Genomic DNA, 125236 nt, shown 5'->3' on the forward strand with positions numbered 1-125236 from the left:
AAAATAAATTTTAGGTAGGTTCTATGCAGAGCTTGAACTCATGACCCAGAGATCAAGAATCACATGCTCTACTGACTGAACCAGCCAGGTACCCCACATTTGTCTTTCTTTCCAACTTTCAGATTTCTACTAAAAATTTTAACCAAGCTTTAGGGTTAAAGGAAAATCATTCAATATCTTTAAAACTGTTGCCTGGACCCAGTCTGACTGTATGATCTTCTAATTGTGGAGACATGGTAATTGGCAAGAAGAACACAAGTTTCAGGGCCAGTGAGCTTGGGCTGACCACTGGTTCTAAGTTATTTGTTGTAGAACTTCACCTAAATTTTTTGAGCCTGCTGTCTCATCTGTAAAATGAGAGTATTACCTGGTAGGGAGCTATTTGGAACAAACAATAAATTAAAACATCTGACACCAAAAAGGTTGAATTAAGACCTTCAGAGACCCAACTCATCAGACTCCAGCGCCAGAATCAGTCAAGACATCTGTAGAAAAGACAGAACACATTCGAATTGGGTAACTTGAGGAAGGTTTGATAAAGGGACTATGTACAAAAACATGGACAGAGTTCGGGGTGGGAGGGAGGGAACAAGGAATAATGGAGTAATCCAGAGCTAGTAAGGGAATAGTCCTCTCCATCCCTAGATTTGAAGAGGCAAAGTGAAGGAGCTAGAAGCTCAAGAGGGCTGCTTAATGGGAGATGTGGTCGATGTGGTCTTTGGTAGAAGGACACAGAAAACCAGTGTTTTCTGGCGATGTCACCTGACGATGACAAAACCTGGAGAATGTGCCTTTTGAGCTTGAAGGTATTACTAATTGAATCAACACAACCCATGAAGTCAGAGGACAAAGGAGCAGTTAATGCAGTCCATATGGGCCAACTGCTTCTGGGGCACAGAACAGAATGGAGAGCAGCTCTGAAGGGGACATTGAAGATCTCCTGCACAACCTCTGCCCCAGCATAATTCAAACTACTAAACACAAAACTTGCATGGATGCTGAAACTGAAATACCTTCTTTCTAGAATTCCTTCTAGAACACTATTAAACACAAAACTTGCATGGATGCTGAAACTGAAATACCTTCTTTCTAGAACTTCTAATTATAAACTTGTGAGTTTTTTTTTTTTTAATGTTTTTTATTTTAAGAAAGATCCACACAAACATGGAGCTTGAACACAGGACCCAGAGATCAAAAGTCACACAATCCAGCCAGGTACCTTTTGAGTTCTTTAATAAAGCAGATTTTTCCCCCCTCCATCTTTCTGGTGTCCCTCCTTTGCTCATGCCTAGATGGCGTCCACCAGTGCTGAGAGTGGTCCCTGGACAGGAAAGCCTCAAAAATGAGTACTGGTAAGTCTCAAGTTAACTCCTGAATCCTGACTCTAAGGATCTCTAAGAGATTTCTGAGCATCCAGAATGAATTTAGAAGGAATCTTAGGATTTTTCTGTTTAGGTATTAATCATTAAGGAATTCAGAAACTGGATTTTCTTAAGACTCAAAAAAATCCTGGTGGTAAAATTTCTTATAATTCTAGTAAATGGAAGAAAAATTTATAGTTTCTTATTAAAGAGAATAAAAGAAATCAGGACATCAATTTCACATTGACATTTTTATTAACGCCAACTGTTTTTTAATTATTATTTTTTTTAAAACAATAGCACAAAAATGTTTCAAGGAAGCAGTCTCACAATCTGATGACCTTCTGAAATACAGTTAAGCCACACCAAATATGAAATACCTGTTAATAACACAAAACAAATATTTTTAAAAAGAAAAATAAAAAGAAGAGGAAAAAGAAAGAAAAGGAAAAAAAGGTCGGGCAGAGGAAAGCAATGAGGTGTAGAGTTAAAACTCACTGGATCAGGTAGGCCAGGCTTGTTAGTAGGATACTCTGTTAAAGCAAAGAGTGGCACACACAGGCTGTGGTCTTTGCTGCTCTATCCAGTCACCACTAATACATGGCCCTGCAGTGGTTGCCACTGGCTTCTCACATGTCCACGATGAAGCAGGAGAAACCAGTGTTGATACTGTCACGAAGAGGTTTAACCATTGGCCTGTCGGACGACTAAGACCTTTTTTTATTTTTTATTTTTTTTTAAAAAGCAGAATAATTCCTTCAGGACAGCCTGGCTGAAAACCCTTTTGTTTCTATGTCTCACCTATCTGCATCTCAGGGTTCTTAAAAGTTATCTTAAAAAAGAAAGAAAAAATAATGTATATCAGTTTCTCTTATTTAATGTGGCTATAAAAGATGTTTCCTTATTATTTCTTTATCTCTAAGAAGGACACCGGGGGTGGAGGTTGGGGGTGGAACTAAGAGGAGGAAAAAACCCAGACCAGGATAGGTTTGGTTTGTTTTTTTAACATTTTTTTCTTCTTTTTTTGGCCAGGGGTGGGTATCACACAGAAGGGAAGGCATGGAGAATTACGATCCTTGGTTCAGATTGAGTTATGCAGGAAAATACATCTTCCTGATCAGTCCCCATGCCAAAAAAAAAAAAAAAAAAAAAAAAAAAAAGGACTAAACAAAACAGAACAAAAATCCCCAGGGGGGAAAAAAAAAAACCCCAAAACCAAAACCAAAACACTTGGATTTATGCACAGACTCTATGTTATACCAGCTATCAGCCTTTCATGTTTAACCATTCCCAGCAATGGACACTACCCTTGGCTTGCAGGCTGCTTGCAGAACCCACTTCACAAAAAAATCTTCTTCACCCAGAAGCCTCTAGTTTCCTTTTGGTAGGTTATAAAAACAGAACATCTGTCATGAACAGGAGAGTGTTAAATACTTTTAACCACTGACAAGGCTTTGGGAAGTTTCACAGTTTCGTTATGCTCTATTTTATTACTATCATATTTACATTTTTTATTTTTTATTTGTATTTTTATTTTTTTGCTGAATTGCTGATTTTCCTTTTTTCAATAGAATTTAATTCTGGAGTGTGAGCAGGAACCAGTTAACTACATTCATTGTCCAACCCCCACTGGTTTGAAAGAAGACTCCAAATTCTCGGCATGTGAATCAGCTGTTCGGTAGCCCCACCTTATCCCCCCCCACAGCCAAGCAGCAGAACCGCAGTGGTGGCGCCTAAGGGCTCACGCTGTAGGTGGTGAGGCCTTTCGCTGAAGGAGGTACTGGTGAATGCTCTCAGCATCTCGCTTTAGCCAAGCAGCATTCAGCAGGATATTTTCACAACACTGCTGGATGGTGCGTTCAGCTGAGGGAGCCGGATGACTCTCGAAGAAAGCCTGTTATAAAACAGCCCAGAATGCAGGATCATTACTAGCAATAGTAAGAATGTAATAATATCACAGGTCATGAAAAAACACTCATCTGTAAGGGATTCAAAAGCTTCAATCAGGGATCCCTGGGTGGCGCAGCGGTTTGGCGCCTGCCTTTGGCCCAGGGCACGATCCTGGAGACCCAGGATCAAATCCCACGTCAGGCTCCCGGTGCATGGAGCCTGCTTCTCCCTCTGCCTATGTCTCTGCCTCTCTCTCTCTCTCTCTCTCTCTGTGACTATCATAAAAAAAAAAAAAAAGTTTCAATCATGAAAATATACCACTGCCATTCCAAGGCTAAAAGAAAACAAGCAGCTCCTTGGACCTGAATACAGGAATTCTTCTCCAAATATATGCTTAAAATAGAACCAAAAGTTAATAAAGAGATAGAATCTATCGCCTTTCTTTTAGATTGATTCATCATTAGTAGTTAGTGTAGGTTTTGGAATTAGGCTTGGGACTCAAATCTAGGCTCAATCATGTATTATCCTATGACTTTGAGTAAATTAACTGCTCCGTTTTCTCATTTATGAGAAAATATTTACTCCAGAAGATTTAAGAGAAACCTACACAAACTGTTAACATAATAGTTGGTAGGCAGAGTCCTTAAAGACTCAAAACACATTCAGGCTGCTTCTAATAGAGATTAATTTGTGAAGGATGATAAAACTAGAAAGGTCTGATTGCTGCTCCAGAGACTCACATTTTTCATACAATAAAACTATTTTCTAATGAAGTATACTACATTTCACAGTAAACAAAGCAACTCTTGGGACACCTGGGTGGCTCAGTTGGTTAAGTGTCTGACTCTTGATTTAGGCTCAAGTCACAATCTTGGGATTCTGGGATCAAGTCCTGAGTTGGGTTCCATGCTCAGTGGGGAGTGAGCTTGAGATTCTATTTTCTCCCTTTGCCCCTCCTCCTATACACTGTCTCACTCTCTCTCTGAAATAAATAAAATCTAAAAAAATGAAAACAAAGCAGCTTTTAAACACCAACCAGCAAAAGGATGGGGGGTCTTTACTTTGAACTAGTCATCACAGGTGTAAAAGTGAGAATGACTAATTCATCAGATTAATTAAGTCTGTAACTTTTAGAAATCAATAACCTTATTTTATTCACAAAGATGACAATGGCTCCTGCTCCAAGGCTCCTTAGAGCCTGAGTAAGATACAGGACTTCCCCTCATTCCATCTCAACAAATAGCACTACTATTTACATAATAAGAAACCTGGGAATTAGGGAATTATCCTCGACTCTTTCTTCTTCCTCTGCCAGGTATGTTCACAACACAGAGTAAATATTTGTTGAATTAAAGATTAACAAAATCAAGCCCCTGGATTTCATTACTCCATTTCCCTCAAGCTACTTTATCATTCTTGCTTGAAGAGTTAGCATCAACATCTTCCCTTCCCCATTCCACACTGCAGCCAGACTGAAATTTTTATCATATATATCACATTAACTCCTCACTGTTTATAAGTAATTCAAGGGCTTTCCACTATTAGGAAAGTTTTTTTTTTTTAAGATTTTATTTATTTATTCATCAGAGACAGAGAGGCAGAGACACAGGCAGAGGGAGAAGCAGGCTCCCCTCGGACAACCTGATGCAGGACTCAATCCCAGGACCCCAGGATCATTCCCCAAGCCAAAGGTAGATGCTCAACCACTGAGCCACCCAGGTGTCCCATATTAGGAAAGTTTTAATATGGATTACTAGGCCCTCCATAGTCTGGCCTCTACCTATCTAACCAGCCTCAGCTTGGCCACTCACTGCCCTTTCCATCCAAATCCAATATATATACTTCTCCTTCAGAGTATGTATATCCTTTACGATAAAGGAACTGTTTGCATAATATACGATGTAAACTAAATGAAGGCAGAGATCAAGTCTTTCACTGTTTTCTCAAGATCTGAAATCTTTTTTTTTTTAAAGAGAGAGAATGAGAGAGAGGCAGAGACATAGGCAGAGGAAGAAGCAGGCTCCATGCAGGGAGCCCAACGTGGGACTGGATCCTGGGACTCCAGGATCACGCCCTGGGCCGAAGGCAGACACTCAACCGCTGAGCCACCCAGGCATCCCAAGATCTGAAATCTTAAAATCTTATTCCTAGCAATGGTTTGCAGAGTGAATGAAGTAACATTATAGCTCTCAGAACTTCCGAATTCACACCTCATAACCCCATTGCCTCCAAGAAGGTGAAGGCGAAAGTGACACTTCAAAAGTACTTCCCAATTAAATGCAATGGAAGGCTTAAAGTTAAGATGTTCCTAATCAGTGTAGATTTGTTCCTCAAATGCTGAACTTCATTACATAATTATTATCCTTTGTAAAGGCTAAGAGTCCCTACATAGCACCTGGTCTCCCTGTGCATATGACAGACCTATGAAGGTTATTAGAAAGGAAACAAGAACCATTATCAAGGACCTACTATTCTGTTCCAGTCCCACTATGTTAGTTACTTTAAATAACAATTTTATTATCATCTCATTTTATGGATGAGAAGACACAGGGAGCTCACAGAGGTTAAAAACTTGCTTGAAGTCACATAGTTAACATAGGGTAGGGCACAGAATCCTATTCATATCAACTGATTCCAAGGTCCACGTTCTTTCAACCATATTTTGATGCCCTCAAAGATGATTCCAAACCCATATTCTTCAAGCATTAAAGACACAACCCTATCTGTCTTTTTCCAAGCAAAAACAAGGATTAATACAACATTAGCCCAACACTGTATGATTACAATTTGGTTCATTAGTGTTTTTACTTACTAGCTTGAAAAATAAAAAGTAAACAGCACTTTGCTTACCTTAACTTCTCCAGCCATTTTATCAACTGCAAATCCCTCAACTGATAGCTGAAAAAACAACGGTGTATAGTAAATGCAAGAGGCTAGGAATTAAATTCCATTTACTCTAAAAATGAATCATTCTATTCTCTCCCAACTTTAGAATATTCTAGAGGATGCAGGATGGGTGATGGATAAGCCCATTAATAAAGCTAATAACTATTTAAAGAAACCTTTAAAAAAAAAAAAAGAAACTCTCAAACAGCAAAGAATGTAATCTATAAGCCTAGTGAATCATGGATGTCTCTAAATAACATCCATGATAAACCAGCTATTCAAAATAAAAATCTTCACATACCTTTATTAGTCTGGATATTAAGAATCCTCCCTGGTATCGATTATAAAGTTCTTCCCAGTTGTCTTTTATAAATTTCCAAGCAGCCTTCCTTCCATGCTTGCTGCCTCCAGCTACTCCACCAATTACCGATACAGTGTCCTGTGGACGTACCTCTTCCTAAAAACAGAAAGAGAACTAAAAGTCTACTTGTATTCAAAACATCTTCTGATACAAGAAAGAGCAGATGCGTTTGAGGTACCCAAGCAATTACACTGAAGACCCTCATTCTCTGTTTTAGGAATGACTAGCACCAGAAGCTTCCAGCAAAGAGGCTGATGTTTCACCTAAAGATCAGCCAAATTGAGAATGAAGCACTGAGAGAAGTATAAACAGGCTGCTCAATAGATACTTGCTTGGGTTCCTACTGGGTAAAGAAAGGAAGAGACAAAGTAGTTACAGGGATAAATAGCCTTTCCAGTTTATTTCTGCTTCCAAGTATTCTGATTCTTAACATTAGAGGGAGATAGGTCAGTAACAGAAGAACAGAAGCCCATTTCATTTTCCCCAGATGAAGAGGAAGCCTTAGTTTAAGGTTAAAGCAGATCAAGAAGACACTGAATCAAAGACAGTTGCCACAGATCAGTGGGTTACAACACCCTCCATAAGAAGTTTTCATTGTGACTTACTGAAAGTGCAAATGTGAGGACTTTCTGAATCAATTCAGGTGAAAGAGTAGCCCCAAGGACTCTTTCAATTCGGTTTTTCTCTTCTTGCATATCTGCTTGTTTGTGGAGCTACAGTGAAAAAATAAGGATAGAGACACAGTTAACTCTCCCCTAGAAGTTATGCAAATGCTTATGTGAGCTTTTCCCTCAATAAGGTGATACTTTTGCTCTATGTTCTCACTGGCTGTGACTGCAGAGTATGAAATTAACAAAATACAATAACTATTCAAGATGTTCAGGCAGGCACTATAGTTGTCATATGCCATTACAGTACGTCACTAAATGTAAGTGATGTGAATGGCTTGTCATCAGTTCTGAGCAGTTTAACATCAAGATCTGACGGGTATGATGTCTGCCTAATGTTCTATGTTAGATGAACAAACTAATCATCACTAATATCACTGAAGGTCATCAACTTAATTTCTAATAGTAAAAAATAAATGTTAATATTAATTCATTCAGTGGGATTCATTAATCCCATCTGATCAAGTGGGATTCTGTAGCATCACATTTTTAAATCAGCACATGCCAAATGCAGAAAATGAGGAAAACAGAGAAGCATAAAGAAAAAACTAAATTATTATGAGAGGTACATTACCAAATTGGAAATAAGATCATCTTATATCTGCTGTTTTGTGACCTTTAAAAAATTTTTAAATTACAGGTAAGTTTTATTTTCTTTCTACTTTTCTAGTCTCTAAATCTTCCGTAATGAATATATCAAGTCTTTTTTTTAATCATCAGAAGCAAAACATTATACATTTAAAAATTAGAATTAGAAGGAAATATGAGATACCTTTCTAAGACAACTTAATCTATAGACTCTCGACCTTTTGTCCCACTGAAGATTTTAAACTGACCAGTGTCTGTAGACCCCATCACAGGTCCCAGTTTCCTCTTATTTCCTTTGGACTCTTTTGAGAAGCAGTGAAGTAAAATGAATAGGAAATCAGGAGACTTGGGTTTTCTAGTCCCAGTTTTGCCTCTAACTAGCTGTGTGATCTTGAATAAGTCCTTAACCTCTCCAGATCTCCGTTTCCCCATCTGTAAAATGAATGGGGTGGACAGATAACTTCTAAGGTCCTTTCCAGCTCCAATATTCAAGGTCTGAACTCTGGCTTTCAGGAAGCATGGTTTTCCCTGAGGAGAACCTGTTACACTAGTCCACTAGATGGCACCATAACACTATGTTCCAAATACACTTTGAAATACAGGTTATTATTTTTTTTTTATCCTGCCTCATTATTCCTAAATTACCGATAGAAAACAATCCTCCTCATCTCCCATCAACTGGTTCCTTGAAGAAATCTAATTTGGCCTTCATTAGAGCTCTTCCTATAGTAAAGCAGAATTAGTAAAGCCAACTCACTTGTGTTAAATAGATGCAAACACTTATTAAATATACATACTAGTGTAAGTTCTTTAATGTATGCCAGGACATGAAAATGTCAAGGTTATTTGTCACGAGAATTCCAGAACCCCTACTTTGTTCCATAGTTTGATGGAAAAGACAAAACCCACAAATACTGATTTCATATGAATAATTTACATTGCATAGGTTCATAGAATATTAAGAATGAGAAGGGACTTCAATGTCATTTAATTGAAAGGTAAAACCAAAGTATAATTTTTATATTATTAGAAAGGAAAATCTTGTACATCAGTAGTTAAAGAGGTACATTTTGAGTTTCTTAAAGTTTTTTATTTTTCAAAATATTCTAATCATTTAAATATGTTTAAAACTAAAAAATTAGAAATTAGATTTGCAATTCTGATCCACTTGAGATTAGAAAAGTATCCTTTTTTTTTTCTTTTAAAGATTTTATTTATTTGAGAGAGAGAGATAATGAGAGAGCCAGCGGGAGAGATCAGTAGCAGGGGGAAGGGGCACGGGACTTGATCCTGGGACCCTGGGACCATGACCTGAGCCAAAGGCAGATGCTTAACCAACTGAACAACCCAGGCACCCCAGAAAAGTGTTCTTAATCCATTAAAGATGAAAGTAAAGAACATCCTATCCCATTTTTGTTCTGTTTGTTCCCCCTTAAACACACGTCTTTAAATGAATGGGCTTTATAGGTTTGACAGATAATTTAGGTATCTAGGCACATTTTGCAAATTTTAGTTGATGGTAATAGATTCAGCTCCCTTCATCTCTGATGCAACTAGAATAGTCAAGTGATTTCTTAGATTGGTAACTACATGGGCAGGGGGACTGGAGACAGCACTTGTTCCATAGCATTAGTATCAGAGATGATTATTAATTAATTAATTAATTAATTAATTAATTAATTAATTTAAGATTTTTATTTGAGAGAGAGAGAGTGAGGGAGCATGCATGAGTCAGGAGGAGGGGCAGAGGGAAAAGCAGACTCCTTAATGAGCAGGGAGCCCAACGTGGGACTTGATTCCAGTACCCTGGGATCAGACCTGAGCTGAAGGCAGCCGCTTAACTGACGGTGCCACCCAGGTGACCCAGTACTACAGTTTTTTTTTTAATTTTTTTTCTTTTATTTATTTTTTAAAAATTTTAAAATATTTTTTTTAGATTTTTAAAGCTTTTATCTATTTATTCTATTTATTCATGAGATAGAGAGAGGCAGAGACACAGGCAGAGGGAGAAGCAGGCTCCATGCAGGGAGCCTGACGTGGGACTTGATCCCAGGTCTCCAGGATCTTGCCCTGGGCTGAAGGCGGCGCTAAACCACTGAGCCACCTGGGCTGTCCTACAGTTTAATTATATGCTGACCACACTGGGAAAACTACAGAGCCAATGCAAGCAGGTCAATTAATTTCTTGTCCATTCATAAAAGGCACTGGCAAAGCTCAAACCCTTGAGACGCCTGATCATTTATCCCCTTTCTAAGTACAGACACAAACCTTTTCTTTAAAATGGGAAGAACCCTAGTAAGTTTACACTGAAGGGAAACATTTTAAGAATGTGTTAATCAAAATGAACACTTCAGTTTTTAGATTTAAGATGCATAAACTTATGAAAGTGAAAATATTAGGTAACTTTTGGCATCGTATTGATATAGTATGTATGAACAGACATTTTATATTTCTCCCATAGTTTCTTTTCTTTTTGAGAGAGAGAGAGAGAGAGAGAGAGAGAGAGAATCCTAAGCAGACTCTTGCTGAGCATAGAGCCCAACACAGGGCTCCATCTAACAACCCTGGAATCATGACCGGAGCCAAAAATCAAGAGTCAGATGTTTAACTGACTGAGCCACCCAGGTGCCCCTCCCATAGTTTCTTAGTATTTGCCTGTCTGCAATATGCATATCCGCATGTATTTCTTTTGCTCAGCATTTTAACCACCTAAAGCTCATAATCTCTGTGTCAATCCAAGTTCAATAGGAGAAAATGGGAGCCCTTTCCAAATTTACTCACCTTTAGCATAATGTCTAAGGTAGTGCCATCACCATGCTTCAAAACGGTCAGATAGACCTACAAGAGAATACATGAACGAAAAGAAGGCATCTGATGAAATGTATCTTGTTTCAAATAGTCTAATGTAAAGAACAGACAGAAAGCTATGTGTGGATATTACATACAAATTGTGGCAAAGAGCTTAGAGCCCACATTGAAAACCAGAAAGGTAGATGGCATGTAGTAAGTAACAGCAGCACACATCACCTCTCTCAGGGAAATGTGCACTGATGATCACCTTTCAGCACCAGAGTGTGGTCTGAAAAACTTTAAACAAATGAGAAGCTGGCTACAAACTTAAACAGCAGATATTAAATCAGAGTCAGACAAGATTTGTGGGTCAGTATACTTAGGTCATTTTTGGTTACCATTAAATACATTTCACACTATACATAGAATGATGCAGTCACTTAGAAATCAAGGTTATTTATCATGAAAACCTACAGGACTCCTCAGGTCAGCGGAGAGAATCTGTTTCCCTTCTACGTGGTCCTTAAACCGACGACGGGCTTCTTCTAACGTTGCCTTATGTCCTGCTTTTCCTAGTTTGCCCAGAACCAAGCCCCTCAGGAGTGCATCTAGATGACCTGATCAAGAAGTAAAAGAGACACGAAACTGCTTAAAAATCCTGTTTTCACAAATATACCACCTGGCTATTTTATAATTGTGTTATACCATGTCTACCATTTTTTTGAAAAAGATTTATTTAATCATGAGAGACACAGAGAGGCACAGGCACAGGCAGAGGAAGAAGCAGGCTCCATGCAAGGAACCTGACGTGGGACTTGACTCTGGGCCTCCAGGATCACACCCCAGGCCGAAGGCGGCGCCAAACCGCTGAGCCACCCAGGATGCCCCATGTCTACCATCTTGAACAAACACAATCAATTACCTTAGTACTTGAGAGATCACCTGATTTACATTATTCAAGTCATAAGAGTGAAGTGCTAAACAGACTAGATAAGCAAATAAATTTGCTGACTTTGTCTATAATTGCCAACTACCTGAATTTGTCAAATGTTCACTACATCCAGGTAATTACACTGCTAAGGATTATATGTGAAAGAAACAGGTTTAGATCATGCAGTTTTGACCCAAGATTCAGAGAATACATACAGAACTAGTATGCTATGTATAATAAATTGAGATCTCAGATTTTAAAAATCAACCTCTGATGGATCTATTTACTCCAAAGATGCATAAATACACAATAAGCACACAAAGACATGTTCAGGATTGGTCATTAGGGAAACGCAAATCAAAGCCACAATGAGATGCCACTTCATAACCACTAGATGACTGAAAAAGGCAGACAACAACAAGCATTGTCAAAGATGTGGAGAAATTAGAACCCTCATACATTGCTGGTGGAAATGTAAAATGTTGGGCCCCTTTGAAAAACAACCTGGCAATTCCTAAAGAGGTTAATAATAGAGTTACCGTATGATCCAGCGATTCTGCTCTTAGGTATATACCCAAGAGAAATGAAAGCACTATGTCCACACAAAAACTTGTATACATATGTTCATAGCAGTATTCACAATTATCAAAAAGTAGAAACCATCCAAACATCCATCAAGTGATGAATACACAAAATGTGGCATATCCATACCAGAGAATATTATTCAGGTAAAAAGAAATACAGTACTGATACACATTGCAACATGGATGAACCTTGGAAACATTCTGCTAAGTGAAAAACTGAGACACAAAAAGCTACATGGGGTAGGAGTCCACTGATATGAAATGCCCAGAGTAGGTAAATCCATAGAGATAGAAAGCAGATTAGTGGTTGCCAGGGATGGAGGGAGGCTGCCAGGGAATGGGGAGTGACTACCAATGGGTATGTAGTTTCTTTTGAGGCTAAAGAAATTGTGCTGGAATTAGACGGTGGTGATGGTTGTGCAACCTTGTGAACAAACCAAAAAAGACTGAGTTATATACTTTTAAAAGGTCCATTTTATGATCTATTGATTATATCTAAAAAAAAAAAGTAAACAAGAAATGATGGATTGCAATACCAAAATGGACAGATGAGTCACGGTATATTCATACAATGAATACCACTATGCAGTAAAAAGGAATGAACACCTGGATGTATCTCAAGCACATTAAATTGATCAAGGGAAGCTAAATGTAAGAAAAAATATATCTATCAGGATTCCATTTATATAAAGCTCTAGAAAAGGTAATATTAATCTAGGGTGAAAGAAGGCAGAACAGTCTTTGCCTGCAGGGGATGGGTCGGGGGTTCCTGAGTGGCAGGGACTGACTGGGAAGGGGCCCTGAGGCAACCTCCTTTGGTGTATGCATTTGTCAAAAGTTGCTAAACTGTAACATTTGAATTGTGCATTTTGCTACACTTAAATCATAACTCAGTAAAAGTTTAAGAAAACCACAGGAAATCAATAGATAACACAATAGGACATTAGTGGAGAACCAAATTATAATTCTGGCTCGGGTACTGACTTGCTATGTGATGCAAGGCAATGTTTTGTTATTTTGCTGTTTGATTTTTCCATCTATAAAACTAGAAAACTAAAGATATTCTCCCTATTTAATAAAGGGTTTTTTTGAGCCCCCAAATTTTAAGTATTATCACCATAAAAAGAAGTACAACATCCAGTGTTTGCCTGTATCTGTCTCCACATATCCCCTCCTGTCTTGTTTCTAGGGATCTGTGCTCCTGTCTACAGCCAACTCCTGACTCCTCTTGGTCACTTGGCCATTGCTCTAACAATTACTCTCCCCTCTTTCATATCACGAATTTTTCTATTACTACTCCATCACTGTCATCAGCACAAAAACATGTTATAAAATCTCCCACTTCAGGTGCCTGGATGGCTCAGTCAGTTAAACATCTGTCTGCCTTTGGCTCGGGTCATGATCTTAGGGTCCACATCAAGTTCTCTGCTTAGCAGGGTCTGCTCCTCCCTCTCACTCTCCCTCTGTACTCTCTCTCTCTCTCAAATAAATAAAATAAATCTAAAAAAGAAAAAAAAAAAGGCCTTTTCACTTTATTTAAAAAAAAAAAAAAAAAAGCCTCCACTGACCCCTCTCTCTCCAGACTGTCCCCTTTTCAGCAAAACTCCTTTAAAAACTTGTTCCCCCTACAGTCTGGAGACTCACAACTGTTCTTCACCACTCCACAAAATCAGCCAATGTAATCATCAATTCTCCTTCATCTTGCCTGACTCAGAGCAGCATCTGTCATGGTGAATAACTCCTGCTGCATTGCTTCTTAAGACATTGGGGACATCTTCTCCCTCCTGACTCTCCACCTCACTGGTCAGTCAGTGTTCCCTGCTGATCCTTCCTCTTCCATCCAATCTCCAAATCCTAGTCTAGTCTAGGACCTAGTCCTCAGACCTTTCTTCTCTCCACCTGCATTCAGACCCTATGTGATCTCATTCAGTCTCATGGCTGCAAATACCATCTACACATTAGCAGGATTTATTCAGCCTAGACCTCTAGGCATGATACTCTTCACCTGGATGTCTAAAAGGACCTCAAATTTCACATGTCTATAACCCAACTCCTGACTTCCTCTGCCCCCCAGCCTGCTTCTATGGCAGTCTTCCCCATTCCTGTATATGACAAATTCACTCCTCCAGTCTTCAGGCCAGAATGTGGTGGCTCCTCTTACTCCACCACACTCAGTCCCACCACTCAATAGTTCAATTCTACCTTCAAAACACACGCTAAATTTATCACCTAGTTGCAAGCCACAATTAGTGCCTCAATTGGATTACTGAAACAGCTTTGTAACTTGTCTCTCTGCTCTTCTTGTCTCCCCACTGCAGTTTGGTTTTCACACAGCTGAGTACATCCAGTCATGTTCTTCTGCTTAACTCTCAAATTTGTTTCTCACACCAGTAACTATGAAAATCCAAAATGTTGTACTAGGTCCCATAGGTCCTACAGGAGCTGAACTGCTTCCCACTCCCTGTCTCCCTCACTTACTCTGTCCTGACCTAACTAGCTAGTTGTTATTCCTTGAACAACCCAAGCATTCTTTTGCACTGGCTGCTGTCTGTCTGGACCATTTCCCTTTAGGTAGCCTTACAGCTCTCTCTCTCTCTCAAGTCTCTGTTTATGCTCATATATCACCTCATCACAAGTGACTGCTGCCCTGACCACTCTTTTTTTTTTTTTTTTAAAGATTTTATTTATTTATTCATGAGAAACACAGAGAGAGAGAGAGGGAGAAAGGTAGAGACACAGGCAGAGGGAGAAGCAGGCTCCATGCAGGGAGCCTGATGTGGGACCCGATCCTGGAACTCCAGGATCACACCCTGGGCTGAAGGCAGGGGCTAAACCGCTGAGCCACCCAGGGATCCCCTGCCCTGACCACTCTTGATGAGCTACAGGCCTACTCCTCTTTGCCTACCTTACCTAACTACATTTTTCTTCATGATGCCTGTTGCCACCTAAAATATCATATATTTAATAGTTTGCTGTGTCTCCCACTAGAATGTAAGCCACACAGGGCAATGCTTTCTTCACTGCTGTACCACTAGGTCCCAGAATAGTACCTGGTATTTATTAGATGCATAAATATTTGTTGAATCAATGAAGGGAAAACATAGAGCTCTAGGTAATTGTTTCTTTTTTTTTTTTTAAAAGCATTTTGGTTTCTTTTTTTTTTTTAAGATTTATTTACTTATTCATTCAGAGAGAGAACGAAGAGAGAGACAGAGACACAGGCAGAGGGAGAAGCAGGCTCCATGCAGGAAGCCCGATGTGGGACTCGATACCGGGTCTCCAGGATCACACCCGGGGCTGCAGGCGGCGCTAAACCGCTGCACCACAGGGGCTGCCCTGTTTCTGTTTTTCTTATTGCAAAGACTTTCTCCTAGATCAAGAATGCTCAGGAGGGGGATCCCTGGGTGGCGCAGCGGTTTGGCGCCTGCCTTTGGCCCAGGGCTCGATCCTGGAGACCCGGGATCGAATCCCACATCGGGCTCTCAGTGCATGGAGCCTGCTTCTCCCTCTGCCTGTGTCTCTGCCTCTCTCTCTCTCTGTGACTATCATAAATAAATAAATTAAAAAAAAAATGCTCAGGAGGAAATACCATCTTTAGTTATTTGCAGATGGTAGAAAATAATTATATATAAAGCCTTAAGATCACCATTCCTAACATTTATATGACAGCAAAAGAGTAAATATATGATTACAGAAGTAATCAGAGGAAAGAACACATGTAGAAAGGAAATAACTTCCTTAGTTCAGGTACTGTCTCTCAGTATCTTTACAAGTTGTACATATAAGGTGCCTGGTATTTATGGTAATAATAAATAAAATAAGCCAAAATTCCCTTTAGCTTTTCTTAATTATAGATGGGCCTTTGGAAGTGAGTACAAGATTTTTTCCACCATTTTTTTGTTGCTTATAAATCATATTTAGCAGTGAATATACATAACCACAACTGTTTCAATGTTGTGACCCATGTAACTTTACCAGTAAACTTAAAAGCCCTAAGATTTAAATTCTAGCGAGCTAAATATTTAGTAACATCCAGCAGATACAAAGATGCTACTGATACTCTTAACCACAACTGAGTTAAAAAGGACCAATTTCTCAACAATTCTTTCCCCATTCAGTACATCCATTACCTTCTCCGGGTTTGGGGTCCCAGCCCAGTCTCTCCCCTATAGGTGAAAAGACATCTTTCACAAACTCCTGGATTTCCTCATAGAAGTCTGTGTGGGACAAGAGAGTTGAGAGAATCCCCAGGTTACAGCTCAGGTCGCTCCATACAGTATAATTGGGCTCATTCACAAAAGCCTCCATGACTTTTAGAACCTCTACAGTGCTAATGATTCCAGCTCGAGCCTGGGATAGGAAAAAACATAAATTAATCTAGTCTTCAAACAAAAACAAAACAAAACAAAACAAAACCACAAGCATGCATTTTCAGCATTATCTACTGCTAGTTACTCATCTCTTTCATTTAAAGGAAATGAAACTATATAAATTCAGGAAAATTATTAGAATAAAAATCCTATCACGACAACATTCCTTATTTACTTTTTCCCTATTTATAAAAGAGGCACGTAAAAAAGTACAGTTTGTTTGGTGACAGATGGTAGCTATACTTGTGAGCACAGCATGATGTACAGACTTGTGGAATCACTATGCTGTACACCTGGAAACTAATGTAACATTGTGTGTCAACTATACTTCAATGAGAAAGAAGAAAGAAGAAAAAGAAAGAAAGAAAGAAAGAAAGAAAGAAAGAAAGAAAGAAAGAAAGAAAGAAAGAAAGAAAAGAAAAGAAAAGAAAGAGAGAGAGAGAGAAAGGAAGGAAGGAAGGAAGAAAGGAAGAAAGAGAAAAGAAAAGAAATAAAAGAAAAGTAAAGAGAAAGAAAAGAAAAAAAAATAGCTTCCTATTTCTATCCAGTTTCTGGGGCCTTTTATTTTTAAAATCCTTATACTTTCAGAAAAGATGCAAACATAGTTAGGGCTTTGGTTTTTGACAGAGGCTCTTTCAAAACTGGACCTGCAAACTGTGTCAACTTCAGCCTGTCCTTTACTCATTTCTAAAAGAAGGCAAACTGGAAGGCACTACAAATTCAGAGTCCTTTCAGAATTAACTAATAGAGCTAGGAAAAAGAACTTCTGTTACAGCAGCCAACTGCACAAACACACCACTCTCCTGGGACAGGTCTCTCTCAGCAATGAGATCAGCAGATGTGAGGTTTTGTGCATCAATGCTAATCTGTGTTTATACAAAGGAGGAATCCAAAACCAGTTACTGCAGAGGGGAGGGAAAGTTTCAAGTCCAATTTAAAGGAACACTAAGAGGAATCTGACAATTTTATCACAAAGACATCTGGAAATGATCTAACCTAAGTTGGAGTCATAAAGATACTACTATTTATTGCTGATTTAAATCCTCTCTGGAACAAAGGCAAATATAAATATAATTTTAAAGCTAATGGGTTATTATTATTTGAGTAGCAATGGAATACTAAAAAATTCTAAACATTTCCAGCAAAGTATAATCACTATTTTAGAAAAATATAAATCACTTTGAATTATTTAAAAAACCACATTAGTAGGAAATTTCTTCAAGGTTCATATCTATTTCTATTGAAAAGAATTTTTGCCTTACAAAGGATGGTTTTAGTTGCAAAACCTGGCTTAGGAGTAGTGAGATGGGATTTGTTTCTGGTAAATTATATTAAGGTTCAATCTTGTCGTGTTAATTAATAATTAGTCATTTGCTCTAGTCCCAAAAGGCATTCAACCTTCAGGAAGAACCATATTCTTCTAATTATGTTTCAGTCAGACACTCCAGGAAAAACAAAATCCTTTAATCAACAAAATCCATCATACTACTTGAGAGAGGCTCACCAAGGAGAAGAGGTCATTCTGTAATCCAAGTCGATCCACAGGGGGCAGAGAAAGGTCACGAATGCCTGGTAATAAACTTTCCAGCATGGCTGAGCTGTACTGGGTCCGATAAAACCCAACTGTTCCCAGGTTTAACTGAAAAGATACCCAAAGGGCATTATTTTTTTTTTTTTTTTTGTTTTTTTTTTTTTTTTTTTTTTTTTTTTTTTTTTTTTCCCAAAGGGCATTATTAATAAAATCGTTGCCTTTGTATTTTTAAAGCAATCTTTAGCCTGGGTGGCTCAGTTGGTTAAGTATCTAGCTCTTGATTTCGGCTCAGGTCATGATCTCAGAGTTGTGAGATTAAGCCCCATATAAGGCTCCAAACTGAGCTTGGAGTGTTCCTAAGATTTTCTTTCCCTCTCCCCCCACCCTCTAAGAGAGAGTGTGCTCTCTCTCTAAGGAAGGAAGGAAGGAAGGAAGGAAAGAAGGAAGGAAGGAGGAAGGAAGGAAGGTGGAAGGAAGGAAAAGAAAGAAAAAAGAAATCATTGTAAAGATGAAAACAGGCAGAGGAAAGCAGAAATTTGTCATAGTGGGAGCCAGAGAGACAGACAGGAGGAGGAACATAGGGAGGAAGAGTCACATGGGCCAGTTTCTATTTCTACTCAAAGTGGACAGTTTTAAGTTTACAGAAAATATTTACTGTATGTAAGAGCACGTGGAGACAGTAGAATCTATGAGGAAGACTAAGCCTTTACAAACATTCACCTATTCAGGTCAGAGTCTCAACAGAATAACAATGCTCAGGTCCTAGATTTTTAATTTTTATTCTTTATTATTATTATTTTAAGATTTTGTTTATTTATTCAGGAGAGACACAGAGAGAGAGCGAGAGCCAGAGACACAGGCAGAGGGAGAAGCTCCTGCATGGAGCCTGACACGGGAGTCGATCCCGGGACTCCAGGATCATGCCCTGGGCCGAAGCCAAACCACTGAGCCACCCAGGGATCCCCCTATTCTTTATTATTTTTTAAAGATTTTATTTATTTGAGAGAGAGGACAAGAGCAAGAGCACAAGCAGGGGGAGGGGCAGAGGGAGAAGCAGACTCCCTGCTAAGCAGGTAGCCCCGACATGGGGCTCAATCCCAGGATCCCAGGGTCTGAGCCAAAGGCAGACACTTAACGACTGAGCCACCCAGGTGCTCCTCAGGTCCTAGATTTTAAGGAATTATATGGATTTAAAAGGTAATTTCCTGTGATTTGTGGAATGAAGTAATCATGGACTGTCATTATTCTCTATAGGCTATTTATTTACCAACAATATATGTCCATATATATATGCATATATATAATATATATATAAAACATTTTATTTATTTATGAGAGACACAGAGAGAGAGGCAGAGACATAGGCAGAGGGAGAAGCAGGCTCCCCTCTGGGACCACGCCCTGAGCCAAAGGAAGACACTCAACTGCTGAGCCACCCAGGTGTCCCTATTTTTGATATTTATATACAAAATGCTTTAAAGATAAAATAAGGGCATCCCTGGGTGGCTCAGCGGTTTAGCTCCTGCCTTCAGCCCAGGGCGTGATCTTGGGGCCCCAGGATGGAGTCCCACATCAGGCTCCCTGCATGGAGCCTGCTTCTCCCTCTGCATCTCTGTCTCTGTCTCTGTCTCTCTGTCTCTCATGAATAAATAAAAAAAATCTCTTAAAAAAAAAAAAGGATGTCTTAATAAAAAAAATAAAGGTAAGGGCAGCTCCGGTGGCGCAGCAGTTTAGTGCCGCCTGCAGCCTGGGTGTGATCCTGGAGACCCGGGATCGAGTCCCGCATTGGGCTTCCTGCATGGGGCCTGCTTCTCCCTCTGCCTGTGTCTCTGCCTCTCTCTCGCTCTCTCTGAATGAATAAATAAATAAATAAATCTTTAAAAAAAATAAAATAAAGGTAAAATAATAGTATAAGATATAATTATTTTACTGTTTATATATATATATTATTTATTAAAAATATTTTATTTATTTATTCATGAGAGACAGAGAGGTAGAGACACAGGCAGAGAGAGAAGCAGGGTCCACGCAGGGAGCCTGACGTGGGACTCGACCCCGGGTCTCCAGGATCAGACTCTGGGCCAAAGGCAGCGCTAAACCACTGAGCCACCCGGGCTGCCCTCTTTTTTTTTTTTTTAAATAAGATTTTATTTATTCATGAGCACGTATGTCTGAGACAATATATAATTCCTCTCAGGAACCTATAACTGGGAGAAAAGTGTAGGAGATACTTTCATTATGAATGGTACAGAGTACAGAATAATGAAAAATCCTCTTTACCATCTGTTATTTTTTGTGAAATGTTTTCTCAATACCAGTTATAGGAATTTCACATTTCAGTGACACAAACTTATTATTATATGTCTGCTCTCACTTGATTATAGCTGTGCATATATAATGACAAAACATCATCAAAGTTAACACCTCATTACAAACAATGATAGTGCAGTTTGAAGTTGCAAGACTACACATCTTTTGATTAATGTGACTTTACACATAATCTACTATTTTTTTCCCCTTTGATCCTACCCTTTAATACCTGCTTATCTACCACTCCCTTACCTGACACAAGGGAAGATATCTAAACCATATTATTTGAAAACTGGCCCTAAATTTCACACGGGAAAGTTTAGTAATGTTTTTGTCTTTGCAAGTCGTGGTCTAAACAAAAGCAGAATTTAGAGCCAACCATAAAGCACATAAAGGGAGTGAGAGAAATCAATTAATTTAGATCAGATAAAAACGGTTAGGCCACTTCTGGACTTACCTTTACCCACTGGTCTGGTTTGACATTTTTCAAAACCACATTCATCTCTGGCTTGTCCATCAGAATTTTCAGTTTGGCATGGTTAGGATCTTCGCTAGTAGAGATTGTGATAGGAACCATCCACTGGGGACAGTCTTCTCCTTAAGCAAGAGAAGAAATGAAGAAAAAACTTGAAAAATAATTTGTTACTAGAAGAAACAAAAGGTAAGGTGGAGAGAGAGGACTGGTGTCCCACCTATGAGCTTGAGCTTGAGTCTAACTATTAAGTATAGAGCTAATTTTCAACGGTACATAAATTCTTCTGTCATCTGAATAATATTAGTGCAAAGGAATATAGAATTTATTTATTTATTTATTTATTTATTTATTTATTTATTTATTTATTTATTTATTTATTTTTTCTTTATTTATGATAGTCACACAGAGAGAGAGAGAGAGAGAGAGGCAGAGACACAGGCAGAGGGAGAAGCAGGCTCCATGCACCGGGAGCCCGACGTGGGATTCGATCCCGGGTCTCCAGGATCGCGCCTTGATCCAAAGGCAGGCGCCAAACCAATGCGCCACCCAGGGATCCCCAGAATAGAGAATTTATTAACAAAACCACAATAGCCTGAAAAAACAGTTTATTCAGTTGTAGTATCACAAATATAGTGATTTTAATTTAACTGTTGTTTTCCCTTTACAGAGCAATAAGGCCATAATGATTTTACTGTTAAAAGAATTTTCAAGTAGGCGAAAGCTCTCACATAGCATTCAAAAACATTCTAAGGTGCAGCCCTTAACAGATATACATACTGCTGAAACACTGAAGGGTTGATTTTTTTTTTTTTTTTGAAGGGTTGATTTTATTTCTGTGATAGACATGATATTCCCTGGAGCTGATGGATTCCATCACTAAAAAGTTATAGCTAAAAGTTAAAGCTTTTGTAAGGCAGGAAGCAGACTGTCTTTAAGGTATAAGACAGCAAAAGAGACTTTTAATTAAGATGTCAAACAGAAGAGAGTCATTGCCCAATGCATTTATGTAACAATTTTATTAAGTTATATAACTTTATGCTATTAGGCTAAACCACAAATTAAAATTTCCTCCTGGGATCCCTGGGTGGCGCAGCGATTTGGAGCCTGCCTTTGGCCCAGGGCGCGATCCTGGAGACCCGGGATCGAGTCCCACGTCGGGCTCCCGGTGCATGGAGCCTGCTTCTCCTTCTGCCTATGTCTCTGCCTCTCTCTCTCTCTCTCTCTCTCTCTGTGACTATCATAAATAAATAAAAATTAAAAAAAAATTAAAATTTCCTCCTAGCGGTGGGATATTTCAGGTTTTAATACTGCCTATACTGGTCACAAAGTATTTGAAAAAACTACAAACTTGTCAGTCCTACCATGCAGACTGGTATGAGGCAGCAAACAGAAACTGTGATACCTGGGGGATTTATTTTTGGATAATAAGCCTGTTATCTGATTGTCAGACATATGTAAAGAGTAATTCTAAATGCTAAGGAAGGTTAAGGATAGAAGGCTGTACCTCTTAACCCTAGGACAGAGTACCATATTTTGGATGACAGAGCATGAAAAGATACTGGTGATTCTGATATACAATTCCCTTTATTAAGAATTATTGTTTTAAAGGAGGTGAGAACGTGTAGAGAAATACTTTTAATTTCCTGAGCAATGGCCTGTAGAAATATTTGAAAAACCAGAGTTGAGTGGTGGCTAAAGGTATAAACTCATGGAATCCAACCATTTTGTGTGAATTCCCACCCTTTAGCTCATTAGATGGGTGACCCTAGCTATACCTCAACTCCCTCATTTGTAAAAAGGAAATAATACTATCTACCTAACGGGGTTGCTGAGACTGTAATAAGGATTAGTTATACTGCTTAGTACACTAGTTAGTACATAACAATGCTAAACAATCACTGGGCTTTATTTATTTACTTGTTTACTTACTTAGCACACCCAAGAATTAAAAAAATAAATTAGAAAAATTAGCCACCCACACAAATGTGCACCAAGGCTTCTTTTCGGGATTAAGGCCAAAGACATTACTTCTTGGGTGTTCCTATCGTAATTCATTCCTTATAGCTTCTAATATCACACAGAGACAAGGAATTTCAAAAATCAAAGACAAAACACTGCAAATACCTCATGAATCTCCTTTTTTGATTTCCTAGATTTCATTTATAGTTTATTACCATTTCCTTATTTTTATTTAATTCTATTAAAAATATTAAAAAATGGGGGTGCCTGGGTGGCTCAATCAGTTAAGTGTCTGCCTTTGGCTCAGGTCATGATCCCGGGGTCCTGGGATGGAGCCCCATGTCGGGCTCCCTGCACAGCACCAAAGTCTGTTTCTCCTTCTTCCTCTCTCTCTCTCTACCATTGCTCGTGTGCTCTCTCTCTTTTGCTCACTCTCTCTCAAATAAATAAATAAAATCTTTAAAAAAATATATTAAAAAATGGACAATTATTAAAACACTACTCATATGGTATCCAAATTCATTCATCAGCTCCTACTTATAGCCATTTGCTTACCAACATATGGTCCGCTGGCACAGAACTTCCTTTGGGACAACCTCAATAATCTGTCATCTTCTACCTAAAGAAGGAAAACAAAAGCTAAAATAGTAGTTTTTTTTTTTTTTTTTTTTTTTTTGAGGGGGCAACACTTCTGCGACAAAGTAGAAGGTGAAATCAATACAGCCAAATGTCTCATGAGAACACAAGTGCAACAGTGATGAAGATGATGATACAACTGAATGGGAGAAAAGGCACTGCTTTTCATTTAGGCCTCAAAATAACAATACTTTAAATAACAGGCCATGTTCTATGAAATGAAGGGATATATATGTGGGTAAGAACTTTAAAGTGATAGCATTTTCACAAGGATACATTAAATTAATAATTAATAAATAATGCTATAGCAAGTTGTTTTAATCTTTATAAAGAGAGGTTATGTCTTCAGACTCTTTCACTTCTAAAAAGTAGCAACCTTAGATTAGCATGTGCACTTGATATTAGGAATCAAATTTTCAGAGTGACTGATAAACATGAGAAAGACTGATAAACATAAAAAAAGGCATACACCTTGTTTCAAAGGCTGAGTTTTGCAATGAAACACAAAAAAAGTGGCAGGGGGAAAAGCTGCAAAACACTAAAAAGCCAGAAGCAACAAAGACAAGCACATACTTAAAGGAATACTTCAACAATATAGTCATTTGTTTTCCTTATCATTTGTTAATATGTCCTAGGATATCTTAAATAACATAAGACATAACAGATTTAGCATTACCTAAATCAAATGTAAAATTAGGCCATGACCTTTATGGATAAACTGACTACACAAGACAGAATTGAAAAGCTAAAAAAATAATCTGAGTAAAGAAGCAGTAACCATTTTGATGCCACAAAGAACTTGCTAATGAACTTAAACACCTCATCACTGATTAGTTATGTGTCATAAAGATTTCCTCGAGGGGCAGCCTGGGTGGCTCAGCGGTTTAGCGCCTGCCTTCTGCCCAAGGTATGATCCTAGAGACCCGGGATCGAGTTGCTTCTTCCTCTGCCTGTGTCTCTGCCTGCCCCCCAACTTTCTGTGTCTCTCATGAATAAATAAAATCTTAAAAAAAAAAAAAAAAAAGATTTCCTTGAAAAAGTTGAAAAGTGACTTTTAAGTTGATTCAGAAATAAATAAAAAATGTTTGCATTTAGGGAATATAAAATGAGAAATCAATCATAATCAAGATATTATATGTTGTAGTGCTCTTCCAGTTTTAAAGGAATTGAGAATCCTAGATAGGCTTTTTATTCTAGTATGAAATGGAAGATGAGTGTGGGTATGTCTGTGGACAAAAAACCAAAATTAAGACCTCAAAAGCAGTTTGATGGAGAAGTTAAATTAGCCTCAGTAACACTAGGAGGAAGTCAGATGTTAGTTTTTTTTTTTTTTTAAGATTTTATTTTTTTCATGAGAGACACACACACAACACACACACACACACACACACACACACACACACACAGGCGCAAAGACACAGGCAAAGGGCAGCCCGGGTGGCTCAGCGGTTTAGCACCGCCTTCAGCCCAGGTTGTGATCCTGGAGACCTGGGATCGAGTTCCACTTAGGGCTTCCTGCATGGAGCCTGCTTCTCCCTCTGCCTGTGTCTCTGCCTCTCTCTCCTTCTGTGTCTCTCATGAATAAATAAATAAAAATCTTAAAAAAAAAAAAAAAAAGACACAGGCAAAGAGAGAAGCAGGCTCCACACAGGGAACCTTATACAAGGACTAGTTTAAATGTCACCTAGAATTCCGACAGTACAAAAAAACCAAATTTACTAACTTAACTTAGAATGCCATATTGAGAAAATCTTTGTAAAACATACTTAATTTTATGAACAATGCAGAACCACTATAGCAAACACATACCAAAAAAAGAGCTATGAATCTTCCTCTCTAAAAATGAAGAGTAATTAATTCTGTATGCAGGTTAAAAACCATGGCAAAGAAATATAAGCGAGGAATTTCACAATTTCATATAATTAAAGTAAGTTAAGATAAACTTTCTGGTACACATTGAAGGTTGACATATAAACTCTCAGTCCTATTGAAAGGACAACTCATTTCAAAGTCTACTTCTCTGAATTCAGGTAACAATTCAACTAATAATAGTGCAATTCTAATCAAAATCACTCAACCAACATTAAAACTAACTTTAGGGATGCCTGGTTGGCTTAGTCACTAGAGCATATGACTCTTGGTCTCAGGGTTGTGGGTTTAAGCCCCATGTTGAATGTAGAGATTACTCAAAAATAAAATTTTAAATAACAACTAATTTTAAAGAATATTATAAATAGGTGTAGAATTTTAACAAATGCTATTTCTGCATCAATAGAAGTGATTATGTGGTTCTTCAGCCTATATTCTGTTAATGTAGTGATTATGAATCAATATAGTGATATTTATTTATTCATTCATACATACATACATACCTCCCAACTTTGTATTCCTGGAATAAACCCCACTTGCTCATTTTAGAATTATAGCAAGAGGTACCTGGCTGGCTCAGTCAGAAGAGCACACAACTCTTGATCTCAGGGTCATGAGTTCAAGCCCCACGTTGGGTATAGAGATTACTTAAATAAATAAATAAACTTTAAAAAATGAGCATTATATCAATAAGTTTACAGAGTTTTCCTTGGGGACAGTAAGAGTAGACAACATTTTGCTTTCTGCTGTAAGTATGTATGATTTTAAGGATGTGGGGGGCAAACCATTTAGTATGAGATAATAAATCACTGAGAAAATGCAAGGGATTGATTAAAAGTTACCTACAAAAAACAAATTTGGTAACACTAAATTTCATTTAATATAGTAGGAGATGAACTGGAGGACTTTTATAAGGTTACCTGTTCTGCTTCCACATAAATGAGGGGGAATCCCATTTGTTTGGTCCAGGTATTCATCACTGCTGCTATAGGTTTACCACTAGCATTTTCTAAACTTTCCCAGAGATCCTCTAGAAGAGAAACACAAACAATGAAAATCTAAAATGTTTACATTTTTATTTTCCTAAACAAACCAGAAATTTTATAGAACTCCTAACACTATATTGCTAACCAGTTCTTCGGTTCTTTAGGTTCAGGAGACAAACAGGGGGTCAAACTAATGTCCCCTTGCCTCCCCATTAAATAAACTTTATTACAAAAACTGGACTTGGTCTTATAGGCTAAGATTTCCTTCATGGTTCCAATTTACTAAAAAAATCACAAATTATAGGGGTGCCTGGCTGGCTCAGTCAGTGGAGCACATGACTCTTGATCAAGGGGTCAGGAGTTCAAGTATCACACTGGGCCTAGATTTACTTAAAAGAAAAATCACAAACCATAATAAACAAAAGATAAGCAGGTGAGTTTAAATGAGAAGAAATAGAAACAAATAGAAACATATTTAAGATCACCCCTAAACAATCATCCACAAACTTAAAACCATTATACTCACTCAATTAACACAGGTTAAAAAATACTCAGTATTCTGAGGTTGAAGTAAAACTCACGTGGTCAAATGGCACTGGTGGCCAAGTAAACAAAAGAGCAATACGATGTGATCTATACTATAATGGGGACATGGACAGAGGAAAAGCCCTTAAAGAAAAATCCAAGAAAAAAAAAAGGCTTCATATGAGTTGGCTTTTGGTCTGCACCTTGAAGAGGAGTTGTTCATTAGGCTGACCAACGGAAAAGGGTATTCCAGGTGGACAGAATAAATGGTCTATGTACAAAGATGAAAGAAAGAAAAGACAGAAAATATCAGTAATGGCAAATGTTCAACAAACTGACGACAGAGGCCCAGGTGTGGGAGCACCAGGCAATGAGCCTGAGACCGCAGGCCCAGGGCTACACTGCTAAGACTCTGTACGACCTGACTGTGGAGGGGAGTGAAGAATCTTGAGTGTTTTTAATTAGTAGGTGATGTAATCAAAGATTCGCTTTAGAAAGGTAACCCTGGCTAGTGTCAAGGTGAAAGAGAAAACCGAAGAGAATGGGGCAGGAAGAAGTACTAAGCTGGCAGGCAAGTGTGGAATTCAGGAGAGAGATCGTGAAGGCGTGAATTAAGGAAAAGGAAGTGAGGTGAGACAGAGTATCAAAACCACAGATGTACTGCCACTTGTCTTTCATCACATATACAAACCAAGAAGAGGTACATGGTAGGCCTTGCTATTTAAAGTGTAGCCTATAAACTAGTGGCACTGGCTTCAACTGGGACTGTGTTAGATAGATCTTCAGGTCTCACCCCAGACCTACCAAATTAGAATAGAAATATTTTCACAGACCCTGGGTCACTGCATGTACATTATAGTTTATGAACCATATTGTTATTTCCTCATGTATTATATGTATGCATGCTAAAGACTCAGAAAACTTACAAGAGCACATTTTTCTGTAGCTCTCCTTTAAGGAACAGAATAGAATGCCTCTCTCTTTTATAAACTGAGATGGAAATTTACAGTGAGGAGATGGAGGGGAGAGTGTCAGGGTTACATCATGTCCTGACACATGTCCCTACAGAGAGGGAGATATACAGTATTTTTAATTCACAGGTCACAAATCTCAGGAACAGCCCATGGCCAGGCCTCTCTGAACTTCTGTCATTCTATTAGACACTAATGATATTACACAAATCTTGTTTTTAAATTATTTTTGTTCACTGAAAAACTCAAAACTCCAACTCTGGGTCTTTTTCATATTCAATCAACTCATACCTTTATTCTTTCTTTTGACTCCCATATACGATAAATTATAGACCACTTTACACTGAAATTCTTAAACCTCCACTGAAACTCACTGAACTAGTTCCACAAGTTCACTACAAAAATGGCTAATTTGCAGGAATTTTAATGGCCAATGGTCAATTTAGGGCAATAAAACCAATGGGTCACCAAAAAGAACAAATTCTGGTAAGGTAAACAGAGCTCTTCAGACTCTCTGGTGACAGGACACTGAGCTTTGGAAAGCAGACTACTGGAGGGGGACCAGAAGGATAATGGGTTCTGATTCATGATCCATGGCTTAACACATGGCCCCAAATAGGTCAACTTTACTTCCTATCTATCACACGGAAGATTAAGCATTTAGAAAATGTAAATGTTCCGCTCTGGATAGAGTGCCAACATCTTCTCTTCTACTATCTCAAGCTATTAAAGATTACCTGTGGCAGCATTCTTTTGTTGGAACTTGGTTAAATACATGTTCATTCCTTTCTTAAAGTCCTGAGAAAACACAATTTTTAAAATCCGGGAGATTAAGACCTTGGAATTTATAGTGTATTTGCATATTAGTACTCGAAAACTAATTTACTCAAATTAGTTGAGTGTCAGACTTACTGAAAAACATCTATCCTTTTAACATCTACTGTCTTTTATTTAAGAATGCATACTCTTTGCCTTCTACTTTTGCTTTCAAGTTTTATGCCAGCCGCCCACACATCCCCCAAACACATTTTCACATCATTCATCTAAGAGACAAGAGTCAATATAAAAAGAAAAGAAGATAACCCAGATCGGAGTTAATATCCTTCCAAAGTCTAGAAAAATTACTTAAGAACTCAATCTAAATAAAAGCAGACACATTTTTCCATGCAAAACACCACGATTTTACCATAAAAGAATGAAAGATTTTTTAAAATTGCTTTTTTTACCTTGTCCCCAATGTAGTCATGGAGCATTCGGATGACAGATGCACCTTTGCTATATGATATAGCATCAAATATCTCATCAACTTCAGAAGGATGGCCCACACTGACCTGGCAGACAGTGTGATTCAGGGTTATGACAGGAAGCAGACAGCCTGTAATACTGAATTACATAAAAAGCTTTCTAGGAAAACCCTCCTAACTCATAAGATACTTTTCTGCCTTTAGCTCACTCATAAATGTACTATGATGATTCTTAAAAACACTGTAGTGACTAACACTAATAAAGTAGAATATACAACATGATCCCCACCATTTCTAAGGGTCTTGGCTCAGCGTTGCTGGGAGGCAAATCACTACAGATCTTTTTATTTGGGAATTGGAGAGGGAGGAATGGAGAGATGAAAAACATTTGATTTCTTGCAATTAACTGTAATGGCCTACTTATAATTACATAGGACCCCAGTTAAATATGTCAAGTAGACTAGAAGTCTAGTCCTTTGGAGGCAAAATTTGTTCATATAAACTAGCCAAAATAAGGATAGGTTAATTCGAGAGAAATACAATATATATAAAAGCAGACAATGACAACAATAAAAGAATATGTTCAGAATTTTCTTTGAAACAAACAACAGAATCATAACGTTCTCCTGTGCATACTGCCCCAACAGGCATGGTTTTCCTATAGTATTCAATAAAAATGTATTTAGTGAATGCTTACGGTATATAGCACTTGCCTCTACAAAGATAAAATTTTTATACTGCCTACCTTAAAAAGAAACATAATTAGTATTTAGCCTTGTGACATTTTCAAGACTGAAAATATGAGCTATACAAACAGGTGAATTGCCTGTGCAATTTTCTTTCCTTTCAGGATCCTAAGTATCTGTGTAACAAATTACTTATGTCATTAAAAATGAGAGTAAAGACCAATGATTGAAAAGTATGGCTCACTTCAATAGGATGGCTGTTATCTAAAGCATCAAGTTCCTGGGCACGGGTGTAATCAGCAGATACAAACTGAGTCCAGATATCATATTCTGGGAAGCAGTGGTCTACACACAAATATTCAATCCATGATGCAAAGCCTTCATTTAACCAAAGATGAGTCCACCATTCCTAAAAACAAAAGAAAGAAATGTGTAAAGAAAACAAAATACGTATCATTCCACTAATCTGAAAACTCCCGTCCCTTCCACTATTCAATTTACAACTTAATAAGCCAAAATTCAGTGAAAAATATTTAGTAACTCACTCACACGTCCGAACAAAAAAGATGCTTAAAAGAGATGCTAAGAAAGGCCAACTGCTGACTTTGGCATCAGGCCTGAGAGACATTTCAAAACATAGCTCAGAAACTTTTTATTACCAAAGCTAGAAAAGATGGAAGGAAAAAGAGGGTGGGGGAGAAAGTCCTTATACGGAAGAGGGGAAGAGAGCAGATAAATGTAGGTGAGAACCTGTAGTGTCAGGTAAAATTTAGTTTAATAAACCAGAAAGATACCAGGACCACAAGGAAAACTGCAAAGGATGTCCAATAATGACTGGGAAAAATCACTGTTGACTGACAAGTTAAACTTTCTAAATAAACAGAAAAGCAGTACTGCTTATATAAAGACTAGGTAAAATTAACAGAATTATCATGGCAGTAAGTAGATTCAGTGATGAATGGTGTTTAAGTATCTATACAAAATTCTCACCTGCTAATAAGAATAGTAGAACGGACAAAGAATATAAATGAGCCACAGATTAAAACCAACTTTAAAAAAACCCACACATTTTTAGAAGAGATTTTAATCTAAGTTTTATTAAAGTTGACTAAATCTCTTACAAAAAGAAAGCAATATAAGAATCCAAGATAGATGCTAAAAGACTAATGCAACGGTAAAAAGCAAAAAGGAACTTAAAATTCTGAAAAGATCAAATATCTTTAATACTAAGTGATGGAAGGCTGTCTAAATGCTTTGGGCACCTACTTAACTAGTAGCTTCCACGAAGATAGGCTGGTACACAGCTAGTTTATTCACCAACCTATTATGAGTCCTTAAATTTCAGAGTTTGTTTTAAAGAAACAATTGACATCTAATAAATAGAACAGTTACTCAAATCCAGTAAAAAGATCTTTATTTTTTTGTAAAAAGTTCTTTAGAAGCTATATGAGAATATGCACATTTCCCCTATTAAAATGTATGGCTGGTAGTTTAAAAATAAAATCATAAAAAATGAAGACTGCTCAGAGCTAACAAAAATTGTTTGGTAGCAACAAACTTGCTACATTAGGAGAAGAGAATATTTCTGTACATATTTGAATACAGGTCTTAGCATACTTAATTCTACATGAAATTATATTTCAAACATTTTTTTCACACCTAAGTAAAATTTTAAACATCCAAAGCAAAAAGAAATGGTTTAATTTCAAGGGCTGGTTTCTTTAAAAACTGTCTCAGACATGTAATAGTTGCTAAATGTCTTACTTTCTTGCTTATTCCTGTGACATATGGACTCAACTAACATCCAAGTCAGGTTTTGCTCTTTGGCAGCCTAAAATGCTATCAGGGAATTTGGCTGGCTTCAGAAGCCCCAGTTCTTTCTTTGCAGAGGTATTTCTAGTTCACTCATTAAACTCTGTGCTCCCAAGCTCTAAGACAGCTAGCCGACATAAACAGTACTCATTTGGAGTAAGAAGGAAAAAAGGTCCAGGCTTAAGCAGAGATCATTCAACCATTATAATAAACAACAATTTCAATGGGAGAGCTGGAAATTTTAATATAGTTTACAGTTATTTCCTGGTTTCTTTGCTTTCATTTCTAACAAATTTCAACTTAACATTTCAGGCAATGAGAAACTGATTCCTAAAAACATTTCAAGCTAATCAAAGACCACATTGTTATTTATCAGGTTTCTTTTTAGCGACTGAACTACATAATAAATATGCTCAAGAAACTATAGTTAGCCTGAAATCTCTATACCTAATCTCTCTCACCCAAATTAGTATCAAGACTTCCCCATTTGCGGGCAAATTCTACAACAATTTAGGAAGTATTTTGTGTTGAATGGACTGTCCACATGCTCTTGACTGACACAGATTCTGATAAATACTGTTCAAAGTGGACTTTCTAAAACAAGGATTTTCTATCATTCATTTTTTAGCACTATGTTCCAGTCAAACCTGAAACACTATGTAGCCAAAATAATGTGCAGCAGGATGAAGATAAATATATTTGAGCACTTAAAAATATTAAATACCATAGTAACAAGATTTCCAAACCATTGATGGGCGAGTTCATGTCCCACAACCAGAGCAACCCACTGGCGTGATGAAGAACAGGAGTTTTTTGGGTCAATAAGCAATGCAGTCTCCCTGTGTTTAAAAAAAAAAACAAAAACAAAAAAAAAACTTTTTAAGCAATGTTAAGTATTTCAATAAAAGCAGGCATGCACAAATGGGGAAGGGAGATTCAAACAGTAAATTAGTCAAGTAAATGGTCAAGTTAGGCTTTAGAAATGTCAAGAAAACATTTCCTCAGAGTACACAGAATAGAAAAAGTTCCAGAAAGATTAAAGACTGTTCCAACAGAATTCATACAAGAGAAGATCAAAGGTGTGATAGAAGTTTAATCATCAGTTTGTAAATAGGACAGCTGCCTGAAAGTTTTTAAAAACTTTGTCTAAGGGATTAGGGATTATTGTGCTAGACAGAGAGAGCAGACAGTCCTTCCATTAAAAGAAGGGGAGTGGCAAGTGGTGGGGGGCAGATACATTCCATAGTCCCAAAAAGAACACTGAGCAGGCTGTCCAAAATGTAACTCATCAAAGGCGGGGCAAAAACTTGTTTACAGACCCTGCTTTAAAAATTATACAACCCACATGTTTGTATTGTGGTGACAGATATGTAAAAACTTGGCTAGAAAATATTAAAGCAGAGTCAGTTCTTCAAGCTGGAAAAATAACTATGAAACTTCTGGGAGGAAGAGAAGGCACCGAAATGAGAAACTTGGCCAAAAATAGATTTAAAAATGTACTAATGCCAGATGCTCACTTTAAAATCTCACAATCTCAGATAGTAGCACCAGAGGGTGTTCAACTGCATTCCTGAAATGTGCACAGAAGTGGGGGAGGTAGGAAAATTTACAGCAGATCACAAAGCAGAAGTTACTCAACTGTGATTAGGAGTGAAGCTCTTATGAAATCAGTGATTGAAAAGATAAGGCAGGGTAATGTATCATTAACATACCTATATGTAACAAGGCCCCAGTTCTCCATGGCACCTTCATAAAATAAATATAAACATTTATTGATATATGTACATATTCCTTCCTCAAAATCACAAAATTCAAAAGTTATTACAATTCAGCAATAAAATGAAATTTACTTTACCAGCTGCAAAGTCTGCAATAGCAATGAGATCAATTTTAGGTAGAGGATAAGGAACATTGAAGTAGTCCTTATAAAAAGGCAGGGTTTTAGCAGCAACCTACAAAAGTATAAACAAAAGAACCATCTGATAAATATATTATTGTAATTCATATAGAAATCCACAAGGATTCCTGTTGCAAGCCAAAGCATCTCAAATTACTAGAAATCGACCCTGGGGAACCCTACCTCCAAAAGTCTTTGGCTTTTGCTGATATTGACCAAATTTTAATCCACTTATAACTCAGTATGAAAAATATATTACATCTTTTCCCACCCACTCTGTGGACAAATAAATTCCACGCTAATATTCCTTAATCATCATCTTGTAAAATATTAATGTAACACCAAGGTTGGTAGTTTCAAAATTCTGTTAAAAATAAAACCAAAGTACACAACAAATTTCAGTCTAAATTATAAATAATTGTACTAATAATTGATCAGAAATGTAAATTCCCCAACCTGGAGTTATGGACTGTTGGAACAATCCTCTTCAAGTACATTTACCTCTAACGCAAATTTTCCTTGCTCTGCTTTGCCAACAGGGGTGTAAACACGGACACACACACCATCTTTTGATCTTGTTTCTACAAAGTCATATTCACCCACAACAAATGCCACCAGATATGTAGACATGACAGGCGTGCGGGCAAACTTCACTTCTACTACATTTTCATCATCAGGGTATGGTTTCCGATCAATTACATTCTTTAAAAAAAGAGAGAGAGAGAAAGAGAACATATAAACAGACTTACGTTAAATACCTTAAAGTAGATTCTAGCCAAAAACTGTGCTGCCTCTCCCTTCCCCCTCTCCAGCACTGCTTACTTATCTACCCCAATTCATTCATTCACTGCTCTTATGCTGTTAAAATCCTTCCTCTTAAGAAGGAGACATGAAGTTGAGGGCTCAAGTGTTAAAACTACCAAGTATCTGTGAGAGAAAAGACACAACTTTTCTTGAATTCCTATTACATGCTAAGCACTGGGATGTCTAAAGTAAGACCCCAATACTTCTCAAGTGAAATAAGGATAGAAGGCACTAATTATTAATAAAGGGTCATTGTGAAATCTACATGTCAAAGGGTACAGACTTCTAAATTTAGAGCACTCTCTAAACCAAGGCTGGCTCTAGGCAAATTTGTGAAGGAATCTCCACTTTACCTACAGAGTCCCTAATTACTCTTTGCTGTTACCCCTTCATTTCCTACTCAGGCTCTCTACTTCTTCAAAATCTCTGTATTCTTTCTTCCGAGGAAGACTTATTCAAAAACAAACCTGATAGATTCATTCATACTAAATTGTAAAGTAATATTTCAGTTTATTTATTAGCCTCCTTTTCAAGAATATTTGAGAAGAGAATGGCATTCTAACTATGAAATTTTCTCCACCAATAAAGGAGGCAAAAGGCAGTTATTTTCAGGTTACATTAGGCTTTTCCAAGTTCTCCAGATTCATATTAGAGGTTATATAGAGTACTCTCTGTTTTAAACAATATATTTCAAGCAGTAAATGCTTCCTCTATTTATGAAAGGGATAATGACATCAAAATTTAAGGAAACGTTATATGTCTATCTTTCAGGCAGACATTATACATAAGAATACAACCAACCAAAAACCTAGATATAATTCATTATATGGCTATATCTCTATATCTTTTGGCATTTAATGAGAAAGTCAGATTTTTTTCAGACAATATTTATTAAACTTGTCACTTAGTTTTCCAAATCAAAGTTTGTATGAAATTTCTTCCACGAGGAAGGAAACTCCAGATAAGGCAATTTAAAAAAAGAGGGTTTACTGAAAATAAGAATTGTGCTAAGTGGTTTCATCCTATTACATCTAACCAGCAAACTAAATGTTCTAAACACTTATTCAAAATTTAAATATACTTACAAACACATACATACCATGTTTGATAAAGCTACTCTGTCTTTAGGAACGACCAATGAGATATCAAAAGTTGCTTTGATAGCAGGCTCATCCCAGCAAGGAAAAGCCCTCCGGGCATCAGTAGCCTTAAAAGAATATAAAAATATAAAAATAAATCCTACCGAATTAACCAACTATTTCATGAAGTAACTGTCATCGTCTTATTTCTATCATCCATTCCTTCACTTGTTTACTTCTTACTCCATGCCAGGCAACACACTAGGCAGTGACTACAGAGAAAACCTGAGGCTTACTATCCTTGCCACATCAACAATGCAAAAACAAACAAAAACAAACAATAATCCAAGAACTAGGTCTGCTGTAGATCTTAACAATATATAGTATTAGAATAATTCAGAATTACATTTTTACTTTTAACAAAACATTCCAACATTTCAAAAATTCAATGTAAATGGCTTCAGCAGTAACGTTACAAAACACAGAGCATAGGAAGGTCAACGAGTACACTGTAAGGATAGGTTGCCTCCTATCCTTACTGAGAAGGATAGCTGAGAAAATAGAATAGGTTGTCTCTCTGGCTTTTATTTCAAAAACAAAAATATTTCCAGAATCTCTGATGTACTTTGTTCTTCATCTGAAATGATAGCAAAGAAATAAAGACAGATGCTCTTTCAATTCTAAAGACATCATTTGTTTAATGGCATTTCCATATATACTACACATAAAACTATCACCACTTGACCTAAAGAGACCTCTTTTTTTTCTTTAAAAGTAAAGAAAGAGCAAACTCATTAAAGCAAAATAAAGTTTAGTGGTTCAGTAGAATACCAGTTATAAAAGAAAGAAATTTTATTTTTTTAAAGATTTCATTCATTAGAGGGAGAGCATGTGTGCACGCAATGGGGGGTGGGCAAAGGGGAAAGGGAGAGACTGAGCAGGGAGCCCCTGCAGGGCTCAATCCCAGGATCCTGGGATGATGACTTGAGCCAAAGACAGATGCTTAACTGACTGAGCCACCCAGGTTCCCCAGAAAGAAACTTAAACAAAATAGAACAAAGGAAAAAAAAAAAAAGAACCAATTCAAGATTCTGTACCATGAAAAGCAGGAGTAAATTATATAGAGGTAGAGGAAGCACATACTTCTGGAAAAAAGTTTCTCCTAGGAAAATGTTAGATGGCTGCCTGCACTCTTAAAGAAGTTGAATGAATAATGAATTCATTCAGAGAATACATAAAACATCTGAAAAGTAGAGTGTAAGGAAAGAAATGATAGCACAGAAAAATTGAAATTAGGAGCAGCAGCAGTAAAGAAATGAATTTATACCAAAGGAAATTAAGTGAGTAACATGGATAACAAGATTTAAAAGTATCTAAAAAAAAAGTTTCTAAGATATAAGAAGAACAGAGTGATGAAAGCCATCAAAACTTCATCTGAGCAACAGACATTAGATATACACCTATTATGAGAGAGCAGAGCACGAACCACAGTGAAAATGTAGGAGGAGAAAAAACTTGGCTATACTGAAGATCTGAATCTCAACATCAACAGGGTTCACCAATTACTATGCAGAAGCTAATGAAAAGTTAATGAAAAGTGTAAAAATTGTAAAAATTCTTAATTTTTAAGTACAAAGAAATAATATAACAAGCAATCAGGAAGAAAACACAGCAAAACAAAACAATATGTGACCCTAAAAGGGGCAAAAAGATATTCCAGTCTGATTCTTTCCCTTGACAAAATGAGGTAGGAATGACTGTGGAACAACATTCATATACGTTTAAAAGAGAAAAACTGTAAGCCAACTGTATGTACTACTCTTATGGTTGAAAAGTTGGGTTTATTACTCATTGTAGCAAAAGAAAACCCACACTAAGAAGAACCATGGGATGTGTGAGAAAGAACCTATTATGTATAATTTGGGAGTTGGCAGGATGAATTGAGGGGATTCACTCTAAATTGGGTGCTGTCATAAAATGGAGGCAATTCTGTGGGATGACATCTCAGCAAATCTTACCTATAGAGAGGAGGGCTGTTTAGCAAGACTAAACTGTAATTGGTAAAGTAGTTAGTAGTCATTCATTTTAACTAAGAGAGGAGGGTGTGTTCATTATTTCATGGGTAGCACAGTGACCTTGATTTTATGTGACCTTAGATGAAATTATGAAGCACCCTTGTTTTGTTTCACTTTATCATCGTCTCAGTAACCTTGTCTAAGGCTGGTGTTCTATGATGCTGTTTATGTCAAACAAGAGACTAGCTGGGAGTGCTAGGACAACTTTTGGATGTCAGGGGCTGCTGTTCCTTCTCCCCACCCCCCACCAAATCTATTATACATTCAGTAAAACTGGCCATGTATTAAAGCAAATGAAAGATTTCAGATGTGCAAAGGCTCTGGTAGTATATACCACCCACATTCCTCCCTTTAAAGAAAATTATTTGGAGACATACTCCAGCCAACCATTCCAGGATGCAGAAGTGCTCAAAGGGCTAAAGATAAGCAATGAAATAACTGAAACACAGATTTAAGCCTAAACAGCTGTGGCAATACTTGTTTTATTTTTTTTAAAGACTTTATGTATTTATTTATTTGAGAGGGAGCACACAAGGGGAGGAGCAGAGGGAGAGGGACAAGCAGACTCAACATTAAGTGTGGAGTGCAATGCACGGCTGGATCCCATGACCCTGAGATCATGACCTGAGCTGAAATCAAGAGTTTGAAGCCAGGGACACCTGGATGGCTCAGTCGATTAAGCATCTGCCTTTGGCTCCGGTCATGATCCCAGAGTCCTGGGATTGAGCACTGCATAGAGCTCTCTGCTCAGTGGGAGTCTGCTTATCTCCTATATTTGTATGTATAAATATGTATGTGTATGTAACAAAGTATGTATGTAACAAAATTATATATGCATGTGTGTGTACATATATCTGTCATACATATATGTCACAGAATTTCAATACCTGAATTGCTTTTATATTATGTATCTTTCTTACTTAAAATTATACCCTTAGGGGATCCCTGGGTGGCTCAGCGGTTTAGTGCCTGCCTTTCGCCCAGGGCATGATCTTGGAGTCCCGGGATCAAGTCCCACATCGGGCTCCCTGCATGGAACCTGCTTCTCCCTCTGTGTCTCTGCCTTTCTCTTTCTCTCTGTGTCTTTCATGAATAAATAAATAAAATCTTAAAAAATAAAATAAAATTATACTCTTAGTATTTGACATCTGTGGCTTTTCCTACCAATTTTTTTTAAGATTATTTGTTTATTTATTCACGAGAGTCAGAGAGAAAGAGAGAGAGAGAGAGAGAGGCAGATATACAGGCAGAGGGAGAAGCAGGCTCTCCATGGGGAGCCCCATGTGGGACTCAATCCCAGGACCCTGGGATCACGAACTGAGCCAAAGGCAGAGGCTCAACCACTGAGCCACTCAGGCGTCCCTCCTACCAAATTAATAGTAATGCTATTTTGTGTGTTTGTGATGTACGTATTCATCCTCCAGTCCACTTCCCTAATTCTCTCCCTCTATTAAGGAGATAACTGGCTGAATATAAAATAAAAATTCCAAAATCATGAATATAATTATGGCCAAAGGCACCTAGCCTGAAATAATCATGCAAATAATGGAACACACTTTGTCAGAATATCTACTTTAAGATCATAACATTTTATTATTTTTTTCCTTTTTATTTTTTTAAGATCATAACATTTTAGAGAAAAATACTATACCTCAAACTGTGTGACAGCAGCATAGCGCACCTCTCCAGAAGGGGTAGTATATTTACTTCTATAGAAACCTTTCATTTTGTCATTCAGCTCTCCAACAAAATCTATCTTTAAGGTTCCTGTACCTGTGATTGAAGATGAATGAAAACCACTTTAATATAGATATTAAGTAGAAGTTATCAAAAAATATGTCCTTAAAACACTTAGTTAACTACTTAGAATATGCAAATCATTCTTTCCTTTCTCAAACACTTCTCTAAGCAATGAAGAGAATACAGTATTTACTAAAGTAAATGGCAAACTAAGCCTAAAGTAAACCTTAACATCATATTTAGGGTGACTGCTTAGAAAGTTCTTTAACTTTATGAACTTAATCTCTAATCACCAATACATAAAGATAAAAACAGGAAAGGAAATTAACATTTATTATTAAATGTATAGCATGCTACGGTACATGGTGCTTTAAAAATATTTAGAAACTTGTAAGTAGGTATGGTCTCCATTTTTTCAGATAAGGAAACTGAGGCTGAAAAGTTAAATAACTTGCTTAAGGTCACATAATTAGTAAGTAGCAAGAATGACATAAAAATTCAGGCCTGTTTAATCCAGAATTCATGCTCTCTGCCATGATGCCATACAAATTGGTTCATTTAGAGGACTTCATGCCAATTACTCTATCATTAGGATAAAACCTTATCTGTTCAATACAAATGGAACACTGATTCCATACTTTTGTAAGGAACCATACAGGGAAGATCAATGATTTTGCTGGCAAAGGGAAATAAAAAACTTAGTCACCTCAATCATTTGAAATGATAATATTAAAGAAATACATGTATTCAATAATTACTAAATGCAAATAAAAATGCAACCTGAATATATATTCTATTGTTGTATAAGGGCAAAACCAAACTAGACAAAATAGGAGTTTTATGAGTATATATACCTACTTTCGTCACAGAAAAAAGATTATAATATCTATTTGTCATCTACTAAATTCAGATGCATGACAAAATAATAATACCATTCTAATTTTACAAATTAAATCCCCCCCTCCAAAAACAACCAGAAAAATGTTGACTTTTAACTGATCCTTTTAAAGTGCCTATTTATAACCAGGATCTAGATCATGAGAATTTAACTAATTAAAGACATAGTATGACTATAAAGTAAGTAGGCAATCATTCCAAAACTTTTATATCCCAATATTTTAAACTGTCATTTTGGAATGCCATAAAGCAATGACACTGACACTGTTCAAAATGTTCTTGACTCTCTCTGATATATCCTTTTGGATGTTCTCAAAGTAAAATCTTCACCTTTCAAAACTGAATTGACTTTTTTGAAAAGGTCCAAAAGTCTTGAACAGTCCAAGCCTACAGAGTAAGTGAATGACAAACTGCAAACTTTCTAGATAAAACATTGTGGTCTACTAAGTATGTTAATTAAGTAATTAAACTGATTTTCATATGTGCCTCAAACTCATTCTGAAAAGTAATTTCAAGTGAAAATTTCAGACCTTTGCAGCAAAGTCATCATCACTAAAGAAAGTGCCATTTCTTTTTCTTTAAAGTAAGCTCTGCGCCCAATGTAGGACCTGAACTCAACGCCAAGATCAAGAGTCACATGCTCTAATGGACTGAGCCAGTCAGGCACCTAAAAGTGCCAGATTCTTAATGTAATCATGCTGGGAGAAAAAAATTGAAGCTCACTTGAATAAATGTTTGTGACTCTTACTTTTAAAAAATTAGTCTGTCTGAGGGGGACGATGAATACTTTCTTAAAGAGAATGATAGATCACTGGAACAGTAAATAATATGGTAAAAGAATGTGAAAGATTTCTGAATTGATACTAAAGAATTTAGCTATAATATAAAATTTCTCCCTATTTTCTTTAGGAATTCACTAATCCTTAAAAAAAAGAAGATATATTCACATTAATAAAGTTTACAAGGAATATCTAATTATAGAAACCCACTACCTTTAAAGTGTTTGATTGAATTTTATATTGAAAATTCCACAAATGGAACTAACCAGTCTGTTTTCACTAAGTCAACTGTAAAGATATCTTTTATATAATTCATATTCCATGAGGAATCTACTTTTGCCTTTTCCTATTTGGAATAAAATGATTTAAAACTTGTAAGTAAATAAGAAAGGCTGCTTACACTTTTACTCGGTTTTAAATCTCCAAGGCCATCAAAACATAATAAGATATTGATAGTGACCACTTCCAAAAAGTGGCATACTAAACAAAATACAAAGTATTGGAAAAGGTTATTACTTGAAATTCAAACAAAACACATGTTAAAGTTTTAAAAAATCATTAATAAATTTAACTAGTGTTATATGATATGAATTATGAAATATTTACTATTAATATAGAATTTTAGGGTAAAAACAGGAGAAAAAAGACTTGTTAAATAAATGTCAACTTATCAAATTTACACCAAAAAAAAAAAAAATTTACACCATACTGAAGAATTGATTGCCAGATTGTCTAATTTTATACCTGTTTGCCTACATAATTTACATTGCCTCCTCCCATCAGACACTTTATTTCAATACCCAATATTTATCTGCTTGGGATGGTAAACCTTTTAAAACATACAATAAGCTCTTTATAAATTAAACAACCAGAAAATTGCAACTTCTGCCTAAAACCTTATTTGTTTAAAGCTTAGGAGAGTATAATTGTTGCAAAACCTGAAGTAGATCTTGAAATACTTCAATAAAAATTTAATGAGCATACTAAATGCTAAAAAAATTAAAGACAGATTAATCTGTATATAAAGAGAATAAAGGTCTCTACCTTTGTGTCACCAGGTCCTGTGATCCTGTTTTTTCAGTCTTTGAAATGTCAGTATCACCTAGTGTTCCTCCAAATAAACACCACTCTGTAGGATCCTTAACAAATGATTCTAAAGTTTCTGTCAGCTTACAATGATCATGGTAATTTAACCACTATTCTAGAATGGTGCCAACTTCAGAAAAGAAAATGTTTTGCTTAGCTATCAAATAGTTGGCATGACTGTAAAGTCTGGGGAAGCTAAACACAAAGGTTACCAATGTTCTTTAAATATATGCTCCATATTTATTCCATTACCAGAAGACAGAATGACAACCTATTAAAACTTGAAAAAAATAAGGATGTCATTAAAAAAAAATTCATTTATTCATGAGAGACACAGAGAGAAAGGCAGAGACATACGCAGAGGGAGAAGCAGGCTTCCCAGGGGAGCCCAAAGCAGGACTTGATCCCAGGACCTCGGGATCATGCCCTGAGCCAGACAGACGCTCAACCACTCAGTTGCCCCAAGGACATCATTTTTAAAGCAAAGAATGACTGGGTAACTGTGCTCCAGAGAATCTTGGGAAAATGTGAAAGCCAATGATTTTCAAACATATTTACAGATGTTTAATAATCAATGTAGCCTCATAAATAAGAATTTCTGTTCCTAAAAAAATTTTATTTACTTATTTATTTGAGAGAGAGAGAGTGCACGAGCATGAGCAGAGGGAGAGGGACAAGCAGACTCTGCGCTGAACATAGAGTCCAAGTGGGGCTCCATCTCACAACCCCAAGATCGTGACACGAGTTAAAATCAAGAGTTAGATGCCTGAGCCACTCACGTGCCACTCAAATAAGATAATTTCTTAATTCCAATAATTATATCAGTTACTTATTTATACTGTTGTAATCATTTAAAACCCCCCAAACTTTGTCAAGTATAGTATACAAAAGGTCATAACCTTCTCTGATTTGCTCCTGCTTTTATTAGAAATGACTTCACAATTTACCACATCTGCTGTAAACAGTCCTCATCAAGGATGATGCAACTCTTATATACTGATAACTGACTTATTTTTTAAAAATATTTGAGAGAGAGAGTGACTGAACAAGAGAGAGCACAAGCAGCGGGGGAGGGAAAGAGAGAAGCAGACTCCCTGCTGAGCATGGAGCCTGACGCGGGGCTGGATCCCACAACCCTGAGATCATGACCTGTGCCGAAACCATGAGTCAAATGCTGAACCAACGGAGCCACCCAGGTGCCCTGACCTCTTTTATTTATACACACATGTAAGGGGAAAAGAAGGGTGCAGAATATAATGCATGGCATGCTAATTTCTGTGTTCTTAAAAAGTATATGTAGAAATGCTTATAAAACTATGGAACAGGGATCCCTGGGTGGCGCAGTGGCTTAGTGCCTGCCTTTGGCCCAGGGCGCGATCCTGGAGACCCGGGATCGAGTCCCACGTCAGGCTCCCTGCATGGAGCCTGCTTCTCCCTCTGCCTATGTCTCTGCCCCCGCCCCCCCTGCGACTATCATAAATAAATAAAATTAAAAAAAATAAAAATAAAACCATGGAACAGGGCAGCCCAGGTGGCTCAGCGGTTTAGTGCAGCCTTCAGCCCAGGGTGATCCTGGAGGCCTGGGATCGAGTCCCATGTCAGGCTCCCTGCATGGAGCCTGCTTCTCCCTCTGCCTGTGTCTCTCTCTCTCTCATGAATAAAAAAACAAAAAAACAAAAAAACAAAAAAAACCCCATGGAACAGTTTTGAAAGGCTACACAGGAAACTGGTTGTTTCTGAGAAGAGCAGAGAGAAGGATTAAGATGACAAATTTTCACTATATATCATTTGAATTTTAAACCATGTATTATATGTTTACAATACAATTAAAAATATAAAAAGCATAATGTGGTGGTTAGAAGTATAGACTTGTGAATTAAACTGCTTGGGTTTGAAATCCAGGCTCTGTCACTTACTAGCTATTGACCTTGGACAAGTTATTTAATTAAACCATGTTTGTGCCTTAGTTTATTTATAAAGTGCAGATAACAGAAACTATTTCAAAAAGGATTAAATAAATTAGTATTTGTGATACAATAGATACATGCTGCATACACATATACATACACATGCATATTTACATATGCATGTATATGTATGTATATAATATACATGCACCCTCTAGGAGTTTCTGTCAATTCTTACATGCTGAATTCTAACAAGTACATTCTAGCTTCTTGTGATAAATCTAGTATCTTGAAATTTTTTACTTGATAATACTGTCATATTTTCTAATGCTGAACAATTGGATCTACTACCTTTACACACACACACACACACACGGTTTATGTATCTTTTGGGATGATTTTAAAAATCTGTTTTGAAATATTTTTTGTTCCTCTCCATTTTTTATTTAAGTTCTGCTCTTAAATTTTTGTTTCTGTCTTCTGCTTTTTTCAAGTTACCCATTTTTCTTATCTAACTTTGATCTTAATACTTAGTTCATTAATTTTCAGTCTTTCTACTTAACTAAATATGCCTTCTGAGTTGTCTTACTTGTATACTACAAGTTATATAGTAATTTAATTATCCAGTTCTAAATATTTTCTAATTTCCATAAAAGATCTTCTTTGACATTAATTTTCAGAGGTATAATTTTCCCAAATATATGAGGAGGAATTTTTTTTTGTTTCTCTTTTGCAGATTTTAATCTTCTCATAGCATTATCACATAATACAGTCTGTAATGATACAGATTTTAAATTTTTAAAAATTTTATCTTATTTCTATTAAAGTAATAGTTCGTATTTTAAAACTCACAAGGTAGTATATAAAGGTTTATATATAAGCTGTAGGCCCCTGACCAATGCTATCCTACTCCTCACACCGCACCAGCAGCAACTCTATGATTTCTAAATACTTTGCTTATATACTTATTTCTTCACTTTTCAACTTTACACATTTTCTTCTTATTACAGAAAGTGAAGTTTTAGTCAAACTATATCTCCCACTCCTACATCTTTTACAAAGAATTAAATTTTCTGTAACCTTGCAAATATGAAGATATCTTTCTTTTACCCTCTTTAAATTTATCATTTGGCTAAGCATAGAATTAATTCTAGGTTAAAAATCATATACACTCATAATTTTAAAGGAATGGATTTCATTAGAGTCTAATTTCCATTGTTCCTGATGGTTAGTCTACTGTTGTTCCTTTTTTTATTCATTCAAGTATTGTTGATACACAGTGTTACATTATTTTTAAAAAATTGTTTTAAAATTTATTTATTCATGAGAGACACAGAGAGAAAGAGAGGCAGAGACACAGGCAGAGGGAGAAGCAGGCTCCACGCAGGGAGCCTGACGTGGGACTCGATCCTAGGTCTCCAGGATCATGCCCTGGGCTGAAGGCTGCGCTAAACCGCTGAGCCACCCAGGCTGTCCCACAGTGTTACATTAGTTTCAGGTGTACAACACAGTGATTTGGCAAGTCTATACCCTTTGTTATGCTCACCATAAGTGCAGCTACCACCTGTTACCATAGCTATAATAATACCATGGACTATGTTCCTTATGCTGTACCTCTATCCCCGATTTACTCATTCCATAACCGGAAGCCTGTTTCTCCCACTTCTTTTCACCCATTTTGCCTACCTCTAACCCCACAGTCTATTCTGATTCCACAACTTTGAAGGTAATCTGCTAGTCTTCCCTCCTTCCTCCCAACTTCCTGACCTTGGGAAGAAACTCTTTGAGAGCCTGTTTGTCTGTCTGTCTTAGAAGGAGAGAGAGAGAGAGTGTGCTCACACAAGCTGGGCCGGGGGTGGGCTGGGGGTGGGGGGTGGGGAGGGTGTGCAGAGGTAGAGAAAGAATCCCAAGTAGACTTGTGCTGAGCGCAGAGCCCAATACCGGGCTCTATATCTCGACCCTGAAATCATGACTCAAGCTGAAGTCAAGAGTCAGATGCTTAACCGACTGAATCACCCAGGCTCCGCTGTCCTGTTCTTGTTTAATGAATGTGATATTGACAATATCTTTAAGGATATTAATTTGTTTTGTGGGTTTTTATTTTTTGAGACTTTCTTTCCATTTGTCTTTACTTCTAACAAGTTCCTATATCTTTATTACTGTTTGGCTTTTTACTCTATCTTTCACAGTAGAAGTTTCATCAAATATCTGGTAATATCTGGTAATTGTTACCCTAGTGACTTTGGTTTGGCCATACAATTTGCTTTGGCCAGTGAAATGTGAATGGATATCAAGTATACCACCATCCATGCAGAAGCCTTAAATGTATCTTTGTGGTTGTCTCTGAACCCATCCCTGAGCTTCTGTCCTCTGCTATGTGAGAGAACAGTATGCTGTAGATAGTAGCTGCTCACTACAGGTCCTGGAATGAGAAGAGTTGTGAGCTGAGCAGAGTTCTTTTTTTTTTTTTTTTTAATTTTTTTATTTATTTATGATAGTCACACACACAGAGAGAGAGGCAGAGACACAGGCAGAGGGAGAAGCAGGCTCCATGCACTGGGAGCCCGACGTGGGATTCGATCTCGGGTCTCCAGGATCGCGCCCTGGGCCAAAGGCAGGCGCCAAACTGCTGCGCCACCCAGGGATCCTGCTGAGCAGAGTTCTTAGGCAAAGGTATGCCTGCAGCAGTCCTCAGTGCCAGGTGTAAGCAAGAAATATTTGTTGTAAGCCACTGAGATATGTGATCCCATTTGTGGATTAAAATGCACACATATATTTATTATATACATAGAATATTTCTGGAAGGATTCACAAGACAATGGAAGTGGCAGGAGTAGAGAAATCTTAATTTTTATGATCTATTCTTTGGTATCTTTTAATACATACTCATAGCAAAACATTTATTTTTATAATAATTTCATATAAGAAATCCTAGTCAGAAAAAGGCAAAAGAGCACTGAAATAAAAGATTAAACTCCAATCAAAATTTTTTCTAAAAATACTACTATATTAAGGCAATATATTATCAGTATAAAAATTATGAAAACTAAAAAAAGATATAAATAACAAAAATAATCAATTATGTCAACAACCAGACATATATTATTCATATCATTTTAGAGGTATGATTCATCACCCTGTATATATAATTTTGTATTCTGCTTTTCAAGTTTACATTATAATAAATACTTCACAGTGTTAAGAACTCATAAAGCTCACTTTTAATTACTATATATATATTTCCACCATACTGATATCATAATTAGCTTAATTACTCCCTTAGTGTTGGACAAATACATTCACTCTAATTTTTTACTACCTTAAGTAATGTCTCAATAGACATTTCCAGGCATAAAGTATTTCCTGCATTTATGATTTTTCCTTAGGACATATTCCTATCTCCAGAATTACTGGGTCAAAAGACATGGACATGTTTAGGCTTTTGATACATATTGCCAGATTGCCTTCCAAATACATTGCATAGATTTACATTCCCACCAATAATATCAAGGTAGTCACATCATTAAGAATCATTTTTTAACTTTAGCTTACAGAACAGGCAAAAACTGGTATATTAGTAATTGCTGTTTTCAATTTTTTTTAAGACTTTATTTATTTATTGAGACACACAGAGAGAGAGAGAGAGAGAAAGAGAGAGAGAGGCAGAGACACAGGCAGAGAGAGAAGCAGGCACTATGCAGAGGGCCTGACATGGGACTCAATCCAGGGTCTCCAGGATCACGCCCTGGGCTGCAGGTGGCACTAAACCACTGCGCCACTGGGGCTGCCCAGTAAGTGCTGTTTTCATATTTCTCATTACTAGGAAGCCAAGTATCTTTTCACATGTTTCCTTCATTTGCGTTTTCTTTCATACAAATTATCTGTTGCTGTTTTTTTAAATTCTTAATTCCAGTTAGTTAATGCAAAGTGTTATTAGTTTCAGGTGTACAATATAGAGATTCAACACTTTCCATACATTACCTGGTGCTCATCATGACAAATGCACTCCACCTGTTGCTTTTCAATTGATCGCTAATAAAAGTCTTAGTGCTTTACTAATTGATTTGTATATAATTTCTTACACTACATTAAGCTCAGAAAGTCTTTTTTCTTTGTGTTTTTATATCTAATAATAGTATCTGTATTATTATATTATTATTATTATTTTATTAAGTAGGCTCCACACCCAGCGTGGAGTCAGCACTGGCTTTGAAAACTTACCTGAGATCAAGACCTGAGCTGAGATCAAGAGTTGGACACTTAACCAACTGAGCCACCCAGGTGCTCCTACCTAATAATAGTATCATATCAACAAATCTTTCCTTCCATGTCCTCACTAGCATAAATTTTTATACATCAAAATCATCTGTGGGACATTCATCTCAGAGATGTGGACTCAATAACTGGAAGATGGAGTTACTGGGTCACTGTATTTTTAAAAAGCTGAGACTGAAAAAGTAAAAAACAATGTATTATGTTCCAGGGTAGAATGATTATTAGTTTTGGTCTTCTTTTTTCCTGGTGCCCCAAAAGCTGCAATGAACCTCTTTCAAAAAGCTTTGTCTTAATACTTAATCTGCTTAAAACGAGAAAAAGAAACTGGCATATGACAAATTTCTCTGGGAGAAATAAGATGTCACTATTCATCATGGAATTTTACAAAAGCCATGACTTACCTGTTTGGAGAGTACTAGGAAAAGACAAAGTGACTTTTTCATCTTCATTCTGGTAGTTAAATCCTGTAGCATGTATTTCTGGAATGGAAATTAAAAAACATTACTTCACAAATCTGACTGGACTAAGACAAAATCCAGACTGCAGCAATTAACATTTTTAAGACCCAAATCTCTATTAAAACTAAATTCTTTTTTTAAAAGTAGGCTCCAAGGGCCCCTGGGTGGCTTGGTCAGTTAAGCATCCTCCTTCGGCTCAGGTTGTGATCCCAGGGTCCTGGGATTGAGTCCTGTGTCGGGGGTCTCTCTGTTCAGTGGGGAATCTGCTTCTTCCTCTCCCACTGTCCCCACTTGTACTCTCTAGCTCACTGCCATATAAATAAATAAAATATTAAAAAAAAATAAATTAGGCTCCAAGCCCAACGTGGGGCTTGAGCTCATGACCCTGAGATCAAGAGTCATACACTCTACCAACCGAGCCAGCTTGCTGCCCCTAAAATTAAATATTCTTAATTTAAAAAATTATGTTCCTATTAACAAAAGTGTCATTTCAAACTAACCTATTTTATTCCACATCCTAGGTTAAATATGCTCCTGAAACACAATTATACAACCTGTATTAATTCATAAAACTTTTTTTCCCCAGAAAATTTTTATGATACAAGGGAAACAGGGCTACTATAAATATGAAAAGGTTTTCTGCCAGATTCCCAACATGCTTCATTCCCACCTTTGTGCAACTAAGATGTTACTTTCTTTGTAGCAGTTTTACTCGTGAATATTTGAAAGAGAAAACTGCCAAGACTTCAGTGTTAAAGACATATCAATGAAAGTTCTGCCCCCCAGCCAAAGACAGGTAACAATTCCAACTAAAATATGGGTCATATTTAATTCCAATAAAATTGATCATTATTGGGATCCCTGGGTGGCGCAGCAGTTTAGAGCCTGCCTTTGGCCCAGGGCGCGATCCTGGAGACACAGGATCGAATCCCACGTAGGGGTCCCGGGGCATGGAGCCTGCTTCTCCCTCTGCCTGTGTCTCTGCCTCTCTCTCTCTCTCTCTGTGACTATCATAAATATATATAAAAAAATTTTTAAAAATTTTTAAATTTTTAAAAATCCAGATGTATGGATTAAATAAATTATGGCTTTGATTTGCTCTCTAGCAAGAGTGAGAAGACATTGCTTATTTGATACTTCAGAATGCTCAGTTGACACTTTAGGGAAAGAGCTAAGGCAGATCGACTTCCAACCACATCACATTCACATCCCAGAAGTCAGTCAAAGAGGCAGCCGTAATAAGCACACAAACAGATGTTCAACATCCTTAACCATCAGGGAAACACAAATCAAACCACAATGAAACACCACCTCATACCCACTAGGATGACTATAATCAAAAAGCTAGATAATACTAAGTATAAGGAAGGATGTAAAGAAATTGGAACCCTCATACATGGTTGGCTGGTAGGAACGCAGAGGCTAATAGGAATGTAAAATGGTGCAGCCACTTAGGAAAACAGCCCGGAAGTTCCTCATATGATTATTAGACTTACCATAAGACCCAGAAATCCCTCTCCTATATATATATATATAGATAGATAGATAGATAGATATAGATATAGATATATAGATATAGATATCTAGGAGATATAGATATATCCAAGAGAAATAAAAATGTATGTCCACACAGAAACTTATACACAAATGTTCATAGAAGCATTATTCATAGTAGCCAAAAAGCTAAGCATGGACCCCATCTCAGGACTTGATCTCATAACCCTGAGATCATGACCTGAGCTGAAACCAAGAGTCAGATGCTAACCAACGGAGCCACTCATGTGCCCTGAGTTCTACACTCTTTAAAAAAATGATTTTATTTATTTATTTGAGAAACAGCATGAGTGGGAGGGAGGGGCAGAGGGGAAGCAGACTCCCCACTGAGTAGGGAACCCAACTTGAGGCTTGATCCCAGGATCCTGAAATCATGACCTGAGCTGAAGGCAGATGCTTAACTGATTGGGCCACCCAGGTGCCCCTGAATTGTACACTTTAAGTGAATGAATTGTATGGTATGTGAATTGTATCTCAATGAAACTGTTATTAAAAGAGAAAAAGGTAGCTTTATTAGTCATGGGCTTAAATTTGATATGCATAACAGTGATTCAGATTTAATAACATCCTATGAGCTAGGCAAGATGCCCACAATCAATTTCTTTTTATGAATCACCCTAATATTAAATTTTCAAGGTTTCTAATACCATTATGGTTCAAACATGTATTTATAGGGCTAAATCTTTACAAAACCAATAAAAAACTATAATTTCAGATTTTAAAAGAATTTTTAAAAGATTTTATTTATTTGAGAGAAAGAGAGAGACTGAGAGAGAGAAAGAGAGCACGAGCAAGGCAGAAGGCGAGGGACAAGCAGATTTCTCAGCTAAGAAGGGAGCCTGATGTAAGGTTTGATCCCAGGACCCTGAGATCATGACCTGAGCCTAAGGCAGACACTTAACCAATTGAGCCACCCAGATGCCCCTCAGATTTTAAAAGAACTTTAATCAATTATTCCTCATTTACAGATGAAGAAAATGAGATATATAAAGTTAATGATTTGCCTACATTCATATAGCTGGACTAGAATTCAGTTCCCATTGCCAAAATCTTTTCTACCATCATAAATTAGCTCCTATAAATTTGAAAAGAAACTCAGAACTTGGCATATATACAATAATGATGAAATCACTACTGAAACAATGACTTTTGCCTGTAAAAGCTTGAGATTTTCTCTGATTCCCACATATAGAATCATACTTAAACTATAGGGCAGTCAAGAATCACCTTAATGCTCAAGAATGTACCTTCCTGACAAAGATATAAAACAGCCTTATGGTCTATGATCCACAACCATCTCCAAAAAGGATTATTAAAACTAACTTGTTTTTATAAATGCACAAAAAAGGCTTCAGATTGGCAATGAAGGGACGTGTGGGTGGCTCAGCAGTTGAGTGCCTGTCTTCGGCCCAGGGTGTGATCCTAAGAGTCCCAGGTTCGAGTCCTGCATCAGGTTCCTCGCAGGGAGCCTGCTTCTCCTTCTGCCTACATCTCTGCCTCTCTCTGTGTTTCTCATGAATAAATAAATAAAATCTTTAAAAAAAATTACAGTAAATGAAATTTGTCATGAAAAAAAAGAAACAGTCAAGTATTATATTGCTAGATTCCATTCTAGCACATGCTTTCAAATATGCATATCAATTAGACTACATGTACAAAAAAGAATAAAATTTCTTCTAAAATTCTCTTCTAGAGGGGCACCCAGATGGCTCAGTGGTTGAGTATCTGCCTTCAGATCGGGGTGTGATCCTGGGGTCCTGGGATGGAGTCCCACATCGGGGGCCTTCTCCCTCTATGTCTCTGCCCCTGTGTCTCTCATGAATAAATACATAAAATATTTTATTTTATTTTTTTTTAAGATTTTATTTATTCATGAGGGAGAGAGAGACAAGACAGAGAGAGGGAGGGAGAGAGAGAAAGACAGAGAGAGAGGCAGAGACATAGGCAGAGGGAGAAGCAGGCTCCATGCAGAGAGCCTGACACGGGACTCGATCGGGGTCTCCAGGATCAGGCCTTGGACTGAAGGTGGTACTAAACTGCTGAGCCACCTGGGCTGCCCCATAAAATATTTTAAATAAATAAATAAATAAAATTCTCTCCAGAAAAGAGGGCTGTCATCTATATGATTTTTTTAGAAAAGAGGGCTGTCATCTATATGATTTTTTAAAATATTTTATTTGAGAGTCTGCGCATGCACACCTGACCAGGGAGGGGGGCAGAGAGGGAAAAAGAGGATCAAGCAAGATTCTGCAGGGAGCACAGCACCCAACTTGGGGGCTTGATTCCATGACCAGGAGATCATGACCTGAGCTGAAACCAAGAGTTATAGACACTTAACTGACTGAGCTCACCCAGGCACCCCATAATCATATATTTGAATTTCTTAAAAAAAAAAAAAACAAAACTTTTCCAATTACTTTGTATTGAATAACATGCTACTTGACACATGTATTAGGCTTTGAAATAACCTTGGTCAACTGCAGCTTTGGATATTCTGTAAATGGCACCACTATTTATCCAGTGGCTCAAACCAGAAATATGGAAATCATCCTGCTTCCCTCCATGACTCTCTCTCATAATACATTCCAAATGAACAAATTCAGTAGTCTCTATCTTTAATCCCAGATTTTTCAATCCCTCCATCACTACAACCCCAGTCCAATGCACCATTATTTCTCTCCCATACCATTATAGTAGCCTCTTAACTGGTCTGTTTCTGCTCTTGCTGCTTTATAGTCTATCTTCACATGGCAGCCAGGGTAATCTTTGAGATCAAACCTCTAAGAGAGTCCCAAAATATTCAGAATGAAAAGCTAGGTCTGCTTGAGGTTGGTAAGTATTTCTTAGGAGCAAAAAAATACTAAGTATAAAAGAAAAAAATTGATCAGAATTCATTAATATCTAAAACTTGTGATTAACAAAAGACATTAAGAAAATTAATAGGCAATCCACAGACCAAGAGAAAATATCTTACAGAGAATATACCTAAAAACTTCTACAACACTATGATAAAAAGACAATTCTATTAAAACATGGGCAGAAGACTCAAACAGTTTCACAAAGGAAAATAGATCAGTGGCCAAAAATCAAACAAAAAATGCCCAACATCATTTGTCATCAGGGAAATGCAAATTAAAAGCACAATGACATACTATCACGCACCCACAAGAATGGATAATCTAAAAAGACTGAAAACAAAAATGTTATCGAGGATACAGAATAACTACATATTTTGCTGACAGTGCCTTTGTTGTTCCTCAAAGTCTGCAAGTATTCTCCAACCTCAGGGGTTCTACAATGGCTTAGAAGGTACTTTTCCCATGTATTTACATATTTTAGGTCAATCACTACTTTAGAGATCTGTTTCATTACCTTAAAGAACAATCCTCACTCCACATCCTATTGTGATTTCTGAGCACTTATCACAACTTTACATGTTTATTATTGTTATCTTTCCAAATCAAATATATGTATCAGGAATGTTGATTCTTGGTTTTGTCCTCTACCTCCAACGCTACAATGGTTTCTGGCTCTTAAATGTTTCACATAACCTCATTTAGAATGCATATATGTATATTAAGCATTATAAGTAGACATTTTACTATATCATTTATAAATGTTACAATTAAACTTGATCAAACTTAACCTTGATCAAAACACTATTTTTTTTTTTTTTTTTAAATAATGTCTACATCTGATGTAGGGCTCAAACCCACAAGCCCAAGATCAAGAGTCACATGCTCTCCCAACTGAGCCAGCCAGGCACTCTGATCAAAAACCTGAAAAATATTTTTATTTTTATTTTTATTTTTATTTTGGGGGTGTCATATGACATATGAGTGGTCATGATCTCATGGTCCTGGGATTGAGCCCCACGTCAGGCTCTGTGTTCATCGGGGAGTCTGCTTGAGGATTCTCTTTTCCTCTCTCCTGCCCCTCCCCCTATTCACACACACTCTTTCTCTCTGTAAAATAAATAAATAAATCTTTTTAAAATATTTTAATTTTTATTTATGTTTTAAAAGCATTTTTTAAAAAGATTTTATTTATTCATGAGAAACACAGAGAGGAGAGAGAGAGAGAAGCAGAGACACAGGCAGAGGCAGAAGCAGGCACCATACAGAGAGCCTGACGTGGGACTCGATCCGAGGTCTCCAGGATCAGGCCCTGGGCTGCAGGCGGTGCTAAACCACTGCGCCAGCAGGGCTGCCCTAAAAGCATTTTTTAAGTGGGAGAATAGGAGAGAATATATGGCTATTCAACAATCTGAGCCTCTCTCTTCACACATATAAAATTATTACCTATTTCTTAGTCATTTGAAGATTATACAACATTGTCTATGTAAAATGCTTAGCACAGTGTCTGGTCATAATTATTACAAAAATAAATACTCCTTTCTAGATAATATATCTAATACAATCCTTTATTAATCTAACTGCAACTAATCCATTATATATGTATACATAAGGCTCATGCTGAAATCACTTAGGGAGTGCTACATTTCAGAAAAAAAAATTCTTTTAAGTATAATTACTATTTTCAAATTTATGGATATAAATACACACATTTGGGTATAAGCATGTGCACATGCTTGCGTGTATGTTTATGTTAGCAGTATACCAAATAGAAGCAAAACTTGAATGTAACCAAAGTATATATAAATTTGTGACAAGAAAAATCTTATACTCAAAACTACTAGAAACATTCACTTTGACAATAAAAATTTATTCAAGACAATACAGACCTACAGATTTCATAACTAGATAGATCTATAAATTGAGTTTTTAAATGTCTTATTTTAAAAAAGTAAAATTTCAACTCTAAGTAAAAAAAAAACAAAACTATGTCTTATGTATACAGTTTGCTATCATTTGTGAGCACACACACATACACCCATACACATGTACGTGCGTAAATATATATATATGCCTGTGAACACAGAGAACATCTGAGGAAGGAGACTTATAGAACTGGTAACTTTATCTCCTTTACGGAGGAAAGAAAGGACGCTTAATTTTGTACTGTATACACTTACTGTATACCCTCTGAATTTGACATTCTGTAAATATTCACTAGGAAAAATATTTTATTTTATTTTTTAAGATTTTATTTATTCATGAAAGACACAGAGAGAGAAAGGCAGAGATGTAGGCAGAGGGAGAAGCAAGTTCCAGGCAGGGAGCCCGATGTGGGACTTGATCCTGAGACAGCAGATCACGCCCTGAGCCAGGGGCAGGTGTTCAACCACTGAGCCACCCAGACGTCCCTAGGAAAATATTTTAAATGTTAAAAAAATCTTTTTAAAGATTACTTTTTTTAAAGATTATATTTATGTATTCATGAGAGACACAGAAAGAGAGACATAGGCAGAGGGAGAAGCAGGCTCCATGCAGGAAACCTGATGCGAGACTCCATCCTGGTACCCCAGGATCACACCCCGAGCCAAAGGCAGACAAGCTTCGCTGAGCCACCAAGGCGTCCCTAAAGATAACTTACTTTGAGGGATGCCTGAGTGGCTCAGCGGTTGAGCATCTGCCTTTGGTTCAGGTATGATCCCGAGGTCTAGGATCGAGTCCCAATCCAGCTCCTTGTAGGGAGCCTGCTTCTCCCTCCCCCTCTGTCTCTGTTTCTGTCTCTCTGTGTGTCTCTCATGAATAAATAAAATCTTTAAAAAAATAAATAAAGATACTCCTTTTGAAATCCTGGTCAAATTGTTACAGCAAACCTATTTATCAAATAAATCAAATGAGTATGTATTCCAATTCTGAGTTTTCCATGTGTGGTTTATTGACAAGGAGGCACACTTGTGTAGGTCTCTAGGATTTGGACTAGCCATAATTAAAAAAAAATACTCTTCCTTAAAGAACACAGAAGGTGAGGTGGCTCATCTTATTTGTAAAATTGGCCACTCTTTCCAGAAGGGTAACGGTCCTTGATGTGCAAAATGTTCTAACTATAACAAAAAGAAGGCGAGCACTCATAATCATTCAATCATTTAGGCCCCACAAAATTTCAGAACCTCTCTCACAGGCGTTCTTCCAGACTATAGTTTGTTTTCTATTCAACATTTATGTAACCATACTATTTGATCCAGTATATTTTTTTTAATTTTACTTATTCATGATAGTCACAGAGAGAGAGAGAGAGAGAGGTAGAGACATAGGCAGAGGGAGAAGCAGGCTCCATGAACCGGGAGCCCGATGTGGGATTCGATCCCAGGTCTCCAGGATCGCGCCCCGGGCCAAAGGCAGGTGCTAAACCGCTGTGCCACCCAGGGTTCCCGATCCAGTATATTTCTTTTAAATTACTCCCACTCCCTTCCACAAAGAATGCCAGGGTCCACAGGCACCAAATGTTTCAGCTTCCGTTGCCCCTTCAGGCATCTGCCTTACTTACTGTAATTATACCCCTCTCTGCTGACCTTTTGCAGTTTGTCACTTAGTATGTTAATTGTGGTTCTTCCCTTCTGCCATGACAGGCCTCAAGAAGAATACAATACTTTTTTTTTTGTTATTGTTATAGCACAACTTACATATTTCTAATGGAAAAAAAATAGTATCATTTACAGTATCTTAACATAAATTGCCTTTGAATAGGAGCGTTCTTTTCAATACTCTGACGTCTACAAGATGTATCTAGAAAATTTGCTATTGTGAAAATGAAGACTGCTTAAACTGAATTTTAAGGCCGCAGTTTTTCTTTCTGATCTATTGCTATAACACTGTTCTTCCAGTGGCCGAGGGAGTTTCATGTTTTCTTTAGACATCATCAGGCGCTGAAGCTCTTACAGACAACTCTGGTGCTATGTGAATGCTGATATTTTGCTAGCACTAATATGGCTCTTAGGTCCACCACTCCATTCATATTAATTTTTGTTACAAATTTTACAAATGGGGGTGCTTCTGGGTATTTATATCTACATTTTATTTTAAGGCTGTATATTCAGTTTTCATAAATTGTCTGAGCCCATGGTGGCTGCCATCTTATGTAGCTAATACCGGTTCTTTAATAAGTACACACCTCCAAGAAAGAACTTCTGTTATTATTAAAGCCAATCTGTATTATCAATGAATAACACAATTGGTAAAACAAACAAAAAACAACACAATCGGTAATTATAAGGTAACTCCTGTTTTCCTTAATAAAATCTAGCTCAGTTTTTCCTAAATGAAAATTTGATATACTTGTATATGCTAACAATCCTATATCTCAATTTAAACTTTTATTCAATCAATACTATGCTACATATAGCAATATAAAAAATAAAGAATAAATAAAACAGTATTTCCCTTCCTGTGAACCACAGGCCTCCTGTAGGTCTCACTGATTCTCTGATCTTTTGCATTCACAATGTGAGCATAAAACATTATTTACATACTGAAGTATCTCATATTTTTCTTCATTTTAAATATTAGTAGTCAAAAAAATCAAGTCTATTTTAACTCAACACCCAAAAAACAAATAATCTAATTCAATAATGGGTAGAAGACATGAATAGACATTTCTCCAAAGAAGACATACAGATGGCCAACAGATAACATGAAAAGATGTTTAACATCCCTCATCAAAATGAGGAAATGCAAATCAAAAGTACAATGAGATGTTACCCCATACTGGTCAGAATAGCTAAAATCAAAAACAAAAGAAACAAGTGTTGTTGAGGGTGTAGAGAAAAGGGAACCCTTGTGTACTGTTGGTGGGAATGCAAAGTAGTACAGCTACTACTGAAGACAGTATGGAGGTTCCTCAAAAAGTTAAAAATAGAATTACCAAATGATCTAGTAATCACATTACTGGGTATTTACCCAACAAAAACAAAAACACGAACTTAAAGGGCTACATACACTTCTATGTTTGTTGGAGCATTATTAAATAGCCAAATTATGGAAGCAGCCCAAGTGTCCATTGATGATAAATGGCTAAAGAAGGTATTATCCAGCCATAAGAAAATAATGAAATCTTGCCATTTGCAATGACACGGATGATGCTAGAGAAATAAGAGAAAGACAAATACCAAATTTCACTCATATGTGGAATTTAGGAAACAAAACAAGTGAGCAAGGGGAAAAAAAGAGAGAGAAACCAAGAAACTGACTCTTAACTACAGAGAACAAGAGAACAAAGTGATGGTTACCAGAAGGGAAGTGAGGGGTGATGGGGATTAAAGGGTACACTTCTCATGATAAACACTGAGTAATATATAGAACTGCTGAATCACTATATTGTACACCTGAAACTAATAGAACACTGTATGTTAAGTATGTTGGAATTAAAGACTTAATTAAAAAATCAAATCTATTTTAATGTAATACTAACCTCATAGAAAGTTCACTAAAATCTTCATCAACAGATACTAGAAGTATCATTACTATTACATGAACTACCAATTAGAGAATGACAGAACAGTGGGGAAGGGATAATGTTCTAATAAGTGGTACTGGGACAGCAGAATTTCCTTTAGGGGATAAAAACCAAGCTGGACCTGGATTCACACCATACCTCAGAAGTAGATTATAAAAGTCAAAACAAAGCTTTTCAAAGATAATATAGATGATATCTTCATGATGTTGGAATAGAAAGTTTTAAGACAAAAAAAAACAATAAACATGAAGAAAAAATGATAAATTAGACTTCATGAGAAATAAGAACTTTTGCACATTAAGAGGTAGCATTAAGGAAGAGAAGATGCAGAAGACATCCGTAATACACAAGTGGCAAAGAACTTGTAAATGAGAACATAAAAGGAATTCCTTTAAATCATAGGAAAATGACATAGGACCCAAAACAAAAATAAGCAAAAAATTCTGATACAATAGAGGAAATGTGCACGTGCAATATACATATAAAAAGGTAACCAACCTCATTAAAATCAGGTAGTGAAAATTAAAGCCTCAATCAGATACCAGTACGTACCTATCAGATTAGCTAACAGCAAGAAGTCTAAAACACCAAGTCTTAATTAGAATGTTGAGCAGCTGAAATTGCTTGGCAGTAGTGTAACTGCTATGCCCTGAAATACTTATGTACCCTAAAACACAATACACCTAGGCATATACTTCATGGAAAAGTATGCTTATATGTACCCAGCTGAACATTAAAAAAGTATGTAGCAGCACTGTTCCCAACAGCCCAAAACAGAAACAAATAACACCAAACTGAAACAGTTCAGATGTCCATCAATGTCCACCAATGGGAGATTGGATAAATACATTTTGGCATATTTCTATAATGGAATACAGGGTAGTAACAAAAAAAGAATAAACCCCAGCTACACAAAATAACATGGGTGAATCTAAAAACAGTACTGAGGAAAAGAAGCCAAACAGCATTTTATTGTGCAATTCCATTTATATAACCTACAAAAAAACAAAACACAAATTAAGCTATATTACTCATGAATGTGCACTTACATTGTTACACTATAACATAAAATAAAAAAAAATCAAGGCAGCCCTGGTGGCGCAGCGGTTTAGCACCGCCTGCAGCCCAGGGCATGATCCTGGAGACCCTGGATGGAGTCCCAAGTCAGGCTCTCTGCATGGGGCCTGCTTCTCCCTCTGCCCGTGTCTCTGCCTCTCTCTCTCTCTCTCTCTCTCTCTGCATCTCTATGAATAAATAAATAAATCTTTTAAATAAATAAATAAATAAATAAATAAATAAATAATAATTAAAAAAATCATTACCTAAAAGGGAAAGATGGGATGAAATGAGAAGGGGCATGGTATGAGGTCTTCAGTATTATAACACTACAGTATTATAACACTAAACTGTACAATTGCTATCAGCACTTTTTGAGGTACACGGTGTTTTTCACAATAAAGGTTAAAAAATATTAAAAAAAAAGAAAGTCATACTAAAAACAAGTGAGTCTCAAATAAATAAATAAATAAATAAATAAATAAAGTGAGTACCATCTATCTTAACTTCAAAACATTTCTTATAGTGGTTTTATTTTATTTATTTTTTATTTTTATTTATTTATTTTTTTAAAGACTCCACTCATTCATTCATGAGAGACACAGACACAGGCAGAGGGAGAAGCAGGCTCCATGCACCGGGAGCCCGATGTGGGATTCGATCCCGGGTCTCCAGGATCGCGCCCTGGGCCAAAGGCAGGCGCCAAACCGCTGTGCCACCCAGGGATCCCAAAATACTGATTTTTAAAAGTAATCTCTGCTTGGGACAAACCTTTCTAAACATACCTTAAAATCTAGAAGTCATATAAGAAATAAATTTAATGCAGAAAGACCTTAGCAATATAAAAATGGCCATAAATAAAATCAAAGATGTATTACAAATTGGGGGGGAAATGGTGAAATGCATTTGACAGAAAAAGGATTACTTTCCCTGACATATAGACTTGTCTATCTGGGTTTTTTGGGTTTGGTTTTTTTTTTTTTGAGATAGAATGCGTGAGCATGGGTGGGAGGTTGGGTGTAGGGCAGGGGCAGAGGAAGAGGGAGAGATAGAATCTTTTTTTTTTTTTTTTTTAAGATAGAATCTTAAGTAGGCTCCATGCCCAGCCCACTGAGGAGCCAGACGCTGGGCTCAATCTCATAACCCTGAGATCATGACCTAAGTCAAAATTAAGAGTCAGATGCTTAACTGATGGAGCCACTCAGCTGCCCCTAGATCTGATTTTTTTTTAAAAAATCAGTAAAAAAAGGGCAGCATCCAATTAAAAATGGGCAATGACACGACCAGGCACATTACAGAAAACTCAAATACACATATTTTTTTAATAAATTTATTTTTTATTGGTGTTCAATTTACCAACATACAGAATAACACCCAGTGCTCATCCCGTCAAGTGCCCCCCTCAGTGCCCGTCACCCATTTACCCCCACCCCCCACCCTCCTTCCCTTCCACCACCCCCAAATGGTTTTTAAAATACACAGATTCTTAACTTTGTAACATAAAGAAATACAAACTAAAGGTATTAAAAGATTACCATTTTTTAACCTATCAGATTAGCAAACATAAAAATTTGAGATGAGGGGTGCCTCAGTGGCTCAGTCAGTACACCATCTGCCTTAGGCTCATGATCCTGCTGTTCTGGGATCTAGCCCTGCACTGGGCTCCCTGCTGAACAGGGAGCCTCCTTCTCCCTCTCACTCTCCCCGCTCCCCCTGCTTGTGCTCTCTCACACTAGCTCTCTTTCTTGTTCTTTCAAATAAACAAAATCTTTTTTAAAAAAATTTGAGATGATATGGTACTGAATAGGGTGTTTAACAAGATTGTGGGGATTGGTACAGGCTCTATAAAGTGCAATTTGATAGTATCAATCAAAATTACAAATATACACACCTTGTGACCCAACAATTCAACTCCCAGGAATTCATCCCATATACCTTCTCATATATGAAAAATGATGTGAGACATATACAGTACTATTCACTGTAGCATTCCACTTAAATATCTACCAGTAGTGGATTGGTTTAATGCATTATGATAAATTAATTCCATGCAATACTGACTAATCATAAAAAATGAGGAAGCTTTTTATGTGCTGATTTGTAACAAATTCCAAAATAAGCAAAGTATAGTTTTTTCATCAAATGTTACATTCTTCCTCTCTCCATTTAACTTTTTTTTGAGGGAGAGAAAGAGACAGAACATGGGGGAGGAGCAAAGAGAGAAGAAGAGAGACTCTTAAGCAAGCTCAATACTCAGTGCACAGCCCAACATAAGACTCAATCTCATGACCCTGATATCATGATATGAGCAGAAATCAAGAATCCAACACAACTGACTAAGTCATCCAGGCAATTATGTGCTGTCTCTTTCTCCATCAAAAAAAATCTTCCTATATTAATATTTGAGTATCATAATCATGCACTGAAAGGCAAACCATTAATTGAGACATGAAATCTTTTTCCCTTTTTATGTTTAAGCATATGAAATTTAGTCACAGGAACGGAAGTACAGAGAAAGGCCACTTTTTAAAAAAAGTATACTCAGAAGTCTACATTTTTAAAAAGATTGAAATAGGAAAAAAATAAATAAAGTCAGCCTAAGTTGTTATAGCCTACATCATTTACACAAGCTTCTAATAGATTCTGCTCTGGTATTATACTGAGATACAAATACACAACTTCTAAAAATTCTAATAACACAAGTTCTAATTCAATTGTACTTCAAAAGTTCTTTTGCAAATGGTCCATTTGGAGACATTCTTCCAAAGAAGACACACAGATGGCCAACAGACAAATGAAAAGATGCTCAACATCACTCATCATCAAAGAAATACAAATCAAAACTACAATGAGACATCACCTTACACGAATCAGAATAGATAAAATTAACAGCACAAGAAACAACAGGTGTTGACAAGGATGTGGAGAACGGGGAACCCACTCAGAACATAGGTGGGAATGCAAACTGGTACAGCCCCACTAGATAACAGTACAGAGGTTCTTCAAAAAGTTAAAAATAGAACTACCCTACCTCTCAGCAATTGCACTGCTAAGCATTATTTACCCAAAGGTAATAAAAATACTAATTTGAAGGGATACATGTACCTTGATGTTTATAAGCAGCATTATCAACAATAGTCAAATTATGGAAAGAGCCCCAAAGTCCATCAACTGATGAATGGATAAAGAAGATGTAGTGTATGTATATGTACACACACGTGTACATGTGTATGTATGCACATATGTACATATATACACATATACACATGTGCGTGTGTATACATGTGTATATGTACATACATATATACACACATACATAAATACACATTGGAATATTAGCCATAAAAAAGAATGAAATCTTGCTATTTCCTAGATGAAGCTAGAGAGTACTATGCTAAGTGATATAAGTCAATCAGAGAAAGACAAATACTCATATGTGGAATTTAAGAAACAAAACAAATATGGGGGGGGAAAAAGAGAGGAAAACAAAGAAACAGACTCTTAATAACTATAGAGAACAAACTGATGGTTACCAGAGGGCAGCTGGATGGGGATATGGGTTAAATAGGTGCTGGAAATTCTGAAGAGCACCAGGTGTTGTATGTATGTGTTGAATCACTAAATTTTACACTTGAAACTAATATTAAACTGTATGTTAACTAACTGGAATTTAAATAAATTCTTAAAGAAAAAAGGCCTATTTAGAACTCAGAATGTCATTTCCTCTAAGCCACAGCTGTATATAACAGGCAATCTAGCCCACATAACTCCAGACAACCCACAAATGCCTGTGTTGTTCAATACTACATGAAATAAGTGATGAAATTTTGTTTTGTTTCATTTATTTAGATGGCAACCTACCTATCATAGTTTTAGATAGGAGCTCATGGTGCAATAAAAAAGAACTCAAATTTCAACAAAGGCTTGCAATAGTCACCTGCTACCTGGAATCAAAATAGTTTTGCAAAAAAAAAAAAAAAAGTTTTTGCAGTGGTAAAGAAAACACACCATTCTGGAGGAATTACAGGGAGAACATGAAACCAGGAGCTCAGAGAGTGAGGGAAGGACTGTTGCTAAAGAAATAATAACCTAGGGCTGACTCTGTAAGGGTAACAATGGAAGGAAGATGATGGTGGAATAAAATTGCCAACTTACTGAAAGAAAATAATTACCAGTCTAGAATTTTATAGCAAGGAAAAATAATCTTCAAAAATGAATGTTATGGAGCACTTGGCTGGCTAAGTTTGTATAGCGTGAGACTCTTTTGATTTTGGGTTATGAGTTTGAGTCCCATATTGGGGAATAGACTGTACTTAAAATATGAAAAGATAAGCTCAAAGAAACAAAAACAGAGACTGCTGTCAAAAGACACCTACTAAACAGGATACAGAGTATTCTTCAAAAAGAATGATTTTAGCATTGTTAGAATAATGAACAAAAATAGCAAATATCTGGGTAAAGCTAAATAAAAATTATACAACACAATAATAATGTCTTATGACATAGAAGTAAAAAAAAAAAATAGGGGTGCCTGGGTGGCTCAGTCAGTTAAGCATCTGCCTTCAGCTCAGGTCATGATCCCAGGGTCCTGGAATTGAGACCCAAGTTGGGCTCCTTGCTCAGTGGGAAGTCTGCTTCTCCTTCTTGCTCACCCTCTGCCCTTCCCCCCATTCATGCCCTATCTCTCTCTCAAATAAATAAAATATCAAAAAAGTAAAAATAAAAGGAAATAAAAAATAAAAATGAAAAATATATAGAAGAAAATTAAACTATACCACAAGAGCATGTAAGTCGGATGGCGATTAAGTGCTCCTAATATCTTTATAATATCCAGAAGAAGGGTAAAATGATCAATTAGCACTGGATTTTTTTAAGTCAGAGATGGCTATTATAATTCCTGGGGTACTAACATACCTCTAAAAAAAAAGAAAACAAAAAATTGATTAAAACACTTCTAGTTAGGAGTGCCTTGGTAGCTCAGCTGGTTACACACTGAACTCTTGATTTTGGTTCAGGTCATGATCTTAGAGTTGTGACATTAAGCCTTGCATCAGGCTCTGCACTGGGTGCTGAGTCTGCTTAAGATTCTCTCTCTGTCTCCCCCCCCCCGCCCCTCCTCCTCTCTGAAAGAAATAAAAATAAAACAAAAATTCTTTCTAATTAAAAGAATATGAGAAAGCACATAAAATATGGTAGATTAAAAGGCAACAGCAATTACATTAAATTTAAATGGATTAGATGCTTTATTTAGAAGACAACGATTTTCAGATTGGAACTATTAAGTTTAAAAAAAGTACAATGAGCTGTTTATAGGAGATATACCTAAAACATAATAATTCAAAAAGGTTAAAAGGTAAAGAATGAGAAAAATGTGACATGCAAACACTAGCCAATAATTCATAAAATAGCAGGGAAAAGTTAGTAAAAATGAAGATGTAAACAAAATTAACAAACTTGATTTAGTAAGACGTATATAAAACATCACATCCAACAAATTATAAAAGCACATACAAGCATTTTTAAAATGACCAAATCTTGGGCCATAAAGCAAAAGCAAGCCTTAAATTCCAAAGGACATGGGATGCCTGGGCAGCTCACTAGTTGAGCATCTGCCTTTGGCTCAGGTCCTGATCCCTGGGTCCTGGGATCGAGTCCCACATCAGGCTTCCCCCCAGGGGAGTCTGCTTATCCTTCTGCCTTTGTGTCTGCCTCTCTCTGGGTCTCTCATGAATAAATAAATATTTTAAAATTAATTAATTAATTAATTCCAAAGGACTGAAATCATATACAGGCATACCTCATTTTATTGTGCTTCACAGATAATGTGTTTTCTTTACAAATTGAAGGTTTGTGGCAACCATGTGTCAAACAAGTCTACTGGCACCATTCTTCCCCAAAAGCATGTGCTCACTTGGTGTTTTCTATGTCACATTTTGATAATTCCCAAAATATTTCAAACTTTTTCATTATCATTATATTTGTTACACTGATCTCTGATATTACTATGGTAATTGTTTTGGGGCACCATGAACTGTGACTAAGTAAGACTACCAACTTAATACATGCTGTATATGTTCTGAATGCAGATGTAATAGAAATAGCAAGAGAACTAAAAGTGGAGCCTTAAGATATGAATAAACTACTACAGTCTCATGAAGCAATTGTTCGTGAACAGTTGAAGAGTTGCTTCTTAGGGATAAGCAAAGAAAGTTGTTTCTTAAGTTGGAATCTACTCCTGGTGAAGACTTTGAAGACTGTTGAAATGACAACAAAGATTGAGAATATTACATAAAACTCCACTGATAAAGCAACAGGATTTGAGAGGACTCCAATTTTGAAAGAAGTTCTACTGTGGGTAAAATGCTATCAAACAGTACCACAAGCTACAAAGAAAAGTATTCATGAAAAGAAGTCAACTGATGCAGCAAACTTCATGGTTCTATTATTTTAATAAAACGCAACAGCTGGGGTGCCTGGGTGGCTCAGTCAGTTAAGTGTCCAACTCTTGACTTCCAGTCAGGTCATGATTTCAGGGTTGTGAGATCAAGACCCACATCAAGCTCTGCACTCAGCATGGAGTCTACTTGAGATTCCTCTCTCCCCTTTTCCCTTTGCCCCTCCCCCTGTTTGCACTCTCTCTTAAATAAAATAAATAAAATCTTTAAACTAGAAGAGCTCCAGATACATCTGAATATCCCCTGGATCAGAAATCAGAAAATATTTTAGACTGATTAATAAAGATATTATATATCAAAAAATGTGGCAGCAGATCAGTAGTTGCCTGGAGATGGGGGAGAAGGGGAAGACTAGATCCCAAAGGGGCATGAGGAAACATTGTGGGGGTGATGGATATGTTCATTACCTTGGTTGTATTCATAGGTCAAAAAGTACCAAATTATACATTTTAATATATATATATAACATGTCAAATATTACATAAATCTCATAAAACTGTATTAATGAAAGGAAAGAAAAAAAGATGAGGCGGCAAGGGGCTGTAGTAGCAGCAGTCACAGCTGCTGCCTATATAATTTTCCCCTAAACAAGCCAGAAAAAGTGTGAGCTGTAGCTAAAAGTGATTTGTTTTCTGCAGATTTATAGTTTCGCTTATTTATTTTTTTAAAAGATTTTATTTGTTTATTCATGAGACAGACAGAGAGAGAGGCAGAGACACAGGCAGAGGGAAAAGCAGGCTCCATGCAGGGAGCCCAATGTGGGGACTCAATCCGGAGACTCCAGAATCATGCCCTGAGCCGAAAGCACTTAACCATTGAGCCACCTAGGCATCCCAAAATTTTATAGTTTTAAATAAACAAACTATAGGGATGCCTGGGTGGCTCAGTGGTTGAGCATCTGTCTTCAGCTCAAGTCATGATTCCAGAATCCAGGGATCAAGTCCCACATTGGGCTCCTTGTGAGGAGCCTGGTTCTCCCTCTGTCTATGTCTTTGCTTCTCTCTCTGTACCTTTCATGAATAAATAAAATCTTTAAAAGAAATAGAAAATAAACATTCAACTGAGGATTTAACATCAAAAGTTGGTTCTTTGAAAAGACTAATAAAATTGACAATGATCTGGGGATCAAATGAGTAAAAAAGAGAAGATACAAATAAATAAAATATGCAGTTGACCCTGAACAACATAGGTTTGATCTGAGCAGGTTGATTTCTACATGGATTTTTTTTTTAATAAATACAATACAGTACTCTAAATGTATTTTCTCTTTCTTATGGTTTTCTTTTTTAAATTTATTTTTAACTTTTTAAATTTTATTTTAATTCCACTACAGTTAACACAGAGTGTTCATTAGTTTCAGGTGTATAATATAGTGATTCAGCAATTCTATACATTTCTCAGTGCTCATCAAGTTAAGTGTATTCTTTTTTTTAATTAATTAATTAACTAATTAATTAATTATTTATGATAGTCACAGAGAGAGAGAGAGAGAGGCAGAGACACAGGCAGAGGGAGAAGCAGGCTCCATGCACCAGGAGCCCGACGTGGGATTCGATCCCGGGTCTCCAGGATCGTGCCCCCTGCCAAAGGCAGGCGCTAAACCGCTGTGCCACCCAGGGATCCCTGTTAAGTGTATTCTTAATCCCCTCTACCTATTTCACCCATTCCCGCATCCACCTCCCCTCTGGGAATCATGTTTGTTCTCTATAGTTAAGACTCTGTTTCTTGGTTTGTCTCCCCCCTCCTTTTCTTTTCATTCATTTTGTTTCTTTAGTTCTACATAGGAATAAAATCATATGGTATTTGTCTTTATCTCACTGACTTATTTTGCTTAGCATTATACTCTCTAGCTCCATCCATGTTGCAAAGGGCAAGATTTCATTCTTTTTTTTTTATGCCTGAGTAATTTTCCACTATAGATACATACTACATCTTCTTTATCCACTCATCTATTGATGGACACTTGCACTGCTTCCACAATTTGGCAATTGTAAATAATGCTGCAATAAACGTAAGGATGTGTATATCCTTTTGAATTAGTTTAGGTAAATACCTAGTGGTGGAATTATGGGATCATATGGTAATTCTACTTTCAATTTCTGAAAAGATTTATTTTAGAGAGAGCATGCAAGCAGGGGGAAAAGCAGAGGGAGAAGAGGGAGAGAATCTCAAGCAGGATCTCTGCTGACCATGGAGCCTAACACAGGGCTTCATCCCCCTGAGATCATGACCTGAGCCAAAATCAAGAGTTAGATGCTTAACTGACTGAGCCACCCAGGTATCCCTCCATTTTTAATTTTTAAGAAAGATTTATTTCTATTTTTAAATTTTTTATTTTTTTAAGATTTTATTTATTTATTTGACAGAGAGAGAGGGAGGGAGCATAAGCAGGGGGAGTAGCAAGCAGAGGGAGAAGGAGAAGCAGGTTCCTGTTGAGTAAGGAGCCTGATATGGGGCTTCATCCCAGGACCCTGGGATCACGACCTGAGCCAAAGGCAGACACTTAACTGACTGAGCCATACAGGTGTCCCTATTTTTAATTTTTTGAGGAACCTCCATACTATTTTTTTTTATTTATTTATGATAGTCACACACAGAGAGAGAGAGGCAGAGACACAGGCAGAGGGAGAAGCAAGCTCCACGCACCAGGAGCCTGACGTGGGATTTGATCCCGGGTCTCCAGGATCGTGTCCTGGGCCAAAGTCAGGCGCTAAACCGCTGCGCCACCCAGGGTTCCCAGAACCTCCATACTATTTTCCATAGTGGCTGTGCCAGATTGCATTCTTACCTTACGGTTTTCCCTCTTTTTTTTTTTTTTTTTTTAAGATTTTATTTTATTTATTTGACAGAGAGAGAGCAAAGCAGAGGGAGTGGGAGAAGCAGGCTTCTCACTAAGCAGGGAGCCTGACGTGGGGCTCGCTCCCAGGACCCTGGGATCATGACCAGAGCTGAAGGCAGATTCTTAACTCACTGAGCCACCCAGACATTCCAGTTCATGGTTTCTTTAATAACATTTTCTTTTCTCTAGATTACTGTATTGCAGAAATATAGTATGTAATACATATAATGCACAAAATATGTGTTAGTTAACTCTTCATGTTATCAGTAATGCTTCCACTCAACAGTAAGCTACTAATAGTTAACTTTTGGAGAAGTCAAGTTATATACAGACTTTTTTTATATATATATATGGACTTTTAACTACACAGGAGGTCTGTGCTCCAACCCCTACATTGTTCAAGGGTCAGCCATATATAAATAAATATAATAAACTTATAAAAGTTTAATATAAAGTTATTATTATATTATTAAGTTATTATATTATTATAATATAAACTTATAAAAGTTTAATATAAAGTTATTATTTATATAAAAATATATATGTAAAAATAAATAAGCAAAAAGCAAAATGATATTTTGTTATAAGAGATGTGGTAGCTAAAATCCTTTGTAACGCTAATATGTCAAAACTATTTACAGCAGAATTTTCCCAGTGTTCTCTGGCATCTCCAAACATGAATTACAGGTCTGCCAAGATACTGTTTCCTTGGCCTTTGGGTCAGCAAGATAGCACTTGAACAATGAGATACTTCTGTCACCTTCCCCTGTGAGGCTCTTCTTTCCAATGTACCAAGAAAACATAATTTTCTATGAATGTCTTGGGAAGAAAGTTAAGAAGTACTGATTTGGAGAATAACTCTACCAACTTTGCATTTAAGAACAGCATATATATTATCAAAAAGAAGATAATAAACAAGGTGGCAAGGATTGTATAATGCTGGTAGGAATGTAACTGGTACAGCCATTAAGGAAAACAGTTATGAAGGTTCTTCAAAAAATTAAAAATAGCACTATTTTAGGACCCAGCAATCCCATCTCCAGATATTTACACAAAGGAAATAAAATTAGTATCTCCCACGTTCATTGCAGCATTATTTAAAATAGCTAAGACATGGAAACCATAAGTATCTGCCACTGGATAAACGGATAAAGAAAATATAGGGGTGTGAATGAATCTGTGTATACATAACAGAATATTATGCAGCCTTAAAAAAGGAAATCCTGCCATTTGTGACAACATGGATGAACCTGGAAGACATTATGCTAAGTGAAATAACCCAGACACAGAAAGACAAGTACTGTACGATTATCACTTGTACATGGAATCTAAAATAACCCAAGTACAATAACCACTCACAGAATGGCGGATGCCAAGAGCTAGGGGGATGGGGGAAATGAGGAGACATTAGTCAAAGGGTACAAAGTTTCACTTATGCAAGATGATTACTTTTGGAGATCTAATACATAGCAATGTGACTATAGTTAACAATACTGTATTGTATATTTGAAATTTGCTAAGAAAATAAATCTTAAGGTGTTCTCACCACAAAAAATAGAAAAATAAAGAAAATTAACTATGTGAGGTGACAGATATGCTAATTAGCTTGTTATGATGATTATTTCACAATGTATATGTATAGTAAAACATCAAATTGTTTATCTCAAGTACATAATTTTTATCCGTTAATTATACCTCACTAAAACTGAGGGGGGAATCTGGCACAATACAATACTATATCATGGAATCTGTTTTTCTTTTCCATTTAATCTAAAAATTACATAATTTGTAATTTTTATGCTCTTCATTTTCTTAATGCTTAAAACACTGCACAGAATCTTTACAATTAGTAAATATCTTGATTATATCCCTCACAGGGAATAAAATACAAATTAAAGTTAATGACAAAATAATCCCAACATAATACAATTTTGTTTGTTATCCATAAAAGTCAACAGGATGAGCATATGAGAAATTCAGGCTTTACAAATAGGAGAGACTAACCCCATCTCTTTAGATTTTTACTTTATTTTACTAAATAAATATTTACTGAACACCTACTCTACATCAGATACCACCAAAGACCACAGGTGAAAAAGAATGAATCATGGCTCTTCGTCCTTAGGGAACTTAGATTGTAATAAGTGTAGACACAAACAAATAATTACAATATGGTGTGGTAAAATCAATAACAAGCAATAGGCTATGGTGATTAGCAAGTGGACCTTAGAAGCCAAACTACCTGGATTTGCATGAGTTACCACTCCTATGACTTATAGTAAAGTTACATAACCTCTCTGTACCTAAGGTTGTCGTCTATACAAGCAATATGTAATGCACTTAGTTCCTAGCAATGAATTCTTCATTATTTTTATCTTTATTATGAAACATTATCATTATTATGAAAAATGATACACAGGATTGAGACCCTAACACATCTGAAGGTTAGGGAACCTAACTTTGGAAGACCAATATATCTTCTATAATCAAATAATAAGTCATCTAAATTCGTAAAAACAATCAATAAAGCAATCCATATCATCTTAAAGCTATTTAGTGTTTAAAAACTTACTAAGTACAGGGGTGTCTGGATGGCTCAGTCAGTTAAGTGTCTGACTCTTGATTTTGGCTCAGGTCATGATCTCAGGGTCCTGGGATTGAGCCCCGAGTCAGGTTCCACACTCAGTGGGAGACCACTTGAGGTATCTCTGCCCCTCCCCCTGCTCTTCTCTCTCTAAAATAAATAAATCTTTTTAAAAACACCTTACTAAATACAAATAAGATAATTCTTAAAACCATTATACACTCATATACTTTATATTTTATATAACCTTATGGAAGTTTAACTTCCTTATCAGAATCTATTGTTATCATTCAAAATCAATTAAAGTGAAAGTAAAAGAATGCAAGCATGTACAACTGCAAACTTCATGTTATTTTTTTATCTCTGACTTGTACTAAAAAGGAATAAAAGGGCTAACAGTATCATTTGTTCCTTCTAATGCAAGGATATATTCAATCTGATGCCAGTTTGAGCTAATCATATTTATATATTTCTTAATTTAAAATGCATACATCCAGCAGCCCGGTTGGCTTGGCAGTTTGGCACCGCCTTCAGCAGAGGGTGTGATCCTGGAGACCCGGGTTCGAGTCCCACGTCAGGCTCCCTGCATGGTGCCTGCTTCTCCCTCTGCCTGTGTCTCTGCCTGCCTCTCTTTCTCTCTCTCTCTCTCATGAATAAATAAATAAAAACTTTAAATAAATAAATAAATACATACATACATACATACAAACAAACAAAATGCATACATTTTGCATGGAAAGCAGCAGAGTTTCATAAACAAACTTAGAAATCCCAGTAAGATCAGGAATTAGAAATTTAAAATTTTAGTCTTATAAATTGCATCAAAAGAGTACTGTTAGGGATGCCTGGGTGGCTCAGTGGTTGAGTGTCTACCTTCAACTCAGGGCGTGATCCCAGGGTCCCGGGATCAAGTCCCACATTGGGCTCCCTGCACAGAGCCTGCTACTCCCTCTGCTTGTATTTCTGCCTCTCTCTCTCTCTCTCTGTCTCTCATGAACAAATAAATAAAATCTTAAAAAAAATTTTTTAAAGAGTACTGTTAAATTTTTAACACACATCAAATTATCTCTTATATATATGATTATCAAATATTCTTCCTAAAAAGTTGCATCACTTTACAAGCCCAATCAAGAGTATGAGACTGTTCTGCTTTCTATGAACTTTTTATTAATAGTGTCAAATACCTTTTCATATAGTACAGGCCTTTTACTTTTTTTGTAACAATTGTATGTTTGTAATATCTTTGTCCAATGTTACATTGCTTGGAACATACATTTTATATATTGTAGTGATACCATAACATTTTCATCTTTTTTTCTAATTTATTTAGTAAACTCTATACTCAAAGTGGGGCTCAAACTCACAACCTCAAGTTCAAGAGTCCCAAGCTCTACTTACTGAGCCAGCCAGGTGCCGGTAACATTTTCTTTTTTTTTTTTTTTTTCGGTAACATTTTCAAATAAAACAATGTATTTTTCATTTCTTAGATTAGAAAGATTGATAATAACAATGTAATGGCAGTATAGATTGATAACACCCAGTATAACTGGCAATATAAGGATATAAATAGACATATACTCTTTTTGTTTTTGTTTTGTTTTGAGAGAGAGTGCATGCATGTGGGGGGTAAAGGACAGAAGGAAACAGAATCTTAAGCAGATTTTAAGTCCAGCGCAGAGCCCAACACAGGGCTTGATCTGGAGACCCTGAGATCATGACCTGACCCAAAATCAAGAATCAGATGTTTAAGAGACTGAACAACTCAGGCGCCCATGAATAGTCTCATACTCTTGATGATCATGTAAAATGAGACAACTTTTTAGGAAGGATATTTGATAATCATATCTACAACAGATAATTTGATATATGTTAAAAATTTTAAATAGTACTCTCATTTTTTATGCAATTTATAACTATACTCTCATTGGTGCACAAAAGATGTCCTTTGCACTACTGCTCATAACAGTCAAAAAAGGGAGGGATAATGTACATTAGGAACTGGCTTTAGGTTGGGAAGGGCAGCCCCGGTGGCGCAGTGGTTTAGCACCGCCGGTAGCCCAGGGCATGATCCTGAAGACCCTGGATCGAGTCCCACGTCAGGCTCTCTGTATGATGCCTGCTTCTCCCTCTGCCTGTGTCTCTGCCTGTCTCTATGAATAAAAAAAAAAAAAAAAAGAACTGGCTTTAGGGATGCCTGAATGGCTCAGCAGTTGAGCATCTGCCTTCAGCTTAAGGGGTGATCCAAGAGTGTGGGGATCAAGTCCCACATTGGGCTCCCTGCATGGAGCCTGCCTCTCCCTCTACTTGTGTCTCTGCCTCTCTGTGTCTTTCATGAATAAATAAAATCTTAAAAAAAAATATATATATATATATATATATATATGAACTGGCTTTAAGGGAAGTAAGTGCCTGGCTGGCTCAGTTGGAAGAACCTGCTGCAACTCTTGATTTCAGGTCATGTGTTCAAGCCCCAAGCTGGGTGTAGAGATTATTAAAAAATAAATAAATAAATTTGGAAGGAAGGGAGAGGACGGGGGGCGGGGAGGAGGAAGGAAGAGTGGTGGGGCTTTAGGAGTGCCTGACTGGCTCAATCAGGACAGCATTCGACTCTTGATCTTGGGGTCATGAGTTCGAGACCCACCCTGGGAGTAGAGCCTACTTAAAAAAAATACAAATGGCTTTGTAAAATGACACATTTTTACTAGGTCTTTATGAGACAAATCTATGTGTACTCTCTAAAAAAAATGAATAGCACATTAGGTTAAAAAAGCAAGTTGCAAAACACTATATATCATAATTTCACTTCTGCAATTAAAGGGAGAAATCTGCATGTATGAAAGAATTCATATCAGATTATAAATAGTGACTATTTCTGGGATGCCTGAGTGACTCAGTTGAGTGTCTGCGTTCACCCTGGGTCATGATCCCAGGGTCCTGGGATCAAGCCCAGCATTGGGCTCCCTGCTCAGTGGGGAGCCAGCTTCTCCCTCTGCTGCTCCCCCTACTTGTGCTCTCTCCCTTTCTCTCTCTCAAATAATTTTTTTTTTTTAAATGGGGCACCTGACTGGCCCAATGGTTGAGCATCTACCTCTGGCTCAGGTCGTGATCCCAGGGTCCTAGTCCCGCATCAGGCTCCCTGGGAGAGAGCACGGAGCCTGCTTCTCCCTCTGCTTATGTCTCTGCTTCTCTCTGTGTGTCTCTCATGAATAAATAAATAAAATCTTTAAAAATAAAACACAAGGGGATCCCTGGGTGGCTCAGCGGTTTAGCGCCTGCCTTTGGCCCAGGGCGTGATCCTGGAGTCCTGGGATCAAGTCCCATATCAAAAATGGATAAAGTCTAACATTCTTCATTCAATTTTCCCTCAAGACATTGGCTGACTCCTGGATTTCAGCAGTTTTATGATGGGAGGGAACTAAATACTGGATTTCAGGGCCCAGAAGGGAAGGGAAGACCTTAGAAAACACCCTTGACCAAGCTACATTCCAGGAATAAGAACAACTTGGAAAAAACAAATTTAACTGGATCAAGAGGATCTCACTTAGTGAAAGGCTGAAAGCTTTCCTTCCTCTTAAGATCAGGAATAAAACAGGATGCTCACTTTTGCTACTTCTATTCAACATAGGACTGGAGGTTCTAGCCAGAATAGGCAAGAAAGAGAAGAAAAAACCATTTAAATTGGAAAGGAAGAATTATCTCTGTTCATAGACAAAATGATTTTATGTGGTTTAGTAAAACCACAAGGTTCCACAAAAAGAAAAAAAAATCTGTTAAAATAAATGAATTCAGCAAAGTGGTAGGATATAAAGTCAGCATAGAGAAATCAGTTGAATTTCTATACACTAACAATGAACAATTTCAAAAGGAAATTAATGAAACTATTCCATTTGCAATAGCATCAAAAAAATAATAAAACATACTTAGGAACAAATTTAACCAAGGAAGTGAAAGACTCATACAATGAAAACAAAAAAAATGTTGCTGAAAGATCAAGTTAAAGAAGATACAAACAAATAAAAAGACATCCCTTGTTTATGGATTAGAAGTTAATATTAAGATGTTCAGGGGGACGCCTGGATGGCTCAGCGGGTTGAGCGTCTGCCTTCGGCTCAGGCCCTGATCCCGGGATCCTGGATCGAGTCCCACATCAGGTTCTTTGTGGGGAGCCTGCTTCTGTCTCTGCCTCTCTCTCTCTCTGTGTGTGTCTCTCATGAATAAATAAAATCTTACAAAAAAAAAAAAAAAAAAGATGTTCTTCGATGCCTGGGTGGCTCAGCGGTTGAGCATCTGCCTTAGGCTCAGGTCGTGATCCTGGGGTCCTGGAATTGAGTCCCACATCGGGCTTCCCCCAAGGAGCCTGCCTCTCCTGCCTGTGTCTCTGCCTCTCTCGGTGTCTCTCATGAATAAATAAATAAAATCTTTAAGAAAAAAAAAAAGTACAGTAATTTTTTTTAAAAAAGTGTAGTACTGGCAGAAAGACAGACATACAGACCAACAGAATAAAATGGAGAGCTCAGAAATAAACTCTTACATATATTGTCAAATGATTTTCAAAGTGAATGCTAAAATCATTCAATAAGGAAAACGCAACCTTTAAAAAAGAGTGCTGGGAAAATTGGATATCCACATGCAAGAGAATAAAGTTGGATTTGTTGAATTACTATCTTGTACACATGAAACTTATATCCCCCTCCCCTGCTTTTTTTCTTCTTTGGAATCTCTACACCTGACATGGGGTTCAAACTTAAAACCCTGAGATCAAGAGTCACATGTTCTTTGGACTGAGCCAGCCAGGCATCCCCCTATCACTGTATGTCAAAAAATTTTTAAAAATGAACTCAGGGCCGTCTGGGTGGCTCAGTCAGTTAAGCATCTGCCTTCAGCTCAGGTCATAACCTCCTAGTCCTGGGACTGAGTCCCATGTCAGGCTCCCTGCTCTACAAGGAAACTACTACTTCTGCCTCTCTCTCTGTCTCTCATGAATGAATAAATAAAATCTTTTAAAAAAACAGAATTCTTACTTTAAAAAAATGAACTCAAAATGGATCAAAGACCTAAATATGAAAACTAACACTACAAAACTCTTAAAAGAAAATGCAAAAGTTTTATGACAATTGGACTTGGCAATTATCCCTTGATATCATAGCAAAAGCACAGGCAACAAAAGAAAAAAGTGGACAAACTGAACTTCATCAAAATTAATAACTGCACATCAAGACACAATCAACAGTGAAAAGGTAACCTACAAAATGGAAGAAAATATCTGCATAATATATCTGATAAGGGGTTAATAACCAGAATATGTTAAGAACGCCTACATTCAACCATAAAAAAGCAAAAATAAATAAATAAATAAAATACGGGCAATGGGGCATCTGGGTGGCTCAGTCGGTTAAGTGTCCAACTCTTGATTTCGGCTCAGGTTAATGATCTCAGAGAACTGTTATCCAGCCCCGTACTGGGCTCTACGGTCATCAGGGAGTCTGCTGCTTTCTCTCTGCCCCTCCCCCTGCTCCTGAGCACGCTCTCTCTCTCTCTCAAATAAATAAATAAATCTTTTTTTTTTTAAAGTAGGCAAAGGGCTTAGACATTTCTCCTAAGATAAAGAAATGGCCAATAAGCCCATGAAAAAATGTTTAATATCACTAATAATTAGAGAAATACAAATCAAAACTACAATGAGACACCACTTCATACCCATTAGAATGGCTACTACCAAAAAAAGAAAATAACAAATTATAGTAAAGATGTGGAGAAACTGGAACCCTTCTGTACAATTGGTGGGAATATAAAAATGGTGCAGCTGCCCCACAAAACAGTATCTTTAAAAAATTAAAAATAAAATTACCATATGATCCAGCCATTCTGTTTTGGGTATATAGCCAAATGAACTGAAATAATCTCAAGGAGATATTTGTACACCAATGTTGATAGCAGCATTAATCACAACAATTAAAAGTGGAAGCAACCAGCAGTGCCTGGGTGGTGCAGCCAGGTAAGTGTCTGACTCTTAGTTTCAGTTGGGTCATGATCTCAGGGTTGTGCTCAGCAGCGCCTGCTTGAGACTCTTTCCCTCTCCTTTTGCCCCTCACCACTGTGCTCTCTCTAACATAAATAAATAAATCTTAAAAAAAGAAAAAGGTAGAAGCAACCCAAGTGTTCCCTGACATACAAATGGATAAATGAAATACGGTATATACATACAATGGAATATTATTTAGCCTTAAAAGAGAAAGAAATTCTGAAACATACTACAACCTGGATGAATCTTGAGACCATAATGCTAAATCAAACAAGTCAACTATAAAATGGCAAGTATTGTATGATTCCACTTAAATGAGATACCTATTCATAGAAACAAAAATCGGAATGGTGAATACCAGGCACAGAGGAATGGGGAGAATTAGGTATTTTTAATGGACACAAAGTTTTGGTTTTATAAGATAAAAAGAGTTCTAGAGATGGAGAGTAGTGATGCTTGCTCAATAATGTGAATGTGTACCAATGAACTGTACAATTACAAATGGTTAAGGTGGTAAATTTTATGTTATGTGCATCTTACCACAATTTTAAAAAAATTAGTCTGTCCACTCCCCCCAAAAAAGTAGAAAATTAATTATTCTCTAGAATGTGCTAGAGTTAAGTAGAAACTCCTACTGACTGAAAGAAATGAAGAAAGATTTAAGTAGAAAAATATATATTCTTCATGAATGAGATGATTCAATGTTGCTCTCCCCAATGGAGTTGATACAACTCCCATAACAATATACATAGGCTTTTTGGGACTTGACAAGCTGATTCTAAAATTCATATGAAAATTAAAGGGACCTATAGAATAGCCAAAATCATTTCTAAAAAGAACAAAGATAGAGGACTTATATTACCTGATTTGAAGTCTTAAAATGAAACAGAATAGGAAGTGCAGAAATTCAATAAGGAAAGAGTAATCTTTGTAATACGTGGTGCTAGAAATAGTGAACAGCTATATAGCAGTAAATAAATTATTAAGAAACATAACTTCTACCTTTATATCTCATATTGTATACAAAATTTAACTCAAAATAGATCAAAGGCCTAATTGTAAAAATGTAAATCACAAAACTTCTAGAAGAACACAGAAAATAACCTTAATGTCGTTAAATTTTACAGTACCTTAAACAGTTCACAAAAAAGTATGACTATAAAAGAAAATTTCAATCAAATAGAATTCATCAGGGTGCCTGGCTGGCTCAGTCAAATAGAACATGTGACTTTTGATTTCAGGGTCGTGAGTCTGAGCCCCACAATCAGAGTAGAGTTTGCATACATACATACATAAATTAGACTTCATTGAAATTAAAAAGTTATGATCGTCAAAAAACACTGTAACAAAAATGAAAAGCAAAACACAAGACTGGGAGAGAGTATCTGCAAAACATTTGTCCAACAAAGGCTTGTACTTGGAATATATATAGAACTCTTAAAATTCAATAAGAAGATAAACAAAGCCCCCTCCACCCCCACCCCCCGGGACAAATGGCAAAGGTCTGAATAGATAGTTCACCAAGGAAAATATAAGGATGGTAAATAAGGGCATGAAAAGATGTTTGACATCACTTAGCTATTAAGGAAATGTAAATTAAAACCATAACAAGATACCACCACACAACTAATTGAATAGTTAAAATTAAAAAGTGTTATCACTTAAAGATAACAAAGATATGGAGCAACTGGAACTCTATTATACATAGTTAATGAGAATATAAAACGGTAGAAACATTTTGGAAAACTGGCAGTTTCTTCAAAAATTCTCCATTTACCATATGATGCAGCCATTGTATTTTCAGGTATCTACCCAAGAGAAATGAAAGCATATGCCCACAAAAAGGCACAGATTGCTTCCATATCTTTAAAACATAACCTTTTATATTGGAAATAAAAATAAAATCACTAGGAGAATTTCTGGCCTACCATATAATAAGCCCAGAAGCTGCCACTCCATCCTAACAAGTAAAAGCTAAAGAAACTGAGAAATCAACAACTCTCCTTAGATATATTAGAGAGGTGACGTCACAGGATAAAGGATTGGAGACTGGCAGATACAAAGAATCAAAACTTACTTGGGCAAAAACCCACAATCAGACACCATCTCTAGCAACCAGTGCTGGGGTAGAAAAACTTGTGCTATAACTGGTAAAGTGCAGGAGGTTCAGTGTGGACAAGACTGAGAGCTAAAAATTTCAGGAGAACTCAATCATAGGGGTCTTGTGAGTTTTACCTCTGGGAGTTACCAGGTCCTAACAGTGAATATCAAAGAAAAATCCCCTCATGCTTCTGGCAGGGGGAGAAGAAAAGGAGCTATCTTGAAATATGCTAGAGCATTCTGTTCTTAACAAAACCAGCCCCCTAAGAGAAACTATTTTACCAGAGTTTAACCTGCTGGGTTTTATCAGAACCTAACCTAGTTGGGCTAAGCGAAAGAACAAACACCAGCCCCTCTAGGTAACCTGTCCCACCAATGAAGGAGAAAACCTGAAAGTGCTAGTGAAGTTCAGACCAGGGACACTGAAAGACTGAGACCTAGTCATAGAATTATACAATATTTTCCCTACCCCTTCACCTTACCATTGTGTTATTAAAGGCCTATTCTATTGTAGTTCCTTTAACCCAGTACATCAGATCTGCCTCTCAAAAAATGCTGGAAAGCATACTAAAGGGCAGAAAATGCAATCTGAAGACACTAAACAAGCATCAAAATCAGAGTCAGTTGTGGTGGGAATGGTAGAATTCTCAGACTAGATTTTTTAAACTATGTTTAAGGGGCACCTGGTTGGTTCAGTGGTTGAGCAGCTGCCTTTGACTCAAGTAGTGATCCCAGGGTCCTGGGATCTAGTCCTGCATCAGACTCCCTGCAGGGAACCTGCTTCTCCCTCTGCCTGTGTCTCTGCCTCTCTCTCTGTGTCTCTCATGAATAAATAAATAAAATATTTAAATAAATAAATAAAACTATGATTAATATACTAAAAGTTTTAGTGAAAAAAGTAGACACATCAAGAATAGATGGATAATGTAGAGAGACAGATATTCTAGAAAAAAATTAAAAATGACAGAAATAAAAAAATGACAGAAATTAAAAGTATAGTAACAGAAATGAAGAATGCCTTTCATGGAGTGATTGTTAGACTGGTCAAGGATGAGTAAATAATCTCTGAGCTTGCAGTAATGACAAAAGAAAGACACCTCCAAAACTGGAAAAAGAAAAAGAAAAAAGACTGAAAGAAAAAAAAAAAAAAAAACCCAGAATAAAATATCCAAGAGCCATGGGAAAACTACAAAAAGTTTAATCTGTACATGATGGAAATACCAGAAGCACAAGAAAAAGAAAGGAACAAAAGCTATATTTGGAGCAATGATGGCTGAAAATTTCCCCAAATTAATGTCAGACACCAAACCATAGACCCAAGAGACTCAGAGAAGACCAATCAGGATAAATGCCAAAAACCCCCTAAACCTAGGCATATCATATTCAAACTTCAGAAAATCAAACATAAAAAGTCTTTAAAGAAGCCAGAGGGAAAAAACACTTTATAGAAAAGCAAGATAAAGATCACATTCAACTTCTCAGAAACCATGCTAGGAAGAAGACAATGGAATGAAATATTTAAAGTGTTGAGAAAGAAAAACTAACTAGAATTCTGTATCCTTCAACAAAATGATCCTTCAAAAGTGAAAGAGAGTATTCCTCTCAATCTTGCTGTGAACCTAAACTGATGTGAAAAAATTAAGTCTTAAAAAAAAGGTGGAGAGAGGGGTAACTGGGTTGCTCAGTTGGTTAAGTATCAGACTCTTGGTTTCACTCAGGCCATGATCTCAGGGTCATGAGATGGAGCCCTACATGGGACTCTGTGCTCAATGTTGAATCTGCTTAAGATTCTTTCCCTCCCTCCCCCTTTGCTCCTCTCTCTGCTCACATGTTCTCTCTCAAATAAATAAATAAAATCTAAAAAAAAAGTGGGGAGAAACAACTTTTGTCAAACAAAAATTGAGAGAATTTGTTGCAAGTAGACAGGCTTTGCGAGATATGTTAAAAGACGTCTTTAGAGAAAAGGAAAATAACATAGGTCAGAAACTTGGATCTACACAAAGAAAGAGCATCAGAGAATAAATAATTGAGGGTAAAATAAAAATGTGTATTGTTATTTTTAATCTAAAAGATAACAGTTTGTTCGAAATATTAATAGTAACAATGTATTTGATTATGCTGGCTTCTGTGTATGTGTATGTATGTTTATGCATAAATGAAATTAATGACAGCAATGATACAGGGGATGGCAGGAAGGAACTGGAAATATTTTGTTATTATAAGGTACTCATACTACTTGTGAATCACTATGGTATTACTGAAAAGTGACTGAATTAGTTGTAAATATATATTGCAAACTCTAGGGCAATCACTAAAAAAACTTTACAGATTAAAAGTAAAGGGATGGAAAAAGATACACTAGTGCTAATTAAAAGAAAGTAGGAGTAGCTGTATTAATTTCACAGAACAGACTTCAAAGTGAGAAAAGTAAAAAGCAACATTACATAATAAGAATGGGGGAAGTACTTCAGCAAGACATAATTCTTAATGTGTATGTGTCTAACACCAAAGCATCAAAATACGCCAGACAAAAACTGATAGGATGGCACAAAGAAACAGATGAATCTACTATTAGAGTTGGAGACTTCAAACACCCTTCTATCAGAAGTAAACAGATTTAGCAGCAGAAAATTTGTAAGGATATAGTTGAACTCAATAGCACCATCAATCAACTGGATGTAACTGACATCTATAGACTATTTCATCAAATATTGTGTTAACAATACACAATATTGTTTTACTCGAGCTCATTTGGACCATTCACCAAGACAGACCAAATTCTTGGTCATAAAACATACTTCAACTAATTTTAAAAAACAGAAATCATAAAATGTCTGCTCCCTGAGACCACAAAGGAATTATTTTTTTTTTTAATAAAGATTTTATTTAGGGCAGCCCAGGTGGCTCAGCGGTTTAGCGCCATCTTCCGCGGAGGGCATGATCCTGGAGACCCGGGATCGAGTCCCGTGTCGGGCTTCCTGCATGGAGCCTGCTTCTCCCTCTGCCTATATCTCTGCCTCTCTCTCTCTCTCTCTCTCTCTGTGTGTGTGTGTGTCTTTCATGAATAAATAAATAAAATATTAAAAAAAGATTTTATTTATTCATGAGAGACATAGAAAGAGAGAGAGGCAGAGACATAGGCAGAGAGAGAAGCAGGGTCCATGCAGGGAGTCCAATGCAGGACTGGATCCTGGGATTCCAGGATCATGCCCTGGGCCGAAGGCAGACACCTATCATTGAGCCACTCAGGCATCTCCACCACAAAGGAATTAGGACTAGAAATCAATAATGGAAAAAATAGCTGCAAAAATCCTCAAATACTTGGAAATGAAAAAATTTTAATACTTCTATATAATACCTCGGTAAAAGGGGAAACTTCAAGAGAAATCTTTAAATATTTTTAACTAAATAAAAATGAAAATACAATTTAACGAAGTTTGTGAGATTCAGTGAAAGCAGCACTTAAAAGGAAATTTATAGTACTGAAATCATATATTACAAAAGAAGATCTAAAATAAATAATCTAGGGGTGCCCAGATGGCTCAGTCAGTACAGCATGCAACTATTAATCTCAGGGTCGTGAGTTGAAGCCCCACATTCAGCACAGAGTTTACTTAAAAAAATAAATAAAATAAATCATCTAAGCTTCCACTTTAAGAAAGTAGAAAAAGAAGAACAAATTAAATCTAAAATAAGCAGAAGAAAAGTAATAATTAAAATTAGAGCAGAAATCAATGAAATTTAAAATAGAAAATCAGTAGAGAAAAATCAACAAAACCTAGATGATTCTTTGAAAAATTATAAACAAACAAGCCAAGTTAGGAGAAAAAGAGAAAAGACAGGGCAGCCCCGGTGGCTCAGTGGTTTAGCGCCGCCTTCAGCCCAGGGTATGATCCTGGAGTCCCGGGATCGAGTCCCACATCAGGCTTCCTGCGTGGGGCCTGCTTCTCCCTCTGCCTGTGTCTTTGCCTCTCTCTTTCTGTGTCTCTCATGAATAAATAAATAAAATCTTAAAAAAAAAAAAAAAAGAAATTGAATCAATAATAACCTTCCAAAATATAAAGCACAGGCCCAAATAGTTCACTTGTGAATTCTCCCAAACATTTAAAAAGTTATATGCATTCTCTACATTCTGTTCCACAGCATAAAGCAGAAAGAATACTTCCTACTTCATTTTACGAAGCCTGCATTACCATATTATCAAAACAAAAGACATATAAAATTACAGACCAATAACTCTTATGAATATAAATGTAAAAATCCTCAACAAAATATTAGCAAATCAAATCCAGCAATATATCAAAAGAATTATATGCCATGACCAAGTGGGATGTATCCTAGTATGCAAGGCAGTTTTAATATTCAAAAATCAATTAATGTACTCCATCACATCAACAGTCTAAAAAAGAAAAATCACACAATTATCAGAAGATGCAGAAAAAGCATTTGACAAAATCCAATACCCATTCATTATAAAATCTCTCAGCAAAGTAGGAATAAAGATGAATTTCTTCAACTTGATAAAGAACATCTACAAAAACCCTACAGCTAACATACTTAATGGTGAGAAATTCTAAGCTTTCTAGCTGAGATGAGGAATGTAGCAAAGATGTCTCACCATTGGTTTACAATATTGCACTGAAAAGTCCTAGCTAACACAGTAAGACAAGAAAAGGAAATAAAAGTTATACATATTGGAATGGTAGAAATAAAACTGTCTTTGTTCACAGATGATGTGAACTTAAAAAAAAAAGTCTTGGGAGCATGCAGAGCAATAGGAACTGCACTCATTGCTGATGGGAATGCAAAATGATACTGTTATTTTATTTTTTTATTTTTTTATTTTTTTATTCATGAGAGACAGAGAGAGAGAGAGGCAGAGACACAGGCAAAGGGAGAAGCAGGCTCCATGCAGGGAGCCCGACGTGGGACTTGATCCGGGGACTCCAGGATCACACCCCGGGCTGAAGGCGGCGCTAAACTGCTGAGCCACCAGGGCTGCCCGATACCACTATTTTAGAAGACAGTTTGGCAGTTTCTTAACAAAACTAAATGAACATTTTTTTAAAGTAATCTCTACACCTAACATGGGGTTTGAACTTACAACCCCAAGATCAAGAGTTGGATGCTCTATTGACTGAGTCAGCTAGGCAACTCTAAACACACTCCTATCATGGATGCTAATCCAGCAACCATGCTCCTTGGTATGTACCAAAAGGAACTGAAAATACATCCTCACAAAAACCTGCACATGGATATTTACACCTTTACTCATAACTGCCAAAACCTGACATAACCAAGAAGTCCTTCAATAGGTCAATGGATAAACTGGTATATACAGACAATGAAATATTATTCAGAGCTAAAAAGAAATAAGCTCTCAAGCAATGATGAAAAGACATGGAAGAAACTTAAATGCATTATTAGTAAGTGAAAGAAGCCAAATGAAAAGGCAACATATTACAGTATGACACCAACTATAGGACATTCTAGAAAAGGCAACACTATGGAGACAGTAAAAAAGATTAGTGGTTGCCAGGGGTTAGGAAGGAGGGTTGGATAAACAAAGGATCTTTAGAGCAGTGAAACAACTGTGTATGATACTGTAATGGTGAATACATCTGATTTTACATTTGCTGAATCCCATAGATTGTATAAGACCAAGAGTGAACCCTAACGTGAATTATGGACTTTGGGGGATCCCTGGGTGGCACAGCGGTTTAGCGCCTGCCTTTGGCCCAGGGTGCGATCCTGGAGACCTGGGATCGAGTCCCACATCGGGCTCCCGGTGCATGGAGCCTGCTTCTCCCTCTGCCTATGTCTCTGCCTCTCTCTCTCTCTCTCTGTGCGACTATCATAAATAAATAAAAATTAAAAAAAAAAATTATGGACTTTGAGTGCTAATGAGGTGCTGATATAGGTTCACTGACTGTAACAAATGTACTCTGGTTCAGAATATTGATAATGAGGGAAGGGGAGAGGAGACAGGAAATCTCTGTACTTTTTACTCTGAGCTGCTCTGAAAAATGAAGTTTTTAATATAAAAAATAAAATCACCATTTAATTCAAAAAACAGAAAGCCCTGAAAGTTACCAGAGACCTGGGAAAATATCTGGTTCCTCAATATAGCCTGGAATAATGGTTAACTTATGTATTAATATACCCATTTTTCAGAAGAATAATAGCACATAATAAACTTTATGTTCAAATTCCCCAAAACTCAATATACTCAGGAATTGTAAATAAAGCAGATAAAATAAAAATAAGAGCACAGAGTCACTGTAGTGCTCGAAAAACTCTAAAAGCTACCTAAAAAGAGGTATTCTGAATCTTTAAAAAGGATATACCACTGGAATATATACAGCAAGTTAAAATAATTTGCTGAATATATTTAATAGTAATATGGCATATTATACATCAGTTTCAATTAAGAATCTAGAAAAATCTCATAAGGGTTTTACTCTTTTTAACAAAACATCTAGGCTCAAGTCTTATCTTCATTTCCAAGTGATAATGAATATGCATCATACACCACAGTTCCCTGAAAGGTTACAAATTCAACTGAAATCAATACAGCTCAAAAAATTGTTCCGTTGGCTAGAGAAGTTCTTTAAAATTTGAATACATTTATGTGAGACATATTCTGTCTGGTCTCTGTCCCAACCTTCTTGTTTTCCTACATCCAGTTCAATTCATTCATGTTTGTTATTTGCTTAATTCCAATAGTAACTTTGGTTTGAGGCCCCCTACTCTATATTGTTATTTGTATAGCTAAACTTATACTTTGATTCCTTTCATTTAAAATCTCCTTAAGAAATTCTGTACCGGGATCCCTGGGTGGCGCAGCGGTTTAGCGCCTGCCTTTGGCCCAGGGCGCGATCCTGGAGACCCAGGATCAAATCCCACGTCAGGCTCCCGGTGCATGGAGCCTGCTTCTCCCTCTGCCTGTGTCTCTGCCTCTCTCTCTCTCTCTCACTGTGTGCCTATCATAAATAAATAAAAAAATTAAAAAAAAAAAAAGAAATTCTGTACCATATTTCAATACATTTATATCAGAAAAGATTATTTTCGGGCAGCCTGGGTGGCTCAGTGGTTTAGTGCTGCCTTTGGCCCAGGGCATGATCCTGGAGTCCTGGGATCAAGTCCCACATCGGGCTCCTTGCATAGAGCCGGCTTCTCCCTCTGCCTGTGTCTCTGCCTCTCTCTCCCTGTGTCTCTCATGAATAAATAAATAAAATCTTTAAAAAAAAAGAAAAGATTATTTTCTCTCCTCTTCAATTTTCCAGATTTAAGGGCCAGCACTTAATTAGTCATGCATGATGACAAAAACAACTCTATTGCAAAGAGATGGTGGTTTATTAATGTTATTCCTACCCACACTTAACTGCATGACAAAATATATATCACTGATAGGTTTATAAAGCCCTACTGAAGCTTATGATAAAGACTTATGATCAAGTATGAGGAACCATTCATTTTTCTCAAATTAATAGTTTTCCTCAAAATTATTAATATTTGGCAGTATTTCTGACTAAGTGGTTTTATCCTTTCATTAAACACATACATGTGCTCATCTGCACAAGCTGAAAAATATAACTACTTCAAGAATAACCTTATTAAAATTTACATGCCTTATATGGATAAGCCAAGGAGATGCTGGTGGATCTGAAGCTATGAATTAGAACTTTGTATGAAATAGGGAAAATTTTTTCCTTCACAGCTAATGCTACAAACACACCTGACAGAGAATACTAAGGGAAAAATTGGTACAAAACTTTTCAAGTGATCATTCTCTACATGGTTATGCCCAAGCCATCTATTAATGATAAATTAAAAGTCTCTTTACCTGTCAGGACCTGAGTTCAGGCACTCTTGCAGAAGCTGGTGACAATACTAACCCCTGCACTGTGTAGGGAGGTGCACTCCTTGCACTGGGGCTTAAGTGCTAGTGATTTCACCAACCCTTGAAGTGCAGAACAGTAAAAAAACAGTTTTCAGCCGTTTTTCTTACTGAGTTCTCATTTTTTAAAAATTACAAATATCTCAATTAGGTTTTAAAATAAATTGTTTCTGTTGAAAAGGCAGTGCCTTTGTTTAAAGAGACATATGCCAATAGGTCTTTCTGGGTCACTGCACAAATCACAAGATGGTGCTTTTTCCATTAATTAAAAACTTACACAAAGCAGCAGCAATTTGGTGCTTTCGAATGATTTTCTGATTTTACCTGAAAGTACCACGATTTAGTGGCTACAGATGTGTAACTCAGTCTTGCAGAAGGCAATCATAAGTATGAATAGGTACTGTACTAGATGAGATTAGCTGGGTTAAAAAATGGTACTTTTCCTATTGACTCAATTATTCCTCTGCCAAACCATACAGCCCTGGAAGGAGCTGGCAGTCAAATTTGCAACTACTAATTTCTAAAGAAACAACACATTGTACTCTTCCATAAGGTAAAAATCAAGAAATGCTACTTTGCCCAAGGGTAAAATTACACTGTGTATGTGTCTGAAGGCCAAATCTGTTTCTGACTGAAACCTTAAAATTCCACATTAATATAATTTCCCATTCTCTTATATTCTAAAATTAGATGAGCTTACACATGAATCTAGGTTTTTCCCGTTGCTACAGGAGAAATGAGTTGAAAAATATACCTTAGCTAGTTTTGAAGAAAATATTTTATGTACCTAAAAAACAGTAATGTTTTATATGAATCTCTCTAAATCCCCTTCACTTCTATAAGCTTTCATTTCTCTTCTGACCCTCTTAGTGAGAACACAAACACTGCTTCCTTGATATTCAGACTATTATGGGCTTGGCACCATTCAGTTATGCACACTCAAAGCATTTGAGTTCTCTGAATTCTTTCCTGGCATTTTAGCAGAGGAAGATAAAAACAAACCTGGGCTGAAACCATGCCAAATGGAGGGACGCACATGTATTTACTATCTTCCTATCCATACTGGGCACCATTTTAAAACTATACCAAATTTATTCTCTACCTACAACAAAGCAAGCTTGTCTTGATATGCTGGCTAAGGTGCTTGTATTTTTCTTCACAGGTAAAGAAATTAAATAATCCCTCTTTTATTACCACACAACTTTTTTAATGTTGGCACTCACTCAAAGTCCATATGAAGGATCTGTTCCTCTAACTTAAAAATCACAGCAGTTTGATCTCACAAACAATCAAACATAAGTACTTCTTGGCAATAATCTGCTCAACTGCTACTGTTTTTTGGTCTTTCTACAGACAAGATAATTTACGAAAAATTCATGAAATAAATATTGTCCAGTTACTTATATGCTTCCTTTCAGTGTAAAAGACAGGGGAAAGAGCAAATACAAAATGTGAACTAAAAGGTCAAATTTCTAACTTATTTGATATCAAAAAGAATTTTTCTTTCTTTTCTTTTTTTTCTTTCTCTCTTTTTTAAGTAAAATGTGGAGCTTGAACTCACGACCCCGAGATCAACTGTTGCATGCTGTACTAGCTAAGCCAGCCAGGCACCCTGACATCAAATGAAAAGATTTCTAAGAGAAAGTCTCAGAGTAGTGGAGACTAACCAAAAAAATCATTTTGTCAAAAATATAAAGCATTCCAGTTCCAATTTACTTGTAAGTTCATGCCAAACTTGACAACTTTTTAAAATGTAGCTTATATGGGAATAAGATTTCAGGCCAAAACTGACTACTCAATTTAATCCTTATTGTAATTACAAGGTCTAAAATAGTTCTCATTTTAAAGATGCTGAGTTCCCACACACTCTATGTAATGTTTCTTTTTAACATATTCTTACTATGTAACTAACTTGGTCATCTAATTTCTAACCTCCACATTCCATAAGGCAAATATTTTTTCTCGATTATAAGTAAGATTCATTCTCCCAAATTTAATCTATTGTTCAAGAAGGAAAAAACACTTTAAGAAAACCACATTTGGGGTGCCTGGGTGGCTCAGTGGTTGAGTGTCTGCCTTTGGCTCAGGTCATGATCGCGAGGTCCTGGGATGGAGCCCTGCATTGGGCTCTCTGTGGAAAGCCTGCTTCTCCCTCTGCCTATGCCTCTGCTTCTCTCTCTGTCTCTCATGAAAAAATAAATAAAATCTTTAAAAGAAAGAAAAGAAAGAAAGAAAGAAAACCTCATATGAACTAAGCCATTTGATGAACCAATCTTTCATGTTCAAAACACTTATTTTTAAAATAATTCTTCAGCTTAGGGCACCTGGGTGGCACAGTAGACTGGGTGACCAACCCTTGGTTTCAGCTCGGGTTGTGATCTCAGTGTCGTGGGATCAAGCCCTGTGTTGGGCTCCACAATCAATGTAGAGTCTGCTTGGGATTCCCTCTGCCCCTCCTGCTCATGCTCTCTCTCTCTCAAAAAAAATAAGTCTTTAAAAAAAATAACCCTCCAGCTTTATATGCATGGTATTCTATTCATTTTACATTTATGAAAATGTAATCTGCCTAGCATCACAAAATATGTTAATGTTTGAAGCAGAATTAGACTGTGGCATTTCCTTTATCTCATAGTACAGATTATTAAAATATTTCCCATGAACATCTAAAAATGCTTCCTATTTCTTTTTTTTTTTTTGCTTCCTATTTCTAAAGCAACAAAAACTGATATCTTAATCTGCAAATGTATATATCACCACACACACATCATACACACACAGACAGCAAATTAAATGGAAAACAACTCTTACCTTCATCTCCCTCTGGTGCATATGAAGCTGTAATAATGTCAATATCAGCACAATTCATCACAATCTGATTGGTTGCCTGCCTCACCTAAGGGGAAAAGAAAAACCAGCAGTGTCAGAAATAGCCTAGGTTAATAACATGTGCATCTTCATCTTGGCCTAATGTATGTCACAGGGAATTTTTTTAGACCCAGACATCACTAAAACCTAGACTGAGTATTTATAGATCAATGGCAAAAATAAATAAGTAGTTTTAAGTATTCCAAGGTGATTCACATTTTCCAAATTATATTAAAAGCAACAATAAACACTTAAGCATTTTAAAATTTTAAAAATCTGGCCAATGAGCTAAATAAAAGCAATTTTTTCTACTTAAACTTTTATTTAAAAAATTACAAATTGATTAGGAGCATTTTTCATATGTTGCAACTAATTATGTATTTCAACCTATACATCAAACCCATCATAAGACCTTCTGTAAGAATAGAGGAAGAAAAATGATATTATAAACCATGTCAAAACTTCATAAAACATTCTTTAAATGTTTTCTCTTACCAAAGTAACATTTTGGATGTAATAGACACTAAAGACTCACTACCAAGATTAAATAAACTTTTTAAGATTTTGTATTGTTTCAGATCCCCCCCCCCAAAAAAAAACAGCTGTAATGAAAGCTCCATCCTCTCTTCCTCATTCATAAAGATAACCACTCTCCGAAGGCTAATGTAGCTTTTTCTCATGTAGGTATAGTACATCTGCTATGTATATATATATATCAGCAAACAATGTTTTTAATTTTATACAAATAGTATCAAGTATATATAGCCTTTGCAACCTGCTTTTTTTTTTCACCATATTTCTGAAATGGATAAATGCAGACAGATATAGATCTAATTCATTATTTTTAACTCCTATATAGAATTCCATTCTAAAAAAAAAAAAAAAAAGAATTCCATTCTATAAGTGAACTGCATTTATCCATTTCCTTCCTAAAGGAAGTTAGATTATTTCCACTCTTTTGTTATTTAAAATAGCATTATAATAAATATCTTGGTCCATGATTTTTTGTGCACATTTTTCTTTACCAAGAATATCCCAATTATGCTCTAGTTTCAACTAACACTCCCATGAGCAAAGAATAAAGAAATCTCACTTTCATCATCCTCAAAAAGACTTGAAAAAAAATTAAGACTTTATTTATTTATTCATGAGAAACAGAGAGAGAGAGAGAGAGGCAGAGGGAGAAGCAGGCTCCATGCAGGGAGCCCGACATGGGACTCGATCCTGGGTCTCCAGGATCATGCCCTGGGCTGAAGGCAGCACTAAACTACTAAGTCACCCAGGCTGCCCAAAGACTTGAAGATTTTTGACAGTTATAAGCATTAAATGGTATTTCACTGTTGCTTTTTTTTAATTAATTTTTTTGACGATTTTATTTATTTCTTCATGAGAGACAAACACACACACACACAGAGGCAGAGACACAGGCAGAGGAAGAAGCAGGCTCCATGCAGGACGCGCAATGTGGGACTCGATCCTGGGATTCCAGGATCACACCCTGGGCTGAAGGCCGGTGGCGCTCAACTGCTGAGCCACCCAGGCATGCCCCACTGTTGCTTTAATTAGAATTTCCCTGATTACTAGTAACACTAGTTAAGCATCTTTCTCTTCTTTTTCATTTTTCTTTCCTTTTTTTTTTTATAGGTCATTGCTTTTCCTCTGCAAATTGTTCATTCATAACCCTTGCCTATTTTTCAATTTGGTTGTAAACTTGATTTTATATACTTGTTGCATTAAACAGAACCTCAAATTCATTTTCAGATCATTCATTTGAATGGCCTAAATTTAAAATAAAAATACTGGAGCTCCTGGGTGGCTCAGTTGGTTAAGCATCCAACTCCTGGTTTTGGCTCAGGTCATGATCTCACAGTTGTGAGATGGAGCGCTGCATCAGGCTCACTGTTCAAGATGCAGTCTGCTTCAGCTCTTTCTTCCTCTCCCTCCCCCTTACCTCTCCCTGTGCCCCTCCCTGCTCACTCGAGAGCTCTCTCTCCCCCCTCTCCAAAATAAATAAATAAACAAAATCTAAAAATTAAATAAGTACAGATGTCCTAAATCACAAACAAATGTCTACAGAAGACAGCCAAGCGGGTGAGTAGAGTAGGCCAGGTGAAGGCTACGCATAATGGAAGGGGGCGGTAACCACTGCGTGGAGCCAACCCATTATTGCTATACTTAAAAGCTGACTTAGTATGGACAGTCTTCCAATTAAAAAAAGTCAAAGGGGCTCCTGGTTGGCTCAGTTGGTAGAGCATGCAACTCTGGATCTCAGGGTCTGAGTTCAAACCCTACATCAGACAGAGAGATTGCTTTTTTAAAAAAAGTCACAAATTTCTTATTTCATTTGCAATTTTCCAAATTGTAATTGATGGTAACTAATACAAAATTTGCAATATCACTGCAGTCCGAATAAAACCCACATGTAGGTCAATAGTGCCTCAAGATCACTAAGAGAACAGAGAACTAGGTAAGGAGATAGGACTAATTTAATTTAATATCTATATGAAAAAGCTATACCAAAGAGTAATCATTTTATTAATAATCAACAAATAAACATGATTAATCTCAAACTAAAATTACCCGACCTAAATTATAGACAGTATGTTAGTAAACCTGTAACTGTCAAAATCACTAACACATAACATTTGGCTCCATTAAAAAAATCCTTTCCAGGAACTTGGCTAGTTTAGTTGGTAAAGCATGAGACTCTTGATTTTGGGGACAAGCCCCACACTGAGTGTAGCGCTTAGCTTTAAAAAATAAAACCCAGAAAAAAAAAATAAAAAATAACAAAATATAAAACCCAGGATGCCTGGGTGGCTCAGCAGTTGAGCACCTGCCTTCGGCCCAGGGCCTAATCCCAGGGTCCCGGGATCGAGTCTCACATCGGGCTCCCTACGGGGAGCCTGCTGCTCCCTTTGCCTGTGTCTCTACCTCTCTCTGTCTCTCATGAATAAATAAATAAAATCTTTTAAAAAATAAAAATAAAACCCTTTGGGGGATCCGTGGGTGGCTCAGCGGTTTAGTGCCTGCCTTTGGCCCAGGGCATGATCCTGGAATCCTGGGATCGAGTCCCACATCAGGCTCCCTGCATGGAACCTCCTTCTCCCTCTGCCTGTGTCTCTGCCTCTGTGTCTCTCATGAATAAATAAATAAAATCTTTTTTAAAACTTAAAAAGTTTTCATAAATCCTTCTGTTTCTAAACAAAAATGTCATTTAAAAAAATGTCATTTAATGAACTTAAAAAAAAAATTTTTTTAAGTGGTAAGCACACCTGGCTGCCTTAGTAGAGTATGCAACTCCTGATCTTGGGATTGCTGAATTCCAGCCCCAAGGTAAGTGTAAAGATTACTTTAAAAGAAAATCTTTAAATAAATAAATAAATAAATAAATAAATAAATAAATAAATAAATTTGTTAAGTGGTAATAATCCTTCACACTGTTTATTTCACCAGGAACATTCTTAAACAGCACTAAAACTTTTCTGTCCCAATTGGATGTTTATAGCATTACATTTCAACAAACAAAAAAGATCCCTTTGTCTATTTATAAATTCACTTTTAGAAAATTCAACAACAAAGAGAAATGAAGCACTTAATGACCCTGGGGTGGGGTGGAGGGAGGTGTCTCCAAAAAGTAAAATGAGTAAAAACCTTCCAGAGTTTGAAGTTTATGCCAACAGGATAATAGCAGTTTACTTACACATTTTCGTCTTTATCTAAGCAACCATATTTTTATCCATCAACATCTACAGTGAAGTTAATGATAGCCAAGCAGTTAATCAGTCAATGTCGAGATACCTGTACAACACATTATGCCAAATGACATTTACCTCACTACTACTGTAGCATTCTGAGGGAAAGTGTTTGTATACTTTGGAAAGGCACAGTCTACAACATCCACTTATAAGTACATTCTAATTCCTCCTGTGTTTAGGGAAAACCCACCTGTTTATACTACTGAATTAAGCTGCTTGTTGAATAGCTACTAATTTTTTTTTTTCAAGATACTGCCATTTCTGGAAGGGTGGGAGGGAAGAACCAAAGGAATAAAAATACTTACCTTAATAATAGAACGCTACTCAAATTTGTTAAATCTGACAGTATACTCTGCCTTATATTAGACATGCATTTTGAACAGGATAAACGTGCTTGCTTTAGCCCTTAGTGCCTGATTCACAGTAATCAGTTAATAGATGTTGTTATTAAGACACACACACAGAAGAGCATGTGACTGGCTCAGATGATAGAACATGCAACTATTGATCTCAGGGTTGTGAGTTCAATCCCCACGTTGGGCATAGACTTAAAAAAAAAAAAAAAAGACATACACAGAAACTAAGATTAAACACATTGTAATCATAAAGATGTTGCTCTGAATATCATCTAACAGCATTTATCTAACAATTTATAAAGTGCTTATCAGAATGATATAAAATTTTAAAACTATGTGCTAAAAAAAATAAAAATAAAAATAAAAATAGAATAAAACTATGTGCTATATTACATAGTACTTTGGATGTCAGCTATACATGTACAGACTTAAGATACCTACATGGACTTAAGTGCCTGACTACCACACTATAACATTGCTCTTTTGTTTTCCCAACAATAGCACTGACCTGATGATTCAGTACATGATTTCTCACATATTAACATCATCATGTTAGTGATGTGTTCCACTATCAAAAGTAATAGGGGCACCTGGGTGGCTCAGTGGTTGAGCGTCTGCCTTTGGCTCAGGTGGTGATCCTGGGGTCCTAGGATTGAGTCCCACATCGGGCTTCCTGCAGAGTCTGTTTCTCCCTCATGTCTCTGCCTCTCTCTCTGTGTCTCTCATAAATAAATTAATTAAATCTTTAAAAAATATATACAGGTAACAATTCAAAGGAATTTCAGCATTAAGATCTTCACAGTATGCAAACAAAGTAGAAGCAAAATGTTCGAGTTGACATATATTTTGTGTCAACTGATACAATATATGGAATGGAATAAAATAACAGTGTTTCCTTGTTTCAAACCCAGGGTTAAGTCTTTTTGGAGCTCCAAAAAGACTGTACACTTCAACCGAACCAAACACTAAGTAATGGCTCTACTGAAGAGGCAATTTGACTATTGGTAACAATTTTACAATGGAAGTTTCCTTTGAGCTAGGAAGGCAAGAATATGAGAGAACTTTTTTTCCTGAATGAATCTTTATTACAATCACTCAGAAATACATCTACAGGTACTATCAGACCCAAGAGGTTTTTCTCTGATTGCCAAGGCCCTCAGATTTTAGTAAAAGAAAATCTCCAGTGTGACAACTCCAAATACCAGTCAGCCTGAAGCCTGAGTCACTTTGCCTTACAAGCTATTTCATCGTTAAAATTTGGTAATAATCATTGCCTTTGTGGAACAGGGCTATAATTTCTAAAGACAATAGGAGCAAATAATTAGCAGACACAAATTGAGCCAAGTTTTCTAACAAAAGAGACACTGAAAAGAGCAAGTTGCAGAAAGTCAAATGTAGTACTACTAACATAAAAATTTTAAACATACAGAACATTGCTATTTATTGTTTGTGGCTACTTATATATGCAATAAAACTTTAAAAATATAGGGGCACCTTGGTGGCTCAGCAGTTGAGCATCTGGCTTTGGCTCAGGTCACCCAGCATCCCGGGGTGCTGGGATCGAATCCCACATTAGGCTCCCCGCAGGAAGCTGCTTCTCCCTCTGCCTATGTCTCTGCCTCTGTGACTCTCTCATGAATAAGTAAATAAAATCTTAAAAAAAAAAAACAACACTTTAAAACTATATATAGGAATAATACCTATACCTAAAAAGAAGCTACCTTTGGGATGGGGGTGAGAAGAGATTGAAATGGATTTTAGTGCTATCTGTGACATTTTACTGCCCAAAAAACAACAAGCACAGTCTGAAACAAATGAAGGAAAACATTAATATCTATTAAACATGTGTGGTAGGTTACTTTTCTACATTTCTAAAATACTCCCTAATTTAAAGTAAAATCTTAAAGTAGTTACCAGTGGCTAAATAAACTGAGAACTACATACTCGAATGATGTTCAAAACTGAATTGCCAAGATTTGGAGAACTAATTTCAGTTAACAACAAAACAGCCACTGGAAGACTCAATCTTTTGCCACTGATTCACATACAGATTACAGTAAGATCTACCTCACAATAAGAATAGGCTCATTTATGTAGCAAAGTTCAGAGAAGTTTCATAGATAATTTACTACTCAAGATCGTATTTGTCCAGGTTGTACTGGACAATATCAATTACCTAGAACCCGGAAGTTAAAAAAAAAAAAGACTATATAAAAGCCAGAATAGATGATACAAAGTCCATACAATAAAGCTCATTCCCTTCATTCAGAAGAAAGTCCATCAAACCTTCACTTAGAAATTTCTTTTTAAGGTCAGACAAGCTTTTTATCTGGTTACTTATACCTCCTCAGATCAAGTTCAATAAGCTAGAAGAAGGAATAAATGGCACAATAGGCAGCAACAAGGCACAATAAGCTGCAAGAAGTAAAAAGCGAACAGTAAAAAAAAAAAAAAAACAATAAAGAACAGATATGAAACTAATAAATTATAGTGCATAGTTTTGGGTAATCTGTGGTTACAAGTCAAGTATCAATGACAGATGTTCAGAATGATGTTCAGTATTTTAAAAAAGAAGAAACAAACCTAGATTATGAGGAATTAAAGTTTAAAAAAATACATTTTTGGAATATTTCCAACCAAATCAGTAAATATTTTTTAAAGTCTAAGTGCCTCAAAGGGTAAGTAAGCTTCATTTATCTGGAAAATTCACTGCAAAATTCATTGCCAGATGATAGTAGATAAAGCTTAACATATAAAAGTTTATTTCTTTTTTTTAAGATTTCAGTTACATATTCAGAAAGACACAGAGAGGCAGAGACCTAGGCAGAGGGAGAAGTAGGCTCCCTTTAGGGAGCCCCATGCAGAACTTGATCCTGGAATCCCAGGATCACACTCAGACGCTCAACCACTGAGCCACCCAGGTGTCCCTAAAAGTTTCTTATATTGAGGTGTTTCTTCATATATACATTTCAAGAAACATTAGAAGATCTGAACAAGTTCAATTTCTTATCACCAAGCTTTCAAATTTAATTTCATAAGACCATTTTGTGATCTAGCACAATACTACACAAATTATTAATTTTACCACTTATTTCAATAATGAAAAAACAACCAAAATGACTGCATAGAAAATATGCAAGGGGCACCTCAGTAGCTCAGTCTGTTAAGCATCGACTCTTGGTTTTGGCTCAGGTCATGATCATGTGATCAAGCCCCACATGGGGCTCCATGCTCAGTGTAGAGTCTGCTCAAGTTTCTCTCTCCTTCTCCCTCTGATCCTCCTCCACCCCACATACTCACACTCTCCCTCTCTCTCCATTAAATAAATAAACCATTAAAAAAAAAAAGATTAAAAAAAGAAGAAAATATGCAAAATTTGGGCAGAAAATTCCATAACATCGGGTTGACAATAACATCCATTTAGGTGCCAAGTTTTAGCCTGCCAAACAAACTACTATATCTGTAACTCTCCTCTAAGTGCCAATTTAGTCATCACCAACATGAATATTTTGTTGGCAAAGGCCCGGGATTGTCTACTATATCCTGACTTCTGGCCTTGAAGGATGAATTTAATTTCTTTGGCACAGATTAAATATTTCCATAAGAGAAAGCCCAATTACTGTATAAACCACAATGCACTCATAACAAGGCATTGTAGCCACTCACATAAACATCTTACCTATTTTTTAATTAATTATCCACAAAGCAAGAGAGTCACAATTCAAAACAGATACAAAAATCCATTGCTCTCAAATGTCCTAATGTAAAGGGGGCTGCAGGGGGAGGAGTGAGAATGTCCCTTTTCTCTAGACCTATGATAACACTTCTGCAAAACCTGCTGACCTAGACCACACTCACTTATGTAAAAGGCAACTACTTTTAAAGTCAGTGCACACTGACTAATTTCTTCACCTTCCCCAGGAGTGCACACCCCAGACCAGGTTAAAAATCCACTAAGTTTCTAATATGTAACCTGTACAAATACTCTGGGCTTATCATAAAATTTTGCAACTAAAGCAACCAAGAGACTTGCATACTTTGTGTAATATGACTCCCAACTGTTAGGAAACTGATCCAGTAACAGTTATAAATCTAGATTTCTAGAGATATAGTCCTGTCCACATTTTTAGATTTCCACAATAAGATACCATCTAATGCCACAATTTAAACTTATTGCTCCAGTCCATGAATCTCAAAAACACAAATATATGCTTTTTACTACTAATGTTAACTTTTACCAACATTTGCTCCTTTACTCTTTCAAAGGCGGCAATGTATACAATTAAAAAGTCCAATTATTCTTTAATAAAATCTGTTAGAATTCACTATCGTACCATCTTTCATTTGTGTTGCCATAGCCTGAAAAGAATTTCTGAAAAGAATTGCTTTGAAAAGCTATTACTAAAAAAGATTTATTTCCTTGTATCAAATTAACAATTCCCTGTTAATACTTAGTACATTACTATGTACTCCCTCAATGACCCAAAGCAGCCGTTCACATATTTCTCATCACTTTGGAAAAACAAGTAGAAAAGGGATAAGGAGAAGCAGCATGTCACTGTATCTTGTCCTGTCCTAACACTTAAGTAAAACCGTCACTTCCTAATAATCACTTAAAAACCTGCATGGATAGTTTTTTCCTGAAAAATTTTCCCAAAAATATACAGCTCTCAAAAGTATGAACCCATGACCCCAACTAAAGAGGTAAAAAAAATAAAAAAAAGTTTTTTTTTTACATTTAAGTCTTCTCATATAATGCGAACTCATTCATCAGAGGTCCTTCTTCCCGCAGGTTTGCCAAGTCACAAGACACACTACTGTTTACAATCCCTCCCATCTGCCCCCTGCCAATATATATCAAACATTCTAGTCACTTGGCTTAAACAAACAGTCTCCCAAATAACACTCTCAAATCCTAATTTAGACCAAAGATACACTCATTCTGATTCATATTCTTAATGGAATTTTTTTTAAATCACTTGACTTTCCAAGGGATAAGTTTTGCCTTTTGATGCAGCCAGAACCTAGGGCCCTCATGCTTTCACACAAGCACTCCATATATGACAGCGTACTTTGTAATTCTACACTTTCAGACATATTTTCAATCTGAGTACTCAGCTTTCAAAGACAATTTCAAACTTTCAATTCATTCCAACACTGTACAGTTCTTTCATTTCGCTGCTATATATACCCTGTTTTTTACGGTTGAGGCCTACTGGTTTTTCCTCTCTGACTGCAGTAGAGAAAGAAATGAAAACAGAACAGATTGACCACTATTCTTTTAGAAAATAACTACTAAATAATTCCCATTTTTCATCACAGACTTCACATAATACATCATATAACATGGTATGTCACAGATGTCTATTGTTCGGGACCTTTGTAGGGCATCGGTACAAAGAGTCTCCAAAATCAAACAGTACTTCAGACAATGTTTGGGGGTGCGGGGGGTGGGGGGGGTGGGAAGCATGATTCACCAAAAACTGCAATGAAGAGTAATGGAATATTTTCAACAGTGGTATGCTAAAACTAGCAGCTTCTTTCAGAGGAGAGTACTGCTAAGCAACCACTGCTGTAACAATAAATCCACCTGCTTCACAGGCTGCAAAAGCCAGGAAGATGGGAGGGAAAAGCGGAGATGGGGGGTCCTCCTTCAGCTTCTCTAGAGGTTAGGAGAGAACAAAGTCACTGCTGCACTGTCACTTGAGGGGAAGGGGAAGGGGGAGGGGGCGGATCATCGTGGAAACCCAGCCCTCGGCCGGAGCAGGCGGGGAGAACTCGGCCAGGCTGCCTGGGATTAGCATTCTCCTTCTCACCCTCTCCCCCCTGGTCGAATCTCCCCTCCTCGCTAACGCGCCGCGGGGCCGGAGTCCCAGATGACCGCCCCCTTCCAGTGTGTCCTCCGTGGGGCGTAGGGGGACCCGGAGAAAAGCACTGAGTCAGGAGGTGGAGACAGAGCGTGGACGCCGATGACCCCTCTGGCCTCCCCCAGAACACTAGCAAGCCCGGGAGGGCCGGGGGCGGGGGCGGGGGCCGGGGCCGGGGCCGGGGCCCGGGGAGGGGGCCGCACAGGTGTGCTCGCCGGGGGGCGGTGGTGGAGGCGCTCTCGGGCAGGCCCGCCAGCTCCCCGGCGCTCCGCGCAGCGCGGCCCGGGCCCCAGCGCAGCCCGGCAGAGCAGCAGGACAGCGCAGCGCGGCCCCGGCGCCCCGCGGCCACCCTCCCCCCAGGGGCGCGCCGGCCCCCGAGCCGGCCCCCCAGCCCCGGGCCCGCAGCGCCCAGCCCGCCGGCCCGCCCGCCCTCCCCGCCGGGCCCCCAGCCCAGCCCGCGGCCTAACTGCTGGCCCCGAGGGTCGCCGTACCTGGGCGGCGGCCTCCAGCTTGCCCTCGAAGGTGAAGTCCAGCAAGTCGGGCTTGAGGCAGAGGCTGTAGTTGATGGGGGAGACGTCGGCAGGCAGCCGCTCGAAGGGCCTCTTCTCCGGCATCGCGGCGAGGCCCAGGCTGTGGAGGCGGCGGCGGCGGCGAGAGGAGCGGCTGAGGAGGAGAAGGAGGAGGGGAGGAGGCGGAGGGCCGAGGAAGAGCAGGCGGCGAGCGAGGGAGGGGGCGGCGGCGGCCAGCCACATCCACCGAGCGCGGGCGACCGCCTGCGGAGAGCGACCGGGGAGCCTGGGGGGGAGGGGGCGGGGGAGAGACCCAGCCGGAGCGCTCGGGGCCGGGAGGGAGGCAGTGCGGGCGGGCAGGCGGGCGGGCGGGCTGCCTACGGGGAAGGGGGCGGAGGGGAGGGCAGGGGAGGAGGGCCCGCAGGGAGGGAAGGAGGCGGTGGCGGCGGCGGCGGCGGCGGCGGCTGCGTGCGCGGCCCCGGCGGCCGGGCGCGCCCCCGCGGGGGGCGCGTGCGCGCCGGGGCAGGGGGCGGGGCCGCGAGGGGGCGGAGCCGCGAGGGCGCGGCCGGCTGGACGCGAGAGTGCGGGGTCGCGGGCGCGTGCTGGGGGCGGGAGGCGGCTCCGGGCGCTGCACCTGTCGGCGCCCCTGGGGAGAGCCCACTAGTGGCCAGCCGGAAGGAGCCCAGAAGGGCTCGGGAAGCGGAGGGACGGCGTGTGAGGACAGCCCTCCTCCACCCCTTGCTCTATGGGGAAGTTGAAGCCTATACAATTGGCTGGTACGGTCAGGGTAAAAACGTTAAACCATCAATTCAGAGCAAAACCCCTAACTGGATTTTTACCTCCAGATCAGAGGAAAGCCCTGACTAGAGGCTCTTTGGCAGTCATTTTTCCTGTTATTTTAAGAAGCAACTTCAGGAGATGATTATGAAAAAATTTGGCAGAAAACCTTTAATAATCCAGGTTACTTAACCAATGCGATCTGGACATCTGAGGGAGTGATTTCAAAAGTTAGGCATATTTTTGTTTCCATGATTTAATGTTCAAAATAAGGTATGTTTCACCCTTTTCCCGTTTTCATCTTTGTTTCTGCTTTTTTAAGCTAAAAGACCCTTTACCGATTGTGGCCTCTTTAAAGTTAAAATTAGGGACGCCTGGGTGGCTCAGTGGTTGAGCATCTGCCTTCTGGTCAGGGCATGTTCCCCGGGGCCTGGGATGGAGAGCCCCCCGCAGGGAGCCTGCTTCTCCCTCTGCCTATGTCTCTGCCTCTCTCTCTCTCTCTGTCTCTCATGAATAAATAAGTAAAATCTTTTTTAAAAATTTAAAAATTAAAAATAAAGTTAAACTTTAACTCTGGTTCTGTCAATTCTGTAGATACCTCACAAGTTGGGGTTAGATATATTTTAATATAAATATATTGTATATACACATGTATATACCTATATATTTTTAAAGTGTCAAGGGCAAAGAGATTTATCCATTATCCCCATATTCCTTTATAAGACCTTCACATGTAGAACCCTTGAATTTCCAAAACTCAATGCTGAATGATACACTGGATGAGCACTGTACAAAGAAACATAATCAAGCCAACTAAGTAACTTTAAATTTTCTAGTAACACATCAAAAAAAAGGAAGGAAACAAGTGAAATTGATGCATCTTATTTAAGACAACATATCCAAAATATCATTGCAACATGTAATCAAATAAAAAATATTGAGATTTTTTCCCCCTACACTGAAGCTCTGAAATCCAGTGTGTAATTTACATTCATAGCACATCTCAATTCTGAGTAGCCACATTTCTGGTGCTCAGTTGCCCTGTGAGACCAGTGGCTGTTGTCTTGGACACTGGGCCTCCCCTCTAGTCCTCTGAATCCTGCATACCTTTTAGGACAAACTGAACGACTGCAGTCCTTTCAAACTAAGATGTGAGATGGAGCCTTTTGTTACATGCAGGCGTCTCTATGACCATTTATTTATAGGTCATAGAAATTATAATAATAATTTTAATAATATGTTAATAATTGAATTAATAATTGAATAGCAATATATTGAGTGTTTACTAAACTTTTTTCATACTTTAATTCATTTAATCCTTTCAACAGCTCACTTAGGTGGGTGCCATTATTCCCATTTTACAGATGAGAAAACAGGCACACATAGATTCAGTGACTTCCCCAAGATCATACAGCGAATAAATAGCAGGACTGGCATCAGGACCCACCCTTTTTTTTTTTCTCTCTCTCTCCTGAAAAATTTGGTACCAACTTCCCTATTTTTCTAACTCTCCAGTTTTGTTTTATTCCAGTCCATCTGGCAAATTTGATTTATAACCATTTAAGGCTTTCCGTGAACTGTCCTTAGACTTGTTTTTCTTAGCTTTTAACATGGATTCTCCAGTTTTAGTAAGCTAACCTGTTTACCATTCGGCCATTACAGTTTGCTCATTCTCTCTTCTCTACCATTGTCATGCATTATTGCTAGAAAGACCCTCTTATCCTCTTTGCCAAACCCATACCCCTGCCTTCAAAACTCAAAAAGCCCTCATTGACTAACTCCACTCAACTCTAACCCCTTTCCTATCAGCTCCCAAGTACTGGCTTTTGATGATTTATTTGTACTTTTTCTGTAACCTTACCTTTAATTTTTTTATATGGACATCTTTTCAAGAAGTACTTGTAATTCCTTTATAACTGTCAGAACTAAGCCCTGAACAAAGTATATCTCAATTGCTACTGACTCAACTAAACCATTGATCAAGAGAGAATATTTTACTCAGTCTGTAGCCTTTATGTACAAGATGTGTGTCCCACAGAGAAATTGTGAACCTGAGACTAGAGGTAACATTTTTAAAATATATATAAAATCACAGAAATGATTTTTTTTAATTTATTTATGATAGAGAGAGAGAGAGAGAGGCAGAGACACAGGCAGAGGGAGAAGCAGGCTCCATGCACCGGGAGCCCGATGTGGGACTCGATCCCGGGTCTTCAGGATCGCACCCTGGGCCAAAGGCAGGTGCCAAACCGCGGCGCCACCCAGGGATCCCCACAGAAATGATTTTTAAAACAGAAAGAAAACCTAGAGGCAGGCCCCTGGGTGGCTCAGTTAGTTAAATGTCTGCCTTTGGCTCAGGTCATGATCCTAGGCTCCTGGGATTGAGTCCCAATCCTGTTCCTCCCTTCTACCTGTGCTTTCTCTAGCTCTTTTACTATCTCTCAAATAAATAAATAAAATCTTTTAAAAAAATGAAAGAAAGAAGAAAGAAAAGAAAGAAAGAAAGAAGAAAGAAAGAAAGAAAGAAAGAAAGAAAGAAAGAAAGAAAGAAAGAAAGAAAGAAAACCCAGGGATAGTCGGCACAGCATGTGACTCTCAGTCTCAGGATTGTGAGTTCAAGCCCTGTGTTGGGTATGTAACCTACCTAAAAAACAAAAACAAAAATAATCACCAAGGCCATAGACTTCATAACAGCAGTAGTTGTCACCCTGTTGAGGAAAAAAAGGGAGAACCTTACTTGGCCCTATTTGTAGTCCCATGACCCAGGAAGTTCCGTTGCAACAGGTCTGGAAGGAGCCCAGATCTACTACCTATACTTTGAAATTGGGTAATGGAAAGTTGGTTGTACATACAGTTCTCATAAAGAAGACTGACTGGCTAACAATCTAATATGCTCCAGGCAGGCTTCTCTGGAATAACTGAAATGAAGAATGAAGGGCTCTTGGAAACTCGTGTTCCAGCTTCAAAACTCGTGTTCTCCAGCTTCAAAAGGAGCTGGAGAAAGGGTACATACCTGGGTGGCTCAGTTGATGAAGGACCCACTCATGATCTCAGGGCCATGAGATTGAGCCCCAAATCAGCTCCAACTCTGCTTGAGATTCTCTCCCTCTGCCCTTCCTCCTGCTCTATCTCTCTCAAATAAATGTTTTTAAAATAAAAAAAAAGAAGCAGTGCAGGGACTGAGTACTGTCTGAAGGTCATTAGCCTTACTTCTAACAGATTTCTAGGTTTCTCTGTTTAACAAAGCCCTTGAAAATCTAAATTAAAATTCCTATGCAAATTGCATACTTCAATAGAAAGAAAGAAAAAAATTAATGAAAGTCATTCTAGGGGCACCTCCCTGGCTCAGTCAGTAGTGCATGAGACTCTTGATCCTAGGGTTGTGAGCTGGAGCCCCACGTTGGGTGTAGAGATTACTTCTATAAATAAATCTTTAAAAAATGAAGTTATTCTGATCTTAGGCACTTTTCTCTTTAGTTTTTAGGTAGTAACTAATCTGAGAGTCCCAATTTTGCTACTCCTCACTTTATCTATGGCCTAGAACAAGTCTTATCATTTCCCTGCCTCAGTTTCCCCATTGGTAAAGCAGTTAAGTGCATGATGCATGCTTTTCTCAAAGAAAAAAAATTATGTTACCTGTAGTTTAGGAATTTCTAAAAGAAGTCTATCATGTTCTTAGTGTCAGAATGGGCTTCATAGCGGGAGTGTTAGATAAAGAGTTGGAGTAAAGGATATGTAGAACAAATGTAAATCATTGAAAGAGATGTTTTAAAGCAAAGAGAATATAAAGGAATTGGGACAGGAAACCAAAAAATTCAGAGAGAAGGGAAACGCATCCTGGCTGTGGCGCATTGAAAAGGGAAGAGAAAGACGCGGAAGAATTTGGGAGACCATTATAAAAGCCACCATATTAGATCAAAACTAAGCATAACTGTTAATATATAGCATCCCTGACTTAGAAATTATGGCCTTCAGTGTCAATTTCAAGCGTGGAAATTATAACTGTAATTTCACTAATATAAGTCTTACCTGCAGAAGATAGTGAGGATGTTCGAAAAACCAGGGATACAAAAAGCTAGAAAGCAATCCATAGGAGGCTGAAGCCATGAGATCCCAGCTTTGATTCTTTGTAACTTAAAATGGCTGTTGGAATGACTGTTGAAAAAGTAGGGAATAGATGGAATGTTGCTACCCATCCTGTATTTTTCATGAAAAGAAAGCAGATTAATTCCATATGCTTTAAAATGTATATTATACTAAAAAAATTTATATATATAAATATTTGTAAGTATATATAAATATATATTTATATTATAATATTTATATATATATACATATGGATACTATATATAACAGATGATGTGCATGTCTGCATATGTATATAAATACAGCTGACCCTTGAACAATGAATGCCGGGGATTGGGACACAGACCCCTGTAAGTTGAAAGTCTGCGTTTAACTTTTGACTCCCCCCAAACTTTTTTTTTCCCTCAAAGATTCCATTTATTTACTCATGAGAGACACAGAGAGAGAGAGAGGCAGAGACATAGGCAGAGAGAGAAGCAGGCCCCATGGCAGGGAGCCCCATGTGGGACTCCATCCAGGGATCCCAGGATCACGCCCTGGGCTGAAGGCAGACATTCAACCGCTGAGTCACCCAGGCATCCCAACTCCCCCCAAACTTAAGCAGTAATAGCCTACTGTTGCCTGGAAGCCTTACTGAGATCAGTCAACTAACATGTATTTTGTATGTTGTGTGTGTTACATATTGTAGTCTTACAGTAAAGATGGAGAAAAGAAAATGTTAAAAAAAATCATAAGAGAAAACACATTTACAGTAGGGAAAAAAATCCATGTAGGAGTAGATCCACACAGTTCAAACCTGTATTGTTCAAAGGTAAACTGTATATATATTTGAAGATGGCAATGTGACATGATGCGCATCCAAATATGGCCCCAAAAAGATCTCAGAGTCAGAAAGAATTTTGTGTCTCTTGGTATCTTTCCATCAGGAAGTTGAAAAAGTCATACATTTCCACCTTACTTCTTTCCTAGCTCCTCCTGTTTTTTTTTTGTTGTTGTTGTTGTTGTTGTTGTTGTTTTTTTCCCAGTACTTCTACTTCCTTTTCCCCAGCCACTATTCCAGGATTAATTACCAATCCTGAGTGACTGACAGCTACATGACTAAGCCCAAGCCTTTTGTTGGTGAACTTCATATTGTGATGAGCCCTTTCGGCGGTGTACTCTTATGAAGGGTTAGCCACCAGTCCCACAAGAATATGACTTAGGGAGTAAAACCTCTGAGCAGGCAAGAATGCATATGTCTGTGTCTGATGTGTGGGTCTCTGGAATGCTGCTACAATATTTCTCATGGAATCCCAAGTCTGTAAAGGTTACGGTGTTCTGGAGCTGGCGTGCTGAAATTAACTTAACAATGCTGTTGCTTTGACTTCACCTCTAGAAAAGTAAGTGAGGACTCAGCTTGAACTAGATTGGTGGAGTAGCCAAAAGGATTAAAAGCCTCAGCAGCTTGGCAATTGTCAACCTCAGTTTCTCCACCCTTGGCTCTATATCTGTTTGCTTTTCAAATCCCTGACAGAAAGAATGTACATCAGGATTGGTCCTCACTCAATACCTGATGCCATGCCTACCAAAGAGAATAATAATCTCAACCTCTGTCCAAGCCTAAATTAAGGGTGGGGTGAAGAAAAGAGACCCAAGACATTAAGGCCTGCCAACCCAGTGCAATCACATCTTATGGAGTGAGATTTTATAAGAGCGATTTGCCTTGGGGTTTTAGCCATGTATCTTAAATAAGTGAGGATGAAAAAAATCTTCTGCTGCCAGCCTCCCTACAGAACTTGCAAAGGAACCAAGATTAATAAACATTTAAAAAGTGTAGGGAGAGCTAGAAATTGGCTTGTGTCCTGCTTATGCACAGGACTGAACCGAAAGTCCTCTTGTCCCCAATAAATAAGTAATGCCAGAGCTGGAGAGAGAATGTAAGGTATGCATCTAAGCCCCTTTCATTTTTAGATATTCTGTATTTTCTGAGAAAACAATCTCAGTATGGAGACCAGACTTTGGGATATGGTGCTTTTTTCTTTCCAAATAAAATCTATATGGTAACATCTCTGTATTGTGAATTGACTCAGGAAGAAGCCAAAGAGACAAAAAGCAATTCAAACTGCTCATATTCTTTCATCCTGGGAAGCCATACCAGCAGATTTCTAGATATGATCTATTTTAGCTCAAAGTGCGATCACACTGTATAAAATATACATTCACTGAGAACGAAACGTAGCACAGATACCCTAGGGACCTGACATCAGGAATTAGGACAGGCCAAAAAAAAAAAAAAAAAAGACAAAACTCTTTAGGCAACAAGGCACAATTCAAACATTCAACAGAGATTTATATTTTTCCTGCCCCAAACATACATTAACTTTGAAGTCGAGACCACAATTTTAGGAACTCTGCATTAGGAAACCCTGAACTCCTGCTGTGCCCTCTCCTGATGTGTCTCAGTGACAAGAGATGCTAAAATATGACATATTTGTTTAGCTCTATGTACTTTTGCTAATGTGACTCATAACTGCCTTATGTCACTTGAAGAGGACATCGATATATGAAGGGGCGGGAACAGGATCAAAGGAAATGAGGTGCAAGGGAGAGAAACAAGTCACTGTCTCACAGAAAGTACTATTCTTACTGAGAGGGTAAATCACTTTCTCTAATTTATAAGCTCCTTTTAATTTTTTCCAGGAATTAGAATACTATGGTTCTATCTAAGTTAGATCCAGACTTGAAGTTTACAAATTGCAGTCCTAAAAGCAGGCACAAGTTTCATTCTCCTAAACAAGGAAGTAAAATGGTAAAATCTTTAAGACCTTTATTTTCCATAACTTCTCCCCCTCTATAGTAAAGGGACAGAGAAACCCAGTAAACCAGGTTACGAACGCTAGGATTCAAACTTAAATTTCAAGGATATGCAAAATAGCTGGAGATGAGTTCCTTTTGTTCCATTCTATTTTTTTTTTTTTTTTTTGGCATGGGGGCTTCAAATAAAAGGGGATCCGAAACTGGCATGGGGAAGAGACAGGTGCAGAAGTATATGCCCAAGGTTAACTGCAAAGCAGTGATTAAAACCAAGATGAGAAGAAATCCTGACTGTCAGTCCTGTCTCCTTTCCAAATATCCTCACCATTATGGGTAATGGTCAGAGCACAAGTGTTGACATATCAGGGGGATCACATGTCCTAGATTTTATGGGACAGTCCTGATTTCACATTTTCTCTGCTGTTGTTATAGCCATGTAACTGTCCTAGAAATTCCAATATTCTGGCATTTGAGTTTAAAGAAAATGAAAGAATTGTGTGTCTGGGAGTCAAGGCGAAGAGGGCACATGATAGTGGGTGTCAAGGCCAGCTAACAGAAAGGAGACAGAAGGATCTGATTGCTAGAATAACCAGGCAGCTCAGAAGAGGGTAACAGAATCCTGTGCAGCAGAGCATCAGCTGATGCTGAAAAGAATGCTCTATCCATGGACTCAGCCATGTTGCTGTTTTCAACCTACCTCTGGAGTACTAGTATTCCAGTCTCCATCAGAAGCAGGCTTCCACCTTGGAAACATAATATGTGAGACATTTCTGACATAGTCTTATAAAGTAAAACAGTGTGGGACACTCTTTAGCAGAAGGGGTGGAGGAATAACTTCATTAGAAATAAAAATATTTGCGGGGTGCCTGGGTGGCTTAAGGTCAAGCGTCTGACTTTGGCTCAGGTTATGATCCCAGGGTCCTGGGATCAAGCCCTGCTTTGGGCTCCCTGCTCAGTGGGGAGTCTACTTCTCCCTCTACCCCTCCTCCCCACTCGTGCTCTCTCTCTCTTAAATAAATAAATAAAATCTTAAAAATATATATATATTTCCATGGAGCAGTTTTGAAGTCTTCAAATTGCTTTGCAAAGCCAGGCCTATTCATTCCTCACTAGGCAAAGCAAACCTAACAAGGGAAATGAGTTCTCTGGGTTTATAAATCCATATGGTTAAAAAAATAAAATAAAATAAAATAAAATAAAATAAAATAAAATAAAATAAAATAAAATAAAACAAAATAAAATAAATCCATATGGTTAATCCTAGGCCCCTACACAAACAAACTGTAGAGTCTCAATATCAAGTATACACTTTATTTAGTTCAACTAATTCATTACCACTTTAAACAATTAGAAATACATTTAAGGGACGCCTGGGTGGTTCAGTGGTTGAGTGTCTGCCTTTGGCTCGGGTCGTGATCCTGGAGTCCCGGGATAGAATCCCACATCAGGCTCCCTGCATGGAGCCTGCTTCTCCCTCTGCCTGTGTCTCTGCCTCTCTTGTGTCTCTCATTAATAAATAAATTTAAAAATCTTTAAAAAAAAGAAATACATTTAAACGCTTTTCACAATATTTTTCACCGTGACAGAGAGAGTAGAAATCCAGGAGCATAGGAGAGGTTCAGTTCTTCTCCTTTTACCATAACTATTGTGAACCTTGTAATTCCATGTGGTAACATGAAAGGCACATTTGCCTCAGCCAGGTTGAGCCTCTTGTTCTGCAGAGTAGTAATGCTTTCCAGGACTAGGGGTGCCAGATAAAGTGTAGGATGTCTAGTTACACTTGATTTTCAGGGGCACCTGGGTGGCTCAGTCAGTTAAGCAGCTGCCTTCAGCTCAGATCATGATCCCAGGGTTCTGGGATGGAGCCTGCATCAGGCTCCCTGCTCAGTGAGGAGTCTTCTTCTCCCTCTCCCTCTGCCTGCTGCTCCCTTGCTTGTGCTCTCTCTCTGTCAAATAAATAAATAAAATCTTTTTTTAAAATTTGATATTCAGATAATAGTTTTTTAGTATAAACATGTCTCAAATATTTCATGAGACAGGCTCATACTAAAAATATGCAATATTTGGAGGGAATGCTTATACTAAAAACTATTCATTGTTTCATCTGAAAGTCAAATTTAATTGAACATCCTGTATTTTTCTTTGCTAAATCTGGCAACCCGACCAAGTAGTCTACTTTCAGATTTTGAAGATGGCAGCCAATGGCTTTTGAACTGTTTGGTTTTATAAAAGGGAATTTTAAAATAGCTTTGTGTGTTTGCAAAAAATCTTTTTCTTGAGAGTCGACTGGCATTCCGTCATGTTTTGTTTCTTAGGCTATGAAACTCCCAAAAGGATTCTCTGTCTCCCTTCTAATTTTCCTGTACCCTAGGGTATTAACCTTTGTGGAAAACAGCATAGGTTAATACCAGCTGGCTCCATAAAAATCAATTTGTCTCTTCAAACATTTCAAATACTTTAAATACTTTTCCTGAGATTAAATACCCATGTTCAAAATAGGGTGGTGATTGTGCCATATTTTATAAGGGAAATTGCTTTGAGACTGATGTTGGCAGGATTGTGTGGAATAGCAGCCAAATGCTGATCTACCGCACTGGGAATCGGGTGATGGTTTTTGACTTCTTTCCTTCACCGCTGTTACTATCCTGATATATTTTTAGTGCTTCCACTCACCTGCAAATGATGCAGGCAGACGTTATAGACCTGATTCTGCCACTCCTGCAGCTATCAAAGCTGAACCATTTTAATGGGGGAGGGGAAAACCTGCTGTGAAGAATAAATATTCACAAGATTTTAATCAAGGAGTATCCCAAGAGACTCTCACATTTTGCCATAACTGAGGAAAAGGAAATCTTTTCTATAATTATTAATAATCTGGTTTCTTAGAAAAATCATCTCCACTTGCTTATTAAACATTTACTGAGGGACGCCTTGGGTGGCTCAGCGGTTGAGTATCTATCTATCTGCCTTTGGCTCAGGGCGTGATCCCGGATTCCAGGGATGAGTCCCGCATCCGGGTCCTTGCAGGGAGCCTGCTTCTCCCTCTGCCTGTGTCTCTGCCTCTCTTTCTGTGTCTCTCATGAATAAGTAAATAAAATCTTAAAAAAAAAATTTTTATTGAGTGTCTGTGCTACTCTTGGTGTATAGAAGCTTTGGTTGAAGTATAATTGACATACAATAAAATAGGTAAATCTTACACCTGCAGGTCTGTGCCTGTTGACAATTGTAACCAATATATAACTATCACACAAAATAAGATATAGAATCTTTTCATCACCCCAGAAAGTTTCCTCATGACCTTTTCCAGTCAAACGTCACCCCACCCCCACTTTACCCAGGCAACTACTTTCTATTTTCTATCACCATAGATTTGTTTTGCCTATTGTTATACTTTATATCAATGCAACTAGTCAGTATGTTTTTTGGGGGGATACATGCTTATGGCTTCTTTTGTACATCATGTTTTTGATCAACACATGGTACATGGATCAATGGTTCATTCCTTTATGTTTCTGAGGAGTATAATAGGACTATATTTTTTTTATTCATTCTCTTATTGATAGACATTTGGGTTATTTCCAATTTGGGGCTATTATAACTATGGCTACTTTGAGCATTCTCGTAAAACTTTTTGGCTAGATATCTTCATCTCTCTTGGGTATACACTTAAGAATGTAATTACTGGGTCATAAGTTAAATGTATATTTGAGCTTCTTTTTTTTTTAAGATTTTATTTATTTATTGAGGAGAGACACAGAGACAGAGGCAGAGACATAGGCAGAGGGAGAAGTAGGCTCACTGCAGGAATCCTTATATGGGACTTGATCCAGGACCCTGGGATCACATGAACCAAAGACAGACACTCAACCACTGAGTCACCCAGGCGTCCCTGTATTTAACATTCTAAGAAGCTACCAAACAACTCTCCGACATGACTGTAGCATTTTACATTCCCACATTAATGGACAAGAGCTCCAGTTTTCCTACATCTTCACCGACATTTGGTGTCATCAGTTTTTCTTCAAAGCTCTTCTAGGTGAGGTGAAATGGCATCTCCTTAAGGTTTTCATTTGCATTTTTCCCATGATTACTGATGGTGAGTGTTGTCACACTTTGGGTTCCCTTGGAAGTAGACTCTGAGAGGGAGCTTCGGCAGTAGATTTTTTCAGGAGTGCACTTGCGCTCAACACCTGTGGCATAGAAGACAGAAGCATGATTGGGCAGAGGAAATGCTGAGCTGTGATATAGTCTCAGAAGCTTCAGCTAACCCTACAGAGAGCACTGAAACTGGGATGACCCTTCAAAGATGTTTTGAGTTTGCGCAAGTGGCCAGGATGATAGTCATTGGATGCATGCCACTGTGTAACGAAGGAGTGACCTTAGGCAAATCAGGGCTCTTCAACTGAGACAAATCCATCTCTGAGGTGGACTGAGAGTTGAGGGCTGTCTATTGGCAGCCTTTTCAACAGCAAAGGAATAAGTCCTTCATTCCAAAAGGAAAATCAGTGTGATATAACATTTACCACAAGCACTCTTTCATGGCTGATTAGCCATTTATGTTTCTTTTTTGCGAGGTGTCTGCTTAAGTCTTTTGCCCATTTTTTAAATTGGGTAGTTTATCTTTTTGTTGTTGATTTATAGGCATTCCTTATATTATCTGGATATGAATCCTTGGTCAAGTATATAAACTATGAATGTTTTTTTCTCAGTCTCTCATTTATCTATTCATTTTCTTAATGGTGTCTTTTGATGAGTAGACATTTTTAATTTTGATGAAGTCTAATTTTTCCAATTTTTCTTTTATGGTTAGTGTTTTCAGTGTTCTGCCAAGAAATCTTTGCCTCTCTCAAGGTTGCAAAGATATTTTTCTGTATTTTTTTCTAGAAACTGTGTGTTTTTGTGCTACTCATTTTCAAAAACAAAGTTTATTGTCAGGGATTTTCTGCTTATAAAAGTATTACTTGATCAACATAGTGAATTTAGAAAATTTAGATGAGCCTTAACAAAACTAAAATGGGGTACCTGGCTGTCTCAGTTGGTTGAGCACATGACTCTTGATCTCAAGGTCTTAAGTTTGAGCTTCAAGTTAAGTAGAGATTACTTAAAAATAAATCTTTTTTCTTAAAGATTTTATTTTTATATATATGTATAATATAATATATATATACATATTTATGAGAGAGAGCACAAGGGGGACAGGGAAAGGAAGAGGGAAAGGAAGAGGAAAAGAAAAGGGGGAAAGGAAAGAATCCCAAGCAGACTCCAAGCAGAATGTGGAGCCTGATGCAGGGCTCGATCTAAACCCTGAGACCATCACCTGAGCCAAAACCAAGAGTCAGATGCCTAATCAACTGAGTCACCCAGGTGTCCCTCAAAAAAATAATCTTAAAAAAGAGAGAGAGAGAGATAGGGCACCTGGGTGGCTCAGTCATTTAAGTGTCTGCTTTTGGCTCAGGTCGTGATCCCGAGGTCTTGGGATCAAGCCCTGCATCAGGCTCTCTGCTCAGTAAGGAGCCTGCTTCTCCCTCTCCTCCTGCTCGTGCTCTCTCTGGCTATCTTTGTCTCTCTCTCAAACAAAATCTTAGAAAGAAAGAAAGAAAGGAAGGAAGGAAGGAAGGAAGGAAGGAAGGAAGGAAGGAAAGAAAGAAGAAAGAGAAATAGGGATGCCTAGGTGGCTCTGTCAGTTGGGCATCTGCCTTTGCCTCAGGTCAGGGTCCCAGAGTCCTGGGATCCAGCCTCACATATGGCTCCCTGCTGAGCAGTGAGCCTGTTTCTTCCCCTCCCCCTCTCCCCTTCTCCCCACTCATGCATGGTCTCTCTCTCCCTCTCAAATAAATAAAATCTTGGGGAAAAAAAAACCCAAAACAAAAATAATCAGTAATTCCATAAATATGTTAACATTTGGTATACTGTCTTGTCTTTTTTCTTTGCACATATACATCACACATACATTATACACTATATGTCACATTGGGATCATAATATTTTTTTTACATTTTTTTATTGGGACCATACTATATTAATATATCATTCAAGTACTCATGCTATTAAATATTCTTCAGTATGACTTGACTATAGATGTACTTATTTATGGATTTGTTAACTTATTTAACGAATTTCCTATTCCTGGATATTTATAATTTTTCTAATTATTTTTACTGTTTTTACTGACCTCACCTATAGCTGGGATGTACCTGGTGAGGTAGGGGGGGTAGTTCTCCCTACTGCCCAGGCTGGAATCCAGGTGAGGGGTCTGGGGAAGAGGCTCTCTCTTCTCTACTCCCTTCCCAAATCCTGACCCTTCCTCCATCCCTCTTCCTATTTCCTTTGATGTTATTTTGTTACAGCTTTTAAAATACTCTCTAAAATTACTTAACCCCTGGGGACGGAGACTGAGGAGGGGGGAATGATAAAGGGTCCTAGACTCTGTGTGAATGAAATAAAGGTAAATAAACAACAACAACAAATCCATATAAAATCCATATAAAACCAAGCTGAGTTTTTTTATTTTAAATTTTAAAAAATCCATATAAAATCCATATAAAACCAACCTGAGTTTTTAAATTTTAAATTATCTTTAAATTATTTTTAATTGTTTTAATTCAATTAGTTAACAACGTCTACTATATTATTAGTTTCAGAGGTAGAGGTTAGTGATTCATGTCTTATATAATACTCAATGCTCCTTACATCACATGCCCTCCTTAATGTCCATCACCCAGTTACCCCATCCCCTCAACCCCTCCCTTCCAGCAACCCTCAGTTTGTTTCCTATGATTAAGAGTCTTTTATGGTTTGTCTCCCTCTCTGATTTCATCTTGTTTTATTTTTTTCCTCTCTACCCCCTATGATCCTCTGTTTTGTTTCTTAAATTTCACATATGAGTGAGATGATACAATAATTGTCTTTCTCTGATTGACTTACTTTGCTTAGCATAATGCCCTCTGCATCATTGCAAATAGCAAAATTTCATTTTTTGATGGCTGAATAGTACTCCAGTGTGTGTGTGTGTGTGTGTGTGTGTACCACATCTTCTTTATCCATTCATCTATCAGTGGACATTTGGGCTCTTGCCATAATTTGGCTATTGCTGCTATAAACATTGGGGTGCAGGTGCCCTTTCAGATCACCACATTTGTATCTTCAAGGTAAATACCTAGTAGTGCAATTACTGTATCATAGGGTAGCTCTATTTTCAACTTTTTCAGGTACTTCCATTCTATTTTCCAGGGTGGCTGCACCAGCTTGCATTTCCACCAACAGTATAAGAGGATTCCCCTTTCTCTACATCCTTACCAGCATCTGTTTTTTCCTGATTTGTTAATTTTAGCCATTCTAGTGGTGTGAGATGCTATCTCATTGTGGTTTTGATTTGTATTTCCCTGATGCAGAGTGATGTTGACCATTTTTTCATGTGTCTATTAGCCATGTGTATGTCTTCTTTGGAGAAATGTCTGTTCATGTGTTCTGCCCATTTTTTTCATTGGATTATTTGTTCTTTGGGCGTTGAACAAGTTCAACATAAGTTCTTTATAGATTTTAGATACTGGCACTTTATCTGATAAGACATGTGCAAATATCTTCTCCCATTCTGTCAGTTGTCTTTTGTTTGCATCAACTGTTTGCTGTGCAAAAGCTTTTTTTTTTTGATGAAGTTCCAATAGTTCATTTTTACCTTTGTTTCCCTTGCCATTAGAGACATGTCTAGAAAGAATTTGCTGCAGCCAAGGTCATAATGTGTTCTCCTCTAGGATTTTGATGGATTCCTGTCTCACATTTAGGTATTTCATCCATTTTCAGTCTATTTTTATGTATAGTGTAAGGAAGTGGTCCAGTTTCAGTCTTCTGCATGTGGCTGTCCTGGCTGTCCAACACCATTTGTTGAAGAGACCATCTTTTTTTCCATTGGATATTCCTTCCTGCTTTGTTGAAGATTAGTTGACCATAGAGTGAAGGGTCCATTTCTGGGTTCTGTATTCTGTTCCATTGATCTATGTGTTTTTGTGTGAATACTACTTCCTTGATGATTACAGCTTTGTAACAGAGCTTAAAGTCCAGGACTGTGATGCCACCAGTTTTGGTTTTCTTTTTCAACATTACTTTGGCTATTTAGAGTCTTTTCTGGTTCCATACAAATTTAGGATTATTTGTTCCAGCTCAGTGAAAAAAAGTTGATGGTATTTTGACAGATATTGCATTGAATGTATAGATTGCTCTAGGTAGCACAGGCATTTTAACAATATTCTTCTAATCCATGAGCATGGAACATTTTTCCATTTCCTTGTGTCTCCCTCAATTTCTTTCATGACTGTTCTATAGTTTTCTGAGTACAGATCCTTTGCCTCTTTGGTTAGGTTTATTCCTAGGTTTTTAGTGCAATTGTAAATGGGATCAACTCCTTAATTTCTCTTTCTTCTGTCTCATTGTTAGTATATAAAAATGCAGCTGATTCCTGTGCATTGATTTTATATCCTGCCACTTTGCTGAAATCCTATATGAGTTCTAGCAATTTTAGGGTGGAGTCTTTTGGGTTTTTCATGTAGAGTATCATGTCATTTATGAAGAATGAGTGTTTGACTTCTTTGCCAATTCGGATGCCTTTTATTTCTTTTTGTTGTCTGATCACTGAGGCTAGGACTTCTAGTACTATGTTGAACAACAGTGGTTATAGTGGACATCCCTCAAGCTAAGACTTCAAAGAAACATCATTCTAGCATTTAAAAACATTTATTTATGTATTTGGGTTTTTTTAAGAAAGTTTTTTTTAAAGATTTTATTTATTTATTCATGAAAGAGAGAGCGGCAGAGACATAGGCAGAGGGAGAAGCAGGCTCCATGCAGGGAGCCCGATGTGGGACTCGATCCCGGGACTCCAGCATCACACCCTGGGCAGAAGGCAAGCACTAAACTGCTGAGCCACTCAGGGATCCCCTCATTACAGCATTTAAAAAGAAAAAGAATAATCAAAGAGAAAGAGGAAGAGGATGAGAAGGAAGAAGAGAAGAGAGAGGGGATCCCTGTGGGAAGCTTGCTTCTCCCTTTGCCTATGTCTCTGCCTCTCTCTGTGTCTCTCATGAATAAATTAATAAAATCTTTAAAAAGAGAGAAAGAGAAGAGGGAGAGAGAGAACAAGAATAAAGAAAAAGGAAAAATAAATCTGCAGTCTCTCAAGACAAAACCAAAGGCAGGGGCACCTCACTGACTCAGACAGTTAAGCATCTGAGTCTTGATTTTGGCTCAGGTCATGATCTCAGAGTCATGAGACTGAACCCTACATAGGACCCCATGCTCAGTGCACGAGCTTGAGATTCTCTTGAGATTCTCTCTCTGCCCCTTCCTATCCCCCACTTATGTGTGTTCTCTTTCTAAAATAAGTAAATCTGGACACCTGGGTGGCTCAGTGATTGAGCGTCTGCCTTTGGCTCAGGTCATGATCCTGGGGTCCTAGGATCGAGTCCTGCATCAGGCTCCCCACAGGGAGCCTGCTTCCCTCTCTGCCTGTGTCTCTGCCTCTCTATGTGCCTCACATGAATAAATAAATAAAATCTTAAAAAAATAAGTAAATCTTTTCGAAATGTTTTGTTTACTTTATTTGAGAGAGAGAGCATGCAAGCAGGGGGAAGACACAGAGAGGGCTAGAGAGAATCCCAAGCCAACCCAGCGCTGAGCACAAAGTTGGACATGGAGATCACAACTTGAACTGAAACCAAGAGTCGGACACTTAACCAACTGAGCCACCCAGGCACCCTGAAAATAAATAAATCTTAAAAAAAAAAAAAAGACAAAACCAAACCAGATTGCAATAATAAGACAGAGCACTTCTCAAAATCCTCTCTTCTCTTTCCTTTCTCTTAATACTTCATGCAGAGGATGAAGCTTTTCTCAATCACCTTCTTTTTTCCCACTTCGCCCTCTTTCCTTCTCCCATCATCTCTTCCTCCCTCCCAAAATGTTCTACTATGATTCCTGTCACATTTCTGTAAATATCTACCTTTTTCTTTTTTTTTTTTTAATTTTTTTATTTATTTATGATAGTCACAGAGAGAGAGAGAGAGGCAGAGACACAGGCAGAGGGAGAAGCAGGCTCCATGCACTGGGAGCCTGATGTGGGATTCGATCCCGGGTCTCCAGGATCACGCCCTGGGCCAAAGGCAGGCGCCAAACCGCTGCGCCACCCAGGGATCCCAAATATCTACCTTTTTCAATGTCAATTAAATTAAAGCTGTATCTAATTTTATCCAGGACCCTCATTTTACTCATCTAGCAGCAAAACATTCTTCTTGCCATGTGGGAGAGAGAAAAGTTGTGAAAATTCATCCTTATTGTATTTTTTCCTTGCATATAAAGCATCCATATGAGCAAACTTATAGATAGATGTATCTTCCTCCCTATATGTGATTGTTTCCTTAAGCTAAATATCTAGAGTCAAGTCCTGAATCAAAGAGCGTGAACATTCCTTTAAAATATTTTATTTGGGGCAGCCCGGGTGGCTCAGCATTTTAGCGCTGCCTTCAGCCCAGGGCCTGATCCTGGAGACCCGGGATCGAGTGCCACATCAGGCTCTCTACATGGAGCCTGCTTCTCCCTTTGCCTGTGTCTCTGCCTCTCTCTCTCTCATGAAAAAATAAATAAAATCTTTAAAAATATATTTTTTATTTGGTTTTATTTTATTTTAAGTTTATTTTTTGTAGTAATCTCTACACCCAATGTGGGACTTGATTCATGACCCGGAAATCAAGAGTCACATGCTCTTGACCTGAGCCAGCCCAGCACCCCCAGAGCATGAACATTTTTAAGGCTCTTTTTCTTAAGATTTTATTTATTTATTTATTCATGAGAGAGAGAGAAAGAGAGAAGCCGAGAGACAGAGCGTGAGCAGAGGGGGAGAGGCAGAAGAAGAGAAGCAGGGAGCCCAATGTGGGCCCCATCCCAGGACCCTGCGATCATGACTGGAGCTGAAGGCAGACACCTAACCTACTAAGCCACCCCAGGCACCCATTTTTAAGGTTCTTAATACACATTTGCCCACCTGACATCCAGAAATGTACCAATTTATACTCTTTACAGCAATATATGAGAATATCTACTTCCACACTCTCCAGTGTTATTAGCTCTGTTTTCTTTTCATCTGTGCCAGTTTGGTAGGTGAAAGCAATACCACATCACTCTTTATTTTGCATTTCTTTGAAATGCAATCCAGGAAGAATTTTTTTTTCCTGTTGGCCATTTTTATTGCTTTGGTAAATTGCTGTGCACTTTATGCTCTGTATTCTTTCACTTACACCCCCAAGTGTCCCACGAAGCAGATGTTACAATTCTCATTCTGGAAAACTGAGAAATATGTGGATTAACTGGCTTGCCTGGGATCTCAGGGGCTGGTAACTGGCAGCACCAGGGCAAGAACCGAAGTCGGCTTGCCTTTGACCCAGCACTCTTTTCTCTTCATCTTCCCATGATCTTTTTCTGTAAACTCCAAGACTGATAGAATTCAATCCAAAGAATGGCTGGCATAACATAAGACGAGAGCTCAAGTTTCCATTTCACTTTTCCCTAACACATGCTGCATAACTTGGCCCACTGAAGAGCAGATGAGTTGTCATCACCTATTTCATTTAAATATTGAAAACTTATTAATAGACATTATTTTCTCCTGATGGTCATCAGAATTTTCTGGATTTCCAGCACTGCCACCCAAATCCTTTATCTGTCTCTAGGGCCTCTCAATGCTTTAGTTTCTTCATCAGTAAAATTAGGTGTTGGACTAGATCATCTTTAAAGTTCTTTCTAGTTCTCAGGGTGCCTGGCTGGTTCAGTGGTTCAGCGTCTGCCTTCGGCTCTGGTCATGATCCCCGGGTCGTGGGATCAAGTCCTGCATCGGGCTCCCCACTGGGAGCCTGCTTCTTCCTCTGCCTGTGTCTCTGCCTCTCTCTGTGTGTCTCTCATGAATAAATAAATAAAATCTTTAAGAATAAAGTTCTCTCTAGTTCTCTTTGTTTCCAAGATTTTATTTTTAAGTCATCTCTATTTCCAACATGGGGCTCGAACTCAAAACCCTGAGATCAAGAGTCACCTGCTCCATTGACTGAGCCAGGCAGGTGCCCCATGTTCTTTCTAGTTCTTAAATTATATTTTTCTATTAATTTTCCGTAGAAAAAAGTTAGTATGCTTCAATGTATCAGCTTTGGCTAATGAGGGCTGCATCTAACAGTTTGTGAAGTCTAGGAAATTCCCCTTAACAATAGTATATACTATAAGCATTGACAAAAACTTTGGAAGTTTCTTTCTGTGAAATATGATATACTCAGTATCTAAAGCCAAGTCAGATATGGGAGATCAGTATTTAACATTGGATGCTTTGTGTTTTATATTTTTATTATAATGTTCAAAATGCAAGTATAACATTTTAATATTTGTCAGCTTGCTTTTATAAAAGTAAATCCTAAGTTACCAAGAAAATGAATTTTTTTCCTTTCTGACCTGCCTTTCTGTCCTTCTCACTGTCTCACTGTCTTTTCCTCTTGATACGTTGCTTTATTTTTCAGAGGATGTTTCTCTCTCCCTTTGTTCCTCTGTTCCCTGGATTTGGATATCCGCTCTTCTCCATCCCAGTTTTTGTTTCCATAGTCACATTCTGTGTTTCTACTTTTACCCTCTATCATTCTCTGGACTCTTTACCGTTCTCTTTGCTTTTTTTTTTTTTTAACGTTCTTTTTTTTTCGTTCGTTCTCTTTGCTTTACTCTTCTTCACTATTCTCTATGTTCCTCTCTGTGCAAGCTACAAGATAGCCATAAAGCCCGGAAATATAGCCAAAGCTTATTTTTTTTAACAGATTGAACCCCTTCAGTTACTTCTTTTGGGGCATAGATTTATTCAGTGAAAATGAAAATCAAAGTTAAATTACATGAGACAAGGCATCACAGACTCACTGATAGAAGCTCCATTAGCTTTGTGTGCACTGTGGACTGGCACATCATATTGAACTAAGCATTCCTAATGAGGGGTATTCTATTGACCATATGATGCAATGCTATTGGACATATCATGTATTGTGATATCCATAAGCCTTTTATTATGTATACTTGATTATGTTTCTAGATTTTATGGCCACTTGTAGTTCATCAATGTATTTTTTTGCCTTGTCTTTTCTCTGTGTTATCCATATTTGTTCCTCATTAAAACTGGCCCTTGTTTTAATGATTTAACTTTGAAGACAGAACCAAATGCTTAAGTGGAATCTACTGAGAACCAGAAGTTGTAGAACAGTTCAGGTCTGTTTTGGCCCTTCTATGTGTCTCTCAACGGCCAGAATTTCTGTCCCAATTAAGAGGAGGAAGTTACTCAAGAGAGGCCCCTTAGCAACACTCAATATCCATTTAAAAAATAGAATATCAGCCATGGCCTTTTTACTTTTCTGAAACAGCCTGAGAATTTATTAAAAACAATAAAATACATCTCTACAGAGTACTATTTCCTGAGGCCTTCACATGTTTATCTGGTATTCCTTTCTTTCCTTTTCCTCAATATCACTGAGAGACAAGAATTTATTATTCCCACAGCACAAAAGAGAAGCAGTATGTACAGATAGGTTTTGAATTTCCAAAGCTTTCATTAAGTTGGGCCAGATCTGAAACCAGAAACTGGGTCTCTCTTCTGGCCAGAGTCTCTTGTCCAGGGCTTTTTATCCTCCTACAAGAAGCCGTCTGGTTGATGTAGAGGATGTGGCTTGCTTATTCATTGCTCTTGGAAAATGAATCTTTTGCCTCTTAGAAGAAGAAGAAGAAGAAGAAGAAGAAGAAGAAGAAGAAGAAGAAGAAGCAGCTAATAATACCCTCACTTTATTAAATAAGCAGAAGAAAAAAATAAAGAATCTATAGCGGCCTGCCATCCGGAATGGCTCAGGTGATAGCCAGCCACCTAGAGGCAGGGAAATGGCTGCAGTCACTAGTGATTTCAGTGATTCTTCCCACCACCAGCTGTCATCACAATTTCCAGAAAAACTGCCAACAAAAAACAGGAATTCACATTTCATGGGGCCCCCCTCCCCCTCCCCCGCTCGCTATTATGGACCTTGGAACTTTTCCTGACTGCCCTTTGGCCTCTTGCCTTCATCCCCCCCCCACCATTCCAGATAAACAGGCAAGGTATTTGACCTCACTTGCGTTTGAAGAACTCAGCACTCATGAAGGTGCGTGCCTCCCTCCTGCCAGAAATCCTTACTGAAATGGAGTTATTATTTCTTTCCCTAATCTAGGATTGTTTTCTTAAAATCAAAACTCCCAAGGATAAGCACCTTGTTCATACTTTCCCTGTCTTTTCTTGTCCTCTTTCACTCCAGACAATACGCTCAGGTCTCCAGCATTGGGGCACTTATCACACTGTAGTAACTGACAATGGAAGTGCTTATCTTCACCTCTAAAGCAGGTGACTCATTTCTGTTGTACCCAAACACAGCACAGTGCCTGGCCCATTGTTGGGACTCAATGAATAATTGTTGAATGGAACTTGCCTAAATTGGACGTAGGCATCTCCTGAATTTCTCAGTGTGCTGAATTCCAGGGAAAATGAGACTCACTCAAAATGAGACTCACTCAGCCAACTGCTCCCTTCCTGTCTGAGGAGACCCACCCAGAGACCAGAACAGGGGCAGCCACACCTCTGCAAAGGGAAAGGGCCGTCTGATGTCTCCTTCTGCCTGTGATCCCACTCCATACTTTTTTCTTTTGCTGCAGGCAAAGTTAAGCAGTCCTGAAACTTGTTTTTTCCAGGCACTCCTGTCGGGCAGAGCTGCTAATAGAACAGACTATGGGCTAGATAGGGATCAGGGTAAATACCGGAGCCTGAATTGTATCACAGGCATTGCTAAGAAAGGTTAGAATTTGATGAGGACCTATATAGAACTAATCTCCCAAGAGAGGTATCTGCCTGTAGGGGTTAAGAGCATGATCTCTAGGGACCTACTGTTGAGGTTCAAACAGTTTTTGCACTTTTTAAACTGTGTGACCTGGGAAAAGCTACTTAACTTCTCTGATCCTCAGTTTTCTCACCCATGAAGTAGGGATCAGAATGGTACCTGCATCATAAGGTTGTTGAAAAGATTAAATAGGTTACTACATGTTAGTGCTCAATATTATTATGACTAAGGAGGATGGCTTTGAATAGTAACAAGTTTACCCTGTTCAGGTTTGTGTGTATACATGCAGGGCTGGGGCAGAGCTAAGTAATGGAGTCTGGAGATAGCAGAATTACTTTGCATAAACAGATGAGAAGAATCTGGAATTCGGGGTAGAGCAGCAATCAGAAGAGAAGCATAAGGAGGAGAAATGAGGGAGACAGGAAAAATTAAAAGCATTTACAAATTTTCACTAGTACAAATTTTCATAGGGACGCCTGGGTGGCTTAGTGCCTGCCTTCGGCCCAGGGCATGATCCTGGAGTCCCAGGATCAAGTCCCACATCAAGTTCCCTGCATGGAGCCTGCTTCTTCCTCTGCCTGTGTCTCTGCTTCTGCCTGTGTCTCTCATGAATAAGTAAATTTTAAAAATCTTTAAAAAATATAAAAATAAAAATAAATTTTCACTAGTATAAAAGCAAGATATCTTTTTAAGAATGGGCATATTTGGGCATCCCAGGTGGCTCAGAGGTTTAGCTCCACCTTCGGCCCAGGGCCTGATCCTGGAGACCTGGGATTGAATCCCCGTCGGGCTCCCTGCATGGAGCCTGCTTCTCCCTCTGCCTGTGTCTCTACCTCTCTCTTTCTCTCTGTGTCTCTCATGAATGAATAAATAAAATCTTTAGGAAAAAAAAAAAAAGAATGGGCATATTTAATTTGAAACTCCTGATGTTGCTGAGATCTAAACCACCACTAAAGTAAAATGGTACAACTCCTCAGAGAGCAATTTGGTGCTATCAAAATTAAAATGTATGTATCTTGGGGCATCTTGGTGACTCAGTCGGTTAAGCCTCTGCCTTGGCTCAGGTCATGATCCCAGGGTCCTGGGATTGAGCCCAGAGTCAGACTCCCTGCTCAGCAGGGAGCCTGCTCCTCCTTCTCCCCTGCTTGTGCTCTCCCTTTCAAATAAATAAAATCTTTAAAAAAATTTACACATCTTTTGATCCTTCAGTTCTACTTCCAGGAATTTATCCTACCTTAGTTCTCATAAACAGATTCATGGCCTTTTTGTTTGTAATACCAAAAGCTTGAGAACCACCTAAGTGCCCGTCAACATAGTATATCTACACAATGGAACACTATGTAACCACCACAAAGATTGAGGCAAAGTTATAATACTATTCATGGAATAATATCCAAGCTAAAAAAGGCAGTTCTATTGTAGGCTGACGGGGAGCACCAAGAGCCAATGGGAGGAGCCATGCCAAAGTCCAAGCTAGAATCTATATTCTAGAGGAATATAGAGGTATCATGTCTGAAATGGCTGGTGGGGTAATGAGGGTTGGGAATCACAAAGCCTCCCACAAAAGCTGTGTGGAGGAAAGATCCTTGTGACAGCAGTTGGGGAATTAACAAGAGGGAGAGTGATTCCTTTATTTTTATTTTTTTAGATTGTATTTATTTACTTGAGACATAGAGAGTGAGTGCTCAAGAGAGGGCACAAGCAGCAGGAGGGGCAGAGGGAGAAGGAGAAGCAGACTCCCCACTGAGCAGAGAGCTGGACCTGGGGCCTGAAGCCAAAGGCAGATGCTTAACCAGCTGAGCCACCCAGGCGCCCCTGATGATTCCTTTAAAAAACAGCTGGTGCTTGTGGCTTCTGTATAAAAATCTGTAGTTATGTGATGCCTGGGTAGGTTTGGTTTGCTTAATGGGCCAGGTGCAGATCAGAGAAAGATAGTAAAGGAGCAGCAAGATGGGGTTAAGAAAATGAAGCAAGGGAGTTGTGGGTAGATAATAAATTATGAAAAATTTTAA

At 37.7% G+C, this 125236-nt stretch overlaps 1 protein-coding gene and 1 pseudogene across 3 annotated transcripts; both read right to left on the reverse strand.

Annotated features, from left to right (window-relative positions):
* Positions 1-1597: 1597 nt before the first annotated feature.
* On the reverse strand, positions 1598-105590 carry NPEPPS (aminopeptidase puromycin sensitive). 3 transcript variants are annotated; one of them, XM_077852980.1, is made up of 23 exons: positions 105463-105590; positions 90110-90194; positions 48374-48451; positions 38940-39061; positions 35234-35341; positions 33832-34032; positions 33289-33385; positions 33146-33179; positions 32158-32272; positions 29866-30030; positions 28918-29022; positions 28429-28489; positions 26130-26239; positions 23260-23323; positions 20728-20867; positions 17934-18068; positions 16190-16409; positions 11019-11161; positions 10536-10592; positions 7104-7211; positions 6439-6594; positions 6102-6149; positions 1598-3255 (listed from the first exon to the last, which is right to left on the reverse strand). In XM_077852980.1, the coding sequence occupies exons 1-23, from the start codon at positions 105538-105540 to the stop codon at positions 3103-3105; spliced, it is 2583 nt and encodes an 860-aa protein (XP_077709106.1). In that variant the 5' UTR covers positions 105541-105590; the 3' UTR covers positions 1598-3102. The 3 variants fall into 3 exon arrangements, with proteins under 3 accessions (XP_077709106.1, XP_077709105.1, XP_077709107.1); XM_077852979.1 differs by lacking the exon at positions 105463-105590 and adding an exon at positions 100639-100956; XM_077852981.1 differs by lacking the exon at positions 105463-105590 and adding an exon at positions 87248-87364 and having other exon boundaries at positions 90110-90184.
* LOC144285360 (ubiquitin-conjugating enzyme E2 variant 1 pseudogene) lies at positions 56515-58350 on the reverse strand (annotated as a pseudogene).
* Positions 105591-125236: the final 19646 nt, after the last annotated feature.

Source organism: Canis aureus, chromosome 16 (assembly GCF_053574225.1).
Source record: "Canis aureus isolate CA01 chromosome 16, VMU_Caureus_v.1.0, whole genome shotgun sequence".
NCBI lineage: Eukaryota > Metazoa > Chordata > Mammalia > Carnivora > Canidae > Canis > Canis aureus.

What these genes read in the sequence shown, in the direction of transcription:
- NPEPPS (XM_077852979.1), bottom strand. Translation starts at nt 100,899, where the DNA reads ATGTGGCTGGCCGCCGCCGCCCCCTCCCTCGCTCGCCGCCTGCTCTTC. An exon ending in AAGGAAAATTTGCGTTAGAG is followed by an intron (nt 33,386 to 33,831) that starts GTAAATGTACTT and finishes ATACTTTTGTAG; the next exon opens with GTTGCTGCTAAAACCCTGCC. An exon ending in TTTATGTGGAAGCAGAACAG is followed by an intron (nt 23,324 to 26,129) that starts GTAACCTTATAA and finishes TTCCTTCTTTAG; the next exon opens with GTAGAAGATGACAGATTATT.